We start from the raw sequence: 103964 nt of genomic DNA, 5'->3' as shown, positions 1-103964 counted from the left end.
CCAGGCAGTGCTTTGTTTTATTGTAAATAGGGTCACAATGAGTAGAAACTGACTAGATGTATTGCGGGTATATACATCTTGGTATATTCAACAATGTCTAACCGCATTGGCAACTTTGCTTGTTGGCCATTTGTATATCCACTCAGATGAAATGTCCTTCGGCTGGTGTGGAGGTGAGTTCCCCTCCCTACTGAAGTCAGAAGAGGTTAGATGTGATGTCCAAGTCTTTTCCTTAGTTTAGTACAGGAGCCCTGGTGGTATAGTGGGTAGTAAGTTGATCACAAGATCAGCAGTTGGAAATCATCATCCACTCAGAAGAGAAAGAAGAGAAATCATCATCCACTAAGAAGAGAAAGCTGAGGTTTTCTACTCCCATACTCACAGTCTCAGAAAACCTATTGTGTCCTATAGGATGACTAGGAGAATTGACTTGATAGAAGTGAGTTTTTGATTGATTTATTGATTTTTACAACACCCATAGGAATTTCTGAGTGGTACAATTGGTTAGTGGCCTCAGCTACTAACCTGAAGGTTAGAAGTTCAAGTTTACTCAGAATAACCAGATAAAAAGACCTGATGACCTACTTTCAAAAAATATCACCCACGGAAAGCCCGGTGGAGCACATTTCTATTTTAATACATGAGTTCAGTCATGAGTTGGATTCAGTTCAAGAGAAACTTAAAAAAAAATTTAAATAGCACCCATTTGGTGTGTAAGCAAATGTGGTGAAGAGAGTGGATGGTGCCTGGCTATCAACAGATAGCCATCTGGAGTCTTAAAGGCTTGAAGTCAAACAAGCAGCCAAGCAGAGAAGCAAATAAGCCCACATGGATGAAGCACACCAGCCTGTGTGATCATGAGGTGTCAATGGGACCAGGTATCAAAGGATCCAAAACAAACAAGTATATTGAAGTGAACGAGGAGGGTTGGACTGGAGACCCAAAGTCCATCTGTAGACAACTGGATATTCCTCCCTCCCCTGAGAAGGGTTATAAGGAAGGGATGATTCAACCAAAGTATAGTATAGGACCGACAAATCACACATCATTCCTCTAGTTCCTGAATACTTCCCCCCACTGCCATGACCCAGTTCTACCTTAGAATTCTGGCTAGACTGGAGAACACACATTGGTATAGATAAGAGCTCTCAACACATGGGATTCAGGAAAGATAAAGATAAACCCCTCAGGAACAGTAGTGGGAGTAGGGGGAGGGGTCAGAAAGGGGGAACCCGTCACAAGATTGCATATATAGCCCGCCCACCCCAAAGGGGATGAATAACAGAATTGTGGGTGAAGGGAGATAAGGGGCAGTATAAGATACTAAATAATAATAACAACATATAATTGATCAAGGATTCCCGAGGATGGGATGGTGGTGGAGGGCGGAGAAAAAAGAGAAGGTTATACCAAGGGCTCAAATAGAAAATGTTTTGGAAATGATGGTGGCAAATATGTACAAATATTCTTGATACAATTGATGTATGGAATGTAAATTGTAGGGGGACAAAGGCATGAAGTGTTTGGCTTACAAACTTTCATAGTTGGGGGAACATATTCACAGGATTATAGGATTAAGGTGTAGGTGTTACTTAATTGCAATTGTGAAGTTAAAGAATTATGTACAGATGCCAGGTTGGCAAGGGGTGGATCGAGTGAATTAAATTTTATTGTGTCAACCTGACCGATAAACACATGTGGGGTTAATTGAAGGGTGGCGAGATAAATGGCTCCATGAGCCTTACCTTTCTAGTTCTCGGATCTCTTGCTCTCTGATGGTCGTACCAGGGTGCAGTTGGCTTAGTCAGTTCCCTGCTTCAGCTGGCAAGAATCACTTCCTGCAAGACATCCCCGAGGAGGAGCCACGTGGTGGACCTACCACAATGCAGCCCTAACTGCTGAAGCAACCATGTGGAGACCCCTGCCAATGCTGAGATGCTTACACGTTCACAAATTCGGCTTTCCTCCTGCAGTTGGTGTCATAGTGTGTGTTTTGTGAGATGGAGGGGGACTTTGAGGATTGGTGTCAGACATATGGGTTAATGTTGGACTTGTGGACTTGGGCAGCAATGGATTGGAATATTTTCTTGATGTACATTTAACCTTTATATAAAACTCTCTCTTATACATGAGTTTCTATGGATTTGTTTCCCTAATCTCTAAGGAACCCAGACTAAAAGAAAATGTTATAAGGGCTGTAAGAGGCCCCAATAAAATGACTTAAAAAAATAAGTAGCAACCACTCAGTAGTTCCTCCACTATTATTGCCACCCCACCCCCCACCCTGTTACCAAAAAAAAATGGATCTATAGAAAGGTTGGTAACTAGTCCAAGGTTACAGAAATGTAAGTAGCAGAGACAGGATTTGGGTGTACGTATGTTTTCCTGTCTCCATTATATCTTCCTGGAATCATTATGTGTCCTACCTCCCAAGGCACAGACAGAGACAGGCAGGTTGAGTTCCTCAGCAAGATAAAGCTCATAAGGAGATCCAAACTAAAAATTGATACTAAATGGGAAGAAAATGGTGTGGGAGGGTGGGAAGTAACAGGGAACCGTTCTTAGGAAAAGCCACAATGCAAAAAAGTGAAAGATTCTGTGAAACAGAGAGACGGACCTCTTGGTTATAGGTTTGGATGTCGGAGACAGTTGGACATCCATTGACAAGTGTACAGGAGGAGGTCAGACGTGGACATTCAATGACAAGAGTTAAGGGGCTATTGGGAGCCATAGAGTGAGAGTCTATTTAAAATAATGCTTGCTAATATGATGTGTTAGCAAGATCTGGATATACATTAACTCAGTAAATCCTCAGACCAACCCTCCGAGGTAGGTAGGCATTATTGCCTTATTTTTACAGATGAGAAAACAGAAGCACCAAAGAGTGAAGTAAATTTGCCCTCCATCACATAGCTGGTGAGTGGGAGAACCAGGATTGGAATTAAGCATTCTGGCTCTAAGGTCCATGCTCATTAGGCCTGCAAAAGTCTGGGTCTATAACAAGGCCCTGGCAGGAGACAGATCTCACACAGTAGTTTGCACAAATTCCTATGCACACTGCACATAGCTTATTTTGAAGTAAAAAAAAAAAAAAACGGGGCAAAAACACCCTGCGGGCCAGATAAATGTCCTCGGCAAGCTGCATGCTGTAGTTTGAGGACGCCTGAGCTACCAGATAGGAGATCTCGCTGGTCAGCCACTTTCAGAGTTGGAGTCTGGAGTTTGGGCAGGCAATTGGCCACTGTGGTGCAGTGAATGATTTAGATGGCTCTTTTAGCAAAGGTCTTGGTATCACCTACCACATGGCTTTTTCCTGATGGTAAGAAAAGGTGAAGGAAGACACCGATAGAATTCTGTGATTCAGTTGTGAATGATTGTTCACAGGGTTGATTGTGAAAACTTGCGACTCTAATTGGGGATGGCGAGTGTTGGTTTGTTATCCTGCTGGGTTTAAAATCAGAAGCAGAGAGAAGCATCTCACTACTATCAAAAAAAGAACATCCTGGAGTGGGTTGTGCCCTTTGGATTCTTAGATCAAGGTGCATGGAACCTCCTTGATCTAGAGACAGAAGCCTCATGGAAGTGGTAAAGGAGCAGCTGTAGCAGGACCCAAAGCCAGAGATGTGGACTTCCCAGCTTGTGGTCCCAGGAAAGCCCAGTGCCTTTGGGGAGTGAGGCTTGTTTGCAGAGCGGGGTTACTACCGGCACTTAATTGAGGGAGCTAGGTTTGCTAACTCACTGAGCTTATGGTAGAGTGGGGTGTCCTTTGGGCATTTATTGGCAGTGCTAAAGAGCTTTGTGGTGTCCAGGGACCTTGAAGCTGAGGGAGAGCGCAATGAACTGGGGAAAGGGTAAAGAAGAGGGAGAGGGAAAGGGAAACACATGCTTGCAGGCCTGCCTGAGAAGAAGCTGTCCTGACATTTCTGATTCTGAATTGTAACCTGTTAACTTCCCTAATAAGTCTCATAATTGTGAATATTGTCTGAATTCTGTGTGGCCATCACGAACCTAGCTGATATAGAGAGAGTGCTGTGGGAGAGATGGTTGGTGTCAGAATTGGTATGAACATTGGAGGAGGGAAGCATGCCGCATAAGAATTGGCCTGCTTTTGAATTTGATTCTCCCCCCACTCAGGCAGTCAGAGGATGTCAGATGCTGCCCCTCTAGGCCGTTTTTTTAAAAAAAAGTAATCACCTTCTGGGGTGAAATAAAGGGAGCATCAGGAGGCAATGGTGTGGGTGTGCGGGGGAGTTCAGCCTTCAGCTGGGCCCAAAGACCTGTATAGCTTGTGGATAAGCAAGGTGGCAGGCTCGCAGAAAGGACGTCTGTTTTCTGTTTACTGTAGACCAGTGGTGCTTGTAGGCAGACATGCCTGCCGAGGGAATCAGGCAAGGAAGCTCCTGCAGGCCTCAGGGCTCTGGTTTCTGTGTCCAGAGAGCTGCAGAAAGGTTGTACCCAGGATGAACCGGCAATATTGCAAGGGACTGAGTTCTGGGTCTGTGGGGGCAGGCTCAGTTCTACATGTTCTCCTATTCACATCGCTGATATCTACCTTTACTGGAAGCCTCTGACTGCTCCACACTTCAGCCAGCTCCTGTTTACTGAGAAAGCGGAACATCCTGCTCACTCTCAAGGAGGAATGCCTAAGGAAATTCCTTTATTTATCATAGAGCAACCAGTAAAACCTGTAAAAGCTAGAGCCCGTGTAAAGCAGACACCTAGGTCAAATATTCTCCATTTATAGCGAGCGATAGAAAAGTAAGAGTGCGCTCTGAACAAGGCCGAAACCTGGGGAAAACAAGGCAGTCCCCTTGAGTTTCCCATCTCACATGTTTCACTGTATATTGTAGCGTGTCTTGGGAATGGAGAGGCAATAAATTGGTAACTGACACAAAACTGAATGCTCTAAGTTTTTAGGGCTTTCAGCCTTGAGCACTTAAGATTTTGAGAGTTGGAATGTAAATGGCTTAGAGATTAGGCTGAGAATTTGTTTTTATGGGAAGTTCTATGATCAGCTATCTATATTCACTGCAAATGTAGGATCAACAATCCAGAAGGGTGTAGTGCAAAGTGAACATCCTTGATAAGGGACATGTATCCACTAAAGAAAGCATTGTTAACAATTTGGTGTCTTCATTTTCAGATGGCCAGCAAATATCTTTCAGAAACTCACAGAAGCAGTACCAGTGGTGGAATTAAAATAATTTAACAACCAGTTTGCTGCCTTGATGACCATTTTAAGTATAAAAAAAGATTACCATAAAGTAGATTATTTCATACAGTTGATCCTTAAATAATAACAATAAAAGAGGTACACAAAACTAGATTGTTATACGTTTTAAAATATTAGGGCAAGGAATGTGCGGATGTGCTTTGTACAATTGATGTATGTATATGTATGGATTGTGATGGGAGTTGAACGAGCCCCTAATAAAATGTAAAAAAAAAAAAGAAAAATATTAAGTAATACTTCACTGTGGTAATTACATAACCTATTGTCAATTTGAGAGGATTAAGAGTAAAGGGGTGGAGGTTAGCCTGTCAATCAGGTGGCAGCTTGATGACCGCATTTGGAGGTGCTAAGGAGATAAATAGCTTGCTGGAGGTGGGCACTCGTTCACTCCTTTGTAGACCATCTACTGACAAGGCTCAGACCCTATGAGACATTCTTGTTGACAAGCCACATGGAGACATGCTGATGGCAGTCAGAGACTCAGAGCTGGAGGAACCATGTGGAGACCCACTTCAGCACTGAGATGCTTATACTGCCACTGGATCCACAAGACTTTCCATCCACTGGCTGTGATCTTCCTGCATTTGGCATCATTGCATGTGTTTTGTGAGTCTGAAGAGGAATTTACAGATTGGTATTGGACATATGGGCTAATATCAGACTTATGGGTTTGATCTGGACTGGGCTGAGATGTTTTTTCAATATTCAACTGCTCTTGTATATAAAGCTCTTTGTTATGTACATATGAGTGTCTGTGAATTTGTTTCTCTAGTCAATCTCGACTAATTCACTGACAAAAAAACAATAAAACTGCTAAAGATATTTCCATATTGTTTCTTGACTGGCCTCCTCACTTGCAATATTCTTTGTTTTTATGGGAGCATCATCATCTTTGTAGTTTATCCTTAACCACTTTTTCACTGTAGGAGTGGGATTCCATTCCTTTTAGAGCCGTGGTTCTCAACCTTCCGAATTCCGAGACACGTTAATACAGTTCCTCATGTTGTGGTGACCCCCCCCAACCACAAAATTATTTTCATTGCTACTTCATAACGGTGATTTTTCTACTGTTATGAATCAGGCAACTCCTATGAAAGGGTCGTTTGACTCCCAAAGGGGTCACGACCCACAGGTTGAGAACTGCTGCTTTAGAGGTAGGTCAATTAGACAATAATCATTGTGTTTGATATATGAGAAACAGGTGACTTCTCTTCTCTGGGCATATTATGCTCATCTTTGAAAATCCCCTTTCTGATTCTGAATTTACAACAGTCGTTCTGGCAATATTTTAAGCTGTTAGAACATTTTCAGGAAAATATAAAAAAAAGACCAAAAGGGTTTTTTAAAAACAGGTTTTTTTGGATATGGTCCACACATCATACAAGTCAATAGTTCAAGAGTTGTATAATCATTACTACAATACATTTTAGACTATTTTCTTTTTTGACCTCCTTAATAACTCCCTGTTTCTCCTGCAACACTCCAAAGAAACCACTAATCAGTTCCCCTCTCTATCGATTCACTCATTCTAGATTTCACATACTCCCAAATATACAAAAGCAAGGCTGACAACAATAGCACAATCAAGAAAAACCTCAATCAGAAAGAAACAGAACATATTAAAAACTAGAACTTTAAATGGGTCAAAAGGGAGTTCAAATGATAAGGTGCTAAATTTTAAACTCGTTACATCTGCCATAATCCACTTTCTAATGTACTCTGCACCATAGCTGGGCTTAAGTACTCACGAGTACTTCCCTTTCGCTTACCTTCTGTAAACCGGGCATTCAAAATTTAAACTTTGATACCATTCCTTCCTTCAAATTTGGCTTATATTATTTACAACCCTTGGCAAAAAAAAAAATTCAGTATGGTTTCATTTGGGGTAATATCCCTGATACAGTAATATTTGGAATTCTTCCTCTTCTCTCATGTCTCCCAGAAACACACGCAATTGTTCTTATTTTATTTTCACAAGCCAAACGTTTTCGGCGTCCCATTAGGTTCTTCTGTAGATTATCTATTCCGTCCCAGGTTGTGGGGAGACTCCCCAGTCGCCTCTAGGAATCCCCGCCCACTACGGCTCACCTGGCCCCGCCCTCTACCCCGCCCACCAGGAACACGTGCCTCTAACCCCGCCCCTCTGAGCCCACCCTCCACAGACCCGGAAATACGCATTAACTCCGCCCCCCGTGAACCCTCGCAGCTCGCCCAGCTCCGCGTCCACCCACTTTGCTCCAGGCTCCTCCCAGAAAGGTCCTGCACCCGCCTTCCAGCCGTCTTTCAGCTCACTGGCTCCTCCTCCCGGGAAGTGCTCTGGCCTCTCCTAGATGCGTCCCGCTCACCGCTCTTAGACCCGCCCACACAGCCTTGGGCTCCGCCCTCTCCATCCAGGCTCCACCACTCAGAAACTGCCTCGCGGTCCCGCACTCCGACGGTTCCTCTTCCACGCTAAGAAAACTGGCGCTGCTCGCCCCGCCCAGACTCCGCCCACCGCACGTATCCCCGCCCACCAGCGCAAGATGTCTTGCTTCTAGAACCGGCTCCTCGCGTGCGCGCGCTGGCTCTCTGCCCTTGAACCCTGGTATTAGGCTAGGTGGTCGGCTTGCGGCCGCGACTCTGGCCATGGAAGGGGACCACTCCCCCGCCACCGCCTCCTGGTACCAGCCGGCCAGCCCCCCGCGGGACGCCTGTGTCTACAGCAGCTGCTACTGGTGAGGGACCAGGGCGCCGTCCTTCGGTCTCCCCGGCTCGCTGGGCCGCGGCGCTGCCTCCGGGCCCGCCTCTTTCTGGCTCCTCCCCGGGGCGCTCCGGGCCGCAGCTCGCGGGCTTTCCTGTTTTAGGGAGCAGGCGGCGGGGCTGGCAGCCCTGACCGCTCTAGAGTAAAGTAAAGCGTGGGTGATTGGATGGGGGCAGTGGTCGGGACCGGCAGAATCGATGGGCATGCTGGACTTCCGGTTGGCGATTTTCGGTTTGACCTAGGCAGATCCCACTGGGAAGGGGGAGTTAGAGACGGAAGGTGGAGCCCAGAGAACCCCTGGAGATTACGTTGTATGGTTTCAGATGGCTACCAAGGCCATTTCAATTTGGGAGGAGAATAAAGGTGCCGAAATTGAAGGAACTTTCCTAAGGTCACGCTGATTATGTTGTTGGGTGCCACAGTCTGTCGCCAGCCCTAGCGACCTTGATTGAAAACGGAGCGAAACGCTGCTCGGTCTTGCGCAATCCTCACACTCGCTGTTCTTTTTGAGCCCATTTTGCCGCCTCTGTGTCAATCATCCTGTTGAAGGCCTTCCTCTTTTCACTGCCCCTCTGCCTTCTCCAGGGTCTGGTTTCTCTTGACACTATGTTATGTCCGCAGTTCTTGAGACGAAGTCTCTCCATCCTGGTCTCTAAGGAGTCTTCTGGCTGTACTTCTCTCCAGATGCATTTGTTTATTCTGTTGGCCATGGGGCACTTTAAGTATTCTCCAGCTTCCCGATTCAAATGCATCAATTCTTCTTCAGTCTTCCTTATTGAATGTTCAACTTTCACGCGTATACGAGGTGATTGAAAATACCATGGCTTGGTTCAGGTGCACAAGAAGCATCAAGAGAAGATGGAAAGAATCCACAGTCACTGTATCCAAAAGAACTAATTGGCATTTAACGGTTTCAGGAAATAGCATATGAGCAAGGGCCAGTGGTGGGGAAAGAAGAAGTTCAAACTGCACTGAAAGCAGATTGCCGCATCTTCCTCCCACAGAGCAGAGGGTGGGTCCAAGCCTGTGCTTCCACCCCCGTCTGTTCCCCCAAGAATGGAGAGACCACTGAGCTACATGCGGCCTCTATTGTCAAGTCTTCCTACCGCCTCTGTGCACCCTGTGGGCGGCTTTTAGGCCTGTGGGTCTCAGCCTTCCTAATGCTGCAACCCTTTAATGCAGTTCCTCACGTTGTGGTGACCCCCAGCTTTTCAGTTGTTTTCACTGCCACTTCATCACGGTAATTTTGCTACTGTTTTGAATCAGGCAACCCTTGTATGTTAGACAGGGTTCTCTAGAGAGACAAACCAGATTGCTAGTAATTATATATAAATATATTTATAAAGGCAGATATATAATACAAGAAATGAACCGTTAAATGATATACAGATAGATAATACAAGAAATTAACCGTTAAATTATAAAGCAGTGAGACACTAGCAGTCCTTTAAGGCTTGAGAGCCGCCAGTTGCCAGTCCCCTTCTGTAAAGAGAGCTGGGCTATATATACCCAGGCAGCAAACAGCAAGGCAGCTCACTGTCACTAACAGTCGGTCCCCAGCTCCAGAGACTAACATTCCAATCCTGTGGGATTGGAGGGACCTCAACTTACAGCGACACAGTCCACAGGCTAGGCATCCCACAGGTAGTGTACCCCTTTAAATTGAGGCACAGAACAAGCAAGGTGAGGCTCACCGAGCCATTTATCCCTCTGCCCTTCAATTAATCCTACTTGTGTTTATCGGCCAGACTGGCACAATAAACTATCGCACCTTGTGAAAGGGTCGTTCAACCCACAGGTTGGTGAGAAAGGCTATTTTAGACCTTCTGTTGTGCTGGATGTTTGTAGATCTCTATGCCCCCCGACAGGTGTGCATGGCCATTCCCCACATCGCCCGTGAGCCGTTCAGATCGATGTCTTCTCAAAATTTGGCCTTAGACTTAAAAAAAAATTGTTTCCCCCCTCCCCCTCCACGCTCCATGTCCTTAGGTGGCACAGCTGGTTCGTGCTTAGTTCTACGTTCAAGGTTGGCAGTATAAACCACCCAGTGGCATCATGGAAGAAAGGCCTAGTAGTTTGCTTTTGTAAAGATTTTGGCCCAGAAAGCCCTCTGGGGCAGTTCTCCTGTGACGTACACGAGGGCGCTGTGCTTTGATGTCCACTTCAGTGACCCTGGGCTTGGTTGGCTCATGGGTTACTCCATGCTCTTCACTCCACAGCCTGTCGGTGTTCTTGCTCCTCCGTGCTACAAACTACTGAAGTGGTCACTGGCATCTCCTCTCGGTGCAATGGCCACTGCTTCCCCCTCAAGGTTTCTCTGGTGTCTGGGAGAAAAGAACCACAAGCCCAACTTTATTATTTTAGGTGTTACATTACGATCCAGCCAAGACTTGTGAATGTCCTTCAGATGGCAAGAGCCCTTTTTCCAGGCTATTGGTGCCTCGCTTGGTTCTTGGAGAGCTTGGTGTAGGTGGCTTGGAACCAGGCTCTGACAGACTCCAGTCCTGGGTTGGGTTTCAGAGTGTGGGTATGACGCGGCAGAGGACAGGAGCCCTGAACTGTGTGTACTTGTCCTCACCATCCGGCCACCCCGTGCACGGGAATGTGGTTGGTTAATGCTCAGTTTGTTGTGGGGGCATAGCTTCTCCCAGGTGGGTTCTGACCTCGGCTCCAACTAGCCAGGGGCCCGTCCTGTAGAAGAGTGTATTATCTGGGGCAGACATTACCAACATACCAGCCTGACCAGTTGCTGTTGAGTTGGTTCCGATTCATGTGCGTGAAAGTAGAACTGTGATCAGCGTTCAGTGACTGATATTTTGGAAGTGGCCTTCTGAGGTGCTTCTGGGTAGACTGGACCCTCCTTAGTGGTGGTGGGGGGCGCTGTTGGGTGTATTAAAGTTTGTGCCACCCGGACACTCCACAGGAAAACGGTGTCCATTCAGCATGAAGAAGAACTTCTGAAAGTCAGAATCTTTGCCTTACTGGGGCTGGTGGATGCATCCCTCTCTCAGAGGCTCCCTCCAAAAAAATTCTGATTCCTCAGCCAGGTGGTCTCCTTCCCAGACAGCCTCACTGCCTCATTCCTAAGGGGAGCAGAGAACCACGCCGTTATGCCCATTTTACAGATGAGAAAAGTAGATATTCAGAAGGTCAAGGTGTTCAAGGGTTCTTAACCTTGCAAAGTGGTTGAATTGGAATTCTCGTGTGTCTCAAGTCTCCTTGAATCCAAAATGTATGGAATATTAACGTCGGACGTTTTTGGTTATAAGTCCTTGTGTGTGTGCACTGAATGCTAAGGGAGGTGAGCGCTCTGTCTGGAACCACACGTCATCAAGCCTGGCGACCAGCAGGCTTCTTCCAAGTCAGAAAAACTCCCCTCCGCGTGCCCCTGAGAAACGAGGATGGAGAGACTTTGATCCGCTTGCACAGACCATCCCTGGGAAAGCACATCATGGATGGTAGAGGAGGGGTCAGTGGAAATGAGGGAAATGTTCTGTGCGCTGGATTGACATAGAGAATGCAGTGGACTCAAACAGGGCAGGGGGCATCATGCACATGGCCCAGGCACCGTTCTCTGTTGCACATCAGCTCGCCCTTTTTGGAGCTCACCAACAACCGCAGTTTGCTGGGTATGTGTTGGGGGTGGGATTCACACCTTAACTGGTGGCTAGGTGGGCTGGCGCAGAAGGTTTCTTCTGACTCTTCTACGGCATCACCAGTCTTGTGTTCCAGTTCAGACAGGCACGTGGAATGTTGTCTTACTGATACTGAATCAGCCATTATTTTGTTTCAGCGAAGAAAATATTTGGAAGCTCTGTCAATACATCCAAACCCAGGACCAGTATCCATTAGAAGAGTGTTATGCTGTCTTCATATCCAACGAGAGGAAGATGGTGAGCTGACGAGGGATGGTCGGAAACACACGACTTGGGACACTGCCACGGTTGACTGCCCTAACGCGTCTTGGGTAAAATGCCGCCACACTTGGAAGCTTGTTTTGAGTCAGAAGCATTTAGTCCCTTCTTTGTAGGAAAATAATCATCAGATGGTGTGCCTATGTGGAGTAAGCCCTTTGCTTGTGGTGTTTAATTTAGAGCTGCCTCAATTGCTTGAGCCCTGGAGGTGTAGTGGTGGTGACGTGGACTGCTACAGCAAGGTCAGCAGTTTGAAGCCACCGACCGCTCAGTGGGAGAAAGATGAGGCTTTCTCCTGCCATAGAGGGTGATAGGCTCGGAAACCCACAGGGCAGTTCTATGAGGTGGCAATGAGTGTTTTTGTTTATTTCCCTTATGTTTGAAATGAACGTGTATGTCCCTGAAGACCCCAAGTCTGCTTCAGTTTTCCTTCTCCCTCCTCTTTAGCCTCTCAGAGCAATATTTGGATCTGAGGGGTAAGGCATCTGGAGAGTTTCTATTTGTTTATGGAATAATTTTAATTTCATTTTATTTATCTCCCTGTTGGCCCCTCCATTGTTTTTGAACCCCACTCTCAATCTCTCTCATTTCCCTTTTGTTATCTCCATTTTTACATTGCCTGGATTAGGAACATATTCTCAGGCTTGACGTAAAGAACTAATCGTCTGGAATATAAATAGAACTGTAGTAAACTTAGGGGAAGTGTTTAAAAAAAGAAAAGCAAGCTCTTACTGTTTCATCAATTACCATATATACTCGAGCATAGGCCGATCCGAATATATCAGCCGGTGCACCTAAATTTACCACAAAAACAGCATTAAAATGTGCTGAAAAACTTGGCTTCTACCCGAGTATATACTGTACTTTTGCAAGCACCATCCCATTCGATCTCACGGGAGACCTTGTGAAGGAGGCGGTACTTGGCCAGCCTCTCTGAGGCAATGGGGGTGGGGGTGGGGTGGGAGGCAGGACCCCAGAGCTGTGTGTCTTGTCCGAGGATTCATATGGTGACATGGCGAACCAGCCCTGGCCCCCTAGTTCAAGGCCCTTCCCACAGCTCAAAAGAGCAGCATAAAGTGAATTCTTTCTGTTGCCTGATTTCATGGCTAAGGATGCTTGCAAAGGACTTGGATTTCTTACGCCTTCTCTTCCCTCAGTTATAGTTTGATGGAAAGAGCTTGGGAGTGGCTTGACTGAAATTGTGGCTCATGGATACTACTGTGTTTTCTAGATACCCATCTGGAAGCAAAAGACGAAACCTGGAGATGGGCCTGTGATCTGGGTAAGACGGCCAGTTTGGTTCCCGGGGCGCCAGGGCCTGCCCCTGGTGGTCTGTGCACTGTGATGAGGCCAAAGTGATGGGGCAACAGGAGAACCTGTGGTAATTGGAACAAAATCGATCGAATGGGAATCAAAGTCCTTTGGTGTAAGGTCAAAGCAGTTATAGGAATGGTGATACTTAGAAATTACTGTGGGGATGATTCAATTGAGGGGGTACTACCCCCCCCCCCCATGAAAAAACGGAATTTTTTTTCAAAGCTATGCACATGTTTGTTTGTTTTTTACAAAATAACCTTATCACCTTCGAAGTATTCTCCATGACACTTAATACATTTGTCAAATCTGTGGTTCCATTCTTAGAAACATTTTCAAACTCATGTTTGGATGGCTGACAGCACCTCCCTTTTGTCTTTCTTCATCTCTTCTGTGTCGTCAAAGCTCTGTCTTTTCATGTCCCTCTTCATTCTCGAAAACAAAAAGAAGTTGCACAGAGCAAGGTCAGGTGCATGGGGCAAGAGAGGCACCGAGCTGGCTGCGCGAGCAAGTGCATTGCCATGGTGGTAAAACCAGTCCCCTGTCTGCCACCAATCAGGCCTTTTTGTCGCACACCATGAAGCAATCTTTTCAGAATCTTCACATAGAGAGCTCGATGAACAGTCTCACCTGGTGGAATGAACTCCCAAAGCACTATCCGCCTCATCAGCGGAGCTTTTTTCCTTTCTTGTTTGGGGGAGGTACCTCCTTGTACGACTGACTCGGGCTGATCAGTTGTGGTCCCCTAGCGTCTGACACAGTCATCACTGGAAGGAACTTTGCGGGCACGGTTGGGAATAGTTCTGGAGAGGCATTTATAGCAAGGCAGGGGGTGCAGTAACGGAATTCTTTCCTTCCAGGCCAGAGACCTTGGCTTGATTCCTGATTCCCAGCCAGGACGCCTCCTGCAGTCACCCCTGTCTTGTCAGTTGTGGTTTCTGTGTTGCTATGATGCCGAGTGAGTTCGAGCAGATCTTCCAGCCCCAGATGAGTAGGAAGAAACTCCTGGTGATCTCCTTCCCCAAAATCAGTCAAGGGAAGGCCTACAGATCACAGTGGCCTGTGTTCCCGTCTGCTGTGCAGGGGTCACCATGAGCCCGGGCCGAGCTGACAGCTACCAGCAGGGAAGGGCTGAGGAATGAGTATCCTGAGCCCAACTCCCAAATGAACATGACTAGCCTTTGCAAACTTTAAATCTCCACCCCTTTTTCTTGGTGACGAGACCTCGGTTACTGACCTCCTCCTGCCTTGGGAAATGGCCATCAGCAGGACGTGAGCTGCCTTTAGGCATAGGTCACTGTCTGGGTGGGTCACCCACCCCTGCAGCCATAGATCACTGTCTGGGTGGGTCACCCACCCCTGCAGCCCAGCACTGCCCAGCCCACGGTTGTCTTCTCCACTGAGTCACCTTCCGTCCAGCTCTCTCTTCCTGACTCCGGTGGAGCAGGGGAGGCCAGGCTCCCCAGGATGTTGGAGAAGTTAGTGGGGCATCTGGGATGAACCAGACTAAAACCCACATGGGAGGATGGGCCTGACTGATAACTAGACCATGGTAAATTTTGAGTGCTTATGCCTTTTCTAAACCCTGCCCACCTTCCTGCCCAGCCAGCCCCTTCCTTCTAGAAAGACTGCTGGGAAGATAAGCTCCGTCCCTATTGGCTTTTTAAAAAAAAATCATCTTATTGGGGGCTCACACAACTCTTTTTCACAATCCATCCATCCATTGTGTAAAGTACATTTGTACATTCCTTACCCTCATCATTCTCAAAACATTTGCTCTCCACCCTGTTGGCTTTTTAATGGCTAGTATTTCCATACTTGTCTCAAGAATTCTCCCAGGGCCTTGAGAGGTTGGCTCCCTGTTTTATAAAAGAAGAAACAGACTGGCCAGTGGAAGGGTGGTGCGGCTTCAGAAGGCTTTCCTGGCTGCCTTTGTGATGGAAACCACCCATCCTACGCCCTGGGGTTGCCATGCATTTCTTTACCTTGCAATGGGATCTCTTTCACCTTGGTGTCTGGAGTGTGCATTCCAACTTGGTGACCCTGAGGCACAGGGTGGAACTGCCCCAAGGAATAAGGCCCTTACTTGGAGGAGCTCTGCTGTGTGGTAGAAGGGGTTAAAGACAAACGTGTGGGCTAAGACAGGTTGCTCTGGCTGGGGCCTGAGAAAGGTTAAGCGTGGGTTATGAGTGCTGGGTTTGGGGGCATGGCGGGAAAGAGGGGAGAGGGAGGGGAACAGGGGGAGCCCAGCAGAAGGAAGGGGATTGTTGTGAGGGGAGTGAACTCAGAGGAGGTGTCCAGAAGGTGGGAAGCAGGTGGGAAGCATTAGGGGCAGCAAGGGAATAAGCACCCATTGCTGGTTCCAATTGTGTTTTCCAAAGATAGAGCCTGAGCTGGCGGATGCACTGTAGGCTCTGATGGTGGACTCTCTAAAAACCAAAAGCAAAAATCAATTTCCAAAACAAACACACTGCCATCGAGTCAGTGCTGACTCAGTGGCCCTATAGGACAGGATAGAACTGCTCCTGTGAGTTTCTAAGACTATCATTCTTTACAGGAGTAGAAAGCCCTGTCTTTATGCCTCAGAGCAGCTGGTGGTTTTGAACTACTCACCTTGAGGTTAGAAGCCCAACTTGTAACCACTATGCCACCCAAGGGCTCCTACCACAGTCCTGTGCAGCTGCAGCTGGCCGTTGCCTGGGGTCCAGGAGCGAGTGAATGAGCACACACTGGCGGAGCCATGTGGAGATGCCAGCTTTCTCTTTCCTCAATGGCTGCAGCCGAGGGTTAAATACCTTTTTCTTTTTTAAACTGTGAAAGTCGTACGTTAGTGCCATGATGAACTGACAGTTCAGAAGCATCCTAAACGACAGTGAAGCTCTTTTTCCCATCTCCAGGCTGACTCTGAGCAACTCCCTTTTGGTCTGACTTAGTGGTTTGATGGAAAATGCTGGACCTTTGAGACTGTGGCCCTTAGATGCCCTTCAAGCCTGGAATGCCGCCCATTCCCCAGGGATCTGCCTTCAGCCTGTGTGTCCTGTATGCAGCAGCCCTGGGGGTGCCTTGGTGAAGTGCTCGCTGCACACTAGAAGATTCATAACTCTCGGTTTGAACCCAAAGCCGCTCCACTCCGAGGGAGCAAGATGTGGCCGCCCTAGAAGGAGGACAATGACAGACCTATCAGGCGATCAGTAACGCCAGGGAGCACAGCTCCCCAGTGTAATTGACCAGACAGGACCAACAGGGAGCTTTGACCCCAGACCAAAGTTCCTACAGCAGGAGGGGCCAGAAGGAAGGGCTATGGAGATGGCGAGTCCAGAGGGGAGTGCTGTTACATTGCGGGGCTCCCAACGGATGTCCCCAAACCAAATGTACGTGTGAATTGTTGATGGTTGTTAGTTTCCGCTGAGTCAGTTCTGACCCATAGCAACCCTGTGCACAGCAGAGCGAAACACGGCCTTGCACCAACCTCACAGTTGTCGTTCAGATGCCTGTGCCTGAGCCCATTGTTGCAGCCAGGTGTCAGTCCATCTCTGAGGACCTTCCTCTCCTTCGCTGTCCCTCTACCCTCCCGAACAAGAAGTCCTTCTCCAGGAACTGGTCTCTTCTAACAACATGACCAATGTATACAAGGTGAAGTCTTGCCATCCTTGCCTCCAGGGAGCACTCTGACCACGGAAGACAAATTTGCTCTCTCAACTCTCACCCAAATCACAATAGAAAGTTTTGTGGTGGTTTTTTTTAAAGGCAGCCCCCCTCCTTAAAAAAAGTCTCCCCCATGTTTTAAAAACCATTTGGAAGATACTATTGGGAATGTTTTTCTGTGACTTTAGGTGTGTTCTTGTGCATACAGGGCTGTTAGGAAATTAACAGATGAGCCCGATCCTGCGATTGCTTTTTGTATCCAGCGTGGACAGTTCTCCCTTCTTCACTGGCATGTCCCTCTGTCTTTCAGCAGCATCCCACGCTCCAGTCGGTGACCAAGCCCTCATTTGGGATGTGCTCTCCTTGGGATTTTAGTTGCTCCTGTGATTCCGCTGTGACACAGGGACTGCAGGGGCTATCCTGGTAGCTGGGCTTCACGTGTTTCCAGGCATTTTTATGCAGGATCATTCCTGCAGGTCCAATTGCTGGGTCTAGCAGGTCTTCGTGTAAGTTCTCTGAACATTTCCATTACGAGTGTCCTTGTTGCCAGACATTAGGTCTGTTGTCAGGGTCTGGTGACTGCATTATTTTGCTGTGCTGTTTTGTTGTCATGTGCTGTGGAGGTGATTCTGACTCAGAGACCCTGTAGGACCTTCAGAGGGTTTCCCAAGGGTCCTCTTCAGAAGCAGACGGCCACATCTTTCTTTCTTTGAGTGGCTGGTGGGGCTGAGCTGACCACCTTGTAGTTAGCAGCTGAGCGCTTCTCTAAGACTCCTCTTTGCTGTTAAAAAGAGGGCTGTGTTAGACTGCGTCTGATTTTGATACTGTGTGTGCCACTGAAGACAGCGACAGTGGTGGGCTTCTCCCTTCCACGGTGGCAGCTACCCTGGGCTCGGTTTTCAGCCAGTGCACATCAGTCAAGCTCATCCACCACTTCCCTGCCTGTCAGTGGAGGCTTGTGTGTTGTCATGATGCTGAGTAGGTTTCCACGGAGCTTTAAGACTAAGGCAAGCCAGGAAGAAAGGCCTGGTGATCGACATCTGAAAACCAGCCAGTGGAAACTCTCTTGAGTCACCCAGTGAGCTGACCCTGCTGTGCATGGGATGCCAATTCATTGACAGCTAACAGCGCTAGTACTGTTGTTACTATTCTTATGATTGCGACTGTTAGCACAGCAAGGTTGTAACCTTGGACCCCCGTCATCACGAAAGAGGTTGTTTAACTGCAGCAACCTTCTCTCCCAGGATTACCATGTTATTTTGCTTCATGTCTCCAGCGGAGGACAGAGCTTCATCTATGATCTGGACACGGTCTTGCCATTTCCCTGCCCCTTTGATGCCTACGTGGAGGATGCCTTCAGGTCTGATGACGACATTCAACCACAGTTCAGAAGGTGAGGACACTCAGGGAGGGGCTTGCCTACTTCCTGAAGACGTGGACGGTGACACAGGGTGTTTTGCATTGGTAAGCTAAGGATCACCTGCCTTTGCATTGCCAGAGTTGAGAATGCTGTGCTCCATAGAGCATCCAGAACGCCCTTAAGCAGCGGTTCTCACCCTGTGGTTCCCAACCCCCCTGGGGGTCGAACGACACTTTCTTTTCACAGGGGTTGCCCGATTCATAACAGCAGCAAAATGACAGTGATGAAGTAGCAATGAAAATAATTTGATGGTTGGGGGTCACCACAACACGAGGAACTGTATGAAAAGGTCGCGGCATTAGGAAGGTTAAGAACCACTGCTTTCCAATTTTAAGGGTTGCCCAACAAAAGGCTGGCAGTCATTTAAAAATTGTTTGATGAGTTCCCAGGTGTTTTGAAGGCATATTGGGAATTTCCCTTACACTGTCCGTGTTGGAAATGCCTGTACTGCCGCGTGGAGCGGGCTGAATATGGCAGCATCTGCATATTAAGCCCGTTGCCCCATCTGCAACTGAGAAAGTGAGGGTGGCCAGAGAGCTTTCTTCCAGTAGCTTACAGCATAGAAACTTTGTTTCTCAAAGCACATACTATGTAACATTTTGTTCAGTAAATAGTAACTATGTTATAATGTATCTTTGTTACTTAACAGATACAAATAAACACAATGTATATGCTCTGGAGAGCATATAATGTTATATAGTATCTAATTTCTATGCACACACATACACACACACACACAGGCATATACAAAGAGGCTTCAAAAAGTTTGTACGAAATTTCTGTTACCCCTGAATTCCCGTTTCCCACGAGCTCTGTGAAGGTCCTGCTGTGCTGCTTTGGGCAGAGTTCTGTATTGTCATGTTGCGAGTCACATTTCTTTTTGTAACATTGCAGTTGGCCTTCAAAGGCCGCCACACCCGGCTATGTCACCCAGTGTGCATCACCCAGCTAGTCGCTGCTCTGGACCTTTGTACAGAGTTGTAAGAGATACAGGAGGTGTGTGCGTGTGGATGCGTGCGTGTGCGTATCTCACCCTCCTAGTGTATTACTGTCTTCTCTGCAAAGGCAGCATAGGAATTGGCTGGAGGTACATGTTTTTGAGTCTGAACCGCAAGAACTTGATTTGAAGCAGAGGAAGCTGAGGGGAGCAGCCACACTTGTCAAGCCCCAGCCTTGGGCTGCGCTCACCAAATCTGTCCACTCCCGGTCCTCAGCTAGTCCCTGAGTGCTTGCTTGTCCTCACTGTGCTGCAGAAAGAGCGGGAAGTTTGGGGCTGAATTTGAGGGCCAATGTCACGGCTCTGGAGATTTTTCAGTGTCTCCTGGACAGATGACAGGAAGATAGGTATTTGTATTCAGTGATCGTTTTAAGCCCCAAGTGCCTGCAGGTGATAGATAATCATCCATAGGGAGCTCTTTGAATCCACAATCCAGGACAGCTGCACAGTCTGGGTCTGCTGGGTGTATTGTACAGTAACATTGCATCTGGCCCCGTGAGCGCTGGGACCTTGTGAGATGGCGTTGTTGCTGCTGTTGGGTGCCCCTGAGCCAATCCCAATGCACAGTGACTCCATTGTGCAGAGTGGAACCGCCCTGTGGGGTTGTCTTGGTTGCAGTGTGTACAGAAGTTGAGACATAGGATGGCTTTGAACTCTCCCCATCTTGGTTCATAACCAAGTGCCTCAACCATGGTGCCACCAGGATGATTACTGCCTAGAGAACCCCCACGCCCCGCTGGGGCAGAACTGCTATGGCACGTAGGGTCACTGTCTTCAACATCACCTGACAGCATCCAATGACGACAGTCACATTCCATTGAAAATACTGGGTTTTGAGGGGAGTTGGGAGCAAGGGAGTGGGCAAAGTCTATTGAAATAAAACCTGGAAATTAAAATCCAATGACTTTTTACTGAAAATTGAAGTTTGACAGTTTGGGTAAGGGGTTCTGAGCAGAGCATGCAGTACAGGCAGGAACATGGAGCCCGCCCCAGGGGCTGTCACCTGGAAGGTCAATGACCAGAAGCAGAGGTGCAGGGGAAGGGCGAGGCGAGGGCCTGCGTGAGCTGCTGAACTCTGATCCGCCACATTCTCTCTCGCATGCGTTGCTTTGTTTGGTGATGGGACATTGAACCAAACCAAACTTCCTGCTGTAGAGTAGATCCTCGGTCACAGCGACCCTGTAGGGTTTCCCAGGCTCTGCAAACAACGGGGCAGCCTCGGCTTTCTCCTGTGGGGCAGCTGGTGGGTTTGAACCTCAGGCCCTAGGCTGAGCACCATCATTGCCTATTTTTAATTTCTCTTTCTGATTCAAGGCACCCAGGTGACACCGTGGGGTAAGCGTTGGACTGCTAATGGCAAGGCTGGTGGATCAAACCCAGCATCCTCTCCACTAGAGGAAAACGAGGCTGGCTGCTCCCTTAAAGACTGCAGTCTGGGGAAGCCTCTGCAGGGCCACCATGAGTTGGAGTGGACTCACCAGCAGCAGGCTGGCTGCTCCTTGGGTTTTCTTGCTTTTGGTGGTTGTTGGATTTAAGGTCCGTTATCGATTGAGTTTATTAGAAGTGGCTGGAGTGGGAGATAGGGTCAACTCCGGAGAGTATGCATTTCAAACCTCTGACATTCTCAGCGGGCCACTTTCACGTGGCTGCTTCCACTGGTCATAAAGCCACAGGCCTGTTTGTCTGGCATCAGTGGCGCCCGGATGCCCGCCTCAGAGCCGAGCCCCATAAGCCCTAGGGCAGCATTTCCCATGGGCCCCTCCCTGATGGCCTCTGTTAATTCTTCGGCAGGAAATTCAGAGTGGTCCGCGCAGATTCCTACTTGAAGCACTTTGCTTCCGACCGTTCTCACATGAAGGACCCCAGTGGGAACTGGAGGCAGCCGCCCCCACCGTATCCCTGCATTGAGACTGGAGGTGAGCAAGGGCGCCTGCGTGGAGGGCCCCGGGCCCCACACAGAGGCTACCATCTGGTGCTTCTCTGGCTTAAGCTCCTTGTGAGGTAAGGAGAGAAGAGTTGGTGGGGGGCAGTGGGGCAGCCCTGTGGTTTTCAGCAGTGGAGGCACAGAGAGCAGGAGGACTCTCGGGAGGGGACAGAGGATTAGAAGCCGAGTTCTGATGCTGCTGAAACGTGGGCTGTACCTGCGGCCAGCAGCGGCTCAGTGGAGACAGTTCCGGGCAGCTCTCCCCCGTCCTGCAGAGCGGCTAGGAGTCAGAGTGGACTCCGTGGCAGGGAGTTTGTTTCATGGTGTGCTGGAGACCCCGGTTCAGAGCCCACCAGCTGTGGGTCACAACAGTCCAGTTCAAAACCATTCTCCAGGGTGACGTAGGACTAGACAGGGCTTGGCTTCACTGTGCATGGAGTTGCCTTGTTTCAGGGCCACCTTGATGTCCCTTGACAACAAATGCCACTGGGACACTGGGCTCTGGAAGACGTGCATGTTTGTGCCATTCAACAGGAGGCCTTGGAGCGCCGAAGCTGGTCGGGTCTCATGGGACAGTGAAACATCCCCCCCATGTGTCCTTAGAATGTGTCAACGGTCATCTCCCCAGTCTGCCGTAAAACTCGCACCCCAGGGAGAGGGCTACGGCAGGGTCTATTGGGTGGCCTGCCTCACTTAAGTGCTCTTCAGCCCCAGTCCAAAGTGTAATATCCTGTCCTTGTCCGGCCGGCCGGCATTGGTGTGTGTTGGAAATGGCCTGGGTGAGAGCTGGTGGTTCTCAGCATGGCCCCTGGTTGGCGGACCACCTCCCCATAACGTGGGCACCACTGTCTACCAGGTGTGCTGGTTGCCGGGCGAGGGCTGGAAGACTGGGACAGATGCGCTGGTGTTTCAGAGTGGACCAGAGGGAAACGTGGAGGCGGCCTCTGAGGCAGGGCACGTCAAAAGAAGACTGAGGCTCTTATTTCGAAGCTCTCTGTGAAAAGCCCTTCTAATAGAATTGCTTGTGGGGCCCCCACCTTGCTTCCCGGCTCAGTATGAGAAGCAGGACAGTTCTGGGTGGGAGGGCCGCCCGGTGCTGGAGTTGCAGTGATAGAAACACCACCAGAGGGAGTGACGCGAACAGTTCCCAGTTCCGGAGGCCAAAAAGTCTGCGCGCTGGCTGGCGGGAAGCTGAAGTGTTCCTCGCCCTGTGGACGTTCAGTGGAATGATCAGATCTGCTCCTTTCCGCAAGGACCCCTGGTGGCACTGTGGCTAAAGCACTCAGCTCTTCACTGAAATCTGTTTCTGTCCTGATTCACAACCTTGCAAAATCCTTTTGGGGCTGCTCTCCTCGGCCCTGGAGAGTCACTCTGGCTTGGAATCGGCGCGAAGGCAGTGGGCTTAGTTTGGGGCTGTGCCTCTGAGCGATGCAGTGGGTGCAGTGCTTGACTGCTGACCGAAAGGCCAGCAGCACTTCGAACTCACCACCCACAGTCTGTTTCTGTCATGGTGACCGCTTGAGTGGGAATTGACCCCGATGGCGGGGAGTGTGAAGAGCAAGTTGAGACCAGCCTGTAAGGTAGTACCCACCTGGCCCTGTGGCAGCTGAATGGAAGGATTAGCCTTAGGAGAGGGGATCGACTCGGTAGCAATGAGCTTTGTTTCTTTTTCTTTTTCTTACATTTTATTAGGGGCTCATACAACTCTTATCACAATCCATACATATACATACATCAATTGTACATACATATATACATACATCTGTACATTCTTTGCCGTAATCATTTTCAAAGCATTTGCTCTCCACTTAAGCCCTTTGCATCAGGTCCTCTTCTTTTTTCCCCCCTCCCTCCCCGCTCCCCCCTCCCTCATGAGCCCTTGATAATTTACAGATCGCTATTTTGTCATATCTTTCCCTATCCGGAGTCTCCCTTCCCCGCCTTCTCTGCCATCCGTCTCCCAGGGAGGAGGTCACACGGGGACCCCTGCAATCAGTTCCCCCTTCCCAACCCACTCACCCTCCATCCTCCCAGCATCGCTCCTCACAACCCTGGTCCCGAAGGCATCATCCACCCTGGACCCCCTGTGCCTCCAGCTCCCACATGCACCAGTGCACAACCTCTGTACCATCCAGTCCCACAAGGTAGAATTTGGATTATGGTAGTTGGTGGGAGGAAGCATCCAGGATCTGGGGGAAAGCTGTGTTCTTCATCGGTACTACATCGCACCCTGACTGACCCATCTCCTCCCCTAAACACCTCTATGAGGGGATCTCCAGTGGCCGACAAATGGGCTTTGGGTCTACACTCTGCACTTCCCCCTTCATTCACTATGGTAAATATATATATATTCTTTTTTTTTTTTTTGCATGATGCCTTATACCTGGTCCCTTTGGCACCTCGTGATCGCACAGGCTGGTGTGCTTCTTCCATGTGGACTTTATTGCTTCTGAGCTAGATGGCCGCTTGTTTACCTTCAAGCCTTTAAGACCCCAGACACTATCTCTTTTGATAGCCGGGCACCATCAGCTTTCTTTGCCACATTTGCTTATGCACCCGTTTGTCTTTGGTGATCATATCATGGAGGTGTGCAGCCAATGACATGATTTCTTGTTCTTTGATGCCTGATAACTGATCCCTTCGGGACCACGTGATCACACAGGCTGGTGTGTTCTTCCATGTGGGCTTTGTTGCTTCTGAGCTAGATGGCCGCTTGTTCATCTTCAAGCCTTTAAGACCCCAGACACTATCTCTTTTGATAGCCGGGCACCATCAGCTTTCTTCACCACATTTACTTGTTCACCCGCTTTGGCTTCAGCAGTTGTGTTGGGAGGGTGAGCATCGTAGAGTGCCAATTTAATAGAAGAAAGTATTCATGCATTGAGGGAGTGCTTGAGTAGAGGCCCAAGGTCCTTCCGCCACCTTAATACTATAATACACATGGATCTATTTCCCCATCCTCATATATATATTTGCATGTATATGTCTTTGTCTAGACCTCTATAAATGATGAGCTTTGTTTCTGACGGTGCTGTCCCTGGCCTTAGGAAGGGTTATCCTGTTTATCTGAAGTTCGATACCCAGCCAGCAGTTCAGAGTGGTGGGATCTCTCTCTGTGTCTCCCCCACTCCTCTGACATTCTGCTCCCCCAAACTGCCCTTCTTGGCCTTCCTCAATGGCTGTCCCTCTGGGTCCCTTCAGCTTTAGTAGCACCCCTCTCTGCTTTCTGGTCTGGGAGCTAGGAGGCTCCTAGGGCCCCCCTGGCCTGTTCTATTTTGGGGGGATCACAGTCACGTGCTACCTATTGCCAATGTCTGGGCATGGTCGTGGCATTTATGTAGCCTGTTTTCTATGAATTAAAAAACAACAATTAATTTCAGTCATATACAGAACTCCACAGTCTCTCGGTCCTTCAACGGTTAGCAACCTATAGTTGATCTTGACTCCAAGCGGATGCCTCCCTGTTTCCTCGTGACTGCATGATAATCCCTGGCTGTTATCTCTTGTCAGTCTTTCCCAGTTCAGCAGGCATCGCTGTAATATAAGGAGTTTAAGAAGTAAAGCATGGCCAAAATATTACCTAGGAAAAACAAACCACACAAACAATAAATCCTGAAAATCAGCATCTACCTATGTAGTCAGTGGTCAAGTTTAGTTGTATCAGAAAGTCTTGATCTTATTTTTATCCAGTTTGTCTATTTGAGCCAGAGTCCAAATAAAGGCCGCATGTTGTGCTTAATTGGCATGCGCCTTCTCTTTTTCAGTAGATAGATCCCTTGTCCGACTCTTCTTTTCCCTTGCAATTTCTTTGCGGAGAAATTGGGTAACTTGTTCTGTAGTGATTCCCACTGGCTGGATGCCGCTGATCCTATCTGTTTTGTTTCCTCTGCATGTCCTGTAAATTGGCGGTTGAGCACAATAAATTGGCCATTTGATTGGTCATGCATTGCTTTCATTTTAACTTTTATTTTGAAATAATTTTAGACTTAAATGGAAAATGGACCCCAATAGCACAGCGTTCCCATGTACCCTTCACTCAGATTGCCTTACTGTGCCAGCCCACACATCCATGTACAGTATTTGGAACCAGGACATTTAATGCTGCACATGCTAATATTAAATAGAAGATAGTAATACTGATACAGCACTATTAATTTATTTTAGACCGTAAGGTCCTTACCTCAAAACCACTGCATCAAGGCTGTTCCAAATAACTGACCTTATATAGGAATGCCAAGGCTTTGTTAATCTTGATGGGATCAGACAGCCTCATCTTTCCCCTGTGGAGCGGGTGGTGTGTTTGAACCACCGATCTTCTGTGTAGTAGCCCAACTCTGAACTAGGCAGCGCCTCCAAGGCTTCTTTAAGGTCCTAGGTGTGTGCCTGGTTTTAGGTCACATGCTGACCCAGGGGAGCGTGGTTCCAACCCACTCAGCAGTGTGCTTCTGTTAAGGTTCCTCCATGCAAACCCTGTGGAGACGCTGCAGGTTGGAATCCACTCCCCAATAACAATCAGCGACAAGAACCGTTCTGGGCATGATCGAATGCCACATGTTACCCCTCGGGTCCAACTCGGGGTCCCAGGATGCATCTATTTCTGAGTCTCTGCAGTCTCCTCCAAATTGGGCAATTTGTTTCTTTTGGTCTATCCAGCCTTTACCCGCTGGAAGAGTTTAGCCATTTTATAGTGTGTGTGTCCATTTCGATCTGTATGATATTTACCATGATTAGATTGAAGCGAGGTATTTGGGGAAGAATACTTCAGAATCGATCTTGTCCCCTTATCCATTTGCATGCGTGTCCTGCCTCCCCCGCCCCGTCCCCCATCTCTCCTTGGTCTCCTGTATTGGTATATTAGATTCAGTTCAACCCAAGTTCTGTTGTCAGTCGAAATCCTTTTCATTTATTTCTCTAGATTCCAAAATGAACCTGGACGACTTTATCAGCATGAATCCTGAGGTGGGCTGGGGAGCTGTCTACACGCTGTCAGAATTTGTCCATCGGTTTAGCAGTAAGAACGACTGACCCCGACCCCAGGATCTGGAAGAGGGGACGTTCTAGAACACACTCAGGAGAGAATCCTTATGGCACAGCTCGCTTGGGATTTTGTGTTCTTTTTACAAAAACACTCCGGTTCAGTTAAAATATGAATGACTGTAAATGTAGCCTAACTAAATTAAGCATTTGTTTTTGTAGATATGTCATGCTGCAGCTTAATGCAGGCGTCCTCAAACTACGGCCCGCGGGGCACATGCAGCCCGCCGAGGACATTTATCCGGCCTGCCGGGTGTTTTTGCCCCATTTGTTGTTTTTTTTAACTTCAAAATAAGATATGTGCAGTGTGCATAGGAATTTGTTCATAGTTTTTTTTTAACTATAGTCTGGCCCCCTGTTTAAAAAGTTTGAGATTCCCTGGCTTAATGTATACTAAGTAAGTGCCGTTCCTGCGACTCATTTGTTCAACCCCGGGATGACATCTGCCAGGGGTTGCTCCTGGGATAGAGGTGTGGATGTGGAGCCGGCTTTCTGGGTCTGTTCCATGCATTTCTCATCTCACCAGCAACACTGGAAGCCCCTTGAGGGCAGGCCTGTGACCCATCGCTCCGTGAATCGGGTGCCCATACAAGGTGCTCATAAAATGTTGGCTAGCCACTGTGCTGCTACTTGAAGAGGGATGATGATATGGGCCGAGTCAGCAATAATTATTTGTCTTTAAGGACTGTTAACAGTTTTGAAAAAAGAGGCCAGCCAGCCCTATGGCCTAGTTCTGTATGCTGTAAATAAATCTGATTTTTAAAAAAATAAATCGGACTTAAACTCTCCTTTGTCTTGACTGTTTTGCTTCACTCTGGATGGTTAGAAATACCCAGGAATGGGTTGATTGTCAAGGGGAACCGTTGCTCTTCAGAGACATTCCTCGCACCTGCCTTCTTGAAGGGTGCTTTGGAAATGTGGCTTTGATTATCCTCCTCCGTACACAAGCTGTATTAGCCTGGCACTCGTTCACGTTTAGGGTTTCACTGAAAAGATGAGCAGTTTCTCCAAGCAAGGATAGCCAACCATTAGATCTTAGATACGTTTCTCTTCATTGAACTTCCATCTAATCTGAAGCCTCTGCCTTGGGCAGTGGAGGGTAGAAGTACAATCAGTCACTTACGCAAACACCAGCCTAAGGAAATGGCCTGTGTCCAGCTGGCTGAGCTGACGAGAAGGATTCCCTAAGCAAGTGCATGGGCTCTCGGGAAGAGGAATGCAAGCACAACCTCTTAAGTTATTTGATAATGTATAGCTAAATAGAGACGCTCTACTTAGGTGTCTTCATTGAGTTCCGGATAATGGCCATTTGCAAAGTAAGTGGCTCAAGTGAAGACGATACATTTTGGCAGCTGTATCACAGAAATACTTGGTCCCGAGCAGCAAGTTTCAGAGGGCCCAAAGGGTTGTCATCAGCTTTACCAATGGCACTTCTGGAGTGTTTTGGCTATTTTAGGAGCGGGTCTCCCCCTGTTCTTCAAAAGCATGTCTAGCACAGACCAAGCAGACAATGAGTGGAGGGTTGAGGACGCCACCCCCTGCCCCACCCCTCTCAGCCACACAGTAGTGCTGAACTTGGAAAAACCCATTACTTCCAACCGGCATAGGGGGCCAGGTTTTCTACTTTTGAAACCAGTTAAAAATACCAGTTGTCATTGTTTTGACGGTTCAGACAAAGGTATTTAATAAAGAATATTTGTGTTAATGAAGGAAACCCTCAACGAGATGGCTCGACGGAAGCAGCAACAGGGGACTCAAACACACTCTCACCAACATGGCGCAGGATTGGGCAGGGCTTCGCTCTATGTACCCATCATGTCTGTGAGTGAGTTGCAACCAACGCCATCGCGACTAACACGAACGGCTGCTTTCTACACACTCTCCTAGAGCGTCCTTTGGGGATTCTGCCATTTCATGTAGTTTTGGTGGGCCAGGGGGAACTGCAGATCACCCTTGCTGGACCAGGCTTGGAATCCATCTGTAAGCCCAGAGGCTGGTGGTCTGAGAATGCCTATCAGAGTCTCCCATCGACTTTGCTCTAGTGACTGATGTTCAGAGAGACGGTTTCTCTCCCATCAGGACTGCCAACCTCCAGGCCTGCGGATTTGGGGCTGCTGGTAGGCATCTTGATTGTCAAGAGGAGAAGAGTCTGATTGCAGAGCACAGCCAGGCAGAGCCGAGCGGGAGAGTGAGAAATTCCTCAGGGGCATGTCTGAGACCCTTGAGGATTCTAACTCAGTGTTTGAATTCCCTAATGATGTGATCTAGCGGTTTCCAAGCCCCGCCAGCTGGTGAGACTTGCATTGTAGATTGATTAAAGTCAATTTCCCATCTTCCTTTACTCCACGGTCAACTCTCTCTCATGTTCTTCATGCCAGTGCCAGCTCCTAGTATGGTGCTGGGCAGCTGCTCAACAAAGATTCCTCAAAGAGTTAATGAAGGGACAGTCTCTGTTGCACAGGGTCAGGAACACACGTGTCATCCACAGATCTCTGAAGGGCAGGGGAGCTGCCACTCAGTTCTGTGCTCTTTGACTAGCTTTGGAATAGACTGGATTAGGATGATACTAGCTTGCGGTCTCTGAGTGGTGCACATGGTTAAGCACTTGTCAGTGGACTGAAAGCTTGGTGGTTCAAATCCACCCAGAGGCGCCCTGAAGAAAGACCCACCAATCAGCTTCCAACCTCAGGCTGCACAACTCCACTCTGAAATGCTCAGGAGGCACTGGGTGGCAGCTGGTTTGGTGCTTTCTTTCAGGTTTGGATTATGTTGTTTTTGTGGAAATAGGTTTCTGAAGTCTCAGAAGCCCTAACTCCAAGCTCATCACTTCCTCCCTGTGGCCTGGAAAATAGATGCCAAATGGCTCCTGCAGATCAGCGATTCCCCTGAGCTGATATACTCAGCCCCTCTGTCACACCTCCCTTAAGGAAAGCCCCTGGCACTGTGCTTGGTGTTGATAGTGGTGCCGGAAGTCTTTCTGCCTTTTCCTAAGCTGACCTCACAGCCTGGCAACATAGCATGAACCAGCTCTCTCACCTTCTCAGTCCACTGGGGATAAGGGCTTAGTTTGGAGCCACAGTGGGTGTCTCTTGGGGCCAGGCTTTTACTAATCTCCATTTGTTATCAAGGGAGCAGTCCTAGCAGGATTGCACCTCTTGCTGATAGGCAGGCTGAGGCTGACCGTGAATCTGAGGTTTCCATGGGGCCTGGAGATTTAGAGCTGGTTCTTGGGAGAAGGGGAGGAGCAAAATGTGACTGTAGTCACATTGCTTTGACTTAGGCTGGGCGTATAGCCATGGTGATGAGTTGCCACTACCTACTCGAAACCCACAGGTGCTGAGAAGTAAGCAGCCCACCTTCTTGGGGCCCAGATGTCCCCACATTCAGAACACAGGCAAAATTAGGCTTGGGTCCTTGGTTCCCACGACAGCCCTGCTGTTGCTGGTCTCTTGCTGTATGGCTTTGGGGAAGTCACTTAACCTTCTAGGCTTTGCTTGCCTCATTTAAGAAAGGGTTATCATGAAGCTCAGGTCAAATGGGAATGTTTCATACTCTGAAGTTTTAAAATAGCTAATACTTAGCATGGCCAACATGTGCCTGATGGTCTCCTAGGGCCTTGTGTGCGCTGATTGCTTTAACCATCACAACAACCATGTAAATTCAGTACCATTAGTTGCCTCCCACCACCCATCTGTCAATTTGTCATGCTGCCGTAGCTGATAGGTTGCTGTGATGCTGGAAGCCACACCACTGGTATGTCACAGACCAGCAGGGTCCTCTGGGGGACAGGTCTCAGGGAAGTGTCCAGACTGAGACAGAAGATAGGCCTGGGTGATCTGTTTACAAACATTGGTCTGTAAAAATCCCGTGGATCACAACAGACTACCGTTCAGTGTAATGCAATGATCATGAAAGCGGTGTCGGAGCCAGCATCCTTTCAATCTGCTGTGTGACTCAGTAGCAACGAACAAGGCAGCAACATAATGATCCTTCTGTTACAGCGAAGAAGCCAAGGCATGAAACACACGACCATCCGGTCAGTCCAACTCATAGTAGCCCAACAGGACTGATGAGAACTGGCTGTAGACTCAAGCAGAAAGCCAATGTTTGAGAATGATGATGGCAACAAATGTACAAATGCGCTGGACACAATGCATATATGTATGGATTGTGATGAGTTGTATAAGCCCCCAATAAAATGATTTAAAAAAAAAAGAACTGGCCGTAGAGTTCTCAAGGCTCTGATTTTCATGGAAAACAGATGGCCACGTCTTTTCCCTAGGAGCGACTGGTGGGTTTGAACTGCCAACCTTTCCGTTAGCAGCCAGTTGCTTAACCACTGAGATAATAGGATTTGCCCAAAGTCACATAGTAAGTGGCAGAGGTAGGATTTGAATGGCTGCCCGTCCATTTTACCTGATTCCCAGTCATCCCCAAATTCTGTAATCCCATTCTGGTCACTAGAGACCTGTTTTCTATTGGGGTGGGGTGGGGGGGCAGATGCTGGGCATTTTGCTTCACCTTTCCCAGTAAGGAATTCCTCACCTTGCCGGCACTGCAAAGAACCTCTCTCAGTGAATGTCAAATCCAACTAAACACAGCATTTTGATGCTCAGTCCCTCCATGGGAGATTCAGATTCAGTAAGCACAGTCTCCAGGCTTCAGTGGGGGACAAGAGGAATCAGTGTTTGAGGCAGATAGCAAGCCACAGAGGAGGGAAGCAGGCATTTGGAAAGAGGGGCACTAGGTGAAGTCCTCAAGGTGCACACACTTCCACCTGTAGCAGCCCCGTCACTGCTTCAGAGCATGTAGCTGAGCCCGTCAGGCACCCTCCACGGCATGAGCTGGAGCTGGAGCTGTACCCAAGCCTTGGCCATTCTGCCCATGAGATTAGCTCACCTGGGTTATGGGAACATGGGGAGACCAGAGCATATTGGGGACACCAGCACATGGACTTGGACACTGCCCAGTCCCTCATCATCCACAGCCATTGCCACATTTGAACCCATTGCTGCAGCCTCGCATCGTCAGTCTATCTCGTCAATGTCTCTTCTTTTTCCCTGACGCTTTGCATCATGTTGATGAAATGGAAGGTTGGCCAAACATACACCAATTCAATAACTTCTACATGTACAACTCAGTGTCATTGATTATATGAGAGGGTACCCCCAAAATCCTGGATTGTGGTAGGCAGAGAAAGCTTTCATAGAAACCCCACTCCTCCCCCAGGCAAGCATCAAGCAACTTGCTCTGAGTTAGTGCACCCAGTGGCATCTCCTGGGAAGGTTCTCTATGGTCACAGTGAATTTTTTTGTGAAAGCAGTTTTGTTCGAACCTCATTTTTTGTGATGGCCAATTTAAGAGAACAGTGTGTGGCTGTGAAATTTGTTTCCTGTTCAGGAAAAACACCACAGAAACTGTTGTGATGTTGAACACAGCTTACCAAGACAGCCCTATGGGAAAAACTCAAGTGTGTGAGTGCTTGTCTTTCTTTCTTTTTTTTGTACATGATAATTTATTTAAAGAAAGTTATATATAACTGATAATGTTTTTCCTTTACATGTAAATGATCTAGATGGTCCATTTTAGTTTTTTTGTTTCAAAAAAAAGGTGAAATGTCAATTGATGACAAATCTCATACTGGATATCTGTCAAATTCCAGAACAGATGAAAATGTCAACTCATAGTGAATCTGGAATTCGTTCCACCAGTTCAGATTGTTAATCAGGCTTTCTCTTATAAAGGTTCTGAAAAGATAGCATACCAGTGTGTGACAAAAAAAGGCCTGATTTGTGGCAGACAGGAGACTGGTTTTGCCACCATGACAATATACCTGCTCACATAGCATTCTAAATTTACCAGTTTTTGGCACAAAACAGCATGCCTCTCTTGCCCCATGCATCTGACTCACCTGACCTCACTCCATCTGACTTTTTCCCCCCTGAGAATGCAGAGGGGCATGAAGGGACAGCGATTTGACAGCATAGAAGAGGTGAAGGAAAATATACAAACGAGGAGGGTGCTATCAGGCATCCAAACACGTGAGTTTGAAAACTGTTTCCAATGATGGACTCACAGATTGACAAAGGTACTTTGAAGGCGATAAAGTTGCTTTGTAAAACAAAAAAATTAAATACATAGGTTTGAAAAAAACACATTTTTTTTGGGGGGGTCATCCCCTTGTATTCAAGTTATGTAACCATTCTCACCTTCCTTTTCCCAACGGTACCTCCTCCAGCAACCAAAACCCACGGCCTCTGAGGCTTCCTCGCTGACCTTGCAGGTCTCTGGCCAGTTGGATGCCAGATAGAGGGTTCTTTATAAGAACACAGCGGCGCTCCAGGCAGACAGACAACACTTTGGTGAATGAGGTTCTGTCCTCTTGGTGCACAAGGGGGAGCATTTAGCACGGGAATGGGAGTCGAGGGAGGCCGGCAGGCAGTCAGAGCTCTCACTCTTTGCGGGGAAGAGTTCGTGTTCTTTGTGCTTCTCTGCATTATTTTGCCAAATTATTTTGAAGGCAAGTTGCAGACATCATGGAATGTCATCTCGAAGTACGTCAGCAATATTACCGGAGAACAAGGATCTTCTCCATAATGATGAAATCATGAGCGTGTCTGAGAAATTTAGCAATGGTACAACACTACTTCTTGGGCAGAATGAAAATTGTTCTATATTGAAATAGCCCCTCAAAGGCCTCTATTGATTTTTTCCCCTCCCTCCATCCAGGAGCAATTTTAGATTCTTTTGATAATATATCATGGTCAATTCTTGGAACGATTTTGCTGCAAAATGTTAATTTCTAAGGGCTGTTTAATATTCCCTGAAGTGGACTTGTTATGGTAACCTAGCCCTTCTTTTCAGTGGTGGTTGTTTGGTCATTACTGTGATGTAAACTAGGGCTTTTTCTTCCTTAGGCTTGAGGCACCACATCAACAGATGTCAAGGCCAGAATGACCCTCATACAGAGAACTCATCAAGTCTCAGCATCCTAGGAATAGATGCTGAGACAGAGATGGGTGTGCAGTAGGTGTACGGGGAGCGCTCTGGGATCAACACCTGTGGGAGACTAAAGGAAGCAGGACTGGGCGGAGGGGAGAGGTGACCTTGGTTCAGTTGTTACAGAGACCTGAGCCAATCTCCCAGAGAGCTGTGCACTGAGGCGTCTCTGTTCAGTTGTGCTTTCTTGGCACAAAAAGGCTGGGTCTTTATACCACTCCCTGGACCAGTCACTGGATGTGGTTGCTCCTGGGAGATGGAGGTGGTCCCGGGAGAAGATGCTCTTTTTTTCAGCTTAGGATACATTTTGAAGATGCACTCAGCCAAGCTCCCAGTCACCAACACACTTAATTGTGGTGGAAATGGCATGTCTCAGTTCTGAAGGGGAGCTCTGGGTAGCCTACTTCAGCATCTATGATGCCTGGGAGTTCCCATGCACCTTGTGGCGGGGTTCTCGCTAGGGAAGCAGCACCAGTGAAGCTGGGGATGTGTGTCCACAATCATTGCCCATGGAAGTAGTGTCAAAAAATCAAAATACACACGGCGCTCGGGAAATCTGCTGCACAGACCTCTTTAAAGCATCGAAGGGCAAGGAGTCACTTTGAGGACCAAGGTGCACCTGACCCAAGCCATGGTATTTTCAATTGCCTCACATGCATATAAAGTTGGACAACGAATAAGGAAGAGTGCAGAAGGATTGGTACATTTTTTCTGATGATATCTATGAAGAAATATTGAAAGGATCATGGACCGCCGAAGAACAGATAAATCTGTCCAGAAGGAGTACACACAGTCAGAGTGCGCCTTAGACTCAAGGATGGTGAGACTTCTTCTCCCATTCCTTTGGACACGTTATCAGGAGAGTCCAATCCTTACAAACGGACATCATACTTGGTAAGGTGGGAGGTCAGCGACAAAGGGAAGACCCTCAATGAGATGGATTGTCAGTGGCTGTAACCATGGGCTCAAGCATGACAACTGTGAGGATGGCACAGGACCGGGCAGTGTCTCCTTCCGGTGTTCATAAATTTAGCACGAGTCAGAGCTGACCAACCAGAGAGTATCTAACAACGAGCCACCACTGCCAGGGAGTTGATTCTGACTCAGAACAACCCTCTACAGGCTTACTGAGGCCGGACATCTTTATGGGCACAGATAGCATCTCAACTTTTTCTTGGTTGGTGAGTTTGAACCACTGACCTTGTACCTAGCAGTCCAATGCTTACCCCACAGCTCCACCAGGGGTCCCTAGTAAATATAGAAACAATTTCAAAAGCTCTGCGTGAGAGGAAAACAAATGACACAGGGGCCAGGAGCCCAGAGATGGCGATGCGGTCAGGGATTCAAGGATGTACCCTAAACAGGAGAGTGGGGCAAGAAATAGGCCTTTAATGAGCTCGAATGCATTGGACTGCTAACTGTCAGGTCAGAAGTTCGAACCTACTAGTCACTCCATGGGAGAAAGATGAGACTTTCTGTTCCAATAAAGATTTACAGCCTTGGAAAACCCACCAGTGCAATTCTACTCTGTTCAGAAGGGTTGCTATGAGGTGGAATCGACTCAACAGCAATGGGGTTGGTTTAGTTTGAAATCTTTGTGCAGGTCAGGGCTTGACTATTTATTCTGGGAAGCAGCACTAGGCACTCTCCATGGTTCTTCCCTATTATCGGAACTACCAGTTACCATTGCATCAATTCCAACCCATAGTGACCACTGTGTGTCCCTGTAGAGCTTCTCTATAGGGGTTTCAATGGCTGTGACCTTTTGGAAGTAGATTGCCAGGCCTTTCTTCTGAGGCACCACTGGGTGAACTCGAACCACCGATCTTTCAGTTAATAAACAAACATTTAACTGTTTGTGTTACAACAGTGGTTCTCAACCTTCCTCATGCCACGACCCTTTCATACAGTTCCTCATGCGGTGGTGACCCCACCACATGAAATATGAAAGATATGAAAACAATAATAATTTATAATTTGTCAAGGGTTCATAGGGTGGGAAGGTGAAGGATGGAGGGAAAAAAGAGGAGCTGATACCAAGGGCTTATGTAGAAAGAAACTGTTTTGAAAGTGATGATGCCAACCTATGTACAAATGTGCTTGATACAACTGATGTATGAATTGTTATAAGAACCCCCAATAAAATGATTTATATAGAACAAGGAATTAATACCAAACTAGATCCAAGATGTTGGAGATAGAAAAAGTCCCCAAAGTCCAACTTTTGCAAGATGATAGTCTGCTGCATCTTTCCCCCATTCCTCCCTCGAGTCTACCTCTCCCCACCCCCATCGTGAATGGCTTCAAGGTCCCATAGAACTTACAAAAGGTCGAGGAAATGTCTCCGTGGTGGGTGCAGTTCAATCCAAAGTCCCAAGGCCAGGCAGGGGTAAGCTGGGCCAGAGGATGCGTTCTACTCCTGGCTCTTGCAGGTGATGAGATCACACCCACCTGCTTCTTCTCAGTGGACTTATTTTATATGCAGCAGCATGACATTCCAGGGAATCTGTTCACAATGACTCACAGGCAAATCCTATCAGTTTCTCCCCCCACCTTCATACCCTCCATGCAGGGAAAGGTCATTAGGGGAGTGCGTTAGGGTTCTCTAGAGAAACAAGACCAGGGCACTTAAGATTTCATAAGTATCGTGTGTGTGTGTGTGTGTGTGTGTGTGTGTGTGTATGTATGTATACACACACAAACATAAGAAATAAACAGCTAATTAGTCTATAGAGCAGTACAAATGGCTCAGTGCAACTCACTTCTTTGAGACAGCTAATACAATGGCAGTCCTTCAAGTCTTAAGGGCTGCCGGGTGCAAGTCAAAGAAGTAGATAGCTGAGTCCTCTGTAGAGCAATTCAGGCAATCCAGTCACAGGCAGCAAACAGCAAGGCAGGTCACCAACAATCAGCCAGATGACAGGGTCCGACAGTCCCCAGCTCAAGTGATGTACACACCAGTAGTGTGGTGAAGCAAGTCTTGAAGAAACCTCAAACTACAGAGACAGAGTCCATGGGTTGGGTGTCCCACAGGTAGTGTAGCTCATAAGTTGAGTCAGAGAGCCAGCTAAGGCAGCTGCACACTGGTCTGATCATCAAAGAGCAAGAGACAAGAAAGACAAGGCTCACCAAGCCATTTATCTCTCCACCCTTCAATTGGTCCCACATGTGTTCAGTGGCCAGGTTGGCACAATAAACCTACCTATCACCGGGAGTTACATTGTGCAATCAAATTTCACCCAAATGTAATGATCTGTTCTCTACCTTGGACTATATCTTATTTATGCACCTATGACCTGGGACATCTAGCAATATGTTTCCAGTGGTTATTGGCCTCCTACTCATCTTAATCAGCCAGATTTTCTCCCAGACCACTCCAGAAACAGGTGTGCGTTTTTTCCCCCTCATCTCAGCTGTAGCATATAATCTCTTAGGTCCATTGTAAGTAACAGTCACTAAGATATCCATTAAGCAGAGGGTGGTCAGATTCATACTCCTACTAGAGTCGGAGCTCAATCTCTTCCCATTCCTGTTTGTTAGCCGATAATGCCCCCCAAAATGGAATCTACAATTATCATATACCACTTAAAGGATCATGGCTGGAAGAGTCATGTGAAGTGTAACCAAGTGACACTTGTACCACGCCCCCTCCCCCGCTGAGGCTCTCCGTGGGCACTGCTCCTTGTGAGGTACTAGTCCCTCATTAGCTGGACCTGTTTCATAGCCTGGAGCATGGAGGGAGGCCACCTGAAGGACAGGATTCTACCCAGCTGTCTGAAGACTCAGTGTTCCACTGGAGGCTGCTCTGCTGTAGGCTGTTTCTCAGTCTCAGCAGATGCGCCCTGTTCTCCAGTGGAAGCCAAAGGCCGTCATCTTAGTCACTCTAGCACCCCATTCCAGAAACAACCAAACAGGGTGAAAAGAAATGTGGGGCACTGCAACCAATGGCATGAAATAAAATGTGTATAAATTGTTGCGTGGGGAATGAATTTGCTCTCAAACTTTCCACAAAAAACACCATGAAAAGAAGAGCAACAATGACGACAAAGCAAGCACTGCTCTCGGAAGCCACATACACTACTGGGGAGACGATTCGGCCAGGTGTTCCAGTTCCTCCTAACTGATGTGGACACGAGCATCCTTGGGGCCTCTTTGCTTCGGCTGCTCTCTCAGCCCAACTTCACTCAGCCCTGCACGATGCAGAGTCTCCACAGCATTAGCGCTACTGCCACTGAGTCTATGCCAACTCATAGTGACCCTGGAGGACAGAGGAGAACTGCCCACCTGGTGTCCAAGGCTGGCATCTTAAGGAAGAAGACTGCTATAATTTTCTGGCTTGGAGCACCGGCTGAGCTTGAACCAATGACCTTTAGTTGTCAGCCAAGCTACTTACTACTGTGCCCCCAGGACTCTGGTTCCCATCACTAGAGTATATATCAGATTTACTGAGAAAACCTAGCAAGTAGTATTTATTGCTGTAAATGAATTATTTATGCTGAAACTAACTTTTAGCCTTTTGCTTGTGAATATGCCATAATACTGGTCCTATCATTTGAAAAAAAATGCACTTCTTACTTTGGAATATTTTGGGTTTACCAAAAAATTGCTTAGTACAGAATTCCCGTATCTCCCTCCCCCAGTTCCAGTTTCCCCCATTGCGAGCATCTTGCATTATCACGGTGCATTTGTCAAAACCAAGAAACCAGCATTGGCACGTTGCTATTAACTAAGCGCCAGGCTGTATTTGGGACTCATTGCTTTCCCCACAGTTGTCCTTGTTGTGTCCAGGGTCCCATGCTGCATTTGCTTGTCACATCGCCTCCATCTCCTGTGTATCTGTGTTAGTTTTGAGGATAGCTGGACCCATGCTGTATTGACTGTTGGGCCCAGTAAACTTCTGTAAAAAAAATCTTACTGACATATACTTCATATATCATACGATTTTAATGTTCAATCGTATTGAGATTTGTGCAATCATCGCAAGTTCAGAACATGTTCTTTGAATACTCGTTGTTATTAGCTCCCACTTTTGCCTTGTCCTCCCTTGCCATGGCCCCATCCGGCTACTATCTCTACTTAGGTTGGATTTCATACACAGAAAATCATACAAAACAAAACACAGCCATGCAAAAGCACAAAAGCAAGCAAGCAAACAAAAAACCCAGCAAGGATGACTAGATAAAATACAGAAAAACCTCAAACCAAAGAGAAAGAAGAAGAGATGAAAACCTGAAGTAACTTAGAAATAAGACAAAAGGGAGATCGAATGATAAGGTATTACCCTTTAAGCTAACTCCATCTGCCATAATTGACGTTACGGTGTTCTCTGTCTGATAGCAAGGCATTCACACCCCCGACTGTGGTCAGAGGGGATTCGCTGGAGATGTAATCCACTCGGATGCTGCCATCCATAGCCTTCTGCAAACCGGTTGTTCACAATCTGATTTGGTGGTCTTCGCAAAATTAAAACACTTCTCCAGCTATTATTAATGCTACCCTTTTGAGTTGGGAGTCATTGGGTGACTCAAATGGTTAGGTGCTTGGCTATTTACTGAAAGGTTGGCAGTTCATATCTACCCAGAGGTACCTCACAGGAAAGGCTTGCCAATCTACTTCTGGAAAATCACAGTTCTTCAATGAAACCGCATGGGGTGGCCTCTATGTTAGAATCAATTCAATGTTAACTTAATGTTGTTGGGTTGAGTGGACCCTGGTGGGTTATTGCAGTCCATAAATAAATTGCAGTTCAGAACCCAACGCCCTGAAGGGACAACTGCAGTCAAGAGGCACTCTGACAGGGTTAGAGCCCCTCTTGGTGGAACTCTGGTTTCGCTCCAGGCCCTGGCCAGGCTTACACTTGTTTGGCTCTGCATCCTGGCTCCTGTATCGCCAGGGCCTTGCCAGGGGAATCAAAGGCACACTCAGTGGGGATTCCTAAGAGGATGGCATGTGGGGACTATTTCCACAGGTGAGGCAGGCTAGCAGGAGCCAGTGGGAATGTTAAGGCTCCAAGGACTGGTAGCAGAGGGCAGCTGACAGAACATGGGGGGAGGCGGTGCCAGTGTGCTCAGAGAGTTGGGTGGGGAGGGAAATAGTAGAAAGAAGAAGACATTGCAGGCCACTGAGGTGGGAGAGAGGCAGGGAAAGAGCGAAGGAAGACACACCCAGATCTCACTTCTCAGCCCCTCTCCTTTCCCTTTGTCTTCTCCCATCTGCCAAACCCAACCGGAAGTCCAGGGCAAGGAGTGTGTGGAGCGCAGTTCTGAGGGCCAACCATTAGGACCCGAGTAGGGCAGGAATGAGGAGGGCACATGTGTGCAAAGGTAGATGAACCAGGCCCGCCCTGGAACCGTAGGCCCGTGTTGATTGCACATGCTTATTTCATAATGCAAATCCCCCACCTCTGCCTTCAAACCTCACCTCATGAGGTAGCCGTCCTGCCTGGAGAAGTCTTTCAGAGGAGAGATGCTGTCAGGCAGCTTTACCGAGGCCTAAGCTATGGGGAGCAGGGACAGAGGACCCTCAGCTCCGTGTGCTTCTCCAGTTGCACACACTCAGTGTGGTGTTAGGGTGGGGCTGTGACTTCACCTGAGAAGCTGCCTCAGGAGTGCTCTCAGGTGGCTTTTGAAGAACCAGGCTGGATGGGCGGGGCACAGGGATTGCCCTACCTAGAAATGCCATGAGATTTCCCCTCCTATTTGCACTGTTTTTCTCACGAGCACATGAGAGGGCTTCAGTAAGTTTGTTTTTGAAGTGCTCTCATAAGCGCTAGAGAAAAACGGTGCCCTGAAACACAGCTTCAGCGGAAAGATGGAACGCTAAGGGAAGAGATATTCAAAGAGAACAGAAAGACAATCTGGTTTCAAAGCAGTCATTTTGTGGCCCAAGGTGGAAACCGGCAATCTACTGCCCGCCACCATATTTCCTATTTGTAATGTCTATTTTTAACCTGATGGTGGGATTCATGGCTAATGCTTATGAGGTCGGTGTCTAGACAGTTGAGAAAAACAGGAAAAGAGTTACATTATCATCACTGAGGGGAATTTAACCTTTTGTCTTCGTAGGTCCAAGTTGTGCCTGCTTAAATACAAAAAAACAACTTCCCTTCCCAACCCCCAACAACACTACATTCTTTCTTTCCTGAGAATTCCAGGGCATTGAAGGTACCATAAAAAAAGTCCATGGCCTCTTCAGGGAGCAGAGCGAATTATTTCGGTGGCAAAGGAAATGAGAACACGGGCTGACTGAGTTGGGACAAGGATGGCAGGAACATGCTCGCCCTCGTCCTGTGAATGCCAAGTATGTGTTCCTAGCTGTCGCTGATGCTCTGCTCCCAGAGGGCAGGGGGTCGGCCTGGGCAGTCCATTCTGCCCTGTGCTGGACACGCGGGGCATGCTGGGACAGGAAATGGCCACAGCAGAGCAGGGTCAGACGAGGGGATGGGGGCCGTGTTGTTGGGCGTGCTGGAGTTGATTCTGACTCAGAGTGATCCTGGGTGACAGCGTCGAGCTGCCCCACCTGGCTTCCTGGGTGGTCATCTTTGTGCTGGTACCAAGGCTGAAGCCCTTAGCACCCACGGAACAGTCGGGGTGTGACCCCACCCATGGCTTCATGAAGAAAGATTAAACTGAGAACCAACCTCAGTGCCAGGGAGTCGATGCCAACTCATCGTGCCCCTGGAGGACCTCCTCTGGGGGTGTCCAAGACTGTCACTCTTCACGGGCGTAGACAGCCTCATCGGCCTTCTGAGTTTCTAACCCCGACCTTGCGGTTAGCAGCCCCACTTGTAAGCAGGCACCCCCAGGGATCCTAAACCCCCATGGGACAGTTACAGTCCTTCTCTGCCACCTTGGGGCTATTCTGAGTCAAAAGGGACTTGACGGTGAATGACAACAACAACACAGCAAAGACATAAGCAAGAGAGAAAAAAGAACCAGGACATGATTACAAATTACATCAAGGAAATAGTCAAAGGACTGAGGTGTGGTATGGTGGTCCTGCGCGGCTGTGTGTGTGGGGGGAGTCTTGGAAGACTTCTCAGAGGGGGTGATACTGAAACTGGGAGCTGTCAGCGTGTAAAGAGCTGGGTGTGGGGTGTCTGGCGGGTCCTTGCAGAAAGAAGGAACATGTACGAAGACGCTGACGGGGTCACAGCTTGACAGGTTCAAGCACCCGAAGGAGGAGGAGACAGGATCTGATTTGCTGCCATGAACCGAGGAGTCCTGGTGGCATAGTGGGCTGTGTTGGGCTGTTAACCATAAAGTCAGCCGTTCAAACCCACCTGCTGCTCCGAGGGAGAAAGATGAGACTGTCCACTGCAGTAAAAATATACAGCCTTGGAAACCCACAGGGGTCGTCCTGCCGTGTCCTTTAGAACTGCTGAGTTGGAATTGACTCCATAGCAGAGAGGGGAGAAGGAACCAGACAGGTAGGAGTGAGCCTTAGAAGGCTCTGAGGCCACCTGGACAGACGATGGTGGTGCTTAGACCGTAATGGCAGTGGTGGAGAGGAAGAAGCGGATGGACTCGAGCACTGATGTGGAAGGTCAGGGGAAAGAGGGAGAGATGCAGCATGAGTCCCATTTTGTTAAATTCAATGTCAAGGGTGTTACTGTCAGCGACATTTATGTAACGTCCTTCTGCTATTAGCCAGTTCTTGTGGCAGGTTCTGTTCTCTGTGGCTTGGAAGTTTCTTTTCCTCTTGTGCTCTTGTGCCCACTGTGGGTTCAATTAGGATCCAGGCTAACGGAACAGCCCCACCTGGGAACACCAATCTTGTGTTGGACAGAGGAGAAGCTATGGAGGGGCCATGTGATGGCTCTCGAAATGTCTGTTTGAAATGGCACACACTGCCTCTGCCTACATTATGTTGGCACAACTAAGACCTGCTGACGTCAAGCCTGACATCAGTGGGTAAGGCAGCAAGTGCAAGTAATTTGGGATGATACAACATATCCCATTTCCTAACTGTGTCATGGGCTTCATCTCCGGGAATGGCTGGCTCCGTTAGAAACAAAGAAGTAGCACCTTCTTTAAAGGATTGCTATGTGCCTTGCTGTGTTTGTCTGGGTGCTTTAGAGAAACAAATCTCCAGAAACTCATTTGTATAAGACAGAGTTTTATATAAAGGGTAAATGCACATCAAGAAAACATCCCAACCCAGTGTTGCCTAAGCCCACAAGTCCAACCTTAACCCATATGTCCAACACCAATCCACAAAATCTTCCTCCATCTCACAAAACACAGGTAATGATGCTGACTGCAGGAGGAAAGCTGAGTCAGTGAGCGTGTAAGCATCTCAGTGCTGGCAGGGGTCTCCACACGGATGCTCCAGCACCCAGGGCTGCAATGGGGTAGGTCCATGTGGCTTCTCGTCAGGGATGTCTTGCAGGAAGTGAAGCCTTGCCAGCTGAAGCAGGGGACTGGCTAAGGCAGCTGCACCCTGGTGCAACCATCACAAAGCAAAAGACCCGAGAACTAGAAAGGTGAGGCTCACCGAGCCATTTATCCCTCTGTCCTTCAATTAACCCCACATGTGTTTATTGGCCAGCTTGGCACAATAAACCTTAACTATCTCATTTGCCGAAGCCCTGGTAGCACAGTGGGTTGTACCCTGGGCTGCTAACTGCCAGGTCAGTGTTCAAACCCACTCCATGGGAGAAAGATGAGGCTGTCTACTTCTGTAAATATCTACAGTCTTGGACACCCCATGGAGCAGTTCTCCTCTGTCCTGGAGGGTCACCAGGAGTTAGAAGCAACCCGATGGCAGTGGATGGGTACCCAAGGATGGAAAGAAGGTGTACATAAGTTGGTGGTGAATAAATGAATCTTTCTTGGGTAGAGGAGAATACAGTTTTCCATGAAAGTTCACTTTTGAATACATTGTCCATTTATAGGGTTCGTACATCTGAAATTCCGCTTGCAGCCCAACAAGTGACGTCCGAGTCACTAGCGCTCTTCGATGAAGGCAAGGCAAAAAGTATTACTGCTAGGGTACCGGTTTGTGGTTTTTCCCATTAAAATGTGCTCAGAGCTGTCTCTGCAATCCAAGGTGGGTGTAGACAAGGGCTCTCAATGATGCACTGGCCGTAGTCCCGTTAGGGCACCACCACCACTACCCCGACCACCAGCAGAGGTCCCAGCAAAGCAGTGGCTTCTGAGGGGTCTGCCGGGTCAGGCAGATTCAAGACAGAGAGGTCAGCTCAGAGATGTTTTCTTGGGACTTCAAAGAGGTGATCAAGATAGATCCCACCCCCCGCCCCCCGCAGGATGCAGGGCGATCACGGGGGCTTATGAGGAAGGAGTTTCAAGAACATGGAAAGCTGTGTTTGTGAGACACGGGTCAGGAAGATGGCTCGAAGGGTTTGCTCTAGCATGACAATGTTCCCACTCCTTCTTTGAAGACAGGGACAGCGGACGTGTGAGAATTCCACTGGGAAAATGTCGTCCACTTTTTCATCCTAATTTTGCCCCTTTGGACTTCTTTTTGTGTCCCAAACTCAAAAGAACATTAGAGAGGAAGACACTTTGAGTGCCCCGGGGATGCCACACTGCCATCTGGGCGTGGTGGGCATTGGAGAGGGCAGGAATCTTTGGGGGAAGGGAGTGAGAGAGATGAAAACACTTCCAGATGTCTGCAGACCTAGATAGAGGACATGGCAAGGAACAATCGTTTCTCATTTTTGTTTTTGTTTAATAAAGGTCTCTATGATTTTGTAGTCATACTGAAAAAAAAAAAAACCCAACCTTTTAAATTGTGAATCAGATGGGGTTTGCATTTCAGATCACCAACTCCTTGTATTCAAGAACTTAAGCTACTTATCAATTCTCACAATAGCCCTGTCTTTTTTCCTTCTTTAATATACTATCTTCTCCCTCACGATTGGTAACACCTGTCTATTCTCTGGCCTGCTGCTTCCCCTCTCTTCCCTCCCCCTCCCACCTGAGAGCTCAGGTCAAGGCAGAGGTAGTGGGAAGGAAGAAGAGGGGTTGATCAGGGAGAGATTTGGGAGCAGAATGTTTTGGTTGTGTGTGTGTGTGTGTGTGTCACAGTGCATCATTGGATCTAAGGTACCACAGATGATCAGACACAACTGAACCCATATATCTGAAAGATGAAACCAACCATGTTCATCTTGGACTGGATGAAACGTGAGACTCCGAAGCTGGATTCTGGGAACCCTGGGCCCGAGCTCACAAATGTGTTCCCGTGGTGAATGAGAAGCCTGTTTTCCAGGTCGGGAAGCCTGACGCTCTGTTCAGGTTCTGGAGTAACTTGCTTTTCAGCTTCTCAAGTTGGACTCCTGCTGCTCTTGGTGACAGAAGCTGTCCTGAGCGGGCTTGGTGCGGTCTGGAACTTCAGAGGCGCTCTTGTTGAACACACTGTTGGCCAGAGGCGATGACCAGGTATGTCATCCACAAGGCTGAGTCACACTGGGCTTGCGGGCAGCCAGGAGCTGTTTCTTTAAGAGCCACGTGTGCTTTGAGTGGTGGTGCTGGGTGGCCTGGCCTGCTGCTTCCTGTGTCAGGAGCTCTCCTGGGCTTCCGGAGAGAGCTTGGTTTCCACAGGCAGGTGGAGCTATTAGCTATGTTTTCCCTCCCCAGCATCTGGTTGACTCCCAGCCTGTAATGACAGGGTGCTAACTCCTTGAACTGGAGCAGGGATGGCGGTGTGCACAGCGAGGGCACACGTGTAGGCGGCCTAGGTCCGCCTGAAGTCACACACACACACACACACACACACACCCCGCTGAGGGTGTGGTGAGCAAATCAAACCAGACACCTCACTGAGGGGGCTGAGCCCCGCTTTGGGCTCCTGCTCCCACACCCACAGCGGATTCAAGTTTGCAGGCCCAGGACCTACCTCATGATGAATCTGTGTCTTTCCTGATGTGAGATTGGGTTGAAAGTCATGTGAATGTTTGAAAACAGCTCAGAGCCAGACGCGGGGGGTTGCAAGTTATTTTAGGGCTGCAGTTTACAGGTTGCTGTTTTGGGAAGCAAAATGGACTGTCTTCTTAGCATTCCCAGAAGCGCCCAGCAAAACTGGCCACACTTAACCTCCACACAGCCCGCGCTCTGGATTTAGAAAACCGGATTTTGTACCCCAGCTGCCTGAGGGCCCCGTGTGGCCCTGGGAAAGTTGCTGTGGGATGATATCTACAGGCTTCACCGATACGGTTCCTTTTCCTCCCCACGAGTGGAAGGTCTGCAGCAACCAGCCTTGAGTGAGTCCACGAACATCATTGTCCCAACAGCCTGGGCTCCCTCTGCGTCTCTGTGTCAGACCTGCATAGTTCTCCTAATATTCAGACCGTTTTCATCATGCCATCGCACATGGAACAGCCCGTAGTGCCAACTTGACTTTCATAAGCACTGTGACCTCAACGGGAGCCCAGGAGGTGCAGTGCTTATACAGTGGTTGGGCTGCTAAGTGCAAAGCCCACTTTTCCAAAGCACCAGCTACTCTATGGGAGAAAGACCAGGCTTTCCACTTCTGTAAAGAGTGACGGTCTAGGAGACCCACAGGGGCAGCTCCACCCCGTCCCACAGGGTCGCTATGAGTCGGCATTGACTCGATGGCAGTGAGTTTGGTGGGTGTTTGTGTGTGTCTGTGAAATCAACAAACTTGTACAACTCGCTCTAGTGTGGTATGCACTTTACTGCGCGGTGTAGACTCCAATCCTCAATACCTCTGAGGTGTACCTACACTATCTCTTTTTTTGGAATAGTTGAGATAATGAAATGAGTTAAAAAAAAACCCAACAAAACAACCCCAAACCCCAAACTCACTTCCGTCGAGTCGATGCAGTCTCATAGTGACCCCATAGGGCAGGGTAGAATTGTCCCTGTGAGATTCTGAGACTGTACCTCTGTACTGGAGTAGAAAGCTTCATCTTTCTCCCGAGGAATGGCTGGTGGTTTTGAACTCCAGACCTTTCAGTTAGCAGCCCAATGAGGAACCATGACACCAGCATAAAACATTTCCACGTGTTAGCCTCTGCAATATGCTTTGAACACTGCCTAGCCATCCAATATAAAAATATGCATAACACCTCCAGCACTGGACAGGTGTTCTGTTTACTCTACGCCTGGCACTGTTTTCTGTAAAAATAGCTCATGAATCCACCCCACAACCTTATGTGGTAGGCACTTTCATGGTTCTCATTTTAACAACACAACCCCACCCCTTGGTGTCCTCTCTGACTCAGGACAGCCTTATGGGTGACAGAGTGAAACCGCCCCATATGACTGTCCAGGTTGCCATGGTTACGCAGCAGATCACCTGGCCTTTCTCTCGTGGCACCACTGCATGGGTTGGAACCACCAACCTTTAGGTTAGCGGCTCAGCACTTAAGAGTTGCACTACCAGGGCAGGACTAGGCAAGGTTTACCTTAGAGGCTGCTGGGTATCTAGAACAGGAAATATCCTGTAGACCATTTGCAAGGCTTTTGCACGAGGTGCTGCTTGGGCAAGAAGTGTTGTCATCATGGGAAGAACACTGGGTTTAGGGCCAGACAGACTTGAGCTTGAACTCCAGGTGGCGGGGGGCTGGCGGGGAGTAGCTGTGTGACTGGGGTGTGTTTAAAAACTAGTTCACCAAACACCACACAACACAACAACACAAACCAATGAAACGAAACTGTAATAAAAGCTGGGGAGTGCAGATGCCTGTGGGGTTCATATTCCCACTCTGGCCGATTTCATGTTACCAAGCTGACATCACTGACCGTGGAGCTGGAAAGAGCTGCCGGCAATGAGCTCAGTAGCGTGGGGCCAGCTCTAGCACACGGCAGGGTACAACTTCAGACAAGTTGCTGAACTTTTCAGAATCGCCTCCAGTTTCCACATTTGTAAGACTGGAGGTGGTACTAGTGTTTACCTTATAAGGTTGCTAGTAAAAAATTTAAAAGCTATGCATTTGAAAGCACTTGGTAAAGAGGTTCCTTATGCTGCATAGTTAGACCTTCCTTATTCCATATCACCTGAAAATGTATACAATTTTTAAAGTTATCTATTTTATTTAATCTCAAGATAACTGCAGGATTATCATTTAAACATATAACCAATATAAAATTATTAGTAATTTACTTAGCATTCCGTTTGGAAGCTATGTCTTCAAAATCTGATTATGTTTTAATAACATAAGTTCTTTTTTTACTTTAAAAATTGTTTTATTGGCATATACTTCATACATTATAAAATTTAGTTGTTTAGGGCACCTCCAGGATTTGCAAAGGTCCCGTCTGCAAAAAAATTTTTTAGTTGTTTAATCATATTAAGAATAATTTGCCATTATTACCACTATCAATTTCTTTTTTTAAATCATTTTATTGGGGTCTCGTACAACTCTTATCACAATCCATACATACATCGATTGTATAAGGCCCATTTGTACATTCGTTACCCTCATCATTCTCAAAATATTTGCTCTCCACGTAAGCCCTTGGCATCAGCTCCTCATTTCCCCCCTCCCTCCTCCCTCCCCCTCCCTCATGAACCCTTGATAACTTATAAATTATCATTTTGTCATATCTTACACTCTCCGACATGTCCCTTCACCCACTTTTCTGTTGTCTGTCCCCCCAGGGAGGAAGTTATGTGTAGATCCCTGTAATCAGTTCCCCCTTTCTACCCCACCCTCCCTCTACCCTTCCAGTATCACCACTCTCACCACTGGTTCTGAAGGGATCATCCATCCTGGATTCCCTGTTTCCAGTTCCTATGTGTACCAATGTATATCCTCTGATCTAGCCCGATTTGTAAGGTTGAATTGGGATTTGTAAGGTAGAATAGTGTGGGGGGGGTGGAGGGGGGAAGGAAGCATTTAGAAACTAGAGGAAAGTTGTATTTCATTGTTGCTACACTGCATCCTGACTGACTCGTCTCCTCCCAGAGACCCTTCCATAAGAGGATGTCCAGTTGCCTACAGATGGGCTTTGGGTCCCCAATCTTGCAGAATAGCTGGTAGTCTCTAACTGCTGATCTTGTGGTTAGCAGCCCAACACGTAACCCCCTACACCACCCAGAGCCACTGCAGATAGGTCTCTAAGTTGAACAATGACTCGAGGCCTGGTTGGTTGGAATAACCAACCGTTAGGAATCAAAAGGGCAGCATTTGTCCAAGGACAAAGTCCAAAAGTCAGGAAGGGGTCCGAAAGAAGAAGGAATGGAAACAGGACACCCAGGGAGGAAGTGTGATAAGTGATGTGACCTCGTGTGCATTGCAATCAGTGGGGGTGAAACAAACCCCCAAGCGCTCACTGCTATTGAGTTGATTCTGTCGCCTAGCAGTTCTGGAGGACAGCTACTTGGCCAACTGTCTGGAAGAGATCCATATTGTCCCATTCCAAGGAAAGGTGATCCAACAGAATGCTCAAAGTATAGAACAATATCATTGATATCACACACGAGTAAATTTTTGCTTAAGATCACCCAACAATGGTTGTAGCAGCACATTGACAGAGAACTGCCAGAGGTTTAGGCCTGATTCAGAAGAGGATATGGCCTAAGAAAGATTATTGCTGAAGTCAGATGGATTTAGTTCAAAGCAGTGAATGCCAGAAAGATGCTTATTTGTGTTTTATTGACTGTGTAAAGGCATCTAACTGTGTGGACCATAATAAACTGTGGATAACCTTGAGACGAATGGGAATCCCCGAACATTACATTGTGGCCTTGAGGAATTTGCATATGGATCAAGAGGCATTTATGCAAATAGAACAAGGGAATACTGCATAGTTCACAATCAAGGAAGGTGTGTGTCAGAGTTGTATCTTCTCACCATATTTGTGCAATTTATATGCTGAGAAAATCATTAGCGTATCTGGATTAGCGTATGGCATCAGGATTGGAGGAAGGCTTACGAATAACCTGAGTATGCAGATGACAAAACCTTGCTTGCGAAAAGTGAGAATGAATCGAAGCACTTGCTGATGAAGATCAAGGATTGTAGCCTTCAGTGTGGATTACAACTCAATGTAAGGACTATTCAAATCCTCACAACTGGGCCAACAGGCAACATTATGATTAATGGAGAAAGGGGTGAAGTTGTCAAGGATTTGTTTTACTTGGATTTACAATCAATGCCCATGGAAGCAGCAGTCAAGAGATCAAAAGATTTATTGCATTCGGTCAATCTGCTGCACAACCTCTTTAGAGTACGGAAGAGCAAGGCTGCTACTTCAAGGACTACGGTGCATCTGACTCAAGTCATGCGGTTCGCCATTGCGTCATGTGCATGTGACAGTTGGCCACTGAATAAGGAAAACCATAGAAGCCTCAATGCATTTGAAGAATATTGAAAGGACCATACATAGACTGACAACAGGACAAACCGATCTGTATGGGAAGAAGCAAGGCCAGAGTGCTCCTTAGGGCAACATATTGTCAGGAGAGACCTGTCCCTGGAGAAGGCCATCATGTTTGGTCAAGTGCAGGGGCGGTGAAGAAGAGGAAGACCCTCGATGAGCTGGAGTGACACAGCGGCTGCATCAATGGGCTCGGGCACAGGAACAATGGTGAGGATTTGCAGGACCCTGCAGTGTTTCGTTCTGTTGTGCACAGGGTCGCTATGGGTCGGAACTGAATCAATGGCACCCAACAATAACAACAACAACAACAACAACAACAACAACAACAGTGATTTAAAGTCTCAGAAACCCAAAAGGGATAGATTTGCCCTGTCCTCTAGGGTCGCTGAGAAGCCAAATTCACTCTATTGCAGTGAATTTTTCCCCCCATTGCAAATGAAACAAATCACCCATTCTTAGTGACTTAGGGCAATGGGCATTTATTATCCAGTTCTGTGGTCAGAAGGCTGACTTGGGTCTCACTGGGGCGTGGCTTCTTTGTAGAGCCTTTCCCAAATTCTAGAGGCTGCCACGGTCCTTGGCTGGGGGCCCTTCCCTCATCTTCAAGGTCAGCAGTGGCTGGTCTCTTCTTCTCTCTTAATCTTCTCTGTCCCCACTCTCACTTTGGACGGCCCTGTATTTTGGAGCCCCTGTGTGGAGCAAACGAGGAATGTTCTGTTCATTGATAGGCTAGAGATTTGAGTCCACCCACAGGTGCCTCAGAGGAAAGGCTTGGCAATCTATTTTAGAAAATCAGCCTTCAAAAACCTGGACACACAGTTCTGCTCTGTAACATGGGGTGGGCACCATGGGTCAGCGTTGACATTATACTGGGGCCATTAGGAGCCTCTCCCCACCTCCAAGTCCTACATTCCGCCACAGCCAGGGGACCTAACCAGGCTGTACATTCTGGGTGGGGGTGGGGGAGGGGGAGAACAGGTATTATTCTGCTATAACAGCCTTATGATTTCCAGTTAAAATATGTAAACTGTATAAGATGTGACCTTAGCTGAGAGATAAAGTAAATGTGACTACTTATAAGGATACTGATGTTTAAAATCCAACCTTTTCATGTCAAATTTATTAAATGTGTGGGTTATTAATTTACTGAGAATGCTTTGCTTATAAAACGTGTATGAATATCTGATCAGGTATTTAAGGAACTTAAGAAGAGAGTGTTTAATTTAATGAGTATAAAATGTCTGTCGAGCCTTCTCTGTAAAGAACTAGCCATATTGACAGCAGCAACTTGAAGGATGAACTAGGAGCCTGAGAATACGTTGTGTGTGACGGGGGTGGGAACGGGCAGGTGGGGGCTCAGTAAGGAGCGTGAGAGGCTGCACAACCCCAGGAACGTCACTGGCTCGTGCATGTAGGGGCCATTCAATCGGTGTCTGTTTTGCTGTGTACACTCATTAAACAACACAATAAATAAACAAAACCCCTAATATGTTAGATCTATAGTTGTAGTTTTAAAGTGCTTAAAGAGGTGTTTTTTAAAAAGTGAATTTGTAAAAGGAGTTTATCATTTAAGAAGGCTTTGGTCAGCTCACTTGAGCTAATCAAACATTGGCAAAACACTCTTATTTTGTATCGACATTTCCTAGCAGTGCGAATTGAGTATCAAGACTTGTTAGCGGAACTTGAAGGATTCATGAACACTGGATCTCTACCTTTGTTGCTAATCAATTTACATGAATTTTAAACCAAGGAACGGTAAATACATCGATCTGTCTGTGCACATCAACGCTTGTTGATCTGGTTCCAGTCAAGTGTAAGCATGAGGACAGCAGAGAGACTTTCCAAAGTTTCTTTTGAACTCGTGTTTATGAGTTCCTTTGGCTCCGGCACTGGGCTAGGTACTGGTGATGGAACTTCAAACAAGATCTCCACTTCCAGAGAACCAAGCTCACGATGTCCCCCCTCCCCACCCCCATCCCCAACGCGAGGAACGTGTCAGCAGAGACTTGACCCGATGGCGGCGTCATTCACTGCTGTGGAGCCAATTCAGACTCACAGGGAGCCTGTAGAACAGGGTGGAATGGCCCCTGTGGGTGTCTGAGATGGTACGTCCCTAGAGGAGCAGCAAGACATTGCTTACCAAACAGAAGGGCTGTGGCAGGAGTGTCCAAACCCAAACCCCAACCTCACTGCCACTGAATGGGTTGTGACGCGTGGCGGCTCTGACTTAGAACAGTCGAACTGCCCTTTGGGTTTCTGAGATGGTAAGTCTTTAGGGGAGGAGAAAGCCACGCTTCCCAAACCGAGGGCCTGTGGGTGGGGAAGGAAGAACATCCTAAGTGGACAGAACCTGTCCCTGCTGCTCTTCAGTTGAGTCGGACTCATCCTCCCTGCCGTGGAGCCGATTCCTGCCCAAGCGACTTTACACGGCACGGCACACAACGACCTACCGCAGAGGGTTCATCACGGTGTGATGTCCACGGAGACAGACTGTCCCATCTTTGTCCAGTGGCCTGGCTGATGGCTGCTGACCTTAGAGTTAGCCGCCAGCTGATTGCTTACCTTATAGTGAGCAGCTGATTGCTTAAAGGAGGCGCTGAAACCAGGGCTCCTTAAGCAGATGTGTGAAGAATGCATGGAATGTCTTGGGAATGATGACGTTTTGAGATCACCTTGGAAGTTTAAGGAACCCTATCAGGTAAGCGCTGTTCTGCTGCCAAGGGCAGTGTGTCTCAAGCCCGGCAGCCAGCCCCTCTACAGTAGAAAACTGTGACTCCCTGCTTCCGTGAAGATGCACGGCCTTGGAAACCCTCGGGAGCAGTCCTTATGCATCCTATAGGCTCACCGTGGTTCAGAACGAACGTGACAGCAGTGGCCTAGTGGGCTTTTGGGTTTCATGCTCTGAGCGTGGCTCCCTCTCACCTGTCAGGTGTCCACGTAAACCTCACTTTCTCAGCGAGGTCCATGCCCAGCCTTGTGGAAGCAGGACCCCCATGCTATTGTGCCTCTCAGCTCAGTCCCTTCTTAGAGCCTACAACGAACTACACTTCTTGTCCTTCGTGCTTGGGCTTCTGCAGGAGGATTTAAATTCCATCAAGGCTGGGACCAGGCCCGTTTTGTTTATGGACTTGATGGCCTTGAGTTTGGCTTTGCTTAGTTAACTAAGCCAAGGCAGTGGTTGTCCAGATGCTCAGACTCATGGCAACCCCAAGGATGGCAGACTCCAAGCTCCAAAGGGGTCTCAAGGCTGTGACCGTTCAGAAGCAGGAAGCAAACCTTTCTTCCGTGGTGTCTCTGGGTTCAAATAGCCGACCTTTCTCAGTAGTTGAGTAGGTACTGGTGCCACCCAGGGCTTCTCGCCCCTTGCATCGGGCCAGGTAGATAGTAGCTGTTTAATCAATAGCAGTTGGCTGAATAGATATTGACTTTATCACTCATTATTTCACTAATCACTATCACACTTCTATTCAAATAATATGTAGAAATACCCACTGTGAACATAGTACGGTGTTACTGGCTCAGGCTAGTACTCAGCCACAAGCTTAATTTTCTAGATATTCCTATAAAACAAACAAACAACCATAGCAGGTTCCAGGGAGGAGAAATAATAGATTCTAAGAGGCAAAAAATAAACCGAGTAAATTAAAAAGCCAATTTGAATCACCACACCTGGATGTATTGTTAGAAACTCATTTATTGCAAGATTTCAGTGTCAAAATTTTTTTTACAAAAATATGCCACCGTCTGGTACAAACAGCTATAAAAAAATTCAGTTCCTCATGCAAGAAAGGTGTGCAAATAATTTATACAGAAGGATTCAGCTCACACAATGGGAAGTATACATCTTGGCAGGTTATTGGTCTAACTTTATGGTTTTCGTTACAATGTTCACTTCCATATAACATTTTCTAATAAAAAAAAAGGACATTGAAGCGTCTAAGCTGAGGGCGTGGACTGTAAGGTGCATCCCCCTTTGGCCAGGCGATGGGCACTTTGTCGGATAAAGATGAAGTTTAGCGCTCCCACGTGCAGCGCACTGCTGGGGGCCTTCTGCTGAACAGATTTGTGCATCCGTAAGGAAACAACCTATGTACACACAATGGCAGAAAAAGCCACGTTGAACTCCAGAAGTAACACTGTAGCAGAAAGAGCTTGAAGAGAGCTCCTAGCCTGTGTGCAGCCTTCAGCTGGGGAGCACATAGATCACAGCAGACGGTTTGCGATTTCTGTTTTCCCAGGAAGCTCTGTTTGCTGAGGGAGTTTAGGGCCCTTTGAAAAAAATGCCCAGCAGACCTCAGGAATAGCCCATCCTTTGCTCCTCGTGGCCTCAGGTTTCAAAAGCCAGGTTCAGCGGAGAGCAAGTGTTCGCAGACACACCTGCTCCCCGGTCCTCAAGGCTGGTTCCAGAGGATGGCGAGATGGAGAGAGGGGGACGCTGTGGACTGTTTAGCCTGAGGGCAGAGGACATACCTGTTTGCTTACTCTCAGAACCCGTTTCTAGAAACCAAGCTCGGCGCTGCCCAGTCCTTAACTGGGTAAGAATCCCCTTTGTAATCAAAACACAAGCGCGCAGGGAAACGCTAATTCTCCCAAACACACAGCTTCCTTTATGGCCACAGGCTGCACTCAGTAACATGTGTGCTTACCACAGCATCACAGTACTGTTGGGGGAAAAGAAGGGGGAAAAAGTTAAGCGCCTCTGTAAGGTGCCAAACCTTTCTTCCATGGTGTCTCTGGGTTTTTTATTTCCCCAGTAAGAAAAAGACTTAAAAATCTTTGGAAAAGTTACAGGTCCGGTGCCCAGCACAGACCTGGGTGCCCTAAACAGTGGAGGTATCGAGGAGAATCCCATCTAGTTCCCCCGGGAGAGACTCATTCTGTCACTGAGTTATAAGCCCCTGGTGGGGGTCAGCGAGGAGTTGAGGGGTGTTGAGGATGAGTCACATCCCAGCTCCCCATGTCTCTACTACGCCAATAGGTGCAGGGGTGGGTGCGAGACTGCAGGAGGCTTCCGGTTTCCCTGCATCCCCACAACTGCCCAGAACATTCTAACTGCTTTTCTTCCTATTGGAAGGCAGCAGATTCCACCACCTCTCACCTCTTTTCCAGGTTTTCCTGGGAAAAACCACAGAGCAAGTTCTCCCCTTAACTAGAGAAGAAAGGGCTGGCAGAAGACAGTGAGCTTTGGGACCTCGATTCTGTTTGTTCAAGCCCCCGAGGACCTCAGATCGATCCAAGGGCAGCGTCTCCACTCCATCCCAGAGGCTCAGAGGGTTTCAAGCTTTGTTGAAACACTAATAGAGCTTTAGGCCAGTATCCAGTCAGAAGGGATGGTTCACAGACTCAGATACTTGGACGTAGATAAAAAGCAAGAGATGTCAACATATAAAATGATGATGTAGTTTAGTTTAAGAAAAAAATTTACACTTTAAAGTACAGTCGGAGGTGGGGGCGAAACAAAACCAACCCACAAATACAAGAGAGAATGTTTGTACGGCAAGACATGGCCGCCCTACAGGCTAGCAGAAAATATAAACTCAGGTGCAGATCAAATAATAAACAAGCTGTTGAACACTCAGAGTTGCACATTGTAGAACATTTCTTGAAGTCATTGACCCCCTCGTAAAGCACGCTGCTTGCTAGATAAATGAAATTCCAAGCTCTTTTTCGTGTCCCCTGTAGAAGCCCTAGCCACGAGGAATTGCTATAACAGCAAGTGCTTGTGAACCCACCCAGACGAGAGGTGTGGCGCTAACACAATACACACCTAGCCCCTTACTTCACAATCTCAAGGACAGCCTGCTCTTGAGTTTAGTTTTGCAATAGGATCCCAGACCACCTGCATCTACTCTGGTCACCCAGTTGATCACCGCCAAAAGAATGTCATTTCAGAACCGAGAGACCCAGGACTTAAAAAAAATTATACATTTGTTTTTACCTCGTCGTTTAGCTTCTGCTGCCTGCCTATTCACTTGACTCATCTGCCCGAAGGAACAATGTTGAGCGCCCACATCTTGTTTAAAAATACTGCTGGGCTCTCGTTCCCTAGAGCTTCCTATCAAGTGAGCCTTCCTAAACCTCACAGCGTCTCTTTTTCCCTCGAAGACGCTGCCTCACTCTCACAAGACTTCAGTTCAGGCTCCCTGCTCAGCTCCTTGGACTTGGACCAAGTCATAAGGTCCCTGTGGGTCTGCCCACCCCGTCCTGGGCAGAACGGAGAGAAAGCTCTCCTTCCCTGCACGTCTGAATCACTTAGTGTTTGGCGTCGATTTTAAATCCTCGCTTATAAAGCCTGGGGTGGGGTAGGTGGGAGCGGTACAGAGAGTATACTCTCTCTCCCAGTGGTTTCCTCATCGGGTCTCTGTTGGTTTTGAGACCAGCTGTTCTTGGACAGGGAGTGTTGTTTCTGTACTGTGGGTCAGGCTGTCCTAGGTGGGTTTGCCAGGAGAGAATCCTAGAGACTACTTGTGCCCAAGGAGCAATGGTTTTGTCTTTTTATCTCACTTTCCGTACATGTGAGGCTCTGGTCATGCTGAACAGGAACCCTGAGGTGCTGGCTCAGTGACTGTGATCTGGTGGCCTTCCTGTCCTCCTCACCGGGACCACAGCATCAGAGATACGCCATTTCTACGCCGTCCCCTCTCCCTCTCCACCTGCCATTTCCTTCTTTATTCTCCTCTTCCAATGAAAGAGGACCACATACGTTGGTGTCTTCTTTTGTCCGCTTAACTCTCTCCGCTACCACCTCTAATGACGCCGAAGCAGCGATGCCATCTCTGTCGACGTTTTAGAAAACGATGACCCTTGAACAGTGCCAAAAGGATACACATCCAGCCACCCACTGAAAAGGTGGGGCTTTCAGTCCACCCGGAAGCATCTTAAAAGATAGGCTGGGGAATCTACTTCTGAAGGTCACAGCCTTCAAAACCCCAGAAGGCCGGATGATGGTTTGTGACCCTCTGAACATCCGCCCGGCCTGACCAAATCTCGCCCACTGAATGGATCTCCCTTAGAGAGGATTTAATTTCCATCTCTTTTTCCTTCATAGGGGGATAATGGTGCAACAAGATCGAGCAACACTGGCCTTAGGCACAATGCCGCCGAGGCGGGGACCAGAGTTGGGGCTCACATCCCTGCTGAAGTCTGGCACTTGGCTGTGCCCTACTGAGGGGAAGGAGAGGGCGAGTGTGGGGAGACTCCTGCACTCCTGACTTGGCCTCAGTACAAACGTAGCCTTCTTCCCCCTCTCCCTCATCATTCCAACTCAAGGATCAAGCCCGAAAGAAACACTTGATTCTTGAGTTCTTATTTCTGCAACTTTTTCGCTGTTTCCCCTTCTCCCTCAAAATAAAAAAGATAGGAAAAAATACAACTGCAAAAATATGTACAATGTTATAGAAAAGCAATGTTCTATAAAAACTGAGACATGCACACTAAAAAAACTTATCCCAATCTCCCCGGAGTATTTGCCAAATGAATTCATGAAGTCCTGGGCTTTCCATCCTTTGTCACCCAAGACCACCTGGGGCTTATTGTCACTGCCAGGCCCTCCGGGGAGCTGCAGATCAACGCAGGTGCCTTCTGTCTCAGTCTTGCTGGAGGAAACAGTGATGCTGGGCGTGCAGAGGAGAGTTCCACAGCTTGCCACGCGAAGCAGTAGCTGGTCACAGCTGGGAAGGGGCTGGTGGGATGGACCAGCCTCACGGGCCTTCATCGGCTGAGATGCAGCGACCCAGGAAGAGACCCAGGATGCTCAGACCAGCCAGAAGGCTAAGCAGGAACAAGGGAATCTTCACAGCTTGGAGCTGATGAATTCTCTCTTTGGCGGCAGGCCTTCCTCTGGGACTGCCCTTCCAATGCACAGAACAGGAAAGGGGAAGAGGCTGTTCTAGGCAAGAAGCAACTCTCCAGAGGGTCCTGCTCCCCCGACAGGGAAGTCTGGAGCAAGGGCAGACGGCTTCTAGCGTCTCCCTCCCACTTGACACCCCTCTACACGGTGGTGAAAACCTACAAGCACAACAGACACCGGACAAGGTCACGCTGTCTGAGCGAAGGACAAGGTGACACTACTGTCGGGAAGAACGCTTTGCATTTTCCGAGGTAGACGACTGTGTGGTGTCTCTGCCCGAGAAGGCCCTCAACGCCGGGCAGGCTCACAACGGGGTCTCGCTGCCCTTGCCTTTCCAGAATGAACACAGAGCCCACCCCCCACCCCTGCCCCCAGCCCAGGAATTTCGGTAGTTGTTCTTTTGTACATATGCACACGGACATCAGTATTCACATTGTAAACGAGGAGTCCTGCGGAACTTCCCCCAGCTCCAGGGCACTGCAGAGGAGACCCATGGAGCGCACAGGGAATTCCGTTTTCCCCACTGGAATAAAATGCCTGCCGGGAGACTCTGGATGGCCAATTATTAGGGGGGTGTGGGGGGCAGTAAGGACAGGAGGGCTGCTTCTCCAAACCAAGTCTACTGGAGAAGTCCAGATACTCAATCTCCCGGTCAGCAACCACAGGTCCATCCGCCAGTGTCCTTCTCTCAATGTACCCTGGTGGCACAGAGGTCAAAGCACCCGGCGGCCAACCAAAATCTTGGTGGGTGGTTCACACCCACCAGCGGCTCCTCCAGCCAACAGGAGGCGGCCTGTTCCCATCCATGGGAAGCCGGCAGGGCAGTCCTACCCCCGTCCCAGAGGGCTGTGATGAGCCGGAATTCGACTCAGCGGGTAAGGGGATTTTGTTTGTAAAAAGGTACACTATTTACAGATGAAGCGTCCAGATGCCATATCCCCACGATGGGCGCGTCAGCAGGGGATGGTTCTGATGTGCTGTCCTGAGCTGGGACTCAGAACTTGAACAGGTTGATGAAGTCCTGGGGCGAAAGGGAGACGGAGCAGCTCTCGGGGTTATTGGCCGTGCACGGGTGGTCAGTGCCCTGGAAAGCAATCTGGAGGTTAGGTGGGGTTCCTCACCGGGCAGTGTCCAATGTCAACACAAGATTCCTTGGCCAAGCAGGCTGCAGGGGTGGGAACACTAAAGGGCTGGCGTGAGCGCGTGCTCAGACTCAGAAGAATTCGGGCAGGGGGTGAGGAATGGAATTCCTACGCAGGAGACCTGGGTTCGATCCCCAGCCAGTGCAGCTCAAGTGGAGGCTGGGATGCTGCCGCAATGCTGAATAGGTTTCAGTGGGATTTGCCCACTGAGCTAGACCAGGGTGAAAGGCCTGGTGATCGACTGCCAGGAATCAGTGAAGGAAAACTCTAGTGGATGAATCCGCCATGGATCCTGGGATGGTGCCGAGCTGAGCTGAGCATCTTCCTGTTGTGTGTGGGATGGCCAAGAGTTGGAGCAGTGGTTCTCAACCCCTTTGGGGGTTGAAAGACCCTTTCACAGGGGTCGCCCGATTCATAACAGTAGCGAAGTAGCAACGAAAATAATTTTACAGTCAGGGGGTCACCACCACATGAAGAACTCTGTGAAAGGGTTGAGGACCACTGAGTTGGGGGGAGACGCAAAGGGAGCTAGCAACAACAGCAGCAGAGACGCAGGAAGGAAGCTAATCAATCAGGCGCCTGGACAGAAACAGCTTCAGGCGTGGGAAATTCTTCCCCCAGGTCTGCATCACATGGGGCTACAATAAGGATCGATGGGGAAGGATTTGGCATGGCAACCCAGGCTCCTGGTGCCTCCTAGAGGCTGAGTCAAGGGGCTGTGGCTGCCACCTCCCACCTGCAGTCCTGGGGACTTCTGGTGGCTGTGGCCGCCACTTCTGAGGCACATACCTTCCAGGAAAGAATGTGGCAGTGCCTGCAAAGCCGGAGGGTGTCTCCATATTGCTCTTTCCTCGGGTAACATCGGATGAGCTTGAAATACATCTTCTTCCAATCCAGCTGCCCTTTGTCCGACAGAATTAACCGCTTGCGGATCTAAAAAGCAAACCCACATTAAGCCGTCATCGTCCAGTTCATTGGTGGCAAGCTGCTCTGGCTTATAGTTTCGCCTCTCCCATGTGCAAGAGCCAGAGAGAAAATGGCCAGGACTGAATGAAGCACCTTCTTGGTTCACCCCCCCGCCCCGCCAACCCCCAGACTACAGTTAAACAGCCTGCAACCAGTCCTTAAAAGCAAGAGGTGACAATCCTAGTGACCTCTGCTACACGGGGTTTGGACACCCCTTGGATGTGCACACGATTCTCAGTAAACAATTTGTCTTCGCATTGCTACAGATGCCAGTGGCTACTTCCAAGGAGATATGAGAACCGTTGGCACCGTGGCTGTATTTTATATCTAAATATTAGCAGCTTCATGAACTGAACTTGTTGAACCAACACATCTATAAAAAGAAGCTGGGGGGGGGGAGGGGAACGCCACCCCAAACAACCTTAGAGGCAGTGCGACAAATGGAAACCAGTCTACAGTCGGTGTCACAAGGCCCAGGTTCCAATTCAAGGCCAGTTTCCTCACCCAGAGATCCACTCAACAACTTGACACACCACTTAGCCACCTGTGGCCTGTCTTGTCATCTTTGAAAATCTACCTGGTGACCCTACTTTGGCTGGGCCGTCAGAATAAAGCGACACATGTATGTACAAGCTCAGAAACTGTACAGCACTGTTAAAAAAAACCAATCTCACTGCCGGGGAGTTGATTCTGACTCCCAAGGACCTTATTGGACAATGCAGAAGTCTCCTTTTGGATTTTGGAGACTTTTACATCTTGATGGGAGCAGACAGCCTCATCTTTCTCCTGTGGGGCCACTGGTGGGGTTTGAACCACTAACCGTGTGGCTAGCAGTTCGGCGTGTAGGCCACTACATGACTAGGGCTCCTTGTAAAGCACCGTACAAGTTTATTATAATTTTTAATCATTTTAAAGTGTATTAATTTTTATAGGCAAAAATGCCATGTGCCAATTTATGAATTTTTAAGCTACTTATAAAATGCGAATATATTTAAAAAAAATCAAAACTACCTAAGTGTGTTCTTTCTCTCTCTCTCTCTGTCTCATTATTTAGAATTCCCTGGACTGTCATTTCCCAGCTGAGCCAGGAGCCCTGCAAGCAGGCACCCAGACCTCAGGCTCCGAAGGAGTCCCAGGAAGCAGGAAGTGGGGCTGGGCCACAGGAAGGGTCTCTCCACTCACTCACCTGCCGCTCGGTGAAGTGGTACTGGCAGAGCCTTTTCCACAGCAGCCGGTCCTCGCTGAGCGTGTGCAGGTCGGGTGCTGCCTGGCCCAGGCTGACCAGGTCCCGGCCGTCGCTCAGCCTCTGCATGATGTTCAGTTGCAGACACAGGGGCAGGTCGGTGAAGGTGAGGCCTTTGAAGGCGGGCTGCGAGGAGGAGGAGGAGGAGGAGGAGGAGGAGGAGGAGGAGGAGGAGGAGGAGGAGGAGGAGGAGGAAGAGGAGGAGGAGGAGGAGGAGGAGGAGGAGGAGGAGGAGGAGGAGGAGGAGGAGGAGGAGGATACGGTGGTGTTAGGTGGGTTGTGGGGGCCGAGAGCTCAACTCCCTAGGCGACATTCTCCACAGGCACAGTGGGATCCTCAGGATTCAGGGGAGGGGCATGGAAAGAGCACTGGATAGGCTAGCAGCCTTTCTCATGGGAATTGGATTCCATCTCCAGTGGATCTCTCATGGGAAGTCTGGGACTCAGTTGCCCCATGTGCAAAATGTAAGGCTTTAGAAGAGTCTTTTTTTTTAAAGTTCTATTTTATTGGGGACTCTTACAGGTCTTATAACATTCCATACATCCATTGTATCAAACATATTTAGACATAGGTTGCCATCATTTCCAAAATATGTCCTTTCTCCTTGAACCCTTGGTATATCTTATTCTTTTCTGTAGCAGCCCTGGTGGTGTAGTGGGTTATGCCTTGGGTTGGTAAGCCTGAGGTCAGTAGTTCAAAACCCCCAGCTGCTCCATGAGAGAAAGGTGAGGCCTTTTCTTCCTGCAAAGATTTACAGTGTTGGAAACCCTAAGGGGGCAATTCTACTCTCTTCGTTGGGGTCTCGATGAGTTGGAATGTGGATGGCCCTGACTTTGGAGGTTGGTTTTTTCTCACCCACTCCCTTCCTGCTCTAACAGACCAACAGACATGTCTGACAGGGCAATTTGTAAGGCCCCTTCTAGCTCAGGGGGCCCAGCAGGCACAAGGGTTAAGCGCTGGGCAGCTCACAGGAGAAAGGCCTGGTGAATTGCTCTGGTAACAGTGATAGCCAGGCCCGCTCCTCGGCCACGCAGGGTCACTAAGACTCCAAACGGACTCTGGGGCACGCAATTGCAGCTACAGCAATGGCTCAACCTCCGGCTGCTGGGCTGAACTGTCCACTGTTTGCAGAATTCGGGGCTTTTTGGGGCTGCCAGAGGGCTGAGGCTCATTTGTCGTTTATCATCTGCTATGGATCATCTGAGCTAATAAAACTGCCAGAAGATTTTCTTTGTGTTTCCAGCACTTCAAAGCATCGGCTTTTTTGGTTAAGGCTCCCAGGCCGATTAGTCCATTAACTCCTATTAAAGGCAAGCCCACTTGGCCAAGGGTTTGCAAACCTGAACTTTTCCAAAATCCTTGCCCAGATCCCATGCTGAGCCCTGACTCCTGATAAATGAGTAACGGCTTGCATGCTTTCTTCCTTTTGAATATAAACACACAGAAGAAAAAAAATTCGTCACTCTTACTCCTCCTATCAAGCCTTTGGCTAAAATCCATTTATGTTCAGCTCACAGCCTCCCTGCCCCCCATCCTGCCACAAGCTTCAAAACACTGTCTTCTTCTCAGTGCCCTGCTGTAAGTGTAATAGGTTTCTTTTCTACAAACCAGCTCTCTCAACTTATACCCCTATCCCTTGCCCCCTCATCCTTTCCTATCTCAATTATTTTTCACCAGTATAGACCAGCTCTCTTGCATGAACTGTCTATGAGCAACGTGAAGGGAAACACAATTCTGTGTTGAGAAGACACAGAGAGAGCTGGGCCCATAGCAATAACTGCAAATGCCACTTTAATCTTCTCGTGTGACAGCATACTTTGTGGTGGTGGTTGTTCAAGCTGCTAAAACCAAACCAATCCACTGCCCTTGAGTTGATTCCGACTCACAGCAATGCTGTAGGACAGGGTAGAACTGCCCCGGTGGTTTTCCGAGACTGACACTCTTTACGGGAGTAGAAAGCCTCGTCTTTCTCCCATGGAGCAGCAGGTGACTCCAAACTGCTAATTTCTGGTTAGCAGTCCACTGCGAGCCCACTGCCATGGAGTCGGCTCTGACTCAGACCCTCACAGGGATTCCAGGGCGCTGTAGTTAACACTTACAGGAGCCCAGCGGCTCCACTCCCTCCATGCAGTGGCTGCTGGGCTTGAACTGCTTCCAATGTAAGGACTTGAGTCCTCTCTCTCTGGTTCTGTCTTTCCTCTGGGAGGTTGGGACTTTGGGTGAAATGCTCTTCAGGACCCCAAGCGTGCCTAGTGTTGGCTACTCTCTCCAAATACCTTTACTCAGAGCCAAAGTGGCGGGTGGAAGTGGGGGTGGGGGAGCAGGGCATCCTGGTCAAAAGCACATTTGCTGGAGACAGGCCTGGCATCATCCTCCAGTGATCTCTTGCAGACCATGCAGCCTAGGTCAAATGACTCCTCACCACCTGGATCCATGTTTTACGTCTATAACACGGGGCAAAGCTAATCTTACTAACAGTGTGGCTGGGTGCAGCAAGTGGGATAAAGTACTTAGCACCATACTTGCCATTCTCTCAAGGATCCTGGAGGACTTCCCCCGGGATCCCCAAGGCTGTAATCTTTATGGAAGCGGACTGCCTCATCTTTCTCCCATGGAAAGGCTGGTGGATTCAAACACTTGACCTTTTGGTTGGCAGCTGAGTGCTTAGCCAGTGTGTGACCATGGCTGCCCCTGTGTTAAGTACCATGGCTAGCTGTTCCCATGACTAGCTATTATTATGACAGACATGGGCAATTATTCACCAGCTGAGTGAATTAATATGTATAAAGCTCCCAGAAGACCCCTGGACACAGAGCAAGCCCTTGATCCTGGCAAGAGGGCACACATTAGAAAACACCGACTCTGTGTCAATCCCTGCTCCGTGGGTCCTGCACACTCATGAAATCTCACACGAAGACCCTCAGGTGGGCACTGTTGCCACTACTTTCCAAGTGAGGAAAGCGAGGGCTTGAATAACTTAGCCCAATCCCATAGCTGGTAAGCGGTTGTTGTTAGGTGCCATCAAGTGGGTTCTGACTCATGGCGACCCTGTGCCCCACAGAGGGAAACACTGCCCGGTCCTGCATCCTCCTCCCAATTGTCTGCATGCCTGAGCCCACTGTTGCGGCTGGCAGATCAGTCATCCACAACTATCCATCACCATCAAGTGCATGTATGGTGAACACATGGGTGTTACTGAGTAGAATTGTTTCATAGGGGTTTTCTCGGCTGTGGTTTTTATAGAAAGGAGCAAGTCCTGGTGGTGTAGTGGGTTAGTGTTTGGATGCTATCCACAAGGTCAGCAGTTCTAAACCACCAGCCACTCCAAGGGAGAAGGCTGAGGCTTTCTGCTCCCATAGAGAGGTACAGTCTCAGAAACCGCCAGGTTTCTACTCCGTCTACCCTGTCCTGGAGTCAGAAAGGACTTGATGGCAGTGAGTTTATTTTGCGTGGTTTAATTTTTATGGAAGCAGATTGCCAAGCCTTTCTTCTGCAAACCCTTAATCTTCCCCTTAGCAGCTGAGAGCTTGGTCATTTGCGCCAAGAGGGCTCCTTGTCCTAACATGGGGTGATGCTTCCCACCTGTGCTCCTCTGACCCCGGAACATGTACTTCAGGTGAGCAACGGGAAAATGCTCTCAATCCTGTACCTATTCAAGGACAGTGTATGATGCCTTGCACTGTCGGGGAGCAGGGCACGTGATGGACAACACTCTGTAGCCCGCGGGTGTAGGTTCCAGAAAAGGGAATCCACCTGCAAGGTAACTTTGGACTGCAGTCCCTCCTGGATGGTTTGGGCAGGCTGACTGAGAGGTGTCCCGTGAGCTGTGTTCCAGAAGCCAAGAGGAAACCAGCAGTGCAAGGCTGAGCAGAAAGAACCTTCCAGGCAGGGACGAGGGAATATTGAACTTTGCCTAAAAGCCCTGGGGCAGAGACAGGCTTGGAGCGTGCAGAACAGGCCGCTTGGCCTGGGAACTGTAAGCAGAGGTGGGTGTGATGTATCTCGGTGCCTGGTCCCTTCTGCACGGGACTTTATTGGATTGAGGGTTTGGAAGGAGCCGGATCACTGGACAAGAAGTTGGAAGAAAGCTGGATTGCAAACAAGTTTGGCGAGAACCTCACCATTTTAGGAATCAGGACCCAGGCTTTTGGCTTTGGCCTGGCCGGGAGGCGGGGGACTCACTGAGCTTTCCTGGCTTTTGCTCCACCCCCAAGCCCTTCTCAGGAAGGGCCCGCAGCAACTGTCATTGGAGCCCTGTGGTGTAGTGGGTAACCCATTGGGCTGCTACCCAGGAAGTTAGCAGTTTGAAACCATCAGTTGGAGCAAGACGAGGCTTTCCTCTCTCGTAAAGAGTTAAGTCTCTGAACCACCCCCACCTCCTGCCAAGGGCAGGTTGACCCTGTTCTATAGGGCCCCTATGAGTCAGAAAGGACTCGGTGGCAGTAAGTAAGCAGCTGTAACGGCCGCTTTCTGAGAGTGTTTTGCAGCAGCCTAGGGGGGTGCTGGGGGAAGCTCAAGGGATGTGGGCAAGTGTGGCCAACCGGGGGCTCCTATCAGGTGGACCAGGGAAGCTGACCATCTCAATAGATGTATCAAGAAGTAGATGGGAAGATGGCCTCAGGACAAGCAGACTTGGTCTTAGAGAAAGCATTAAGTCCGGGTTACATAGAAATCCGGTGGGTTTTCTGTGAGACAGAGACGCTTGGCATGTGGATCTCAAAGCGACATCGTCAAACTGCGCCCACACTCGAGAGGCGGGAGTGGGCTGGGTGTTAAGAATCAATCAGGGGAATGTTCACCACAAATGCATTCTCTTAAATTGGATCACTGAGGTACTTTGTGAAAGGACCTCTGTGTGTGTGCTCCAGTCTGTGTGCTCCAGTGTGTGTGTGTGTGTGTGTGTGTGTGTGTGTGCGCGTGTGTAACACAAGTGATTTTACTTAATGCCATTAGAAAATCCCCCTCCCCTTACTAAATACTGTCTTTCTGGAGTTTTAAAAATTGGATACAGTGTTCAAAACAAACAGGTGGATCTGGCAGTATCTAAATGGGCCAGATAAAGCCAAGAGGCTTCTCTTACTTACTGGCCTGTTAGTGACAAAAAGGTAGGCCCTGCCATCTAGGGAGTCAACAGAGACATCCTGAGACTGGTCGAAGACTAAAGACCCTCATTGTGGTGGTTGCTTGCTCATGATCAACAGTTGTTTCCGTGCTGAGTGACTGTAAAACACCTATATACGCGAGTCCTCAAAGTCAGAGGCCTGCGTTCTCCCTGAGCGCTGGCCTCCAAGAGGGTGCTACCAAGACAGCTGGCTCGCTGTTGGTCTCCTCGCGGATGGCGCCTTGTAAAAAAAGCTTCTCAGACCAAGGGCTCAAGCAGAAAGCAAATGTTTGGAGAATGATGATGGCAACCAATGTGCTTGACACAATGGATGGATGGATGGATTGCGATAAGAGTTGTACGAGCCCCCAGTAAAATGGTTTGAAAACAATAAAAGGTTCTATTTCTTCCTTTCTGTAACTTAGAGTGGCAACATTGGTTATCATGCTTCAGGGAGGAATACCAGCATTTCAGGTGTTGTGTGTGTTGTGTATGTGTGTGTGTGTCTGTGTGTGTGTATGAGAGAGAGAGGTGGTACAATTGTTACCTCTGTCTCAGGGTTCGGGAGCAAAGGCATGGCGAAGAGATTCACACCACATTCCACCACACTCCAGGGCATTGCTTTTGGGAACTCTTATACGAATTATCTGAAAGAAGTCCCCCTTCGGACTTCTCTCAAGGCGGGACAGCCCCAAATTTTATCATCCTGGGTCCCGGAAACCACTTAGCACCTTGGCTGTCGTCAGTGATTAGATAATGAGCCAAGTGCTATGTGAGCTTCCCAAGAGCACCTGTCCACTGGCGAGCCCTCTGGGTGACACCTCCCATTTGTCGTGGGCCTTCGTCCCTCGAGGGCTAGGCTGTGTGTTGAAAGCCAGGAGGAACTGCGGACACAGCCTCCCTTGGCTGGGAACGTAGGGTCCTTGTGGGTTTGCTCCGAGTGAGATGGGCCCCTCCCTCTGCCATGTGCTAACAGGCTTCCTTTGTCCCACCATTTGTCCTTGTCTGCAGAGGTTGGTACCAGTTCTCCGTGCCACTGCTGTCACCTGCTACTGGACGTGAGGCAGTCTTCTAAGGAGCCCTGGTAGTGCTGAGCATGAGGCGCAGGGCAGCCAAGGGCAATGTCAGCCACTCCTCTGGAGAGAGGTAGGGCTGTCTGCTCCCACTGGGGTGCTATGAGTCAGGAGGGACTTGCTGGCAGTGGGCTTTTGTTTTCTACATCCCCGTCGTCCTCGTCGGGAGAAAGGAGCTGGTGGCCCACTCTGCTAACCACGACAGCCTAGCCCACCGGAGGGTGCGGTGCTGCTTGTCCTAGAGCAGTGGATCTCAACCTTCCTAAGGCCGCGACATTTTAACACCGTTCCTCATGTGGTGGTGACCCCAACCATCAAATTACTCCCGTTGCTGCTTCAACACTGTCATTTTGCTACTGTGATGAATGGGGCGGCCCCTGTGAAAGGGTCATTTGACCCCCCCCAAAGGGGTCGCAACCCACAGGTGGAGCACTGATGACCTAGAAGCTGTGTCTGTGAGTCAGAACAGACTCTAATGATATAAACAGGGAGTCCTTTATGAGGCAATGGAGAAAGAGGGGCGGGGATTCTCTAAGAATCCCCCTGTGCAGTCAGCACCTCCCTTAAGGCCAAGTTTTCAATCTCCCCCCCACCCCCATGCTCCGGGCCTTCGTACACATGATCCTATTTCACCAAGTTCTTCCCATTCTCCCCTTCGCCAGACGCCTCCTCCCAGACTACCCTCAGCCTACAGTGTAGCGTGTAGCACATCACAGCTGCCCAGCCCAGGCTTTTCGTCATCACTGGGGAGATACAGCCCAGTTGAAGCGGCCCAGCATCTCTCTGCGGGCCAGCAGGAGCTCCCTGGACCTGCTCACCTTTGTGATCTGGATGTTGTTCAGCTGCTGCTGCCAGTGGAGGATGGTCTCCATCCGGTACACCCACATGTTAATGTTCCCGACCAGCACAGACTTGCCGACTCTTTGGACCAGCGTACACAAGGACGTGTAGAGAGTCTGCAGCAGCTCTCGGATGAGCCTGATGTTCTGCTGGTCTTCAAGGACTGGGGCAGGAAGGGAAACACAGGAAGTCAGGCTCAGGCAACATGCCTGGTGGCCTAAGGGGACTCTGCTTCTCCTCCTGGCTGCTTGGGTTACCTGCCTCTGGGGATGGGGCTTTCTTTTTCTCAGGTGTTTAGTCCACTCCTACTGCTCTCTAGGGGGAGTGGCTGTCATCTAAGTCTCTCTTTGTTCTCCTCTCCCAGGGTTCCACAAAGCCTGGTTCTCTTTGCATTGTTGGGGAAGGCTCACCTGATCCACACTGGGCTCTTTTTGCTGGTAATGGGGAGCAGGGAGGGAACATGCCTGGGAGCTGCGAACCTGGGCTCTCTCTTGACCTGTCTGCCCAGCTCTCCATGTCATCACCGACTGACCACTTCCTCTCATGAGCCTCCATTTCTCCGTGGTCCCATGACTTAGCCGAACCAGAGACCTAAGGGTTATTCTAGTTCAAACGGCTCATGCCTGCTACTCAGCTTGATTTTCTAAGATTTTGGAGCCCTGAGGTTAAAGGCCAAGGTGGGGACATGTGTCCAGGTGGGATGCATGGGAGGTGCCCAGTGAGTGGGGCAGATGGGCGGTCCCGATAGAGGGATGGGAGCTGACCGTCTCATCTATAACTCTGGGCAGAGGTTGCACCCCCTTCTGAATTGGAACCGGCACCCTAAAACTGCACCTAGTGTTATTCCTTCCCATCCACGGACTCTCCTGGGAAACCCACGCCCCCACCGCCCAGGCCTATCAAACGGGGTGAGGGAGCAGCAAGAGTTCACCTTTCAGTACCACTTTTTCCAAAATGTTCATGAAGTTCTTTTGGGCGATGCCACTCAGGGATGTGAGCTGTGACTTTGCTATCAGTTCTAACAGCTGTGGATAAAAATAGACGTTGCCAGGTTTAGAACACAGAGATATTTTCCCTTCTAATCTTCACTTTGGAGTCACATGACATGGGAATTACAGCCAGGCCAGGGGAAGCGAGGTGGGGGTGAGAGGGAGGGAGAAATGACAGGCAGAGGCTCAGGGCGACAGACAAACGGGAGTAATCCCAAGCCCAGGTATCAATGTGTTTTTCTTGTAAATATGAAGCATTCCGGCTTCGGCCAGAGCTTCTCCTTGTCCCACCTTCAGCAAGTGGAACTGGTACCTGAGGGAGGGAACAAGACCTCTCATGACCTGCGACACGTTGCCTTCTGCATCATCACCCCCTGTATGAAGTCGCCTGCCCCCACGTGAACCTCTTCCCCATTGGCACTGCCTGCTCTCCAGGCTCCTAACAGATCAGGCTCAGCGTTGATGTGCAAGGTCCACGGGAGTGGCCCTTCCTGCCCAGATAATCCCCACTTAAGCAGTAGTGAGGAGACATACCTAATTATTAGCATCTCTGATGGCACGTAGCTTTCTGCAGTGAGTGGGTAAGCACAGGAAGAGAGAGAGCCTTCAGGAAGCACAGAATGCATGAAGTCCCTGAGTGGTACAAATGCTGAAACACTCAACTGCTAACTGGAAGGTTGGAGGTTCGAGTCTACCCAGAGGCGCCTTAGAAGAAAGAAAGGCCTGACTCAATGGCAGCCAGTGGATGATCCATATTTTCACTAAGAGGCAGTGATATTACTGTGGCTACAAACTCGCCTATACAACTCTTAGCCTTCGGCTCAAGGCTTGGCTTGACTACCGGCCAGCTCTGTGGCTCTATTACTACACACAATGGCCAGTGACTCCATTGCTTTACCTCAGCTTCTTCATCTGCGCTAGGATTCAGAGTCTCCATGGCTGGCGAGAAGGAATGCAGCACATACATCTGTAGCGTGCAGCCTGAACTAATTGGGTGCTAAATAAAGGCTGCCTGGCTTCTTCCTGCCACCCTTCATCACCCCCAAATGAGCAGAGATGAAGAGAATGGGTGAAGTGGGGCCCTTCTTGGGCTAATCTCTCTTCCCTTCTGTAGAAAAGTTCTTTACAGAGGTAGCAAGATGAAACAAAGACTCTACTGTTGAAAAATAAGTGAAATGAAACATCAAATAATAGAGAACATCTCATTCAACCCACTTAACAGATGAGCAAAATGAGGCTTCAAAGCCTGAAAACCTTACAAATCACCAGCAAAGAACGCAGCAGAGTCCTCCACGCGGGGAAAGAAAGAGGCAGAGCCGAAGCGTTCACACCGTACCACACAAAAGGGGCCGCTAGAACGTGAGCATCATTCATTTCATCAGAACCCTCTGGCCACAGTGCCCTCGGCCGCCATTTATAAATTAAATGAGATACAGAAAAGCCCCTTCCTCCACATTGGCATTTACATCTCTGGTCTTATAGAACTTGGCAGATGAGTTTTCTCTATTAGTCTGACTCCAGCGTCACCTCCAGTAAAGGGCAATGACACTGGCCGTGACACAGCGCTGGGCACTGGAATCAAACCCAAGGGAGAACCAGTCATGTGCAATGAGTGGCTAGAGTGGGCTGCAGAAGAGACTGGGAACTTTTAGGATCAAAATCCCAGCAATTCAGATCACCTGTGCTGCTGAGACACAGGCATGGAAGACACAGGGAGACAGCGGACGGTGTAAAATATGAAAATAAACATAATTTATAATTTATCAAGAGTACATGAGGGTGGGAGGGTGGGGGTGGAAGGCGGAAAAAAGAGGAGCTGATGCCAAAGGTTCAAGTAGAAAGAAAATACTTTGCATGTGATGATGGCAACATATGTACAAATGTGCTTGATACAGCCAATGTATGGATTATTATAAGAGCCATAAGAGCCTCCAATAAAATGATGTATTAAAATTAAAAAAATAAAACGAGAAAACAAAAACTTCAGTCCCCAGGGAGTCCTTGAGGGGGCTAAGCCAGGTAGCGAATTAAAAAAATTCTTGTTGAGAATCTACCCAGCAAAGCATATACTGATCGAACAATTCCTCTAGATACAATTCATTGACTGATTATATTCTTCAAGTGGTGAACCTTCCTTTCCCAAATTGCTCCTCCCCCATTAACAGAAACTCCCCCCCGCACCCCTCCCCCCTTCTCATCTACTCTTTCAAGTTGCTCTTGTTAGTTCGAACCCTTGAGATGTTCTTGGTAACCCTGGTGGTGTAGTGGTTATGAGTTGGGCTATGATCTGCAAGGTCGTCAGTTCAAAACCATTAGCTACTCCTTGGGAGAAAGATGGGGCTCTCTACTCCTGTAAAGAGTTAGTCTCAGAAACCCCAAGGGGGCAGTTCAACCCTGTCCTAGACTCACAGAGTCAGCATAGACTAGATGGCAATGACTTTGGTTTGGCCTTTGAGATGTTCTTTATAAGAACACAACCAGACCTTCAGTGTCAATTAAGCTAAACATTATTGTTTACCACTTAACCACTGTTGCTTGGTAAACAAGATTTTTGGCTTAAGGCTACAAGATGATCTCAGGGCAACAGCGTCAGGAGTCCATCCAGCCTCCGTGACTTCAGAAACCTGGACAAAACTTGACTAAACCAAAACGAACCCAACTTCCTCCCTGGGGTGTGTGCTTTCCGAGTGAGCAGGGAGAGACATAGTCGTCTGACCCAGAGGGGGTAAGGAGAGGCTGAGACTAGCGAGGACTGGGGCCCGAGACCAGAAGCCAGGTGCTGATGGGGTGCGCACTAACCCAGGCGAGCAGTCAGAGCATCAGCCGAGGCTGTGTGCGTGCGTGGCGACTGCACAGCAGTCCCTCCGCTTGTCTGGGTCAGCTCTGCCACCGAGCAGCACATGACAGTGAGGAGAAGTGGGAGAAAGGGACCGGCCAAAGCCCCATCTATCTCCTGACCCACAGTGAGCTTTAGGAGGCTGAGCGGAGGGGCTATTAATACGCCCGAGGTGCTTGTGGCCCAAACAAACCAAGCTTTGAGAAAACAAAGCCTCCATCCCGTGGCCAGGCTGTGCCCGGTGACTCACATTGGGTAGGAGGAGGGCCAAAAGGCTCGGAGGAGGATGGGGCAGGGCTCAGACCCAAATCCACCCCTCTCCCACATCCCGTGTGACTATCCTCACAGGATGGTGTCTTAATTGTGTCTAAAAGTGTACCGATCACATGGATGAGAAAACTCTCATGGTGACCGTGCATTTTCTGGGACCAAAGAGCCCTTTGGTCTGAATGGAGATGACTAAGGAGGAGGAGGGAGAGGATGACGATGAGGAAGATGACAAGGAGGAAGAGAAATCGACAGCAAACATTTGTCAACTTCTAGGAGAAGGTCAGGTCAACTATCACATGTTCAATTCCACCACAAGGGAACCCCCTCTTTGCCTGGCCAGGCAGCTGTGGAATTAGGAGAAAACACCCCAGAAGAGCAGGAGACCTGGCTTCTCTAGCTGGCTGGCCTTTACCACTGTCTTCTAGCAATAGTCCTGGTTTGTGGCAGATGAAGGGGATGTGGCAAAAAGCCACCCAGCCCCTGGATTCATGGCATTTACAGTATAGTCCAGCGGCTCTCAACCTGTGAGCTGTGACCCCTTTGGGGGTTGAATTGCCCTTTCCCAGGGGACCCCCAATTCATAACAGTAGCAAAATTACACTTACAAAGTAGCAACAAAAGTAATTTTATGGTTGGGGGATCACCACCACATGAGGCACTGTATTAAAGGGTGGCGACATTGGGAAGGTTGAGAACCGCTGCTCTAGTCTATGGTGCTCACCCAACTCCTTGGAATTTCAGTATTTTCATCTCTGAACTGGAAATGCCAGCTAGAGAGGCCTGGAGATTTATTTCTGAACCATCAGCCACGGAAACCCTACGGAGCCCAGTTCTACCCTGACACACGGGGCCGCCAGGGGTTGGAATTGACCCAATGGTGGCAAGTGGCGGCATGACTATAAGGCACGATTCCCTCTTCCCCAGATCTACCCCACCCCCCTCAGCAGAGTTAAAAGTTTCTAGCAGGGGACTAGCTAACTTTTCTGTGAAAGTCCCACTAGCAAAGATAGTAGGCCTTGTGGGCTACAGGATTTCTGTCAGAGCCATTCAACTTGTCCTTTGCTGTGCCAAAGCAATCAGGGACAGAATGTAAACAAATGGACATGGCTGTGTAACAATAAAACTTTATTTACACAAACAAGTAGAGGGCCAGACTCAGCCTATGATAGGCCATCCTTTGCTAATCTCTGGCCTCCATCAGAGTTTAAGAGTGAGAGGGCTCTTGTGCCAGAGGCCTGCCTACCTCAGTTTGTCTATCTGTGAAATGTGTATCACAGTATGTCGTTCAGAGTTGCTGTACATATTCAGTGTGCTTGCAAGCTCTCGGAACAATGCCTGTACAAATGATATAGTCCACAAGTTGTCATCATTAGCTGTGCGAGAACGCTGAGATAAAATGATTGCTATGCAAGGGATGCTGAATTAATAGCTGGGTTAAAGGCGTTTCTAAACCAACCAGCCCCAAACCCATAGTCATCGAGTCAATTCCAATACTGTCAACCCCGTTGGACAATGTAGAACTGCCCCATACTGCAGTCAATCTTTACGGGCACAGACTGTCATGGCTTCCTCCCATAGAGCCGCTGGTGGGTTTGAACCACCCACCATTTGACTAGCCTATGGCCAAGCACTTAACCCTTGTGTCCCCGCAGGCCTCCTTTCTAGAATCAGTCTATTTCCACTCCAGGTGTCCTGCACCCAAGGCTGAAGCGATTTGAGAAAAGAAGATTCCTTTTGGTCACTCTTACATTCTGACTCAATGTACAGCTCTATCTTGATAAAAGGTAGCACCGCTAGATTTTCGGTCTTGGTGTAACTGCAATTCTCACGCAGCCTAATTCTGCTCTTAAAACACGTAGCAAGACCACGAGTTTGTTAAGCTCTGAAGACACAGCGTCTGGACATCTTTACCTGGCTGTTAGTTACACTGTGGCTGCTACTCAGCTCTTAGCTTTACGGGAGAAATCATATCAGAAAGTGTTAGCAGCATGCTCAGTACTCGGCCGTTGCTTTGGGGCCATTTGAATGGGTCTGCCTTCCACATGACTAGGACTCCTCAGGACCAGAACCACCCACCAGGAAGTAGTCTGGGCAGAACCAGGAAGCAGTACGGGGTGGAGACAGTGGGAAGAAAGACCCATTTGGGTAAGTCCACTTTTGTGTTCAGAGAGCTGTGGCTGCAGGGTTAGGCTTGCATCTAGAAATCTTTTCCAAGATGACTTGGCCCGTTGGAGTCTTGGCCCCTGGCCAAGGGGGGTGGGGGTGGGGGGGTAAGCTTGTTTGGAAATGACTGTTTTCTGCTGGGCAAATTTTTAGCTCCAGGGCCAGTAATTTGTGGCTGTGTTTGAGGAGAGGCCGGGACCTGGAGGAGGAGAAGGAGGAGGAGGCGGAGGAGGGCTGGCAGCCCCTTCTGCCTGTGCCGGCCGAGCTGCCATCCGGCTCCCCGGGGACTAACTGCACTGCACGACAGAGCAGGGATGGCGGTGACCGCGGCTGAAACCACATCCTGCCCTTCCACTCTGGTTCAAGCTCAGTTTTGATTTTAAGGAGACATTCTAGTGGCAAGCAGCATCGTGGAGCGACTCTTGGCGGGAACGTCAGCCCCCATTTGAGGGGTGTGTGGAAGATGGATGGGCAGAGAAGAGGTTGTCCACCTATCCCACTTCACCCCATGCCAAGCATGTGTCCTAGCTGCTCTTTTGTTCGCCCTGGGCATCTGGTCATGCCACTTCTCTGGTGGTGGTGGTCTGTACGCTGCTGGTGAGTTGGTTCTGACTCATGGTGACAATGTGTGCAGTATTGTTCCATGGGGTGTGGACAGTGTAGTGGGTTATGCATTGGGCTGCTAACGATGAGGTTAGCAGTTCAAAACCACCAGCTTCTCCTTGGGTAAAAGACTAGGCTTTCTACTCCCAGTAATCATCTTGGAAATCCACCTGGCCCAGTTCTACCCTGTTCTTATAGGGTCACTCTGAGTCCGAATGGGCTCAATGGGCACGAGTTTGGGTTTTATGGGTTGAGCTTTTGGAAGCACATCACGAGGGCCGTCTTCTGAGGGAGTGTCTGGCTGGTGGTCAAAAGCTTCAGTGTTTTTAAACATCCATCAAGTTCTCTGCTTAAACTCCTCAAATGGCTGCCTTCCTTTGTACGCAGTGGGAAAAAAAAATCTCATCTCCTCACCCTGACTGATAAAGTCCTCCTTGAGCAGACTCTTGCTCCTTTCCAATATGCCATTGTTGTTGTGAGGTGTCCTCGGGTCGGTTCTGACCCATAGCGACCCCAGGCACAACAGAACCAAACACTGCCCTGTCCTGCATCATCCCCCCAGTTGCTCCCAGGCCTGGGCCCATTGATGCAGCCACTGTGGCGATCCATCTTGTCCAAGGCCTTCCTCCTCTTCGCCGCCCCTCCCCTGTACCAGGCACGAAGTCATTCTCCAGCGAAGCACAGTGAGGCTGAACTCCTCCCGCTCCAGCCGCACAGGTGGAGTTCACAGCCACTGCTGGCCTCTGCCCTTGGCCCTGGCCTTGCTGAGACCTGTATCTACATGTGGCCAGCTCCATTTTGTCCCTGTGGTTGGAGGTCAAATGTCATTGTCTCAGAGAGGCCCTCCCTGGCTATGCCGTAGGGATGCCATGCTTATCTTACTGTGGTGTCTTTCTTTTGGCATCTGGAAAGGTCTTGGCGGCTCACTGTGCAGTTTGGCTATCAACACTTTACAGCCCTCTGGGCCAGGCAGATGCCCGACAGGGTGGCTATGAGATGGAACTGACTGGATAGCAATGGTTTTCTGGTCTGGTATATTCATAGGAGCAGATGCTAGGTCTTCCCTTCCACGGAGCCGCTGGTGGGTTCTAAGACCAATCTTCTGGTTAGCAGTTTAACCCTTTACCCTTACGTCCCCAGGGCTCCAGGAAGGACTTACTAGGCAAACCCATTGCAGGTGCTTCCCAAGGGGGCAAGCAGCACGGACTTGGGAGGACACTAAACAACTAGCTTGCAAGACCCACCCAGTTCAATTGGACAAAACACCTTGGAGGTTGACCATGAGGCCAGGCCCACTTTGCCAGAGCCCTCCCCATCGTACATAGCCCAGGACTCTCGAATTCCTCTGCTTCCTAGGACAGTAGGCTCAGCTTCAACTATTCACTGCTTGGAACCCACCCACTGGGGTCCCAGTTTTAGAAACCCCTGCCACTTCGCACACGCTCAGTACCCATGGAGGGGCCCGTAGGGAGAGGGTGTCTTTTGCAATAAAACCTTTGGTTACACTAAGCAGTGCCTCTGCCTGCCTGGAGCACTGCTACTTCCAAGTCTTATTTACTCAGTGGATAACACAGATTAAAAACCTGGAAAGCTTTGTCCCGGCTTTGAGCTTGAACACTGACATGTTGGACTGGGGGAACTTTCAACCGCATTAATAATCCCCCGGCCTGTCAAGATCGGGTAAATATTATTTGCCAGTGAAACCTCGTGCTAAGTCAGGGAGTTAAGGTCCCAAGGATGGCCAGTGTTTACACAAATCAATCGGATCTGTGGCCCAGAGAAACAGCTCTCTTTGTCTTCCATCCAACCTGGACCCTTTTGAACCCACGGGGGTGGTGTGCTTCCTAATGCATCTATCGGTCGTGTTTGGCTCATTGGTCCTGCTGAGACAGGGTCCCTTCTACCAGCTGACCCCACTTTCCCCCTACTAGGTAGGGCGACCGAAGGTCACCTGACCCTAGGCTCACCAGCAATCCCTCCACCCTCTTCTTCCCCCTCTCCAAGATTCTGTCCTAGAAAACTCCCACCTGCCTCTTCACTTAGCCACCTGTCAAGGAATGAGGGTCTTCTTCCGAGCAGCTGCCTCCAGAGACCCCTTATCCATCCTGTTGCACAGCACCCTCTAGATTGGTCTGCGGCCTGTTGAGACCTCAAAAAAGGTGTGTTCAAGTCCTAGCCCCTAGGACTGTGCAGGTGGCCTTTGCAGATGTAATTAGTTATGGTAGCAGGAGGTTCGTACTTCAGGAGGGTGGACCCTCATTCAGTAGGACCTCTCACTCCTGCGAGTGTCCCCCCACATCATGCCCTTGGGCCTGTGAGTCTCCCCCCAACTTAGAGGGCATCCAGACATTCACCCTGCTTGCCTGAGTGCCTATTCTGTCTAAAAACTCAGAGTCACAGACTTACTTGTGTCAAGCTACTAGCAGCCTAGCCAGCACCCCCAGGCCCTGTCCTGCACCCTTGATACTGATACGCTGCCCAGCCCCTTGCAGCCATCTGTACAGGCCAGTTTCCGATGGGCACATAGCTCTGTTCCAGGATTTGGGCTCTCTCAGCTGTGGCTAGCCGGCTCACCTCTGTCTCAGCTTCTCTGACCAGTGGATCTTCAGACAGCTATGGGAGAGGCCACCCTCCACCAGAGCAAGGCCACCGAGTATGTGCAGCACCAAACCGATCCCAAAGGTCCTTGCGGTGGCAGGGCTTGAGAGAAGGGGCCAGGCAGCCCCCCTTCACAGCCCACTAGGGGCCTGGCAGAGGCAGGCCTTCATTTAAGGCTTTGGGTTTAAATTTGACTCACAGCGCTGGATTTCAGCCTCCGTGTGCCAAACCACCAGTCAACTTAAACTAAAACACGTTTTCTGGAAAATGCTTTCAGGGGTGGTAGGAATGCAGGAACTTGCTGGAACCATTCACGCGGATGAGGGTGGTCATTCTGGGGGAGTGGGGTGGGGGCGGGCCAGAAAGAATGTGCCTTGATTAGGCTGTGGTTTGATAGCACAAAGCACCACCCTAATCTTGGCTGCAGAGGGGCGGAGAGAGTGAAGCTGTTGAGTGTCTGTCCGTCCTTCCTGGTCCACTAGCACATGTAGGTCAACTGACTCCAGTCAGCGAACCAGTCCTCAAGGTTCTCCCGGCATTTCTCAACCTGACGGCAGCAGCCACAGCTGCCACATGCAGCTGGTGGTGCCCGGGGCCTGGCAAGTCAGCTCTGAGTCCTGGCTACCCCATGCATGACAGACTGGGACCGCTCTATACGGTTGTGTTTTAGGGGGTGGGGTGCTATATTATGGAAGCAGATTGCCAGGTCTTTCTTCTGCGCACCACCGACCAGGTTGGAGCACACAGTGCTGAGGTTAGCAATCCATTTGCACCTACCTTATCACTGTCCTTCTCATCCCAAAGAGAGCTGGGAGGGACAGCATCAAAGGTCTCGCTTTAGCACTAAAGCCTGCTCCTGGGAGGAGGGGTGTGTGTGCACACACGTATGTGCAGCTGCATGCATGTATACACAGCACATATGTGCAGGCGTGTGTGTGCACATGCCATGTTTCTGTGATGATAACAGCAGGTTGGCTGCCTTGGGTCAGCCAGGCTGTGTGGTACAGGGGAGGGAACAGAGAGAGCACTGGACCAGGAGTCCTGGAGCCAAGATTAAGCCCTGCCTCCCGCACATCACCTTTTCTCATTCTCACAAAAAGGCTGCTTGCAGGGCTCATTATCTCGGTTCCTAGCTCAGCCAGGAAGTGTGATGAGAAAGAGAAAGTCCCGCAGGCACGGAGCTTTGAACCCAATGTTGCCATCACTCGGGTTAGCTCCCCTGTGCTATGGGGTCGCTCCGAGTCATAGGCTCGATGGCAGTGGGTTTGCTTTTGGTTTGGGGTGGGGCTGGGGGTGGCAGAAGCTTCTTCTTTCACATAATTGAATTCTTGCTCCCTCATGGTACGCTCCCCAGAAGAGGTCTCTAGAATGTAATGCCTCATTGTGTCTTCTTTAAAAGTTCGCTATGCAAAACACATCATTAGAGATGTTTTAAAAACATCCTACACTAGGGAAACCAGACTCCCTCAGGTGAGGCCCTGGCCTCTGGATTCTCTGGACATGTGCGGGGTCCTTCAATGCACAGAGATGTGGGTCAGTGTGCGGTCTTGGAAACACCCGAAGTTCACCCTGAGACCCACCTCTGCCTGGCTTCTCTGGGACCTGTGTCAGTGACCCCTAGCCCACGCTTACCAAGTTCCAAACCCCCCATCCCTCCAAGCCCAACGGCTCAGTCAGAACTTTCTCCAGTTTTTTTAAGAATTTGGAGAAGAGGCACAGAGTAAACAAAAAACAAAACAAATAAAACCAAAAACACCCAACAAATGACCTTCTGCAAATGGGTAAGCTGCTGCTTTAAACAATTATAAGTCTTTTTTAAACCCACAGTTACAACAATTATACTGAAGCCATCGCGGAGAGGTGTCTAAGGGAAGGGTGGGGAGGGACGATGAATGCAATCTAGAGCCAATGAAAATACAAAACAAGACCCAATTCACGGCCATTGAGTCCATGCTGACTCATAGCGACCCTTGTGGACAAGGTAGAACTGCCCCTGTAGGCTTCTGAGACCATAACTCAATGGAGGCAGAAAGCCCTGTCTGTCTCCCTGGAAGTGGCTGGGGTGTTTGAACTGCCTCAGAGGGGTTTCTGGGCTCTTATTGGAGGCAGGCAGGTAGGTCTTTCTCCCAGGGAGCTGACCCCCCGGGGGGGGGGGTTTCGAACCACCAGCCTTCCACTGATCAGCTAAGCACTCCATGGTCACCCCACCAGGCTCCCAGAAGTGGAGTCAGGTGAACAACAACAGCACGTTCCCCAAAGGGGCCTCTGAGGTCCATCCCTGCGCTGGAAGCGGGGCTGATCTGGGAGGGCAACAGGGCCACTGGCTCAGCTCATGCTTCTGAGCCACAGAAGGGCCTGGGGTTTTACCAGGTCAGTTCAGGCAGCCCAGATGGCAGGTGAGCGCCCAGGCCTCAAGGGGGTCGAATGTCATCACCCTGGCTTCGGCCTCCACAACCATCTGACTGGATGACACACCCACCACCCAGGAAAAAGAAAATCCAAACCCTAGCCACTGGCACCCAGAGGAGGAGAATTCCCTTCGGATCCCAAGCTCCAACAACTGCTACCGCCTGGCCGTGTGTGTGTGTGTGTGTGTGTGTGTGTGTGTGTGTGTGAACGCACACCACACTGAAGGGGAGAATAAAGCAACAACAACCCAACTGGGGAAAAAAATCATTGCTCGACAGTCATGCTGAGAATGATTTGCACCTTCATCATTAATAATTTGCGAAAGCTCGTTTAAAATGTTTTTAGAATTCCTTTTCATAGTGAGCTTTAAAATGCAAAGCCACTGACCCAAGGAGGCCGCTGGGGCCTGGGGTACACGTGAGACTGGCGGAGGGGAGGGGTGAGATGCTCTGGACTTGACTGTTTTGAGGCCCAAGCCAAGCGTGCCTAGGAGTCAGCCCAGGGCCAGCTGAAGCACGACAAGGGGGAGGACCAGGAGAACAATCCAAGGTGCACAAGGCTTTTAAAAACAAGCCCAAGTGCTTTATGGCTTGCTGGCTGCTTCCTCACGGATGCTGCCTGCAACCTGTTCCTGCTTATCCCGGTGCCTGCTCCAAAAGGGGCCCAGGAAGACACACAACTACGTGTTACGCTAGGGTCGAGTCAGACGCGCTGTGTGACACCAGAGTGTTAAGACGTGCCTGTCCACGCGTCCTCACTTCTCTCTCTCTCTCTCTCTCTCTCTGCTTGCCTCGACATTCGCAGGGCACTGCACATGGTTATTCTGTGGACACTGCTTCAAGACAGCCCAAAGGGACCATTCAACTGGTGGACCTGGAGAAGCCCCTGGGCTTCTGAGACTCACCCGGACGACGTAGTTGAATCTCCTGGAATCCAGGATAGCCGTGGAGAAGTCCAGTCTGTTGAAGGCTTCCCCCAGAGTACAGTATCCATGGCGCTGAACGGGGGAAGCAGAGGGTCACTGCTGCGGGCGGTGGCACGCATTCTCCATAACCCCTGGGCCCTGGTGCGAGGAGGGGCTGGCCAGCTAATTTTTGCCTCCTAGTGACCCCATGGGACAGAGCAGAACTGCTCTGTTGGGTTTTATTGCTTGTCATCTTTGCGGAAGCAGATTGGCCAAGTTTTTCTCCCGAGAGCCTCTGGGTGGGCTTAGACTGCTGACCTTTCGGTTAGCAGGTGACTATGGGCCCGTGGTCCCTGCACTTGTTGCACAAGCTGGAGGCCCATCCCCGTGGGCCTCATGTGCTCTGCCCTTGGTACACTCTCTCTGGGAATCCCCATGAGCCACAAAGATGGGTAACACAACCCACAGCTCCTTTGGCTAGTGACTCACACCCTAAACCCCTCGCTTGTGTGACTCGGGCTACTGGGGCCTTGTTCCCTGCACGCACCCGGGTGGAACCGTCACATGGAGTGGCTTCTCAAGGAAAGGTCGGGAATTGGGCTGCTGCTGAGTGGTCTACGGATAGCAGGGGATCATCACAGACTCATGGGAAGAGAAGGCAATCTACCTGCACAGACTCCCTGCCAGCCACCTGGAGTTTCGTGCCTAGTCCCTTGTTCACTGTGGTCCTGAGGTTTCAAGGGGAGGCAAAAGGCCTTTGGACTATTTCTTGATGGATGCCCAGGGAGCCTGCTCCGAGGACCTGGGTGATCTGAGGTGTATGAGCAGCAGCGACCGTCCCTGGCCATCAGCACACAGAGGGAACTGAATGCTCCCCAGGGTCCCTGGCAGCGAGACCGTCGATCCCTCTATCAGATTACCTTGTGTCATAGGTATCTGCACAAATAAATTGCCTGAGAATCTGAGAGGCCACAGAGCAGTGGTTCTCAACCTTCCTAGTACAGCGACCCTTGCATACAGTTCCCCATGTGGTGGTGACCCCCAACCATAACATTATTTTCATGGTCACTTCCTAAGTGTAATTTTGCTACTGTGATGAATTGAGTGACCCCTGTGAAAGGGTCATTCGACCCCTAAAGGGGTCGTGACCCACAGGTTGAGAACCGCTGCCGTAGAGGATGACAAAAGAGTTTTCTCAAGGGTCCTGCAAATGTTGTCCACGTACTCATCTGGGTCCCTGCCACACCTCCCTCAGGGCCTCACGCTGTGCAGACACCTGGGACCTTCTGCTACATTTCGAGAGGAGCTTTTCCAGGGCTAGTGTGTAAGGGAGTTGAAGTCTGAGGTGGCTTGAGAACAGAAGCGAGGCAGTGTCCTAAGGCAAAGTCCAGGGCTTTACCACAGTCCATCTGAGGAGGGCATGTTCACCTCGTGCGCTAAGGGACCTCTGCATATCTTACCTCTTGGAATGACGAGAGAGCGCGCTGGGTAGTTTTTGTTCCCCTCGGCGCCCTCACAGTTTGGTAGCTGGCTCCTCACCACTGCCACCCCCACCCAGGAAGACAGTCAGAGGGACATGACTGGAAGGAGAGTGTTGCTCAGTGTCACCATCCACGCCTCCCACCCCCGAAGGGCAGCAGCCAAGCAAAGGGGTTTGGGGAAGGGGTGCTGCCCACCTCTTTAGTACTTCCTTTGTGAACGTAGATCCACTTTTCTTGGTGGAAATCTACACGGACAAAAAAGAAGCAAACAAGAGACCTCAATTTTCATAAGTTGTAACACACGGGAGATTTTAAACATCCCCCTGTCCCTTCTCATTCCACAGCGTGAAAAGATCTGACCAAGAACATAGAGACGCTGCTGGGGCCCCAAGGGGATGGCCAGGCCTCAGAGGAGCAGCGTGTAAACCCAGGGGCTCACTCTGACCCTGTTGGGGGCACCCCCATCGCTGGTAGCAGGATCGAGTGTCCCCAAGTCTTGCAGGAGAAAAAAAATCTGAAAAAGTAGTCAGAGTTTAAGTGCCGGCTCTAAAATTGATACAAGGTCGTAAAAAGGAGAGAGAAAACAGAACCCTTGCAGACAGCAGGGAGAGCTGATGGAGGAACCGCAAGAGCCAGGATTCACGCTCAACGGCAGAACCGGTGCTCCCTGCTAACGCCGTGCGAGAGCATCTAGACACGTGAACCCCATTTGCCCCAGAAGGGGAGCGGAATCTTTGGTCAAAGCCTCAAAACACAGTTCAGAATAAAAGCCGGCGATAAAGTTAAAGCAAGAAAACTCAATTCATTTTAATGACTCAGCTGAGGCCATCCCTGTAGAAGAACTACATTATCTATGTCAAGTTCAAGGGACAAGCGGGAAGAAACCCTGCAACAAGCAGCCAAAGGCTCCTTTGGACACAAGGCTGTGCAGAAGGCATAACGCTCCTTCGGAAAAAGTGCACAGCCACGTTTCTGAGGGCAGAGGGCTGGCTTCTGTCAGCCTCTCGGTGACATCAGGGCCGAGGTTTAACATGCAAAGTGTGATTATCTGTAGGATCCCCCACCCCCACCCCGCCAGGCACCAAGCAGAACTGTCTCCAAGCGGCTTTCTCTAGCTCAGAACAAGGGGCTTACACTGAGTTTTGGCCTTGCTGTTCAGGATGTCCTTCTTTCTCTTTTTGGCTGCAACCTCGTAGTTCAGGCTGTTGAAAAGATTCTCCTTGTAGTAGACCTCCTTGCTGCCGCAGTAGCTGTGAAGAGCAGAGGGGAGAGGATGAATACAACGCCCCATCCTCCTCTGAGCGGCCTCTATCCACGGGGGCCCTGGAGGGGCAGGGATTAAGCTGCTAACCCTGGAAGGTTGGCGGTTCAGGGGCACCCCACATCTCTGAGGGAGACCAGGCCGGCAGTGTGCGCCTGTGCAGATGACAGCCCACGGAAGGCCCTGCAGTGGCGATCCTCTCTCCGATGGGGTCGATGGGGTCGCTGGGAGCGGAATCCACTCGGTGGCAAGGGGGAGGGGCGATTTCGCTAAGCAACCCAGTGGGTTCCAAAGTGCACACACACGTGCACAGCACATACACAAGCTCACATCTCAAACAAAACAAAAGAGTGACACAGTCACCCCGGAAGTCTACGCAGTGTTGCAGCCGGTCAGTGGGGAAGGCAGGGATGGACAGAGACTTTAACTTCCTTTGAATTCCCCAACACTGCATGCCATTGTCTGCCCAACACAGCACTGCTCTCTGGAGCCAGGAACAAGGCAGCACCCTACAATGTCACCTCCACGGGGGTGGGTGCGGGGATCCCAGGCATCACTACAATACACAGTGACTCTTTTTGTTCTCTTCCAAGCTCCCCCTTCCTCCCCCACCCCCACCCCGCTTTCCTTTGTCAGAGCTTGCCCGAGGTAATTCTTCACACACTACCCAAGTCACCCAGGCTACCTTGAACTCACACCATCTGCAAACACATTCAGCCCACCCTGTGAGTTCCACTGCTTCCAGGTGGGACGTGTGGAGGGCTAGTTGTGCTTTTACCTGGCTCCTGGATGGACACAAGGTGCCAGGTAGGGAGGGAAGAGCCTGCATTCCCCACTAAAGCAAGCGACAGTCCTAAGTCAGACACTGACAAGATGGAGAATGCCCCCATCCTGTTCACAGGACATCAACGGGTGGGCCGTTCACCTCAGGTCAGGAGCCCACTCAGTTCCCTTTAGTAGGCTGAACCATCATTTGGGGTCGGGGGCGAGGGGGGAGGCTGACAGAGGACTCTTCTTTTTTTTTTTTTCATTTTACTGGGGCTCCTACAACTCATCACAATCCATCCATCCATCCATTGTGTAAAGCACATTTGTATGTTTGTTACCTTCATCATTCTCAAAACATTTGCCCTCCACGTAAGCCCCTGGCTGACTGAGCATTCTTCTACTGCAGCTTTGAGGTGAAGCGGCGCATAGCTGCCACAGGAGGGGTGCAGGAGAAATCCTGGGGCATCATGAGGAGAGGATTCCCACGACCCCAGCCACGAGATATGTATGGGGGAGGGGTGCTTCAAAAAGTCCATGGAAAAATGAAATAAAAAGCTGATGGAATCTTCCCACCAACTTTTTGAGAGCCCTGGTGACACAGTGGTTCTGTGTTGGGCTGCTAACCTCAAGGTCAGTAGTTTGAGACCACTAGCTGCTGAGAGGGAGAAAGATGGGGCTTTCTACTCTAGTAAAGACTTACAGTCTTGGAAAACCTCAGGGGCAGGCCTACCCCGTCCTATAGTGTTGCCATGGGTCGAAATCGACTTGATGGCAGCCAGTTTTGGTGTCCTGGATGTTCAAGGCAAGACTTAGGAAGCCTACCAGTCAGCGACTAGGGTTTTCTTGTTGTTATACACCAGCGTAACAGAGTCCTTGACTTCCCGAGTTCCCCTGCTGAATGTAAAATGGGATTTAGGGTCTAGCAGCTCTGGTCATACGGCTGTTGGGTAATGTTAGTTACACTGATGTATCTCTATTCCATTGGCAGATCTCTTCAATGTTTGGAACATTTTTCTGTGTTTTTATTGGCTATAGTCTCCCAAATAGCATGCTCTTTAGTACACTAAGTATCTTGCTCTGTCCGATGCTTATGTGAGTCATGAGTTTCGGTGCTAAACATAAGTTCAGTCGTTTGAATCTACCAGTCACTCCTCGGGAGAAAGACGAGGCTTCCTACTCCTGTAAACAGTTCCAGTCTCTGAATCCCACAGGGGCTCTGCTCTGTTCGACAGGGTCGCGACGAGTCACAGTGAACTTATGGTGGTGAAAATGGGATGATGATTACACACGGTCATGGCCAATCATATGCTTGGGGGTGGTTTTCTGGGCCCGTTAGAATAAGTTTGGTGGATCATCAACCATTAGTTAATCTTCCTTCTTAGGGCCATGCTTGGTATCAGTCACTGCGTTTCCCAATTGCCTTTAGTCTGGTCTTTTTCATTCAGGGAAGCAGAAGATATTTTTAGGTTTCAGATGGATCACAGCAGAAACGTCCTTCTCTTGGTAGCACCTTCTCAAGTGAACCAGGGACGAAGCCGGGGCATGCTTGTCGACGTGGGTGACTGTCAGATACAGAGCCACTGGCCAGCCCGTGGCTTCTCCAAGGTTGGAAGGACAATAGAATCAGGAGAATGGGAGAAGAGACCTTAGTCGCAGAGATAACCTTCAGGAATGTTCAACCCAAGTGGAGGGAAAGGGAAAACGATGCAGGGTCACCTGACCGGACCCCGATGTACCAACGCCAGGCACAGCTTCCAAAAGCACAGCTAGGATGTGCCACGGTGACGCTTGTTTTCAAAGCATGTTCCACGAGGGAGAACCCTGAAACGAAGCCGGCCATTCTCAAGCACACCGCTCAGGTTCAGCAGAAACGTCTGGCAGTCTGCACCCTAGATTGTGCCCATTCCTTAGAGGCTTTAAATATTTATATTTCATCTTATTCTCGTCCAATGGAAAACATTCCTCAGGAATTTGAGCACTTGAGTTCCTCACGGAGACAATAACCTGCTGTAAGCCCGAGTGACTCATTTCGAAAGCCAGTTTAAGAATAACTTCACATAATTGGCGATGCTCTCCCACTGGAGAATGAGAAACTTTTCACCAGAGACCAAGCCTGCACTTTTAAGCTCAGCGTCAGGCTTTGGCCTCTGGACGGCAGGCCTGAGGAAGGGCTGGGGAGTAGGTTCACCTGGGTGGCCTGCCTCTGTGTTTTCTTTTAAGCACTAGTGTGTCCAGGGAGAGGCTCCTTTAAGAGCTCAATTGCGTCCATCTCAAGGGAATGCCGAAGCCCAGGGAAAAAGAACAACTGAAAATTGTACCGAGAAAAGCCACCACCATTTAGAAGTCACAGCCTCTAATGTTTACTTATTTATTTTTAAAAATAAGAAGCAAGTCTAGCCATCTTAAAGAGGCTCTGCTTTCTTCACCCACTCAATTCAGTAATCCCCAGCCAGCTGCAGGGGTCTCATCAGTTCTCCCCATCTTGGTTTTTAAGGGCGCAGGCCTGAAGAAGACAGAGCACCCTGTGCTCAACACCCCGTCACACACATACCAAGCGACTTCTAAACAATGTTCGAGAAGGCGGAAAGAGTTCAAAATAAGAAGGAGGGGCCCTATTAGTTATTGCATTTGTATCAATAATGTGCCACTTAGGAAGCCCTGCCTTGAAGGGGTTAGTTGTAGTTAGGTGCCATCAAGTAGACTGTGACCCAGAGTGACTGGATGTGACCCAGCAAAAGTGCCCCATAGGGGTTTTTTTTTTAATTTTTTCATTTTTTTGCCCCATAGGGTTTTAATGTACTTGGATTACTTTGAAGGCTATCTATCACCTTTATGGGAGCAGATCAATAGGTCTCTCTCCCTTGGAGCTGCTGTGTGGGTTTAAACTACCAACCTTGAGTGCTTAATCAGTGCACTGCCAGGGCTCCTTCCAAAACTCCCAAGCTCACTGCCATTGGGTTGGTTCTGACTTACAGAGACCCTAAAAGACAGAGGAAAACTGCCCCGGTGGGTTTGTGCGCCCATCTTTCTCCCACGGAGCGCTTGCGGTTAGCAGCCAAATGTGCAACCCACCACGCCACCAACCCCCTTCGGGGCAGTGAGATTTCTGTGCTCATCCGCACCAGTACTTTCCCAGACTGCCAAACTCACACGGCGAGTCCCCCGAAAACGCTGGTGACACAAACCACTTCGTGTCTCCAGTTCTCAGAACATCATGCCTTGCATTACCATAAACACACAATCAAGCGTGAACTGTTATTTTTATTTAATGTGCACGACTCATCCACGAGTTGGGAATGATGACAGCCAGACCAGAGTGTTGTTTTTTTGAAACTCATCCCAGGCACCAAGGTAAATGCTCTGCTTCCTGGTTCTGCTTTGGGTCTGCAGTACATCAACATTGTGCTTTCAACTGCGGACAGATGGGCATGTAGGTTTGGAGAAGTTGGGATCAGATTGCTCATCCTGGGGGTGGGTGAGGGAGAGGGAGGGGCTGAGGACTGGGCTCCCCCACCATTTCCTTGAGGCAGTCCTGTATGGCCTTCCCCAGGAGGAGTTCTTTCTCTTGGATTTTGAATCTGTTCCCCCAAACTGGAAACTTATTCTGTGCCCCTTGGTTTTGGGATATGTTCACCCTCTGGGGTTCCCCAGTGAACACAGGAAAGATACTTAGCTATTAACGCAAAGGTTGGAAGTTGGCATTTCCTTAGAGATACCTTGAAAAAAGTTCTGGCCATCAACTGGAAAACCAGCCAAGGCACGCAGTGCTATGCTGACCCATGTGGGCTCAGTCATTGTGAGCTGGAGGGGACTCAATATTTTGATTAAAAAAAAATCCTCTCTCATTTGTTTTTTTCTAAATCATTTTATTGGGGGATCTTACAGCTCTTTTGACAATTCATACATCAATTGTATCAAGCAAGTGTGTACATGTTGCCATCATCATTTCTAAAACATTTTCTACTTGAGCCCTGGGTATCAGCTCCTCTTTTTTTCTCTTCGTCTGTGGTTTAATTTTTTGAGAGGAGTCCCGCTTTGGGCTTCTATCTTCAAGCCTTTCCTTATCTCACTTCGGAGCACTTAGCTGCTATCGATGGGGTTTGTAACAGTCAGCTGCTGAAGGGGAAAGGGGCCCAGGCCACTGGGAGGACAACCGAAGAGTTCAGAGAAGGTGGACTGGGCAGACAGACTCCTGAAAGCAACCTGATTCGGCCAGCTCATAGAGCTGGCCATGAAATCTGAGCGGTGGACCAGGCCTCTGTGGTCCTCTCGGTCACCCTACACCCCTTTCACGGGGCTCTCTTTTGTTTTTTCACAACAGGAGAGCTTTCAGTCTCACCTGGAAGGCAGGGCATTCAGCCCAAAGGTGACATCACAGGGACACGTCACCCAACTGACTGAAAACAGTCATGGGGATATTTGAGATTTCCAACCCAGGTCGCAGCAGGCCAAGTGCTTTTAAGAAGTTGGCAGGCTTTTGGTGCTAAGTAGGGAAGGGATTGTTTACAGCCACTGAAACAACAACAACACAACCAGGCAAATGCAAAGCCAGCTGCTACACTAGTCTGCTACCCACTGACTCCTCATCTCTGACTCATCAGTGACCCCAGGTCACCATATGCCCTCATGACAGTGCTGGTAATCTCTAGGATCCACAAAATGGGAGGGTCAAAAAGGAGCCTTGTGCTGGGGACAAAGGAGCAGGAAGCTACCAGAGCCACCAGACCTCGGCCTTGTCTAAGCAGAAGTTCACACTATGCTGCAGGGCATAGTGGGTTAAGGTGTTGGGGGATCCCGCTGCTTGGCAGACCACTGCGGCATCTCTCTAAAGGAATCTCAGGTGTGATACAGAAACAAAGCGCCATGAAATGCCAGCATCCCTGGCTGGTGCGCCCCCCACCCCCTGTAAGCACTGCAGTGCTAGTCGGCAGGCTGTCTGTTCAAGCCCCTTCAGAGGGTTTGTTTCTGCAAGGTCACAGCCTTGGAACCCCAAGGAACCCCATGAAGCAGTTCTACTCTGCACATCTGGGGTCACCATGAGCGAGAATCATGGGCAGCAGCATCCCCATCACCATCACCTTCCCCCAGTACCCAAACACTAGGCCGCCCGTGTCCACTCTGTTGTTGGGTGTCATCACGTTGGTCTTGACTCATGGTGACCCTATGTGCGACAGAACGAAACGCGGAGTGGTCCGGCGCCATCCTTACAGACTTGCCAAGGGCCTTCCCCTATATTGCCGCCCCATTTACTTACTTTATCAAGCATGATATACTTCTCCAGTACTTGGTCAAATGTACAATCCAAGATACACTGATAATTATTGGTGATTGGAATGTTCACTTCACAGGTATACAAATTCATTTGGCTAATGCACTCACTCTTTGCCAGGGAAAAGAAATTTCTTGGTTCCCCCCCCCCCGCCCTCCCACCCCCACCCCCATCCCCACCCCCGTCCAGCCCCTGCTGCCTACCCTGGCAATTAAGACCTTTTGTTCTGCAGTCCACAGTCCAAGGTGAAGTGCAGGCTTCTGCTTTTTCAGCCCCGCCCCCCGCCCCCCATGTCCCAAAGCCCCTCAGGGGAACACTGGTACTCTAATCCCTTCCCATGTATTTGGGGGCATCATTTGGGGACTGGGGTCTTCCAAGGAACTGCTGTAGCCGGTGATAACAGCTGGTCTCCCCCTCCCTCCTTTCTGTGATTTTTTCACAAACATTTTAATCTGCTTCTTCACAAACAGATTTCTCAGACTCTATGAGGTCACCTCCAAGTATCTCTAGCATACAAGTCTATAGGCTCTGGTCTCCCATGACAAGCATCCCCCGCCCCCCACCAGATGAGTTCATTTCCTTCTAGTTACTGGGCAAATCATCACAGGCTGGGAGGAGGGCTGGCGGCCCAGCGGTCAGGAGAGTCATGTGTTCTAGGTCCTTTTTGTGGTGTAGGGCCAAGGGTGCGGACAGACACCCATCGCTAAATCTCAGTAATTAGAAACCTGCCCACCAACGGAGCCCTCCACAGGGGGCAGCATGAAGGGAGTGGGGCAGAGTTGGTAACGAAATTCAGCAGGAAAAGCCCCCAAGGGTGACCCTGAAGCACCTGTCCGAGGTGGACCCACTTTTACAGATCAGTGCAGCCATCTGGGGGCCAACTTCACAGGGTCTGGGACCCACAGAGTCCACATTATTATCAATGAACACTGGGGCTCAGAAGACTGACAGGCCAGGTAACACCTGAGCCCAGAGGCTACCGGAGGGCCAGGTAGGTAGATGCCCTTTCCAGGACAGAGGGTCAATAACTGCCATGGGTGTCTGCAGGGCCACTGAGGAAACAGGTTTGGCCACACAGGCAGTCCCTGGAAGCTGGAGGCCTGGGGGGTTCATAGAGCGCTCCCGGCAGGCTCCAGGATCCCCCTCTCTCCTTGACTGCTTGGTTGTTACCGCCCCAGGGACCTTCTGGCTGTCTTCTGGCCACCTGCCTCCCGGTTACTCTGCCCCCTGCCCTCGCCTGGGAGAGTCTGGCGGCGCTCCAGGTAGATCTTGGGTCCCATCCCATCTCCAGACTGTGCCCATCACGTTTGGGGCGCTCAGAGCTCCGCCACTCCAATGACGAGCGCTCAGCCCACTTGTCTGCATCTGCCCACACCGTGCGACGATTCCGGTGTCCCTAATGCAGGGAACTAAACCGGGGTTCGGGAACCCCCTAAAGTTGTGGGCTTAAGCTTGAGTGGCCAGGAACGGCGGTCATCACATAATCAGAGCAATCTGGGGCTCCAGTAAGGAGTTGTGCCCACTTGAGGATCCTGACCTTGGCCAATAATGAAACCAAGTTCCCTGGGGGGCGTCTGCAACCCAGACGACTCCCAGGGGCTCTCCGTCCCATTGGCCCCAGTCCTCCCGGTTCCCCGGCAACAGCTGGCACCTGGACCAGCCCAGCTGCCCCTCACCTGCTGAGGTCGTTGACGAAGTTGCCGCTCTTCTCATCCAGGAAGCGTTTCCAGCCGTCGGCCGTCTTCACCCAGCTCTGCCCGGGGGACCGCCAGTCCTGGCCTAGGAAGGGCATGGCACCCGCGAGCGGACGCGACGGACGCACGGACGGACTGGTGGGCGGACAGAAGGGACCGTCCGGCGGCCTGGGAGACGCGCTGTCGCAGGAGGAAGCTCGAGTGCTGGGGATCGGCGAGGGGGTGCGTCCCAGGAACTGCAGCGGGCGGGGGGCGGGGTCGGCTGCGGTTTGGGGGCGCAGGCCGAGGACAAGGGCGGTCTCTCGGCGGCGGAGGGCGACGGGTCGGGCGGTTGGAGCGAATGCTGCGCCGCGTTCTCCGCTGCGCTATTTAAGGGGCGCCGGCCGGCTCTTTGTTGCCGGAAGAGCCGCCTGCTGCACTTGGCCCGCCCCCCCAGGCCGGGCCACGTGGCTTTGTTTATGGGTTTGTTTTCCCGGCCGCCCGCCCGCCGCTCCCGCGCCCCGTCTTGCACAACCGCGCGCAGTGGAAACTTGGAGCTGCGCTGCCAGCCCAGTTGCCCGCGCCCCGCACCCCTGGCACCTCCGCGCGCCCTCCCTGCCCCCGGGGCGCAGCTGCCCGCCGGAGCCCGAAGGCCGCCGCCTCCACCGGGAGGCTAGGGCGGGGTAAGGGAGCGACAGCTCCCTCTGCCCCTGAGCTGTCTACCTGGAACCCCACGTCTGTCAGAGCAGCCCTCTAGGGCCTCTCGCAGAGCCAGAAATGGGGTGGGCGGAAGCCTCCTGGCTCCTCGCAGCCCAAACCCTTGCGCATACCCCAAACCAGTGCTGCCCCAAACAGTTACTTTTTAGTTTTAAAAATCATTTTATTGGGGGCTCTTACAGCTCTTATCGCCATCCATCCATCCATCCATCCATCCATCCATCCATCCATCCATCCATCCATCCATTGTGTCAAGCACGTTTGTACACATGTTGCCATCATCATTTTCAAAACATTTCCTTTCTACTTGAGTCCTTGCTTTTCCTCCTCCCTCACCCTCCCTCCTTCATGAACCCTTGATAATTTATAAATTATTATTTGTCCTAAGTGGTTATTAAGACTCTGTGGACCTACCTGTTTCTCTGGTGGCCAAAGTGGAGGCTTCTGACCCCATGGGACAGGAGGGAGAGCAGGGACTGTCCCCTGTCCAGTCTTGCCACCAGGGAGCAGGCCAGGGACTGCTAAGTCCTCTCATTATCCAAAGCCCTCTTGGTTTGGGGGAGCAGTCCTCCCTGCTGGCAAGTGAGGCCTCTGTGTGTGTGTGTGTGTGTGTGTGTGTGTGAGAGAGGCCAGGAGTTTCAGCTGATATAAAAAAAAAACTTTCTATTTGAGCCCTTGGTATCAGTTCCTCTTTTTACCCTCTCTCCCAACCTCCCACCCTTGTGGCCCCTTGATAAACTATAAATTATTATTAATTTCACATCTTTACACTGACCACTGTCTCCCTTCCCCTGAGGTTTCTTCCCCCCTTCTCTCCCCACCTTCCCCCTACCCACCTGATATTGCTACTCCCATTTCTGTTCCTGAAGGGTTTATCTGGCCTGGAGTCCCTGTGTCCCAAGCTCTTATCTCTACCAGTGCACATGCTCTGGTCTAGCCTGCAGTGAGAGCCAGGATTGGGGTCATGATAATGGGAGGGGGGAGTGAGGAAGCCTCAAGACACCAGAGGAATAGTGTGTGTTTCACTGGTGCTATGCTGCATCCTGATTGACTCATTCCATCCTTGTGACCTTTCTGTAAGGGGATGTCCCATTGTCTACAGATGAGTTTTGTTCTCTGCTCTGATTCCTCTCCTTCTTAACAATATGTTTGTTTGTTTTGTGTCTTCTGATGCCTGATACCTGATCCCGTCGACACCTCACAATCATACAGGCTCATGTACTTCTTCTATGTGGGCACGATGCTTCTTTGCTAGATGGCCACTTGTTTAACTTCAAGCCATTAAGACCCCAGACACTATATCTTTTGATAGCCAGGCACCATCAGCTTTCTTCACCAAATTTGCTTGTGCACCCATTTTGTCTTCAGTGATTGTCAGCTGAGTTTTGAGGAGCCTGAAGAGAGGGGCCATGGAATACCCTACTGCTAACAGCATCCTTCCCCCATCCCCACAGGGGGATAAGAAGCTGCACGGACTGCTTAGAGCACGCCAGTGATGCTTGAAGCCCCGCCCCAGAGGCCCTCACCCACTTTAGTTTATAAACCTCATCTTCCCAAAGGCCTTTTCTATCCTGTTTTCTATGTGGGACTGAGGGCTCAGAGAAAGGGGGAGCAGTGCAGTGACTTCAGGCTAAGCGGCTGCTTTCTTCCCAGTCTTCATAACACTTTGAATTTACTGTCAGCCTTTACTTTTGATAACCATCCTCCCATTCTGGGGGAAAAGATGGGGCTTTCTGCTCCTGCAAAGAGTTATAGTTCCATAGTAAGAACCTGGAAGCAGCCCAAATGCCCATCAGTGGAAGAATGGATGAAGAGACTATAGTACATACACAATGGAACACTATGCATCCTTAAAAAGCAGTGATGGAAGCATGAAACACCGAATGACATGGAAGGACCTAGAAGCCATTGTGCTGAGTGAAGAAAGTCAATCTCAAAAGGACACATATTGTATGAGTCCACTTACTATAAGGAGAAACGCCAGTTAAATATTAGGGGCCAATTCCCAAACAAAGGGGGAGAAGGCTATCTACATGCCATCTACTTCATAGGCACCACCTTGAAGGAGACCTCATATTTTCTGGGCTCACTCCTTCAAGAGGGGGGAAGGGAGAAGACCATCCACCCGAGGCTACACAGCACTGAGACAAGCCTGGGACAAATCAATGGGCTGCCCACAGGAATGGGAGGAGAACCTTGCTGGAAAATCAAGCCAAGACCAGGAGAGGGGAGCATCTACATTTTGTAGGAGACGCTGATAATTCTGTTGGTGAGTATGGAGGTTGATTTGGGAGAAGTAACTTCACATCAGAATGGATGCTCAACAATGATTGTAGGGAAGCTGGCGGGGACAATGGACCAGATTTTATGTTCCTGGGTAGACACTACAAATACATTTCTACTCAATGAACCATACATGGAGTAAGCACCATGCTGACCTTGGAAGCTGACCTTGCAGGCAGTGTGGTATAATGCAGGGGCTACATCAGGAGGACTTTACATAGAGGCCCAGCTGAATGAGCTGAGCCCTGCCTCGACGTTGCGAGCACCCTTGGAGTGAGGACTGGAGTACTTGGAAAGGAGACGGAAGCGGAGAGTGGCCCCCAAAGGCTGTGGAAGCGGTGGTCATTGGACCTTGGGGGAAACCCCCTGCCTTTGGTGGGTGTCACCATACATTGAGTACCTCAATGCCCCCTTGCAGTGACATGACAGGTTTTGATCTCTTGGGCAGGGATCTGAATTGATTCAGGAAGTTTCCCCCTCCACCCACCAATCCCCATGCTTAGGGTAAACAGAGCTCAACCGAATGGGAGATCAAACGGTGTAGGGCCACACCTCATGGGTTGCAGCTCAGGGTGGAACTGTACTGGCATAGACTCGTCATACCGACAGTGTCTGGGTGCTGTGCCATTGGAAAGATTGTTGATGTTATCAGTGCAGTCGCCTTATACCTCAGGGGATGACTGACAATGCCTTACTCTTGTTTCTATGGGTTTTTGTTTTCCTGCTATTTGTTTTATTTTTTTTGGGTTCGTTTGTTGCTGTTTGATTTTGTCAAAACACTACCACCAAAGTAAGCCTGAGTCGCACATATCCATGGACAAGCAGATGGATTCTGGGTTCCCACTGAACTCTAGTCCCAATCCACGATCAGTTAGTTCTGATAACATGGCCCTGTTTGATATGCACCTTCATGAAATGATCACCGAAGATAAGGTGCTACAACAAAGTGTGGTGAAGAAAGCAGATAGTTTCTGGCTATTAATCAGAATAAATTGTGTCTGAGGTCTTAAAGACTTGTATTCAAACAAACAGCCATCTAACTGAGGAGTCAATTAAGTCCACATGGAAGAAGCACACTAGCTTGTGTGATCCAAAGGTGACAACCGCAAAATCCAAATATGTTGAAGGGAAAAGTATCAGAGCTTAAATTGTGACTACAGAATTTGTGGAAGGCTGTGGAGGAGAGTGGGACCCCGAAACTCACCTGCAGAGCATCTAGTTAGATTAAGCCTCTGGCAGACCCCCTCTAGCCATAGGCCAGGGTCTCCAAAAACTTTACTATCAGATAGAGATCATTGTAAACTTGATTATGCTGGATCCAACTTGATACTTGGCTAGTTGACCTCCCTCTTGACCCAACCTGAATTGGTTCTAGGCTCAAGTGTTTCTTGCTTGTTCCGTGAAAAACTTTCTTCCCTTGCTTAAAAAATATTGATGGTGGTCTTTTCTTTCTTACTCATTATTTGTATTGTTATTTTTATATTATCATTATTTTATCCTTATCGCATTGTGTTGTTTTTTATTGTTTCTGTTGGGTTTCCCAGTTTGTGAAACATAGTAGTAGGTGCATAGAGATAATAACTGAAGCAAGGGTTTTAGGGGGTATAGGGGTGGGGGTGGGAAGTAGGGAGGGTGAGGGGATTTGGGTGCAATGAATGTGGAAGGTGGCACAAGAAATGATTGCGATTATACAACTCATTTTAAAAGCGATTTAACCATGGAAATATATGATATGTGAATCCTATATCAAGAAAATCATGGGGTGTGGGGGGAAGAAACCAAACTCGACCAATAGTTACTACAGGTGAAGGGGCAGTGTTGTTGCATAGGGGACATTGAGTTTATGTCAAGGGCGGTAGAATGATTTGGGAAAGGACATCAACAGTGGCTGCACAGCATGAAGGGTATCTCCGACGACACGGAATTATACAAGTAGAAGTTGTGGAATTGAAGAACGTTCTGTTGTGTATATATTTTGCCACCATTAGAGAAAAAAATGACATGAATGACAATGACTACACGGAAGAAGAAATGATAGCAATAGCACACTCATCCTGATATGATTGAATTACTGAATTGTAGGCCACGTGGATAAAGTGCTAATAAAATGGTTAGGGAGATGAAAAGACATTTAGAAAAGCTACAGTTCCACCCTGTCCCTTATAGGGTCGTTATGAGTTCAAAGTCACAAGATGGCGTTGAGGATGGCTTGATTTTCCACCATCTCCATAGCATGTCAGCTCCCTGGGAGCTGGCCTGGCTTGTTGACCATCATCCCACCACCAAGCACCGAGTCGGCCATGGGAACCCACCCAGGGGCTTTGCTGGAGCAAGGCCCGGAGAGAGAGGCGGCCAGGACAAAAAGCACGGATACAGTGTCATAGGCGCTTTATCACACAAAGGCATCCACATGTGAAGCTGTAGTTTCTCAGCACGTCCTCCATCTAGGTCTATGCACCTCGGAAGGCAGCGTTTCCATCTCCCTCACCCTCCTCTGAAGCGTTCTGTGACCCTTCCATTTGCACCAGACCAGAACTGACGGTTGGGCATCCATGAGGGACTCAAATCATGTCTTTAAAAATGTTCTTTGAGCTGGGGCAACAAGACGAAGTCTGAAGGACAAGATGAAGCCTGGAGGGTGCATGAGGTCAGGCTTTCCCATGAAAATTTTCCAGGACAGCCCTGAGGGATGACAGGTGCCTTGTTGTGATGGAAACAACAATAACATTCCTTGTGACAACTTTCCTGGCCTTTTGCTCACTGGGGCAGTGTTCAGTTTTCTTATAAGTCTTTCATGGAAAGCCACCATGGTCATCATGTGTCCTTCAGGAAAATCTATCAAGAGGACCCCTGTGGAATCCCAAAACACAGTCACCAAAACCTTCTGACCTGATCTCTCTGCCTGAATTTAATTGGCCCAGCAGATGCCCTGGGAAGCCACTGTTTTGAGTGGGCTCTTTTTTATTTAGTAAGAAGTCTATCACTGAGAGAAGTTGTCTGCCACCATCGTTTGCAGAGAGCTGCTTCAACATGATTTATTTGGAATACACAGCCACGTGTGAACTGAGACCCTAGTAGCAAAAACTCTTAAACAAATTCAACTCTATCTTTTAAAAAAATGCTTTATGCACAAGTTATCACATCAAAGCAGTGATAGCATCCCATTAATCCCACCAGAAATGCGGTTCTTTTTTAACTCCTCCCATGGCCCCTCCCTCCATAGTTTATGCCCCTCCCTTCTTCCCTTCCCCCCGCCCCTGCCCCGTGGCCCCGGCTTCTTCCTAGTTTTCAAAATCTTATTTTTGGGTGTGAAGTCACTTTTCCTTTTCTTTGTTTTTCATCATAATAATGGTACCATTAAACATTTATCTTTATACGATTGGCCGACGTTGGCAAGCATGACAGTCTCTAGTTTTGTCTATGTGTTGTGGTGCTAATTAGAGTGGTCATTGTTTTTATTGATGCATAATATTCCACTGTATAAATGTATTAGAGTGCGTTTACCTGTTCCTCTGTAATTGGAGGTTTTGGTTGTTTCTATTTTTTTTTTGCTCTGTGGAAACTGCTGCAGTAAACATTGGCGTGCTCATATTTCCTTAGCGTGTATACGCGGCAGAGGGATTCCAGGATCCTAAGGTTATTCTAATTTCCAGATGGTTGTACCATTCTACAGTCCCACCAGCGATGCAATCGTGTTCTAATCTCTCTACTTCCTCTTACAGTTATTATTTTCTGTTTTTTAACACTTTGCTGAGAGTATCAGTGTGAGGAGGTATCTCGTTTTAATTTGTATTTCTCTGATTCGTAGCTATACTTTTTCTCTTACCCTTATACTTCGTAAAGATCATAGGGAAGAAAACCACATGGGACGGCAGTAAATGGGGTTGCCTTGAGGTGGAACCCATTCCCTTTTGGTTTTCAGTCCCCCCACCAGGCCTGAGTGAATCTTTTGTAACTATTTGCTGTAGGGATAGGCAAGTGGATTTAGTGGATCACACAGGCCCTAGCAGTGTCCTCACGAATTCAATTCCAACTTGAGTTTTCCATAGTCTTTGATCTGAAACCATCAGTACTTTGTTTTCTCCAGGCTCTTGGGCCACCTTTAAGGTTCAGAGAGGACAAAGAAGCATTTGTGCCCCGTGGGAGTCCACCCTGGAGGGGAAAAAGGATGTTGTTAAAAATAGAGTCTGTTTTCAAGGAGCCAGGATTTTTCGGATTCAGGTTTCCAGCCATAAATAATGTATCAATGTAGTAGTATTAAAAATAGCTTGTGTAAACACTGCTGGTGATCCTACTAAGGGATGAGATTGGGTTGGGTCTAGCCTTTGCTAGAGAGAGTTGGCATCTCCCAGGAAACATCGTTCAGGGATGAGGTTATTAGAAATGTATGTTAGTTACACATCACTAAAAACAAAACAAAAAAAAATCTCCATAGAACTCACTGAGAGCCAAAGATCTGAGTTCAATTTCTGCCAGAGCAACAACTGTCTGTCTGGGAAGGATGGCTTTGACTCTTGAGGTTCAGTTTTCGTAGCCATCAAGGAAAAAAATGGAGCCAACAGTACCTTCCTTTCAGGGTTGCCTGAAAATGTGGTAGCCTGGATTATTGATATCAACTCCTCTTCCCTTTTTACCAGTGTTATGCAAAGGGCTTTCTCAAAGGCATGGGAAAAATTGAATGAAAAGATAATAGACTATCTCCCTGAACCTGTTGATGCCCGCCTCCCTGTATGCTCACACCTTTCCTACGCCCTCGTGGCAGGTGATGGGTACCTTCCCTGATCCCTGATCTTGGGCTTAGCCATGGGACTTGTTTAGTTAATGCAGTGCTAGTGCATGTGATGTGTGGCGCTTGCCCGGTGGGCTTGTCTTCTGGAGTTACTGCCAACACAATGACAAGAACACACCTTGGGTGGCCACTGCTCCCCCAGCCTCAGTTCTAGGATGGAGCATGTGGAGTTGACCCTCTTATTGGGCCCAGAAATGCCAGTAAGAAGCAAATGTTCATTGTTGCATGCTTTTTTAAAAAAGACTGTCAAAAGTCCATTTGTATCGATGCCTTCTTTATAAATAAAACAAAGCAACTAATAATAATTTCCCCTTTTTTCCTGTTAGGTAAAATTTCAATAGCCATATATTTCAAGAAACACTGAAAGACTTCAAGTATGTTGTCTGCAAAGAACAGTTTACACTTGCCTCCTACACATTTTAATATGGCGTGTAAACTGTAGTCAGCTTTCACCTCCTCCAATCTCCTCTGCCCAAACCCCAGTAAGCGATTAATCCAGTTACTATCTCTATAGACTTACTTACCCTGGATTTCATATAAAGATAAACATATAACCCCCAATAACAATGACAAAATAAAACACAGAAAGATTTTTATCCAGGAGAGAACAGAAAATAATAAAAACTAGAACAAATTTAAGATGGATCAAAAGGGAGAGCAAATGAGGAGGTGTTAAATTTTAGCATAACTACATCAGCCTCAAAGCATTTTTCGCTGCACTCTGTCTGATGGCAAAGCTGTTCATACCCCTGGTCCATGGTAGAGGGGATTCATCAGCGCCTTGATGCACAGGGGGATGCTGCCAGTGGATTTTGGGTACTGTCATTCCTACTTTTCCGTAAGTGGGAAGTTCAGAATTTAAGCTCAAATATAGTTCCCTCCTCCTGCCTTGGATTTTTTTATTTACAATCCTTGGATCATACAGTCTGGTGTGCTTTTTCCACATGGTCTTAGCTATCACCTCACTTACATGGCTGCGTGCTTTAAGACAAACCTATAAGACCGTAGAGGCTATTCTTTCTGGTAGCTGGCCACCACCTGATTTCTCCGCCGCGCTTTGCTATAGCACCCATATTTTCAGTGTATCAAGTAGGGCCATATCATAAGGACCGATTGTTCTTAGTTTGGGTCTACAATTACCTTTGAGCTCACAATCCATTCCTATGTCTATAGTGAATATATGTCTCTGGCCCACTTTTGAGATATCAATATCATTTTATTGGGGAATATTATAAATCACGCAGGACTCCTTCTTGTGTCCCGTTAGCATCCTTTTATTGTAATACTTTGAAACCAAAGCATTACCCATTGCAAAGATTAAATCAGAGAAACAATTTTTTACATGGTATGGCAGGACTGAAAAATGATGATCCACTAGCAATATTCATAATTCACACATGAAAGAGATTGAGAAATCAAATCCTATGCTCTGTATTTTAGTGTGTTGTCAGACATGAGAATTTTTTTTTTAGTGTTTCTATCAGTCAGCCATACTCAGCTCTCCACATATTCAATTGTATTTGAACCAGGATCTGTCCCCTCTGGATTTTCCGATTCTCATCCGAGCAGAGGACAACAAACCCTTCCCAGCAAGAAACATTTATTGCAATGCTTTTAGAAAGATTCATTCTTCCAAATGTCCCCCAAAGCTGCCTTTATCATGAGAATGATCAACCTCAGGGCCTTCTTCTGCAGTCAGCTCTCTTTCTCCCTCTCCTCTCCGTGACGCATTGTGAGAGGCCAGAGCCTCATTTGTGTTGTTTGAAAAGGTTTCTTGTGATGTGTCATCATCTTGGAAATTTAGACTTTTAATCGCTTGTTTCATCTTCTTTCCAACAGGGTGTTCTTTTCCTAGTAGCTTTGAAGTATTTACATTTCTTTTGCTTTTCAATGTAGAAAATGTTCTGTTTGTTCCTGGGTCTTACCAGGAGTATTTCTTCAGGAGATTCAGAGAAACTCTATCTGCTGTTTTTCTCCGATTCTAAAACAAAACCAAACTCACTGCCACAGAATACATGCTGACTCCCAGTGACCCTGTAGTAAGTAGCTGCTCCATGGGAGAAGGACGAAGCTTTCTACTCCCATAAAGTGTTGCAGCCTCAGAAACCCACAGGGAAGATCCAACCTGTCCTACGGGGTTGCTATGACTTGGAATTAACCAGATGGCAGTGAGAGTTTTATTTATTTAGGTGATTCATTGGTTCTTGTAACCAATACCAGCAATGGCCTGTCAATGGGTGTGAACGTCAGGTCGAAATCCACGTCAGAGAGCTGTCCGCCTTCTAGCGTATCAGCCATCTTCTCATGACATGACACTCGTTGAGTGCTTCTTTGGGTGGTCATTTGTTACACAGCATTGTCGTGTCCATAACTGACTACTACATATTCTGGAGGGGCTGACAGCACATGGCCATTCGCTGTAGCCTGTACAATTCAAGTACCAGTAGGGAATACAAAGTTTGAGGTTCTTACCCTTTGGCAAAGAACCAGCCTTGGGGAGTGACTGTGTTTATCCTTGCCCTTAAAAAAATTACCTCAGGCAATTGGACATCCCCTTATGGAAGGGTTGTGGGGAGGAGACGAGCCAGTCAGGTGCAGTGTAGCAGTGATGAAACATACACCTTTCCTCTAGTTCCTAAGTACTTCTTCACCTACCCCCACTATCATGATCCCAGTTCTACCTTACAAATCTGGGTAGACGAGAGGATGTGCACTGGGACAGATAGGAACTGGAAATACAGGGAATCCAGGACAGATGACCCCTTTAGGACCAGTGCTGAGAGTGGCCATACCAGGGAGGGTGGAGGAAGGGTGGGGTGGAAAGGGGGAACCGATTGCAGGGATTTACATATAACTTCCTCCCTGCAGGATGGACAACAGAAAATTGAGTGAAGGGAGACATTGGACAGTGTAAGATATGACAAAATAATAATTTATAACTTGTCAACGATTCATGAGGGAAGGGGAGCAGGGAGGGAGGGGGGAAAATGAAGAGCTGATGCCAGAGGCTTAAGTGGAGAGCAAATGTTTTGAGAATGATGAGGGCAATGCATGTACAGGTGTGCTTTACACGACTGATGTATGTGTGGATTGTGATAAGAGTTATATGAGCCCCTAATAAAATTATTTTAAAAAGTTTCCTCTCCTCTCTTAATTTAGAGTCTTCTGTGGTATGAGGCTGCTTTAGATTGCCCATCTGTTCATAACCCAACCCGACACTTCTCCCAGCACATGGTCTCTCGTAGGAGAGCCAGCATTCCTGAGGCTCTTGGGATGAAGATGAGCTAGGCTGTGTCTAGAACATTATGCAAACAGCAGCTGTTGGCTCTTCTTTGTAAAGACTGTGTGATTGGGGACCTTAGCACAGCTGTGCGTTTGAGCGTCACCAAAGCAAAGCACCGGCGTGACAGCACCAGGCTACATGCTGCTCTGAACACTTCCTAAGGCTCACACTGACCTGGACCCAGTGTGCTCTGGTAGTTTGACCATCACTCCCAGGGTGGACGCCACTGCCTAGACCCTTAGCTGCTGTCTCCCAGAGCAGCTTCTGTCTAGCAGATGGTCCAGATCGCATACTGGGGGCTTGGTATTTTCACATGTGTGTTTCCCTGATGGGGCCGTGAGCTCTTTGATGGTAGGGGCAGGTTGGTAACCATTTCCTAGCCTCAGTTTCTGCACCTGTGAAGTGGGTACAACAGCTCCTGCCTCACTGATGTATGCAGAGTATGAAACAACATTGTTGCAATGTGCTTGGCACAGAATCTGGGGTGATCAGTCCCACTGACCCCTGTTTTATCAGTTTAGTAGAGTAGCAGGGCAGTGAAAACGAGGAAGACCGTCCATCGATGGCTTGTCACCGTGGCTACAATGGCTCAAACATGGCAGTTGTCAGGATGGTGCAGGCCTGGACGGTATTTTGTTCTGCTGTGCATGGGGTCACCGTGAGGCAGAACTGACTTGATGGCACCCAACAACAACAACAGCAACAACAACCAGTTCAGTTAGCACAGCCTTTCCTAGTGTTAGATATTGACAGGTGTGTTAGGCCAGGTTGACTAGAGAAACAAATCCAGTGACACTCATATATGTATAAGAGAGAGCTTTGTATGAAAGAGCAATTGGATATTGAGAAAACCTCCCGGCCCAGTTCAGATCAAGTCCATAAGTTCGACATTAGCCCGTAAGTGTGATACAAGTCCATAACTCCCTCTCCAGACTCACACAGTCACAATGCAGGACTATCGAAGGTCAGTGGGTGCAAGGTCTTGCAGATCCATTGGTGGTGGGCACGTGTCCAAGGCTCTGGTTACTATCAGCTTGGATCAAAGTGGCTTGTCAACAGAAAGGTGAAGACAGAGAGAGAATCCTTGAAGTTCCCAGAATCCTTGTGAGAAGGCCACACCCACAAGGAGGAATTATCAGGCTATGACCTGATTGACAGGCTAGATTCCACCCCTGCACTCTTGATACCTTCAAGTTGACATGAGATTATGCAACTGCCACAACAGGTGATCAGTAAACAACCCAACAACTGTCTGTTGAATTGACCTGACATGTTCGTGTTTCCACATCTTCATCTCCATTCTATTACTTCAGGGTCACAGCAGGGAGCCCTGGTGGTGCAGTGGTTCTGCACTGGGCTGCGATCTGCATAGTTGACAGTTTGAAGCCACCAGCAGCACCGGGCGAGAAATACTGGGCTTTCGTCTCTCATAAGCAGTTAGTCTCAGAAATCCATGGGAAGGGGTGGGGTCACTAGGAGGCAGCATTGACTGGAGGGCGATGTGTTTGGTGTTTGGGGGAAGTGACATGCAGGGTAGGGGTTTGGCATCTCCCAATTCCATCCCAGATAGCCACATCTCCAGGAGTGGCACCTTTCCAATCAGTGAGGCAAACAGAAGGTGGCCAACATTTTAGGGAAAAGAGGTTTCAATGTGTTTGCCATCCCTCATGACAAAAATGACACCTGCTTGCTCGCTGAGGACATCCCTGGTGGCGGGAACTTTGCGCACAGAACTCTAACACTCCCCAGAAAGCAGAGAGCCAGTGATTGTGACTCCCGTTTTTCAGATGAGGAAACCGAGGCTCGGAGAAGCTAACTATCCTGCCTGTGATCACCTAGCATGTGAGAGACTATGGACTGGTGCCCAGGTGTGCGTCGACCCCTGCTTGGAGCCACGTCGCCTGGACTCGTTCTGTGACCG

General features: G+C 49.1%; 2 protein-coding genes across 2 annotated transcripts; one reads left to right on the top strand and one right to left on the bottom strand.

The window, feature by feature from the left end:
- The first annotated feature begins 7724 nt into the window (after window positions 1-7724).
- On the top strand, window positions 7725-27001 carry NTAQ1 (N-terminal glutamine amidase 1). Its single transcript, XM_075549302.1, has 6 exons — window positions 7725-7947; window positions 11767-11866; window positions 13119-13169; window positions 18091-18239; window positions 21055-21179; window positions 26103-27001. The coding sequence occupies exons 1-6, from the start codon at window positions 7859-7861 to the stop codon at window positions 26210-26212; spliced, it is 624 nt and encodes a 207-aa protein (XP_075405417.1). The 5' UTR covers window positions 7725-7858; the 3' UTR covers window positions 26213-27001.
- Window positions 27002-53209: 26208 nt separating this feature from the next.
- On the bottom strand, window positions 53210-91331 carry FBXO32 (F-box protein 32). Its single transcript, XM_075549301.1, has 9 exons — window positions 90975-91331; window positions 83135-83250; window positions 82196-82245; window positions 80520-80612; window positions 68679-68772; window positions 67726-67910; window positions 60677-60859; window positions 59314-59457; window positions 53210-58466 (listed from the first exon to the last, which is right to left on the bottom strand). The coding sequence occupies exons 1-9, from the start codon at window positions 91088-91090 to the stop codon at window positions 58377-58379; spliced, it is 1071 nt and encodes a 356-aa protein (XP_075405416.1). The 5' UTR covers window positions 91091-91331; the 3' UTR covers window positions 53210-58376.
- Window positions 91332-103964: the final 12633 nt, after the last annotated feature.

The sequence above is a fragment of the Tenrec ecaudatus genome, chromosome 5 (genome assembly GCF_050624435.1).
Source record: "Tenrec ecaudatus isolate mTenEca1 chromosome 5, mTenEca1.hap1, whole genome shotgun sequence".
Classification (NCBI taxonomy): domain Eukaryota; kingdom Metazoa; phylum Chordata; class Mammalia; order Afrosoricida; family Tenrecidae; genus Tenrec; species Tenrec ecaudatus.
This window is presented reverse-complemented; position numbering and strand designations above follow the sequence as displayed.

Excerpts from the sequence above, each read along its gene's own strand:
- NTAQ1 (XM_075549302.1), top strand. The coding sequence starts at position 7,859 with ATGGAAGGGGACCACTCCCCCGCCACCGCCTCCTGGTACCAGCCGGCC. Across the intron at positions 11,867-13,118 it reads TATCCAACGAGAGGAAGATG|ATACCCATCTGGAAGCAAAA; the intron begins GTGAGCTGACGA and ends TGTGTTTTCTAG. Across the intron at positions 13,170-18,090 it reads GAGATGGGCCTGTGATCTGG|GATTACCATGTTATTTTGCT; the intron begins GTAAGACGGCCA and ends CTTCTCTCCCAG.
- FBXO32 (XM_075549301.1), bottom strand. The coding sequence starts at position 91,090 with ATGCCCTTCCTAGGCCAGGACTGGCGGTCCCCCGGGCAGAGCTGGGTG. Across the intron at positions 82,246-83,134 it reads CAGCAAGGCCAAAACTCAGT|ATTTCCACCAAGAAAAGTGG; the intron begins GTAAGCCCCTTG and ends TTGTCCGTGTAG. Across the intron at positions 58,467-59,313 it reads GCCACATTCTTTCCTGGAAG|GGCACTGACCACCCGTGCAC; the intron begins GTATGTGCCTCA and ends ATTGCTTTCCAG.